The sequence below is a fragment of the Aristolochia californica genome, unplaced genomic scaffold (genome assembly GCF_029961685.1).
Source record: "Aristolochia californica isolate CCGP_79_NKW_82.1479 unplaced genomic scaffold, dmAriCali1.0.hap1 SCAF_3, whole genome shotgun sequence".
NCBI classification, from domain to species: Eukaryota; Viridiplantae; Streptophyta; class Magnoliopsida; order Piperales; family Aristolochiaceae; genus Aristolochia; species Aristolochia californica.
The window spans coordinates 45,205,600-45,346,734 of NW_027181992.1; the positions used below are offsets into that span (position 1 = coordinate 45,205,600).

Consider the following 141,135-nt stretch of genomic DNA (forward strand, 5'->3'; position numbering starts at 1 on the left):
CTCCATCCATTTGTGCGATGCCTCACAAGAAAACTGCTAGCCTCCATTTGAAACGATGCAAACTGTGGAGCCAGTACAAGCTCTTCCTGAAGTTTACAGAATACATAAGGTGTGAGAACAGTAGCTACATGTGATTCAATTGGAGACCCAGTTTTTAGACAGACTTTATGAAGATTTTGCTGCATCTTTTGCTTTGCACCTGTTTGATCTCGGAAATCAACAATAACAGCCACCTGCATAGAGAAATAGGAACATGAGTAAGGTCATGATTTACAAAAAGTAAGGCTGTAGAAATATTTCACAACTTTTTCTTTTCCGGATGAAGTATTCATTTCTCGTTAGTAGAGATATATCCTTGGTAGCAACAAACACAAATCCAGTGCTTCTTCTTGCTTAGGGTTCTTTAGGCCCATCAGCAGAAGAAATAAATAGAGCTATGATAATCGTATCTCAGAACAATCCTCCAAACTTGGACAGTCTGAGGTGGAGGGTTGCCAGAATAGTTCCACCTCCCACTGTATAAGTCTTAAGGTACAGTTTCAATGTGCAGAAATCATTATTCAAATAATTAGCAGGAGATTCCCTCTTACGTAAATCAGAATGAAAATAGGGACATTGATATCTCCATAGTGTGTGTGTGTGTGTGTGTGTGTGTGAGAGAGAGAGAGAGAGAGAGAGAGAGAAAGAGAGAGAGAGAGAGAGAGAGAGAATTTCTGAAGAAGCTTCTAACACTAAGCCAGCTTCTTCAGAAATTCTCTCCATGAGAGAAAAATTACATCCGAGATACAAGTCTTGCATGCAGCAATCTTTCAAAAGCTTACAATAAATTCATTCACAAAAAAATTCCTTCTGTAATCCTTCTGCAACTAATGATTTAAGATTTTTAAGCTACTCAGTTTAGAAACTGTTTTATGATAACAAAGATGAAATAGATTGTTAAGACCAATCTTTCTTTTACTAAATCTCAGAAATGTAGTTTTATAAATGCAAAAAATTTAATACTAATGCGTAAATTTATAATCCATTTTTATTTTTATTTACATGATTTCTAACATTACCTAACATTGAGCTCAAGCCAGGGAGAGTGAGTCTTTTCATGAGGCAAAAAGAACCCCAATCAGATGGAAGATGTAGCATTGGTGGCTAACACTTATATGACCTCCTTCCATCCCCACCCCATTATTACGGAAGGTGATAGAAAAAACACCATCACAATCCATATGGCTTGGACAAGGATTAGAATGGCACAGCAGATTGACAGCATCTGTTTAGAAATTACCAACCAAGTTTGTCAAATTGCTTTTCAGCACCTAAAAGTCCAACACAAACTGAAAGACAAAATATGAAGACCGCCAGTTCAAATTTGCCACATAGACATATGTAAGAAAGCATGAAAATAACCAGAAATAAGAATATTTTTCAATTTTTTTATCAAAATGAGGAAAACTGGAACACTACATTGTTATATTTGCATAAAAAAATTCTTTATTTTTCAAGTTTGTTCATTTGTAATAGTAAAGGATGTTTAAAACAGTATGCAGATTCAGATCATGCTGCAGTTAGGATCTCCCACATACATTTTTTTTTACAATTTTCCTTTTTTTTTCTAAAAAGTGTTTAAAATTTTATTGAGGGAAAAAGGAGGTACAAGGCCTTACAACAATAAAGAAAAATCATTCAAATCTAATAATCAAATCACGGTTGGATGCTCCGTCCCTAACTAGCTTATCAGCAGCCTCATTGTTTTGCAAATTCAACTAATATCATCTTGATTCCTATTGTATTAATCACATAGTTGAAATAGAATAATGATTTTCTTTCTATTATAAATCTGAAATTTAAGCATCTCGATAAGGCTAAATGAAGAAACACTTCCTAATATGGATCATCAGAGATGTTTTTATTAACAAGCTTATTGTGAAAACTCACTTCAAACTTCTTGTCAGCTCACATAGAAGTAATTTTACCATGATGCCCTAACTAAACTTACTCTGAGTTTAGGCTAATCATTCAAAATGAAAGAAGCATCAGAACTGAAGCAACAAAGAAAATCGCTCTTTACAAAGCTTAACCAGCCCAAACAGTACAATTGATTAGTAAACCACCCAATTTCTCCAGTATGCCAGTACAAGTGAGTGGTTCAACCACACTGCTGCATGGGGAGGCCATCCAATAAGTCTTGCCTAAACCCGATACATATAACAAATCAGCAAACCCTGTTATTGATGTATTACCCAAACTCTTCTCATTATTGTAAAAAAACAAAAAATGTGTGCACACACCAAGTCAACAGGAAAATTGCAAATAAGGGAGTAACCAGATCCTTTTTTTTTTTTTTTTTGCAGTTTATACAGTATTTTGTAAATCAACATTTTCTCCAGTAGTTGATTCCTTTAATCTTATTTTAAACCCCTTTATTAATATAATCTCTTAATAGCTTCAAGAAAAGAAAACAATATTGCTTTTTCCTATTTTAGTGTTTTTAATTGTTTACTCTTTTCTCATTTAGATATATCCATCCAAACCATGTGTAGACGGCAAGTATATTCCTGGAAACACATTTTTTTCATGTCGTAGATAGATGTAGCATAAAATAATCCGTCTATTCTCTAATAAACACAGATATACTCATGTAGGCAAGTAGAAGTCCCTTCGTGGCAACATGGTGATTATCTTTATTTAATGATAATGATATCTTTGTTAAAATGGCACAAACAAGAGGGGAACAAACAAGCGGAGGAAAACAGATAAAAACAGAAAAAAGAAGGTAACATCAAATGCCTTATAAAAAAATGCCAGCAACAACATGTTAATAGGTGATGCAAAAAACTACCTATCTGCAGAACATAGCTATCAAATAGGTAAAAAATTTATTTAAGTATCTCCAAATTTAATGAATTTTAAATTTAGAGTAAATGACAACAAAATCATGTTCTATAGCTATGATGGCATATTATAAACTAAAACCCACTGAAGCATGCCAAATTGCTCAACACTACTGTATGGCCTCTACTGCCCCTCCCCTTTTCATTATTTTGTCACAGCCTCCATGCAGTATGCTAGTGAGGAACAAATCCATTCTCAGGATCGGATAGAATGTTATACGAATAAGCAACCTCTTTAAAATGTTCTAAAGCTTCAGAAGTACCTATATTTTTTGTCGGGATGATACCTGTTAAATATTGTGGAATAAAATTAAAACCAAAAGCCAGTTGAGAGCTTAACAATCACTGTGAAACTGTTTTAATCTTTATTTAGAGGTTTTTTATATAAAGAAACCTAAAAACAAAATATGAAGCTGGCTTATAGTCGTAAAGGTATAACCAGTAATCCAAAAGTTTATCTAATGAGATCTACCATGTACTAGATGATTACATAAACTAATCTTTCTGAAAATTCATGTTTTAGATAGAGATATAAATAAAAATTGAGCTAAAATTTCACAGGTTGTTTTAAACTGATAGACTTCGTTTCATAAAAAAAAACTGATATACTTGACATAGTACAGGGAGGACTGGTGAATCCATTTTAAGTATTTGAACAGAAACTCTCAAATTTCCAGGTGAGTACACAAAATTCCTTCTTTCTCAAGCAAATGGCAGAAAAAATATCACAGACAAATTTTGTTGGCAAACAAATTTTAGTATGTGCACAATAGAAACAAAACAAACAGGTATGTCAAGCTGGAACTAGAAAAACCATTATCCTTCGTACCCATAACTGGGATGACTAATAAAGGCAATAAAATTTATAATTAAGATACTGAGTGAGACTATTTTTTTTTTTAATATCTACTGAGTTATACTATTGTTATTGTGAAACTAATTCTTTATACAGCAGAAATTAAAATATTTTTAATGTAATACCAACTACATGAGAATAATTATTTAAGCTAAATCAATAACCAGATAAAATGCTGGGATCCAACATGCTGACATTTTTTTTTTTCATTATTATGCTTCACAGATTCTAAGCCATGAATTAAACACTTCAAACAATGGTGTTTCAACCATAGACAACTAGTGACAGTTTCCCTTGATTTATCCTTCATCCGTCTGTTTAGGATCATCACATTCTACCTTTTTTTGGATGACACAGTATTCCCTGCTGCATTCTAAAAAATTCAGTAACTTCTCCCACGAGTATGAAGTTAGGAACGACTAGTGTAAATTTAAATAGAATTTTCTTACATATAAAATTCTTAAGCTTCCATTGTTTAAATTTCGTAGTATATAATTTAAAATTTAAGAAAAAGTATTACATTTATTGCTCAAACCATTAGACGTCCTTGTATACACCACGGAACTGGTATATACGTGTATCTTTCAAGTTATGCGAACCGCCGAAACTTTTCACAGGCTTCATATGAAAATAATTAGCTGAGCCATGACACTATCCTTTCAACGTAAAATTTACAACTGTCATGGACGTTAGGTGCAAGAGCTTCAGCAGAAATAACCCCATAAAAAATAAAATGCAGAGTAGCAGATATGTTTGGGTTAGAGAGACTTAAGCAACTTACTTGAGGGCTAATTTCCTGAAAGCCGTCTTGATCTCGAAGCCAAAAGAAACCCTAGAAACGCCCAATACCTCATACGGATCTCTGAGAGACGCAGGCCGGGACGGATTCTCCATCTGCTACGTCGCGTCCTTCGGTCGAACCATCGACCCTGTTCAGATTCCGTCAGTCGTCGACGTCCCAGGAATACTAGACACCGATTTGAAACAGAAAAAAAATCTCAGACTATGTAATCGATCAAGGTTCAATAGAGATGCACAAAATCTGAAAAAAGCAGAGTGAACCTCAATTCAGATGAGCCAATTTCAAATACGTTTGATCGGGAGAACGACATGTGTTCAAACAATGCAGTTTATACGCACGACTCTGTAGGATACCTTAGAGAGACAACATAGCGCGAAAACTATGAATCAAACGAACTCGAAGGGGAGGAGAACCATTAATCGAATCAGCGGAGCTAACGTGCGCAGCCAGGACGTACAGGGTTAACGAGTGCGACAGGTGAAGAGAACTCCGGATCGAACGGGCTCCCTTCGGTTGCGCTCCCGCCACTTTCGTTGATTGCGCCAACTGAGACGAGAGTCTAGGGGCAAGTGCTGGACTGCGCTGCCGGTGCGCACGATAATGAGGGTAGGTTTAATTGCACGAAGGCGCAGGTTAGATGAATCCAAATGTTAGGAAATTAGGAAAGGGCTTTCCGGCGTTAATTGGAAGGGACTCGTACAAGGAAAGCGCTACCGTGCGCCAGGGACGAGGCCGAGTAACGGAAGGTGAATCATCTTGCTGGCAAGCATTCGACAATTTCGTAGGATCAAGTCATTCATATGTATATATGGTCTTGTTCATAACTTGATACTTTAGTTCAAGTCATTCATATGTATATATGGTCTTGGACTATAACTACCACAAGTTATGAACAAGAGCTAACAATCATAAGGGAAGGGGTATAAGCAATACAGAGTAAGGTGCAAATGAGAATGTGGGCTAAGAACCAATGAAAGGTACCCCCACATGTTTTTAACAACAGGGAAGGTGTATAAGGAATTATATAGATTAAGGTGATCACTATTATGAGCAGAGATTATTGCTCCAATTGAGATTGCGTCATCACTGAAAAATCTCTAATTGAGGGAGAATTTTTTCCCCAAATCTTAGCAAGGAGCAGGCTGGAGCCTTTCACTCTCTCTTCCATTGACAAAAGGGCCCCCGCCTTTTCTTCCACCACGCGCAAGTTTTGCACAATCAAAAGGAAGAGTGGGGGCTCTTTTCCATCAATGGAAAAGATGGTGCTACAAGAGGACTCCGTCCCCTCTCCGCTATATTATAGAATCATAGGGGAAGGCAGCGCAAAAGCCCTGCCATCCTACTTGAAATTGAAACATTAACCCTGTGCACTTAGATAAGCTACAGGCTACTACTCAATTGGGATCACATTTGGGACAACTCAATGCAAACACCAATTCACAGTTCAGTTTTCACCCTGCTTCGGACGTGCACTAGATAACCAGAAATTCAAAGAAATTCATAGACTCAGTGATCGTTACCTTTTTTTAACTATCAAATCGTCAGCAGTGACAGATTATATAAATAAAACTTCTAGCACCGATTCAGAGTTTAGTTTGATTTGAAATCGTTCCGTCTGATATTTTTTGAGTTAAATCAGATTCACCTGACCTGACGCTTTGTATAATGTGCGAACATGATTAGTGAGCTTGAAACATCATCAATGGCAAATCTGAAAAGAAAAGAGAAGCCAATTGGTTCACCAGACAAACGAGACCTTGTCTCTAACTTTGGAGAGTCGCTGTTACTGCTTTACGTTTTCCTTCACCCTCACTCTCCCTCTTTTCTGCAGCGAAGTCATCAATTCTCAAAAATTCTCACACAGTGCTTGCAGCACGCAGATAGTTCTCCTTCAGTGGCATTTCGGACTCCGATTCTGATCCCAAAGCTCAGCAACAGCGATCCATTCTGCCGCAGTGGTTACAACTTCAGAGTACGGCTAAAAACGGATCCATACAATCTGGATCCGATTCGAATTCGAATTGGAAATAGAAATTACTTGAGGATCCAAGTTCCGAGAGCAGAGGATTTCGCCTTCTTTCTTGCTCATAATCTGGCTCCATCCACCAAAGCAAAGGTTGATACAAGCATGGAAAGTGGAAAAATGGGAAAGGCGAAAAGCGGAGATGGCTAAGGCAAAAAAAAATCCCTTTCTTTATCTGGCAATGACTTCCACAGTCTTATACTCTATAATAAGACGCCACGTGTCTGACGCTACTCGGTTCATTCGGCTGACAAAACAAGACAAGTCCCACTTGGCACCTTACGTGGCGACAAATTGTTTACTTTATCTGCAGACCTTTTTGACAAATTTTTCCCGTCAGATGCTAAAGTTAACTTCTGCCACGTGGGTCACTGACAGCCGGATATCTACCTTCGTCTCTACCAATGGATCCTCTTCCTGTCAAGGCAGTGGGGCCTCTTCGTACACGCAATGCGATCCACGATGATCATGAGGTCCAATCAAATCGAAAGGAGAAAAGGAAGGGGAAACACTGGGCCTCGGCAATGGAACGAAAGACAATGACACGAAGTCCGTCCCTTACCAGGGTTCGTAGATTTGTAAATCATCAACCCACTAACGACCCCTTTGTGCATGTCTGCATCTCGCCCTGCTTTATTATCTTTGATCATAACACTTGGGAATTAACATCTTCCCATGATTCTAAACAACTCCCCATGCTCCACCTTCCATCCTTATCCCTACAGGATTGAAAATCCTGATTGAAATGGGTGGTGGTTTGTTTTTTTATGTTAAAACATTTTTTATCGGTAGTGAAAAGGAAGATTATGAAATCCACGCATGTGGGACAGAAGATCGGGGTTATTGCTACTTTATGTAGTGTAATCATCAACTTCACATTGGCATTACATAGATCATACAATATACTAATGGAGAAGGAAATGACCAGAATCTATCATGGGTGTGTTAAAGAATAATTCCACATGGATTAATGAGTATAAATATCTTGAATTTATTAGTTGAGAAAGAGAATTTTTAAGTTGGCTAATCATTTTGGGATGGACTTTGGATCCAACTTCACATGGTATTAGAGTAGCATTTGTGAGTTGACTCAATCAGGTTATAAAAATAATGTGATCCTTTTTTAATCTATCATTTCTAGTAGTTTAGGTTCCTATTTAACTTTCTTTTTTCTTTTCAATTCAATACCCGTTGTTTTCTTGGCATTCTCACCTCCATATGGATCTTTTCATATATATTTTTTCAAAAATATAATCGAGTTTAATTTCCAACACAAAATGAATTTGGCAATCAGAGGTTTTTACAAAAAAAAAAAAAAATCAATATTTGAAGCAACAAAGGTCAGAAAAAAGAGAAATTCGAGTAGCAACAATAAACTTCTACTTTCGAGCCATCTTATGCCATAAAAAACGAGACTTTATAGGGAGAATTATATATCCAAAGAAATATCTGTAAGTCTATTTTCTTATCTATTCAGCCAATTGTCAATCCGAGTTTTCTATAGGGATATATAAATCTTGGAAGAGTCAATGGTCATGTTGGCCATAGAAGAAATAATACTCAGTTCGGCCAAATTATAAAATTTCCAAATATATCAGCTTATTTATCTAAAAATAAATATATTTTATGTTGTAAAGTTATACTTAGATAAAATATATTGAAGTCTGGTTTTAGAAGGAGAGCATTTCATGTCAATTTGATTTATATTTAAGGAAATATTTACATTGCAATCGTCAAGGGTTAAATATAAAATGAAGAGAATAAAGAGGTCATAAAAGATTCAAGAATGAATATTTTTATGTCAATTTAGATATAAAATTAAATATATTTGAGTCTAATTTATTGATCAACAAGCTATTTGTAATTCTGAACTATATTTTTCAAATATTGATATTAGAAGTATCAAAGGTCAGTTCTATCGAAAATCTCTCATTTTTTTCCTATTTTTTGTTATTTGGTTGTATATCATCCGCATAGTTAACTACAAAAAATTACTTTTACCCCGAAAAAAATTATACTTACGTTTATTAAGTTTACCCTTATAATCTTCTCATTTACGAATTGCCTCTCTAAATTAAATGTGACGACAGCGGAGCAAGGCGGAGGAAGATGAGTTCTCACCTCACGTTTGTTTCTGCAACAAAAGTCGAAAACAGTATGATTGAGGGAGTTGAAGGGGAGAGGGGGCTGGGTTCCTTTCCTTTTGAACGTTGATGTTAGCCCCTACCAGAAACAAGAGGCTTTGTACAATTTGTAGTTTTCCGGTAGGTCACCTTGAATGGTTGCGTACGCCTGCCACCAGAGGGCCCTGCAGATGCCTGTGTACATCCTAAGTACAGGCGATCCATTTCAATGGCAACTCGGCACATGTTTTGTCATATTACAGCAAGGAAACGCCCCCCCCCTGCTCGTCTTGCTTCCACGAAAAAAGTTAATCTTATTGGTCTCCATGAAAGAAAGAAACCGAGCATAACTGGGCCATCCGATGTCCAAAGTGCAGTGACCTGTAAAAGAAAAGGCACCCGGTAGTGACGACCACTGTAAACTCCCACCTGAGTGCAGTCAGTTCCAAAAGCCCTTCCTACTGATCGTAATCCTCCCAATTGCTCCACAACCACCCAAATTCTACTTCACCTAGCTTGAGATATGTCACCGCAGAGATTCCAAATTTCCAATCACCACATTTCTGGGACCCTCGAATCGCATACACGTCGGACAAGGTTAATCGACGTGACAAACCATTACCGAGAGTGGTGGGGTAAAAGCGAGGGAGTTCAGAATCCTTAAAAGCGCATGTGAAGCTTTGGAGGGGAGAAAGGTTACCAGGGAACACGGTGATAAGCAGGTCCGCGCGCTTTTTCCTAGCCGAGATGTTCTCCAATGGTTTCTCCTTCAAGTCCGGCGGCAGTGATAGGGAGAAGACGTCAATCACGGACGCATCGTGGGCGACACGGTCATCATCCAAAGGGGAAGAGTGGTGAGAAACCGACGATGGATTTGTTATGGACTTGGTGGCCGACCGTTGGCCAGCCGCGAGATCATCGCACTTGTCTTTATGATCCCTTTCGCAAACGAGTGCTGGTTCTTCAGAATTTACCATCCCAGAACAGGAAAGAATTTCTGTAACAGGGAGGAGTAGGTTCTGGCAAAGAGCAAGCTCCATTTGGCCAATCCGCAAGCTTCCTTTCTAAAAGCTCATCCTGTTCGTGAATCCCTTTAGATACGGATTTTGGTTTGGCATGATGGCATGTCTGCCCAACCCACTCTTGTTACTAAAGATGATACAATCCATGGGTCAATTAGCCCCATCAATAATTGTTGATCGACCTAATTCCAAACTTGGGGCTCGAGCCAACCTCGAATCTTCGTAATAATTGTTGATCGACCTAATTCCAAACTTGGGGCCGAGCCAACCTCGAATCTTCGTTCTAGCTTGGTTTAATCTGAATACTTTGAATTCGAGCACGAATTTAACCTCAAATCTAAAATTGGAATCAAGGTCAAGGGATTGACCCTTTTTGAACAATTAGAGTAAAATGTCTTTTCGTAAAAAAAATTATGCTAACAAGTAGGTTCAGGGTTAGGAAATCGGTTCACGAGCTTAAAAAATCTTAAATTTGGTTTATTATACTAAACGAGTTTTATTTTAAACTCGGAGGGTGAACCGGTTTGGGTCAATGCAACCCCTATTCGAGACTGTCTACCGCCCTCTTTTAAGGACACGTCTCAGTCGCGTAGCTTACATCCGACAAAGGAGCATTTCAGATGTCCGCTTCGAACCTTGACGAGATCGTGAAAGGATAACCCTGCAATTCGCACGTGAGGGGTCCTAGTTCCTCCGCGTCATCTGCTCTTTAAACCGAGGGCGTTCTGGGGAATTAAAATGTCTTTGGGGGGTTTTTCCTATAAATTGAAGGCGCATGGAATGTCGAGTGGCTTAATGCCCCGAAGAGAACAACATCGGCATGTTTTCCTAAATTCTGCCCGTCGCTCGCTCCGGAATGGCCGCCGCAGAATCGTCTAAATCGTCGGAAGACAACGCGTGCTCGGAAGACAGCCGTGAGAGGAGACCCGCCACCGTGGTGAAGCTGTTTGGTATTTCGGTCACTGGAGCCGCTGACGACGGTTACGACGCCTCATCGCCGACAGAGATCGGCCGGAAGTTCGAGTGTCAGTACTGCCGACGGGAATTCGCCAACTCGCAGGCGCTAGGGGGGCATCAGAACGCTCACAAGAAAGAACGCCAGAGAGCGAAACGTGCGCAGTTCAACACGGTGCGGCGGTTCGCTTCTTCCGGAGTGGCGCCGTTTCTGAGCCCGCACGCCGGTCGGCCGGTGCAGTTTTGCTACCCCTGCGGACCAGGTGTTGCCGCCGCACGGTTTGGGCCCCCCCCGCAGTTTTACTCGCATCAGCAAGCTCCGTTTACGCCGTGGTTTCACGTCCCCAGACCGGGTCCGACAGTTCTACCGTTCGGAGTGCCGCTTGTGAGTGTTCCTGTATCAGACTTCCAGGGAAGAGCTCCCGAGGTGGAGGTTGGAGTTGATCTTCATTTGAGCCTTGCGCCTTCTTCTAGTCGGTAAGCTTCCGCGAAGATACAGACCAAGTCGCTTCTGGTTTGAAGTTTGACCTAGACCCGAGTAGCGAAAACAACTGGCGTTTTCTAATCAGTAGAGAAATTCCCAGATATTTTTTCGGATAAAGAAACTTTCCTGTCAGCTCTTTCTCCTTCGTCATCTTCTTCTGCTTCTTCTCCGCTATCATTACATATTCTGTAAATTTAATCAGTCATTTTCATCGATTTTTTCCCGTTTATACTGGTTAGCTCTTTTTGATTAATTTACTTCTGCCTGAACATCCAGACTTGGATCGATAGAAATACTCGTAACTGTGATGATCATGAGATACAACTACTGGTAATTTTGATGAAAGAAATCGCGAATGAGTATATATTCTCAGGATTTTCGGGCGAATCCTCTTTAGAAAGCCTAGTACGAATCAAACTGTCGCACTTATTTCTATCAGTAAATGAAATCATCTTTTCCATATACCATTTATTCATTTTATTATGGAAAGGCAGAACAGATATAATAACAAAAATAATTTAAAATTATATAAAGTCATAAAATATATAAAATCATATTATTATATACAAATCCTTAGAATATTACATTAATTAAATCATATTTTAGCTCAATCATATACTTTCTCAAATAAAAAATTTCTGAATTAATCTTACATATAAGTAGGTAATCAATTAATTGATTACATAATGAATAACTAATCAATTACATATAAGTTGGTATTCATATTTTATTTGAAAGTTATATGCTTAGAACTATAACTAATTGGACACTCACAAGTTGGTTCGCGAAGTTCCGCCCACTTTATCTGGATGATTCGCAATATACTTCGAATTCTCGAAATCAAATCGTTGAGATAATTTTTGGGTTCATTTGATTTATCAACATAAATCAGGTGTAGGTGTTCTACTAACGATGTTAGAAGATGACTGAATAATAAGTTCACCCATTTGGCGTGGAATTGAGGGAAAACGGCCGGGGACAATGAGGTAGGAAAAACGAGGCTATGTTGCGAATCGCCCCTCTCCGGTCCCGACCCGCCCGAACTATAACTAATTGGACACTCATAAGTTGATTCGTGACGTTTCACCCACTTTATCTGGATGATTCGCAATATACTTCGAATTCTCAAAATAAAATCGTTGAGATGATTTTCGGATTCATCTGATTTATCGACATGAATCAGGCACGGGTGTTCCACTGACCATGTTAGAAGATTGAGGGAAAATGGTCGGGGACAATGAGGCAGGAAAAACGAGGCTACGTTGCGACTCGCCCCTCTCCGGTCCCAACCCGCCCGATTCTCGTAATTCTTTTTATCTGATCCGGAACATCTCGTCTTTGTTGTTGCCCGGCGCTTTTCCATGAGAGAATCCGTTGCCTGGTTGCCTTTCCGGTGTCAAATATATTAAGTTATCGATTCTTCATTGGAGAAGAGAGTGATCTAGTCAACGGAAATTACCATAACTTTCCAAAAGCCATGCCCTTCAGGATTCTCAACTAGAGATGCTCAAACGACACGACTCCGACGACTTCTAGACGGTGGTTGCTCCGATCGTTGTTGGTTCTCCGGCAGCAGCAGCAGCAGCAGCAGCAGCAATTCTTGGACCGGTGTTTTCCGGAACTTCTTCCTCCGATAACTGACTTGTTTTAGGTGAACGCGTGCCGGAAATCCAGGGCCGTTTTTTCTTCCGCCAGACTCAGTTTGACGCAGGCTTCCATCACATCGCTCCTCCCTCAAATCCGGACCCGTCTTTCCAGTTACTAAAATGTCACTCTGGACCACCGCATGTCCGCCGTTCTGGACCCCTCACCTCCTCCATCAATTTGCTACGGCTCAGTAACCAAACGTGGTTTCTGGTGGCTTCTTCGTAATTTCCAGAATTTCGCCACCGTGAAGACGGAAGAGGAGAAAATCGAGGCGGTCCACACCTTTTTCTCTCTCCGAGAGCGAGAGAAAGAGAGAGGAGATCACAAACTGGAAAGCGCCTTCCATCCATTCAAAAACAGCGCTAACTCCCTCACTCCGCCGTTCTTTCTCACTGTCTCTTCCCTCTAAAATTGAAAAGGAAAAAAAAAAAACAACCAAAACCTCCCTCTGCCCCTCTTCGGTTCTCCTTTGCCCGTCTCGTTCCCTCATGGCCGATGTCCGTCGGTCGGCCTTCGGGGCCCAGACCGCGGATCGGAAGTTTGAGATCGCCTCCGGAAAGACCTTCTCAACCAATCAGATAGTCACCGGCAAGAACTTCGCCTCCAACCAGGCGTACGTCTCCTCCTCCACGCGTTCGTCGGACACCGCGTCTCACCGTGTTAAACTTAAGACGTCCTCCAAAGGTTGGAGCTTCAACGATCCGGAGATGAAGAGAAGGAAGCGAGTCGCGGCATATAAAGTTTACTCCATGGAAGGAAAGATGAAGGCCTCGTTTCGCAAAGGGATTCGTTGGATCAAAGTTAAGTGCTCTGATCTTGTTCATGGATGGTGAGAGAGGGTTCCGAGGTGTATTTATGTATCTTGTTGTCATTTCCTTCCCCTCTCTCTTTTAAGGGTTTTTCTTTTCTGTTGTTGTTCGTTCTCGATGGCCTGAAAAAGCAGATTTAAGATGAGGAAAGAGAGAAGTATATGGTCATTCTGAATATCTTCTTCTTCCACAAGGACATAGAGGCTGTTGGAATTGTCTGATCCATTTCAGACTTGAATGATTGAGCTTCATTTTTCCTCTGATTCGCAAGTGCTTTCCAACTTTATTACTATTAAATGTACTTTGCTTTAATCATTCAGAAAACTTCTGATCATCAGCATGCAGGTTCTGTATTCCATTTTCATTGTGATTTTCCTCCGAAACTCATAATTCGTTCATTTCTCCATCTTCAGAGATGAAGGAAGCCCATTTCTTTCTTTCCCGATGTCTCCTGTCTTTTGTTTTTCAAGAAAAACATTAAATCCGCTTGGTCCTCAAACTCAAATAAACTGCACTTCAGGAATTCTTTCTGAAAAATTAACTGTTTAAACTTTCCGAGATTCAAAAAATGGAAACACTCTTGATCGATAGATTATCGCTTCCGCGCACTTTTGCCTGGTACTATTTTTGAAAGAACTACCAACCATGTCCGTCCTGTAAACATTTACCAGCTAGAGAACTCGATGAATGTCCATGGCTGTCTGCAATCCAATCAGCTTTTTTGCTTGCCTACAAAGGGAAAAGCGATGAAAGTCTCTCCTCTCTAAAACTTGTATGAAGACAGGATCAATTATTTAAAAAGCCAAATCCTGGACAGCGGTTGGCAGGTCACCATTGTTGACATATATGATAAGCGTGTATGAGTTTTATAATGATAATGAAGTAATAGAGGAATCACAGTTGCAGAGGGACGTTTTCTATGCTGTAAAAAATCGTTTTGGGGAGAAGAAAGAGGGAATGATAAAAAAATTCGAGGAGAGGGAAGGTGCTTCCAAAATCAAAATTTTCAACCTCTGGTAGTCCGTTGATGTCTCATGTTATCTAAATTGTCGGTTTATGTTATGTGGATCGGATCCTAAATAAAGCCAAGGAATTTCTGTTGAAGTAGATCCAATGAATACCTAAATTTCTTGTCTATTCAAAATTTCGTCGATGAAGAAGTCACAGACTACCTCTGCTAAATTATATTTAATATTTCATAAACCTTTTTTTTTTATCAAAAGAGGGAGTGGTTACAATTGCCCATTATGCCTACATTTAAGGGAATAATGGGTCAAACTAAAATTAGCGAACAGCTAACACCTAGACCTTGAAAACCCAATGTGCCTCACATTACGAATTTTTTGATATCGCCATTCAAGTACCCAGTCCAGTTCTTGGCAAGATACAAGAAAATACAAGAATAAACCCGCAAAAGAAAAAAATTACATCTCTTTATACCCAATTAGTGGGATAATTGAACACAATAGATTTTACCTTGCAGTCATTCGTTTGTTTAGTAGAATCAAGTAGACGATACTTCTTAATTGAATTCCTACATGAACATGGACGTTCCTTTGATGTTTCTTTCTACAATGATGGGAAGAAAGGAGGAATACATACAACTTTAAACATGAATTTAATTAATAATGGATGACGTGGTAGATGATGTAGCGGGTGACATGTCGTTAGACTCTTCAGATGTTGATGTGGTATGATGATGTGGCGCTATGTAAGCGGTTAAAGTTTATGTGTCACCTTTGACAGCACACATATACAATTGACTGATCAAAGTTGGGTATTTGTGATATTAAGTTGAAAAATTGTTTATTTGTGTTATTATTTTAAAAAAAAAAATGGGTAGTACGGTAAAATTCTATTTTTTCTATGTTATAACGTTTGCTTAGTCAAGTCGAGTGGCTTACCACTACACGGAGGAGATAGTTATGCTTTGTCCGGTCAAGTAGCTTACCACTACACAGAGGAAATAGGTCTCATTCATCCTTTCCACTCGATCGAAATAGAACTATCTTGCTACTTGCTCCATTGCGATAGCCTCGACTCTACCAAAAGAGCCTCAAATTGCTACTTGTAATAGTTTGTACCTTTAAAAAACACACTCCGTTTCAAAATTGGATTAACTACGAATAAATTTTGTTTGGAACATCTAACGGAAAGCTGATCCTACTCCGATTCAAGTCAGGGAAGATTTGCTAATACATATATTATTAGCATTGGACTAGTCTCTTCCAATCACATAAAGAAGATCAAATTAAACTATTTATATAAAAATATTAATCTCATTTATCTCTTTGCTAGATTAGAAGAAGCTTAAGAAGTTTGTTGCTAATACATGTATAAACAGATTAAGCTACAAGAAGAACAAAAATGTTAAAATCCCATCTTTTCGTTTCTAAGCTGATTATAATACAGCAATCCTAAAAATAAACTGAGGAAAGAATTGATGTCCAAGGGAAGATAGAGTGCAGACAAAGCAATGCAGAAACGCCCATGGAGGAGGCCATTGAAAAACACATAAGCTCTTCTTGAATATATCTCCCACTTACATCCTCTCAAGTATTCGAAAGCCAACACCTAACAAAAAGCTGCCAAATTATTACCAGTACAGATTAGAAATAGATATAAATATTTTTTTCTGGAATTTTCATATCGAACCAATTAATTACTTCTCTCCTGTAGCTTCTCTCTATCAATAATGGCCGCCATTAAAGCTAATACCATTTATTTGTCTCCAGGTAGTCGATCAAATGGGAAAACGAAGAAGAAGAAGTAGAAGGGAGAATTGAAGAGAATCGTAGAGAAGTGCAAATTAATCCATAATTCCACGGACACGGATGCTGCCGATGCGTCGTTAAAAAACAGCTTTAATTAACTTGCAGTCGTCGCACTGATCTCCTCGTTCTTCGATTCGTCGAATCGGTTGTTTACCGATTCCAACCTCTGGAGCCTGATTTGCTCGTAGAAATTGGCGATGAACTTCTCGGCGAGGATGTCTATGGCTTCGTCTCCATCGCCATGAACGTCCTCTTCATCCTCGCTGTCGTCAAGCTGCTTGAGATCCTGGGCAGAGGCGTAACGGCTCATGGCATCCACCGAGGAGGAAGAAGAGGAGCATCTGGGATGCAATGGGGATTCAAGTGAAAGCGGAGCCTGCAGGTCGTTGGGGGCCTCGATCTGTAGGGGAACGGGGCTCTCGCCTGCGGTCAACAGTTGCCGGGGACGGTCTTCAAGGTCCATGGGACGAACCGCGGCCATTAAGTTCTTCCAGAACCCCTTCCGACTGGTGACTTGGATGGGTAATCCTCCTGCTTTCCGATTAGACCTTCGCCGGAGCATGTAAAGCGCCACTCGCAGTAAGTTCATGGCACCGCGTTTCTTGGCAGAGCTTTTGCTGGCTTTCTTGTCCTTACCATCGGCGGCGGCTATCTCCACCACCGGTAGATTCTCCATTTGAGGCGGAAAAGAGGGTAAAGGTCTGGTACTTCAGAAGAAGCGAAAGAATGATCACAGAAACACCAATGGCTTCTCTGCGTGGATTTTTGCGGCCCCAAACACCCTGCGTTAACGCAGGGCGTGAGGTCTGAGAGACCGTCTTCACGAGCTGGGTGAATAAATAGCAGAGAACGTGCATGACGTAACTGCCATCCCCAGCTCGGAATATTCCTGGGGTGGTTAATGACTAACGTACCCATGCCAAATGCGGTTAATTAGTAGGTAAATATTCGTCTCTAGATAGTCATAGGATTATCATTTGAGGACAAAATAGTCATTACATGCTTTTGAAAAGAAGAAGGGCGAAGGTGAGGAAAAGATGTCCACAAATAGGAATGGAAACGTGTGGTTCGGGTTGGCTGCGGAGCTTCAGGTGGACCAAACCGTTTACTCCGCGGAATTCGGGGACTCTGGTCTGTGCCGAGGAACCGCTCGTTTTTGTCGGGTATCTAGATCTGGTGGGCCGGCCCAAAACATGCACTCAGTAAAAGGCTTATTCGGATATGGCATCCGCCTCAATTTTGGATCCGGTAAGTTTTTAAATATTTTTTATATGAAATAAAAATATATATATATGCTAATATTATATTATTTAAGAATATCTACAAAGACGAGTCTTTAATGTCTTATTTTATACTTTTTTTTATTACTTTTGTTTAATGTAATCGGATTCAGAAAGTGCCGATAGGAATCAGATGAAAGTATTATTCGGATGCTATGTTGAATTTTTGGATTTTTGGTACTTATAATCGGATCGAATCCTGATCCGTCTATGCATGGGTGAGGCGTCCTAGTGAAAATATAGAATTTAATTTGTTCTCCTACTTGTGAACTTGGGGTTTTGAGATGCATTTCGGCATGAGATAATAAGTAAAAATTAGAACCTACATAAAAAATGGATAAAAAAGAAAAGAAAAATAAAAAAATTAAAAGAAAGAGAGAAGAAAATAATAAAAAGAATTTTTTCCCTCTTATCTGGGTGTCTATGAAAAATAAGAGAGAAAATAGGAGAGAAAATAGAAGAGAAATATGGTTTCCCTTATTTGGATGCACACAAAAAATGAAAAAGAAAATAAAAACTAGTAATATTTAAAAAATTATAATGATTAAAATCATAAGCAAGCTTAAGAACTAAAATACCTACAAGGATGAAAATATTATCAATAGATTTTTATTTTCCAGTTAAAATCAATATTATCGATCTAATTTTATTATAAATAAATTGGCCATGTTCTTAATATTTTTTATGAAATTGATTTTTTTTAAATGCTAATTTTGTCTTTTTATAGTGTAAAAATCTTGAAACTTTAAAAAATAATAATAGTAGTAGTTAGTGTTATTATTTTAAAAAAATATATTTCTAAATAATTTTTAGAGGCTCAAATGAGAAAAATACCTCAATCTAACCTAAAAAAAAGTAACTAGTGAACATATGTGTATAAATAATATCTTGCTCATTAAGATAATATAAATAATATCTTGTCATAGCAAATACAATTGTGTAGAAAGTACACATAGTACCAATCTTTTTTTGTTTGCGAGAATATCCATAACTACCCAAATGGTACAAATTAATAATGAAAACAAAAACGCAAACACAAATTAACTTTCATGTTTGAATCACAAAAATACAGTTTTTATCGACACCAAAACACAACTTATATCAACACATGCATGTATTTATTCAACTTCTACGTCTTAACCACAAACATTCATGTCCTAATCACAAACAAATCCATGTCCACAATCACAAACACACATTCATCAACAATCAGCCGCTCTTCTACTATCATCTGAACAAACTTATTCTTCTTATCGACAATGTCCTACCACTGAGGAGCATGATATTTCAATTCTTTTGGCAGGTCAGAGATATCTAGAAGAGCTTTGTACCATGAAAGTTTTGCACTTTCATTTTTAGGTGACTTCCTCTCTCTCTCTGCTAATGGCGAGTAAAAAACCAGGCTTACGGGCCGAAGATCTTGATATGGAAAGAAACTTTTGAATTTACCTTGTAATTTTGATGCATGATTTGCCTTTTTTTTCAATCTTTCGAACCACTGATCAAATCTTGGGTAGCGTTACACGATGCTTCCGACACAAGATTCATGTAATGCGCCGCAAGAAAGAGTGCAGGAGCTTTCCCTTGCAACAACTTTTACAGCTTGATATCGTTAAGAGTCTCTGTCCTCTTATGTTACTTGAATTAGAATTTCTCCTTCTGGAACGATGGATCGATAACGTGAGAGCAATGGGTCTGGAAGAAAATGAGTTTCAGCTTGCTTGCAAATATGGGAACAATGGCAAACCGTGGGAAAAAAGGGAAAACGGCTTCCACATTCAACTACCAGAGAAAAAAGAAGCAATGCAAGCGTGAATAGTAGAATCGGAAAATTCGGCCTTTTTCAGCTCTGAAGTTTCATCTCCCTCTCTCTTCTTTCTCTTTAGATTACGCAATAGACTGAAATACTCTCTGCAAGTCATCGAATCTTCGGACAGCCCGCAGCTTCTCCGCGTCTGCACTTTCCAATAACAATCAGAACATGAAAGACGTGGGTTGCGACACCCTCATTTTTAGTTTTTTTTATATAAGAAAACGGTCTCTCCAGTTGTCACTCTCCAGAATTTGTGTTCATACTTTGAGCTGTTTTTATTTTCAATTTCCAATCATGGAGCCTCTGTACTGGTTTGAATGGATCCCATCTTACGTGGAGACGAGACCCATCTTCATATTTGATCATCTTCATAAACTACGCCATTAACAAGCTAAACAACAAGATTTCTTTGGAAAAAACGGGAAGGACGAACACGGTTTGAGGTCTCAGAAGCAAGGGCTTGTTTCGCGCCAACTTCACTGAATCCGAGCTTTTCACTCTTAGCTCTGATGGTTGTTTTTTAATGGATAAAAGCCAAGAAAACCTTCCTTCTTCTTTGAATATACAGAAAGTGCTGAACAGAACATCCAACAAACATCTTAACTGAGCAAATCAGAAGACCGTTTATTTGACTTTAAATTCTGGTCCGCTGAACGCTTTTGTTAACCGTAAATAGAGGAGAAAATGATTGTCCGCGTACGAGTCCGCGCCGCTACGAGTCGCTTTTATTTTTGGCCTTTCTCTCGCTTACCTGTCAATTTCTCTCTCCCTGGTAGAGACCGCGTGGGAAGGCGTATATAAAGGCCCTCAGCGACGATCATCGACGTCAGAGCATTCTTGTCTACTATATTACAAAGCTGGCACCGCAGCTCGATCCAATCCAAAACTGTTTGTAGAAGAAAAGTGTAGAACAAGTATCAAAATGGGGAAGAGGAAATCGGCATTGGCTGGTCGAGCGTGGAATTTGATCCGTCTGACCTTGTTCTGGGCTCGCAAAGGAGGTATCTTCAAGCGCAACTTCATGATGGATCTCATCCGAAACTATGTCAATAGCCTCCGCGCAGCTACCCATGATTCTATTCGATATCAGGAGCGCCAGTTCTCCTTCGATGAAACACCCTTCTTCCACTTCAAATTGCACAAGCCTGGTCCAATGAGATGCAAGTATCTCCCTAGCATTCCCTGCATAAACCCGCCTGTGGACTTCGAAGAAGATGACGATTTTTACGATGGGAGAGTCAGCTTCACGAGGAGTCAAGAGGAAGGAAGTTATCGTGAGGACGCTGATGGGGAGGAGATAAACAGAGAGGTTGCCGGCGGAGACGAAGAGATTGACAATAAAGCGGAGGAATTCATTGCGAAGTTCTACGAGCAGATGAAGCTGCAACGGCAGGTTTCTTACTTGCAGTACCATGAGATGCTTTCAAGAGGAGCCTGCTGAAGAACAGTTTCAAGAATTTGTTGCTATATTTATTGATTTCTTTATACGTGTATCTAGGGAATCCTGTTAAAACTAAAAACTTTCTTGAAGAAGTTTTTGATGGAGTGTTACAATATTTACACATTCGTTTTTGCATTTCAGACAAACATAATCACTTCAATTATAAATGAATGGTTCAGTTCAATATCTAACAAGGTATCAGAACAGATCGATCTGTTCAGTTCAATATCTAACAAGGTATCAGATCGATCTGGTCAGTTCAATATCTAACAAAGTATCAGAACAGATCGATCTTTTGCATCTACCATCCTCCGAACTTTTTTTTCTACAACCTCAACTTGCTAGCTGTCGTTTGATAGGCAATCATGGTTCATCAATTTTTGCGTATTTGTATCATCATTTGATGTCCAAAAGCCTTGATAAAAAAACCATTTCTTACAAGGAAGCAAACCCTTTTTAACTTAAGAAAGGGGGTTACACAGCATTTCGAAAGTTGTGTTTGACAACAGGCATTGAGACTAGGGTTATTATAATTCTTGTTACCTTTGACATAAATGAATTAATAAATGCCCTCTTCTAGAAGAAGAAAAAAAAGTCATTTTGGCAAACCTCTATTTGTTACAATTCTGGCGGGGCATTGCAACTGAAGATATCATGTCATGTTGAAGATGTGCGCTCAACAGTTCTTTCACTGAAATGTGCCTGCAACTGCCTTGTTGCAGCCAATATGAGCCCTAAAATTGCAGAGGAAAAACATGTTTGGGTTAAATTTATAAATAAGAGTCGTTCATAACCAGAACGAATCTCACTGGTTGATCAATTATACCTAAAAATGGAGCAGACGGCTTCCCCGGTCGGGATTTGAACTCGGGATGAAACTGCACTCCCACATAGTATGGATGACTTGGTAACTCTAGAATCTGCTTATGAATCAAATAACAATCATTAAAAGTTTTATACTGCATAGAAGTACAAATTTGAAATATGCAATGCGGCCACTAGTGATTACCTCCATCCTGTTTCCAGTCTCATCCCTTCCCACGAACTTTAGACCAGCCTCTTCGAATTTTTCTATCATTTCCGGATTCACCTGCAGCATAAACTTATTAGCTTTCCGTTATATCCACAGATAAAAATAATAAAGAACCAGTTTTGACAACATAAACACAATTGGGGACTAACCTCATATCTATGACGATGCCGTTCATCGACATAGACTGGCTTTTGGTATCTGAAAGGTGTTGAAACTCATCAGCATGCAAAGTAGATCAAGAAGATAAAGCTAACTTGTCTCAGGATAATGAAGATTCTCTACAGTATCTCATCAATGGTATGACTTTTCAAATGGTGGGTTCAAGGGTTATAGAAACAGCCCATCTGGCAAAGTAGGATATTGAGAGAATAATCTCAAATTAGATTAAAGAACACTGATTGGACCACTAGTTGAAACAGAGAACATGAGTAGCATTAGTTACTTCGATAACAGTAAATACCAGGCTGTTACTTATCCCCAGTACTCCAACAACATGCTAATAGTTATCCAAAATATGGATGCTTATTTGATTAAAAGAAACGGCTGTTTATCCAGACACTAAACTGAAAAGTAAACAAGTAAAAGGAAGTAATTACAGTTTTGATGTAATGCACTCAGGAGTTTGAAAAAATGTTCTTCGAGATCCAAGTCTCATGTTACCTCCCTTGTGTGTTTTAGAACCCTGCATGAGTCAATTAGCTGTGAAGGCTTAGGATAGACTAACAGCATGCTTGATTTTGTGCAACTGTTAACATTAAAATCACTACCTCAGGCATGAAGATCACAACAGGATCAGGTGTTTCCTTGTCAAACTCTTCGCTGTTTGCTTTCTCCAAACCCAAGACCTAGCATATAAACAAAATAAATAATGCAGATCTTCGTTTTCAAATAAAAAATAATAATGCACACCTTGAAGTTTTTATTTCAAATATTACCTTAAAAGATAATATTCACAATAATAATCAAATCAATAAAAATAATAATCATTCAAAAATATCCGTAACAGATAATAAAAATAAAAGAGAAGCTTCAGAGGGAAAAATGAGAAAGAGTAACATACAGATCTAGCAAACTCGACCACTGAGATCTGCATTCCCAGGCAAATGCCAAGATATGGAACATGATTCTCCCGAGCATACGTTGCAGTCAATATCATTCCTTTCACTCCTCGATCACCGAAACCACCAGGAACTAAAATGCATGCAGCACTCTGGAAATGCAGATCATGTCAATAATAGTTTCCCAAAAAGTCAGGATCAAGTGCAACAACCTAGATAAAATCTTATCAAGCCTCTTTAAGTGACTCAATCAAGTCTTGAGTCGAGAAAGCGGAATGCAGTCAGTTATCAAATTACTAGGCCATGTCCTGTCAATTTTTTTAGATACTACTCAAGTCAAACTGGTTTCGGAACCAAGTCTGTGACAGATTCAGAAGAATAATTCTTTTTCTAAACGAAATAATATGAGCACAACCAGCTCACTGAACAACTAGCTTAAGATTTATGGAAAAATTTATCAAATATGACCAAAAGATAAAGAATTAAAAGTAACAAAATGAAGACAACTAATTTGTTCTTCTGGTGTTATGAGCATACATCACCAAGATACAGAAAAGAAATAAAAAATAATACTCTTAATCATATAACAATTGGAATGAGGAGCATTTCTCTAATAAAGCCATCAGAAGTTTTTTACCTGTAGATTCTCCCATGCAGCTGCATGTGCCTCTGGTGTCTGGACAACAGATATCAAAAAATGGAATAAGACAAGCAGTAACAAAGTCTTTGCAGTAAACAATACTGCAGTGAATAACAACTGATTAAGTACCAGTTTTGCACTTTCATCCTCAAGGTCTGACGCAGCAATCCATTGTACCGATGGCTTAAAAGAGCATGCAATACAAGCATGCAAAAGGGCCTAAAATGGACCACAGTCAAATCAATTGTTCAACAAGAAATTGAGTTGCAAGATTAAGCAATATTGTAAGACAATATTCGGGGTAAACATTGTGAGGTTGCACCTTCACTACTGACAAATAAGAATCGGTCAGGCCAACATATTTTCCAACCATAGCGATTTTCACCTACAACACAGATATACTTAAAAAATCTTAGACAAGGAACTAAAACTTTTGAAGAGGGAGAACTATGGGTTTTAACATACAGAGTTGGTGAGATTATCAAAAGTCTGAGCTCGCTTTGTCCACTCAAGTAGATCTGGGGTTGCAGCTATGCTGAAACAGATCTTTGATGATTACTATGATGACTTTGAAGTAACTTTTTTCTCAGAATAAAGAACAAAGCACAATAATTTATTTCAGATCACATATATCTTACTCGTGGCAGTTAAGTTGGTTCAAGATTGCAACATGAGCATTTTGGTTCTGAAAGAAGATAATCAATCAAGCCTTAAGGAAAAATTACGGCAAACTAACATAGAAACTCAGATTTCTACAACATATACTGGGGCCTGCAAGGCCCAGAACTCACCCGAAGCAAGAGGGGAATGTGCCAAATGTTTGGTACATCATGGATATTTAGAATATTCCCAAGCTATCAAATGAGAATACCAAGGTGTGAAAACTGAATCAAATTAGTAGAAATGAAAAGTACGAAGTGAAAAAATATGAATCAAACATCAGCATGAGTCACTGACAGGGACATGACAAAACTGGGAAAGTTTCTCCTTCGTGCTTTCCAGTAAAGGCTGAAATTAACCAAAAAAAAGTAGAGATAAGTTTATAGAAACCAATGAAAATGTAAAATCAAGCATTGAATAGAATTAGCAACTTGAATACGACAACAAAAACTAATGCAAAACCAAGTTAATAACAACTGTTGGGACTTAATAGCAAGAGTTTAACAAAATAAAATGCTTATAATAAAATGGTAATATCAATATAACATTTAAAATACCAGTTAAATTAAATTAATGGCTAATGGAGAAGAATGATACAGACAATGACAGGACTTTAGAGGTTGTAGATGGATATCTTCACTAAAAGGAATGAAATAATGAGAAAAAAAGGAAATTTTTATTTAAAATTTAAAATTTAAAATTTAAAATTAATTAAATTGATATTAAAAGAGTTTTTAAAAAAGGAGTTTCAGTGTCCTAAACTTGTAACTGCCAAGACATAAACTAAAAATACTTGACACGGCACAAATATATTTAGCATAACAGAACCAATTGGCCGCAAATAACTATCATCTGGAAGCACCTTATAGATTGTACATTCAGGTCTGTTTGATATCAATACCATTGTATTCATTCTTATGAATGGAAATGAGAAACAAGAGATACAATGCCATGTAATATGAATGAATAAGAGTTTGACCTCAAAAGAGGCTTTCAAAAAGCTCCAATAATGTTACTCATTTATCTACTCCTTTCTTACAATCAAGGGAGCAGGATAGTTGTTCAACAGCAGAATCAAAACAGAATTGCTTCACCCCTTTCTACCTCTTATTAGGGTTGTCTATTTTAAAACAGATAAAAGAACGAAGTCAAGACCGTCTCCATATTACAAAAGGGAAAAAAAAATTCTCCTCTTAAGACATTTTTTGGCCTTCACCCTGAAGCCTTTCACTATTAAAAGATTATCTGAGAAATACACAACAGGGAGAAATAAAAACCTGAGCAGAGCGGCAAGCTAAGAGATGAGGTGTCAAGCCTAATGCCCTCAATTCCCGCACACTATGTTGAGTTGGCTTCGTTTTCTACAGAAAAGAGAACAAAAGAACTCCATTATTTTCCATTAAAAAATTGAGTCAAGAACACATGGAACGAAAATTTTCAATCTTACGTCCAGAGTACTTAAAATTAGAAACTTAAAAAAGTAAAGACAGAGCCAAAGAAAGATTACTTGCTCACCCACTACCCCCAGCACTGGTATGAGGCTGACGTGTATGAGGCAGAAATTATCTTGTCCTAGGAAAACCAAAAGCAGAGAAAAGGAGAATAGTGACCAATAAAATAAAAAAACACATGGAAAACTATGAGTTACCTTTTGTAGATAGCCTTACCAACAGAAAATGACAATTGACGCAAAGCCTCTATAAAAGGCATGGATTCAATATCACCTGACAAAGAAAGACAAGAACAACAAGAAGAAGAGAACCATAAACAAGGGCCTAAAAGGGAACAGAGAACATGTAATCTACATTCATGGCATATCTTTGGCTTTTGGGATTCAGGCATTACAAATAGAAAAAGATTAGCAAAATATATACACAAAACATATTCAGGTTTCAGTTATATACTTTTTGTCAAAATTTTGTTACCTAAGGCCAAAAAGTTTTTATCAATCTGAAATAAGATTCCTAAGATGACACTCTGTAACCCGTTTGTTGTGTAAAGATTGTAACAGGTTACCTACAGTCCCGCCCAGTTCAATCACACATACATCAGCAGGCCCATCTTTTCCATCAACAGGTATATTGGATACCGATTCAATCCAATTCTTAATCGCATCAGTGATATGTGGAACAACCTGCATGAGACCTAAATGTGACTATTACAAGGTTATTCTTAAAAATAACCAAACAGAAGAAAGAACAGTCCATCAGCTCTGATTAGGGTGCATAATTATCATCACCTGAACAGTTTTGCCCAGATAGTCGCCTTTCCTTTCCCTCTCAAGGACATACTGGAGCAGACAAAACCGAATATATTATGACAAGCTGAGTAACCATTATAAAAACATTAAGGTCTACCTGGTAGTAATGATCTCAATAGTCCATTAAATAATTGAAACATGAGACCCAAAAAAAGGGTTCAGATTAGGCTTTGAGGATGATGATGACAATCGTCCAATTTGTAGCCATTAAGTGCACATGTTTAGACCATTTATTTTGCATGGGACAGATGTCATGTGAAAAATCACTTATTTAGAAGAATGCATGTGAAATTGTTGGACAATTGACAATCATTGTTCCAGATCACCAGGTATGCCGCAGCAGCTGTCACCATTTGGACAAAAAGAGTTTCACCCACCTGATAGATCTTTCCCGTAGTAATGTTGTTGTCTCTGGTGAGGGTCACGTCCAAGAAACGCTCATAATTTCCAAGATCCAAATCAACCTTTTTGAAAGTAAAAACAACAAGATAAGACTTGACAGAGACATGTTTAAACATATAAGTGTGAAAAGAGAGCAAACCTCGCCACCATCATCGAGGACAAAAACCTCCCCATGCTCAAAGGGGGACATAGTACCAGCATCAGTATTCAAGTATGGGTCTGCACGAGTACGAAAGCTTGGATAAGTTTTGTACAAAAAACAAGCAAGTGGAATTTTTGGATAAGTGAAATGAAAATAAGAAAATAAGAAATCTGATTTGATCTTCAATCAAGAAAATTTGAACTTACACTAATTAAAGATGAAAGGACAGAAAGAGGAGTTAAAAAATAGGTCGATGAGGGAAAAAAAACCAAGCAAAAAAGCAGAAATAATGAACAAAAGAACCAGCATCTAGGTATCACAGATCATACAGAATAGATATCCATTCAAACCAAATAGAAGGACATGTAACAAAACTAGTGAAAGTAAAACTACTAACTGGAAGGAAAATTAGAAAGCCAAAAGTGCAGAGAATGACAAGAAAATAAATTAGCAATCTTCCGTTAGAACAAAATAATGCTTTGAACAGACCAAACAAAATATATACATTATATCGCAAGTGGAGAAACTGCCAGAGAAGAAAATAACAAATAGGACCCCGTAGAAGTCAAAAGCATACAACCTGTAAAACATGAGAGCATGATCGGAGAGACAAAATAGAAGTGATATCACGACACAAACTAAACCGAAACACAGATGAACCAGGTGCGCAAACACATTCTAAGAGTATTCAGAAGACCTCGTAAAAGCGAAAGCAGACAAAGGCAAAATACATTCAAGCATACACAAGAACAGCGCATGAAATCAAGGAAATAACCACCGAATACATCTAAAGCAAAAAAATCAACAAAGTACATTATTAGAAGTAAAAGTATCACAAACGCAGCATTACCACCTTGCATAAGATACTACCAGTACCAAAGGTAGAAGAAATCGATCGGTACAAGATACTCTCCGTAACATAAGTACACAACAGAAGGACGCTTGAACATAAGCAACATAAAATCCACCAGTAATATCGCATAGGAACAGCAATACAGGAACAGCCATTGGAAACAGATAATAAGAAAGAACCGAACGCAGCACACAGAAATAGAAGCAAGGAAGAGAGAACAGAACCGATTTTGATAGAGGTAACTCGCAGGCCGCAAGCTTCGAGTACGACCCCGATGCTACTCGCCGTCACGCCTTTGCCTAGCCCGCTCACAACTCCTCCGGTCACCAAAACATACTTCATCTCTCACGCAGAGCCTTCCAAGTGTTTGCGGAAATGTCTAACGAGGAAGTCGATAGGACAACGAGACTGCGATTAGACTGAAGGTAGACAAAGTTTCTGATAATCGGTCGCTCATCATTTTCAAGCATGCGGCTAGACAGCAGAAACTGGATAGGAGGGGAGGGGGACAGCTCAGAAAAGTCCGTGGGCCCGACGAAATGAAACATTTGGTCCCGGCCCAGTTATACCTGTACAGATGGAAAATCCAGTTACATGTCACAGGTAAAAAGTTAACCTGTGACGTGTAGGCTATCGTGGCATACTTAGTAAGCAGTGTTTTGTTTTTTTTCTTCCCGGAGAGGAGACAAGAGGAAAGGGAAAAAGAAAAAAAGTTAGCTCTAGGATGCCACATCACATGTAAAACTGGGTAGAGGCCAGATGTCCTTTGGACGCGGAACCACCATTTAATGTGTCGTCTATCTGGGGACCGGTTCAGTGGTCCTTGCCGTGCTCACGTGCAAAACCACATCGCTCGCCGCCTTCTGCCAAACTGAGACTTTCGAATTTCAAACACCTGGGAATTGCCGTTGGCATCGACCGGAGAGATGGCTTTGAGCAGGCTTCCCTCTGGGTTTTCATGGGCTGTCGAAGTTGAGGAAGAAAGGAAGCTTGAAAAGGAGAAGCAAAAATTAAGTGTTGGAATTTGCGTTTGTATCGACCGGGCCAGTCCTTGTATAAGATCCGTGGGGTTGCTTTCCTAACAGGTTCGAGCCTTTTAGTGCACTGGTTTCAACATGGTATCAGAGCAGGTTGGTCCCGAGTTCGAGTCCCGCTCCCACCGAATTTTGTCCTGGGTTTTTCCAGGAGTTTGTCCCGGGTTTTTCCGGTGAATTTGTCCACGGGTTTTCCCGTGCGGGGGAGTGTTGGAATTTGTGTTTGTATCGACCGGGCCAGTCCTTGTATAAGATCCGTGGGTTGCTTTCCTAACAGGTTCGAGCCTTTTAGTGCACTGGTTTCAACATTAAGCAAAAGACAGAACCCGTTCGGATTCGTAAGGCCAAGAGGAAAGGTTGTGGAAGAAAAAGGAATTGAATGGCGAAGACTCGACGAACAACTAAACTACTCTTCCAGGTACGATCGTCTCTCTTGCAATATAAAAAAATCAGATTATGTTTCTGTTGGCCATTCGCAGGCTTCTTTGTCTTCGCTTCCAATTGTCAAAGCTCCTATTAGGTTTCCGAATTAATCAGGAACTGATTTTATCGTCTTAAGCTGAGTAAACAGATTAAAGACATAATTTTTTTGGGTCATCGTTGTTGATTAATTTTCGGTCAATTTTAGTTTGGTTTAAGCTGTCTTGGAATTATTTATATTGACTGCGGAGCTATAATCGATACCTTTGAATGAAAAGAGTTCTGGTGGGTTACAGAGCTCATGCAAAGACAAAAGATTGATCTTTCTTGCTTGCAATGGATGTCCCTGATCAGCAATAAGGGTTCTTTTACATTTATAATGGAAAGTCGCCATAGCACCTCCTAGGCGTCATTGGTGAGTCAGGGTTCTCCAGATTTTCCTGTTGAAACGTACTCATGACAGAATGAAGGATTAACAACTTCCTTTGTTTTACATATTTCTCTATGTTTTGATCTTCTTCGTTTGCCGTATCTCCTTTGTTTTGATCCCCGTTGTTAGTAGCAAATATTGTAATGTGTAATTCTTTGTTAATGTCAAAGCCTCCTTGATGTTCTGGATTTTCCAGCTAAAGAATTTTACAGTTCTTTGGTCAGGAGGGAGAAGAAAATGAAAGAAAACATCCCTGCAATGACTGTCCTTGCAGAAAGAAAAGAGAATGCACCGCCTAAATTTAGGTGTCCAAGACAGATCCCCCCACGAACAAAGAACGGGAGAAATGTGCCTGAACATCCCGTGCAAACTTCGGTTTCTTGCAGATCGAAAGATCAAGATCTCAGCGCGCTTGTGCCGCCATTGATGTACCCACCAAGAAACATCATGGCTTTGATGGTAGAGATGCAGAATCCTCATGAGCCAAATTGTTATCGATCCAGGAGGCAACTTAATGAGCATCACATGGAGCTAGACAGGGTGAAGGGGAATTTCGCCGATAGTAATTCGAGGATAGCAGCTGGTCTCAAGTCAAGCATTGAAAACACGAACAGACCTTATCTAGACAACATGAAAGCCATGAGAATGACACCTCAATGGAGAAGATCGCTAGCAGATAATGAATTTCAACGTAGAAGGTCCTCAAACAAAGTTGAAATGAACAGAGAGGTAGAGAGGAGTTATAGGAAGAGAGGTGTGAACAATCGGAGGCTGGGAGGACCGGGACCTGAAAGAAATTTCCCAGTGGAGTTTCAGGGGAAGGATTACACGAAGAGGAGGGGTTTCAACACCTGAAGCCTGTAATTATAATCGTCAAAGAAGGTAAACTAAACCAAGCATGGCATCAAGATATTTTCCTTATCAAAATTTGCCTTCCTATTTTCTCTCTAGTTTATTTGAACCTCTGTTGTGATCCTTATTTTCTCTGTAATTCTTATTACATGATAGAGAAAAATACCAGTTCAAGAACTGATCTATCAAAACCTGGTGTTGCAGATATCGAAGGATGAGAAGTATTCTTCATCTGCTCTAACTCCGACTGACAAATGAAAGAAAAAAAAGATAAACATGGTCTTGTTAGAAAATTATAATCTTTAAATCATAATTGAAAATTTTCATCACGCTAGAATATTAGGATTCGTAATACATATCTGGATCCATTCCAAAATTTCGTCTTTTTATGCGGAATTAATGTAACGAACAGATAATGGTTTTATGATTTTCCTCAACTAAATCACCTTTATTCCACTATGGGACCGTTATGACTCTCCTGAATGGGGAGAAGAGAAACCGTATTGGATTTAGTAGATTGGGACCACAACCCTGATGTTTTATTTATATTATTTAATTAGGGTTACCATAATCTCCTACTTAAAACAATATGGGTATCTAATCAATTGCCCCATATTCTTTCTTTAACAGTCTATAGGTTTACAAAAATTAGATCACTAAATTTTAGCCCATATTAAATATAATTGAATAAAATATATTACCCAATTTAGGAAACGTGAGTTTCCTAACAGGTCTCTTATATTTGGATGCATGAGGAAAATAAGAAGAAAATTTTAATTATTTTAAAATTTAATAATTATAATTATTATATAATGCCTATGAACTAAAAAATCTATAAGAATTAGAATATTATCGATCGACTTCTATTTATCAGTATAAATCAATATTATCAATTATTTTATCTATGAATTTACTATAAAAAACATATTACAATTTAATATTTATCAGAATTTGAATTTAAATATATTTATATTATGATAAAAATTTCCTATCTTACTTATCTTTATTTATTTTTCTCTTCAAATTCTATATTTTTTAAGAAAATGAATTTCTCTTTTTTTTTAAAAAAAAATGTGATTTTCAATAACTCTTCAAAACGTGGGTTAATCTGGATCTCACCAATAGGATTTAGCCAATAATGATTGAGTCATATTTGTATTATTTTTAGTTTTATTATTACGATGTTTGTGTAGTACAATGTTTGTATAATTATTTTATATTTAGATACTACAAAATTAAAAATTCAATAATATAAAAGTAAGCATTTTATTTAATTATTATATTTATTTATATTTATTTATTAATTAATATTAATTTCATTTTCTGAAAGTTAAATACATCAAAATATTTTATTTAATAAATAATTTATTTGCACTTTACACTACCCTTTCCATTGTGCACACTAATATAAACAAATAATTTATAGTGTATTTTATATTGTACACATTAACACAAACAAGTACTTTACATTACACTTTCTATCGCACACACTAACACAAACAAGTACTTTACTTTCCCTCCCACTTTCCCTCTAAACTTACATTGTGCACTACCCCCCTAGAGTAATTAGAGTAGGTGGAATTCACATCCAAGAGTCACCTGTGCGCATTATGCCTTCACATGCTCGTGGTCCCTTCCCTTCGTCGAGTCTAGGCGTGGGTCGATTCCTCATAACTTCTCACTCGTCTCTTTGATGACTGGTCTAGATCTACTTGCTTAAGTGGGGACCACTTCTCATATGCTTCTCACAGGAAGCTATTGCAAACTTGGAGAGCATCAGGGGCGTATGTATACGCGTAATTGGAAAAGAGATACTAACGAGCAATACGCTCCTTCCTTGGGAGTTTTGACTTCGGGCTTCGTATATGGAAATTTGAAATTGCTCCCTCTCCTAGACTCAGAGAGACGTTAAACTTATCTTTTTCCCCAATTTTGTATCGTTTTCTATCATTATTTTAATCGCTTTGAAATTTTAATGGCGAGAACTGTCTCTCTTCCTGTCTTCATTTATTGCTCACCTGCTGCTCTTCAGCTTTCAAGCACGCAAAACCCCTTTATCGCTCTCTGGAATTTCTCCTGAAACCTCTCTTTTCCCCTTCCGTAGACCTAAACTTTGCGTTGAAACATGGATGGTCAGGTGAGGGATCGAGGTAAGGGTTAGTGCTTGAGATCTTGGTTCTGTGTCATTTCATTGGTTGGAAATTGGTTGGTCTGATGGGTGATTTGGGGAACTTTCTTTCTGCTGTTGTATGTTTCTATGAATTTTGTGCTGTTTTAGTTTATTTGAACGTTTTACTTTTGAAACTAGGGCTCTTCCGAGTTTAGATGTTGTCTGAATTCCTGATTGAGTTGACTTTAGGTCTTTTCAACGAATCCGGTGGTGATTTTGGTGGCGGTTTAAGTAGATACAAGCTGCATTGAAGTCATTGACTTCGGGAGTTGGAGATTGGGCATTTTCTGTGCCGTTTGACCTATCTACTCTTCTTAGAAATAGTAATCTTTTAGGTTTCCATGCAGATGGGATTACTTCTCCGTGTAGTTTCAATGGTGTTGATTGTTTTCCTTTTGTGTTTCTCAGCAACTTTCGTCTGAGTGTAGCTGTTCTATTCCTTCATAAGTTGAAACTTTCCTCTTAATCTAAGCAATGTCTTTAGTAAGCACCATTCTTGTTGATGAATGAAAATTTCTTCTGGTTGTCAGAATGCGGGCTGAAATTTTGGATGAGCCAGTGGAGTTGACATATGTATGTGGTACTGCTTTTATCATTCATATCAACATGGTCTTGATTTGGCTCTGAACAAATGGGGGTAGAAAAGCAAGGTTCGAAGGGTGTTGGAGGTTTCTTTCAACTCTTTGATTGGAACGGAAAGTCAAGGAAGAAGCTGTTTGCCAATAAGTCAGATTTACCAGGTGCTTTTTCATTGTATCATCTCCAGTTATTTATTTGGGTTTCTTGTTTAGCTTTTGTCATGTTACTATGCTCTGTTTTTCACTAGCCTCCTCTAAGTCTTGGAGATAGGTCATTTTTGGATTTACTCACTTCTGTCATTTCATGCAGATCGGTTGAAGCAGGGAAAGGAACACGATGAAAATTTACCCGCAACACGGTTTCGTCTGGTGACTACTTGTGTGCTTCTTGTTTTGCATTTCTTAAAAATAAAATTAGTAACCATTTTTCTACTTAATACTTTCGTATTGCATTGTTTGATTTGGTTCTCTTTTTCGTTTCAGTCTGAGGATGATGAAAATGGAGGGGTATCATCTTGCAAGGGTGGCAGTGATTACAGTTGTGCTTCTTCTGTTACCGATGATGAAGTGAGCGGAGTTAGAGCTCCTAGTGTAGTTGCTAGGCTCATGGGTTTGGATTCATTGCCTACATCAACTGTCAGTGAACCCCACTCAGACCTCCTCTATGAATCCCGAGCTCTTCGTGATTCCCAGTACCAGAGAAAAACTCACGAGTTTCTCAATGACTATCGAACGACAATTTCTACTCATCAGTCCTATAACAGCGAAGGCTTTTCTCGGGAAATTGTGGAGCCGAAGCCACAGAAGATTCAGAGTAGGCTGATTGAGAGGTTCCAATCGGAACCATTACCTCCAAAATCTGCTAAATCTGTGCCAATTACCCATCACAAGCTTTTGTCTCCAATTAAGACCCCGGGGTTCATTTCACCCAAGAGTGCTGCTCATATAATGGAAGCTGCTGCAAAGATTTTAGAACGAGGACTTCAAGCAGGGCCCAAAGGAAAACTACCTGTACTTGGGTCCTCTTCAGGTCCTATCACAGTTAGAGATTTGAAGGAGAGTACTTCTACATCCCGGCGGCCACTGAGACTTCCAGAAGTATCTAAAAGAATTGATGAATCAAATGCTGTTAAAATGCTCAAAGGTCAGTCTTTAAACAAGAGTTGGAATGGGTCAGAGGAAACCCCGATTCTTAGGGCTTCAGACATGGAAGATACCCATTCTGTTGGTTCCAAGAGTAAGGGAAAATCTGTTTCTCTCGCTGTTCAGGCTAAAGTTAATGTGCAGAGAAGGGAAGGCTTGAGCTCAGGTACAAAAGGATCATCATCTAGGAAGGAAGAGGATGACTTCAGGTCAAAACAACCTGCCAAGAACATACAAAGTACTCTGGAGAATAAGCAGAATAAGTCTTCTGGTTCCGTTGTGCATAGGCAGAATAACTTAAAACAGAATTGTGGGACAAATAGAGAGAAGGTGCCCTTTAAACCATCAGTTTCTAACCAGCACGGAAGGAAGGTTCTTTCTGGGGACTCTTCTTCTGCTGGAAGAAGCAAAACCTTACTTAAGGTTCCTGTGAATTCCAGAGGTGGTGGATACAGGAAGGAAGGCTCAAAGATTCCCGAGTCCGAAAGGGAACTTACATCATCCAGAACAAAGAATCTCCCTCGAAAGAAACGGGCTGTAGAGGTGGATATCCATGGCGAAAAAAGTGGATTTATTGGCACTAATCTGGTGAATAGAGATCAGAAGACTGGCCAGTCCCGTGTGACTATAAACGAACACACAAGTTGTGCTGAAGATTCTGGGAGAAGTGGCATGGATGTTGTCTCTTTCACATTCACATCTCCTATGGTGAAACCCCTGTCTGGATCTCAGTCTTCTGGTCAAATGGTTGAGAAAAGAGAAAATTTATGTTATGTGGGTTCTCAAGGAGACAAGAGTGGAAGTAATGCAAGAAACAAGAAACCATCATCTTTGAGTTTGAATGTCATAGGTGGAGATGCTTTGAGTGTTCTTTTGGAGCAAAAGCTGAGGGAACTAACATCTGGATTGGAGGCTTCCTGCAATGACACCATGAAAACTGGGAATGCCACAACATCTGCTTCAATATTGCAGGATCTTATATCTGCTCTTAATACCAGGACTGGTATACCGGGGCACTCTGAAAAGAAGACTTTACTACCTCAGAATGATCAGTTAACTAGGGTTTCCAACTCTAGTTGTTTTTCCACTAATAGTCAAGCGACCATGCCACACCTTAAGTTGCAGGTTTGTGGGATTTATCTTTACTGTCATCTCAAGTGCGGTTTATTTATCTATGAAATGCTTTATGTTACTGCTGTTAACTGTTGATGTGATCTTTATTTTTGAGAATTTAACTTGCTAAACATTGCTTCGTTGTTGTTTAGTATAGCAAAAGCATTAAAATTGGTAATTACATTCTTCCACCTGAAATGATCAACTAGAGATATAATGAATGGTATCATTCAACCTTCGAGTGAATCACTTTGAAATTTGGCAGGTGCCATCTGTTGAATATGGTTGGTGTTTTACTGCTTTACTTAGGGGCTCCTGTGGACTGGACTAGTTGACAAGTACTAACAAGATGACAGGGGGTGATACTGTTAAATTTGCATGCAGTTCCCTTGAGTTCTTTTGAGAGAGGAGACTTTTAAGTTCTAGGCCACTGAACTTCTTGTTGACCTTGCTTTTAGTTTTCTGGCAGAAATATTGTTTAAGTTATACCAATAATATTAACTACAGCAAATGTTTGTTTGAAATGCATCAATGTATTCTCAATAAATTCTCAATGTATCCAAAGAAACAACTTTTGATCACACTTGTTGCCTTGGTGAAAGAAAATAAGAAAAAAATCAATTGGTTTTGGTTTCTTTTTCAGGGTGTTGGAGAGAGGACGGATTGTAGCAGCAGCAGTGACATCCATAAGGAGTTTGACTATCAACATCCAAGTCCAGTTTCAATTCTTGAAGCCTCGTTCTCGAGTGAAAGTTGCAATTCCACAGAAAGTTCCGAGAGCATCATTGGTAAAATATAGATATCTCAACAAAGAACCTTTTATTTTCAGTGTTTCCACTTGCATTGATGCTAAGGTCTCTTCCTTTAGTTCCAGGTTACAAGCAGGATTCATCTACGCTAGCCCAACGTAATAGTAATTTTCATTACCCAGAGAAAATTGCAGTAATGGAAGCTGAGGCAGAGTTATCTGATTCGGCTTCTTCTGCACATAGTGAGGGCACTGACAGAGAACTAGGCCACATTGCGACAGAGAATCAGGAAATGGAGTATGTAAGAGTTATCGTATCTCATGCTGAGATAATGCTCAAGAATCCAAGTTTGAGCCATACTCGTGAGATCGTAGATTCCCCTCTATTTGAAAAATTAGAAAATGAGAAATTTGGGTCGAGAAGCCATGCCGAGGAGGACAAGGAGGCGCAGCTTAGAAGAAAATCCTTGTTTGATTGTGTAAGAGAATGTCTGAATATGAAGTATAATCAGTACATGAAAGGTGGCTACAGAGAATGGGCACAGGGGATGGTAATGCTAAGAAGTAAAAAATTGGCAGAAGAGGCTTACAAAGAGGTTTTGGGTTGGAGAAGTATGGGAGATTGGATGGTGGATGAGCTTGTTGACTGGGATATGAGCACTGGTTTGGGGAGATGGACACATTATGAAGCTGAAGGTTTAGAAATTGGGTTAGACATTGAAAATCAGATTTTGTGTTCGTTGATCGATGAAGTGGTTGCTAGTTTGCGGTCGTAGAAGTTTTTTTGGGATCCTTTGGTCTTAATTATCCTTCCAATGTAAGCTATTTCTTCTTGGCTTTTGCAGCTGGACTTGTGTAATTGATCTCCCTGATTTTTCCGTTCAGTTTGAAGCCCTTCTAACGTTCGGTCGCATCCCCGGACGCTTGGAATCCGGTAACAGAGTGGCCAAGCCTGCAAATCGATTACGTTAATTCCAGAGTTACAGTCAACTCTCAGGAATGAATTAAAAGAGGGCTAATTGAATTTTCTCTCGATGATGACAGCTTTGTCTAAACAATTTGGCGTGGATCAAGCACCCCTCATTCTCTTATCTTCGGGGGGAAGAGAATTCTCTTCCGATCTATCAATTCTCCTCCGCCATTTAAAGGGTCGAAGAAGAGACGTCCAGAAAAAATGAGAGGTCCCATCAAATGATTACAGCGTTACAGTGTTCCTGTCCGGTTAGATGCCTTTCTGGCTCTTTTACTTTGGTTCTCATCTGAAGGTATTGGAGATGGACAGAAAAGCGTGCGACTTCGATGACTGATGACACAAATCTATGCTTCTTCTTCTGATAAAACTGAGATGAAGAGACAAGTAAATGACAATTCATCATCAAGGAGTTGCCGGAAATCTAATACCGACTGGAATCGATCAATCGAATCGAATCGAATCGGTCGGAGGACCAGTCCGGCACGGTCTCGTTGCGGTTTTTACGAACAGAGCGACAAAAGCAGACTGGAAGTGACAGCGGAAGCCGCGGGATACTTCATTGAGTAGTCCTCGTTGCTTTATTGATCCGGCTATTATTAGCTTCGCTGCGAAGAGAAGGAGCAACGTGTAGGGTCCAGATGACAGGCAGGTGAACTACTCTAATCCGTACGCAGATGTGGGCCAGTGGAGGTTATTTAGGGCCAAGAGGCTAGTAATAATAAAATAAAGTAAGAGAGAGTAAGCATCGGGAAAGGAGCATAAAAGTCAGCATCAGATGCAGTCATGGGAAGACGAACCCTCGGCACGTGCCAGCACGTCCTCTGACATCTCTACCACCGACCTTCCCATTCTCATCTCTGCCCTCGGCGTTTCATCTTTTCTTCCGTTTTTGTCCCCGTTCTTTTCTTCTCGACTCTGGGTTACTTTAGACATTCTAAGGTCCGTTTTTCCTCTACCGCAGTAATTTGACTTCAGGGTTTCGCTATCGGTTCGACTGAAGTTACTGAATTGCCCCGAAGTGGATGTGATTGCTTTTTGAGAAGAACATAGGGTCATTTCCGTACTTTTAACGTTCTGTCTTGAAGACAACGACAATGGCGTTTCCGCTATTTTAGTTCAACAGCGGGACCCTTTTAGTTAACGGTATCCCTCTATGTTTTTTCTCTACTCCTCTCTGCCTGTCGCCTCTTCCATTATTGCGAGTTGTCTGTCCAATGGAGGTCGAAAACCTTAACAATGGCGGAGTCTCGAGAGTCCAGATATCGAAACCAGACCAGCGAGGTGCCGGCAATGGGAGTTCTTCTTTGTTTCCTCGTTTCGTCGATGAAATCGACAGTTCTTGCTCGACTCCGTACGTCAGCGCACCGTCCAGCCCTGGACGAGGCCCTGCTACGGGCTTCTTTTTCAGCGCTCCGGCAAGTCCCATGCACTATGTTCTCTCATCTGCTGCCGCTTCGTCTGAGTTCATATCGTCGTCATCGGATATCTCCGTTGACTTCGAATTCTCTGCTCGCTTCAACCATAACTCATCGTCTGTGGTCGGATCAATGATCTCGGCGGACGAGCTATTTTTGAATGGTCAGATCCGTCCTATGAAGTTATCCTCCCATTTACAACGGCCACAAAACCTCGCGCCGTTGCTTGATCTTCAAGTTGAAGACGAAGACGACGAAGAAACCTTTGAGGCTTGCCAAAAACAGGAAAAGATGGAGGAAGCTTTTGTTAGAGGAAGAGATCTGAGGTTGCGTAACAGATCTCTACATCGTCGGACGAGATCTATGTCGCCTTTGCGGAACAGGCGAGACGAGGAAGGAGAGCATGAAACGAACGCTATTTCGCTCGACTTCGAAGACTCTGGTCCGAAGGAAATCGAGCCTCCATCTGATTCCACCACTCCATCAGTCTCCGCTTCGTCCTCTAGGTCCTCTTCGACTTCTAGCCGAAGTTCTAAGCGTTGGATCTTCCTGATGGACTTCCTTAACAGAAGCAAAAGCGAGGGCAGGGGCAATAACAAAGAAAAGTTTTGGTCGTCAATATCCTTCTCTCATTCGCAGAAAGAGAAGAAAACAGTGTCTGCCTCCAGATCGTCGTCTCCGTCTCGGAAGCCGAAACAAGCGGCGAATGCTCCGCCTCCTGCTAAAAAACCTGCCGGTTCTGGTGTGAAGCCGGCCAACGCTGTCGGAAAAAGACGAATGCCACCCTCCCCGCATGAGCTACATTATACTGTGAACCGTGCGCAAGCAGAGGAGATGAAGAAGAAGACATTCCTGCCGTACCGTCAAGGTTTGCTAGGGTGTTTAGGATTCAGTTCTAAGAGTTACGGGGCTATGAACGGCTTAGCGAGAACCCTAAACCCAGTTTCTTCTAGGTAGGGATTGAACGCACACTATCATACGATTATTGTTGTATAGATTATGTTTTTTCTTGCTCGGCTATCTTCTTGTATCACAGTATCTGCCATTTTGGGTATATTTTTTATTCCCAACGATTATGATTATGCGTTGTGGCGAAATGCTCGTTTCCTCCATGGGACTAGGTGCGCTGTAACTGGTGATGTGCTCTCTCTCTGTCGTCAGTTGGAATGGTTGATCAATGACAGGCTCACCTGGAAAACGGTAATCAGGTATCAGATCGCATTTTCTTATCCCTTGAAAATTGTTTCTTGGAAGTTGGAACTTAGAGAGGCACCATTGCCATGATCGGCTCCATTTTGGGCAAAATATATTTCGTTTAGTGTCTAGAGAGAAATGTCCTGCAAAACGCCAACCGCAAGGTGGTCTGAAGTGACATGCCTGTAGCTTATTGCCAAGATATATGCGCCCTGGTGATAGTTGTATAATGCTCCTGGATTGTCAAGCATTTCAGTTTCACATCTACCTTTATTGCTAGTGGTTGGGGATGTAAACCAGTGTGGATTCCATTCAAGTTGTCTTTACATTTATTGTCCTTGCATGAATTATGATAGCTGGATGACCTGAAAGATCTTGGCAGCAGTAATTGGAGGTTGAAGAAGAAAACTGCAATCATGGTAGCCCCTTTTCGTTGATTAATCTGATTTCTGCATTTTCATTCAACAAGTCTGATATCTTCCCGGTTGAATTATGAAGCTCAATTACTGCGACGAAAACGAGATTCGCTAAATGCATTTTAGTCTTCTGTGCATTCAAAGACTGACGGATGTGATGTGCGACCTAAACGTCGACATTGATGTCTCTGGATAAGCATCGTTAATGGGATTAATCGCAATAACGACTAGATTTTTTCAGAAACTCGCAGAAACAGTAACTACGTTGAAGATGGCATTAGCGTAGATTTCTACAGGGAAGGCAATCTCTGCTTTCATAGCTCAGAAGGTTAGCAAAGGAGCAGGACGATGTATCGACGGTTTACGCAGATTTTTTATAAGATCACTGATAACAAAAAACACGAAGACCGGCGTCGGCTTTGGATGCGGCGATGCGCCTCACTTTGTTCGTTTGATAAGAACCTCACTGATGGGTCTCACTGGTGACGGTAGGTAATGGAAACCTGGATGGTTACGTCTGGAAGAGGAATCCTCTTTAATGGATGGAAAATTAAATAATAGGATAAAATTAAGACGCCAAAGACAAACTTATGAGCTAGACATTGATTCTTAAACATCAATAAATTATTATTTCAGTGTTTTGACCAATCAAATTCTGCTATCTTTTCTTTAATATTTTTGTTAAAAATTTAAAATATTTCAATTCAAAAGGGGGGGGGGGGGGGCGGGGGGTTGGTTTAGCGAACTAATCGGAAATTTGAAGTTCATCTTTGTCTTATCTACATGATTTTTATCTTCGAAATGGGTGTTAATGTGGATAAGTTCATCTTCGAAATGGGTGTTAGTGTGGATAAGTTATCTTCATCTTCATATTTGAAATTTAAAATTATTGATTTTATTAGTTATAAAAATAAGTTAATTAAACCAAGTGTTCGAGTTAATAATATTTTAATTACCACTATTAAATCACTGATACAATAGAGTAAATAAAAAATAAATATGATTAATGAATAAACAAATATTATATTAATAACATAAGATAAAAAATTTACATGGTATTAATTAATAATATATTTTTACAAAATTAAAAGTAATTAATTAATCAAATATATACTTTAATTATATTTTATTTACCAGAGACTTAAATATGAAGTTTAATATAGTAATAAAATTGAACAAAAATAATAAATACATACATATACAACTTTATTAATAACCTAAAAAAATGATTATTCAAATAACAAGTTCATGCCTTTAATATAAAATCATCAAGGTACAAGTTTAGTACATATGAACAACACATGTTCAAAAGTAATAAGATACAACCATCATTTATCATTCCACATGGAAGTCGATATGGCATTTCGAAATTGTGCGCCTCTTATGGATTGTAATGCACTCTGCTTCCGAAAGCTTGTTATTTGGTTACCTTTATCCTCAAGACCATCGCAATCGTCGCTGTTTGTATCATCCATTGCACCTAATTGGACCGCATCACCTCCTCTACCGAGCTCGCCACACGAATCATTATCTTCAAATATATCATCATAATCCTCTCCACATATATAATTGTGCAATATGCAACAAACACGTAGAAAAAATAATTAAATGTTTGATTTTATCTTTAGTTAATCTCTTGAACCGTTTTAAGTATGCCCTAAAATAATCCCTAACCCGAATAAAGAATTTAGACCCTAAACCGTAACCTATATCCCACAATTATGCACAAATAACCCCAATTAGGCACTGAAAATACAATTAAATCAAATAAAACACTAATTTAATGAAAAAAATTAGTGTTTAGTCATACCTTTTGAAATTTTTGGAAAACCGAAGCCAAAGGGTGAAATTGATGTCGAATGGGGAAATCGATGCCCAAATGTCAAAATCGAAGAAAATCAAAATCGAAATAGGAAAATCGAACGAAATCAGAAGGTATTTTAGGGGAAAGGAGAATAGCGAGAAAGAAAAAGGAGTGGGAGGTTGAAAGGTAGAAGAGAGGGAGAAGAGAGAGAAGAAAGGGAAGTCGAGATTAGGGGTGGCTTCGAACCGAGCCGGCTCGCGAGCGGCTTGAGTTCGGCTCGGTATTGGCTCGGTTTGATTTGTTATCTATCGAGCTCGAGCTGAGCTCAAGCACAGAATTCGGCTCGTTTACCTTAACAAGTCGAGTTCGACCGAAGCTAGGTTTGGTTCGTTGGCTCGCGAGCCGGCTTGAGGTGAGTCAGATCAGTATCGGGATCGGGAGCGGGATCAAGAGTGAGGGGGGGGGGGAGGAAATTTTTTCCTCCCCTTGTCACCGCTAAGCCCTTCCCGTCGGCTGTTGTCACCGCAGAGCCCCTCCCATCGGTTGTTGTCGTCGCTACTACCGCCGTCGTAGCTGTTCGTCGCCTGTCTCTACCGCCGTCCCAGTTGCTTGCCAGCCTCCTCTGTGGCCGTCCGTTCGATTTCTTCCTCTCCTCGTCGTCGCCTTTGTTTCCGTCGTTGCCGCCACCTCCGTTGCAGCCGTCATCCCCGACGACAGGTCCTCCCCGGCACCATAACTCCCTTCCCTCCGCGTCGTCCTGACGGAAACCCATAACCTAAGTTCAGGGGAGAAATAATCTCCCCCCTCCCCCGCGTGAAGATTCGCACGTGCGAGATCATAAAGTAAAAAAAAAAAAATTCCACTCGAAAAAATTATAAATTTTTTTTATAGAAATAAGTTTCTATAAACTATTAGTGTCTCATGTTTTTTTAAACATTTTTCTATTTTAAATTTTTTATTAAAAATCATATTATTTTCTAAGTAAGATTTTCGTACCAAGATAGGGTAGAAAACTGTATAAAATTTTTTTGAATAAGTATTTAACAATTGATGCTATAATACTTTTAGAATGAAGAGATTTTCATTGCAATTTTGTGTTTGATATTTTATTTAATTAAAAATTTATCGATAAGTATAATAATATATTAAATTGTTATTAATTTTTATTTATTTCCCTAGAAGAGGCAATAAAAGGTCCATTTAACTTTTCTAAGAAAATTTTAAAATATTTCTTGTAATTTTCTAATAAGTCACTAATAGTAATAAAATTTTATTTAAAGGTTTTTTTGGGAATATGTATCATAGGAAAAATATTTTTAGTTTTTTCTAGAATATAAATTTTCATCTAGGGGCACTAAGGAGGCCATAAGAAATTATGGCCAGATTCAAAATTTACAAAACAAGCTAGACAACAATTGGAGTAAAAAAGATTAATATTGGTGTATTTTAATCCATTATTGAAATTCAATCCTGAACCTCCCCTATCATTATATTTTTTTAAAATGTATGTATAATTTTATATATAATTTATTCAAAACCACCCCTATGTGCGAGATTATAAACAAGGAAAAAAAAAACTCTTTGTCCCTTCCTCATGGTTCTTAAAGAAATTGAAAATATATTTTAGTAGAAATACGTTTCTAGAGACCATTAGTGGTTTTTTCAATAAATGTTGAAAAAACATTTTTAGTAGAAATATAGGGACCATTAGTGCCTCTTGTTTTTTCAAAATATTTTTCTAATTATAAATTATTTTTAAAAAATCATATAATTTTCTAAGTAAGGTTTTCTTGCCAAGATGGGTTAGAAAACCATATAGAAAAATTTTGAATAAGTATTTGAGAGTTGATGATATAATACTTTGAGAATGAGACAATTTTCATAGCAATTTTGTGTTTGACATTTTATGTGATTAAAAATTTATCGATAAGTATAATAATATATTAGATTAATTATTAATTTTTATTTATTTCCTTAGAAAAGGCAATAAGAGGTCCATTTAACTTTCCTAAGAAAAATTTAAAATATTTCTTGTAATTTTCTAGTAAGTCTCAAATAGTAATAGGATTTTATTTAAAGGATTTATAGTTTTTATTTGGGTGATTGTAAATTGATAGTGATATTTCATTTAATTTTGTTGTGTTTGATTATTGTATGGAGTTTATTTATAATGTTATGCAGTGTATGGAGTGTTTAGACTATTATATGGAGTATATAAACAATTTCATGGAGTGTTTATGGAATGTATAGACAATTTTATGGAGTGTTTATGTAGGTATTATGTATATTGATTATGCCCAATTTTAAGTAGAGGTCATGCCGAATTTTATACAAGTATTATATATATAGATTATACTCAATTTTAAGTAGAAGTTATGCCCAATCTTATACATGTATTATATATATAGATCATGCCCAATTTTAAGTAGAGGTCATGCCCAATTTTATGTAAAATGTATGCATAATTTTATATACATTTTATTTGATATATATTTTTTGAAAAGTTTTAAATATATGTTGAGGCTCGAGCTCGGCTCGAACTTGTTGGGCTCGAGATGAGGCTCGACTCGAAATATTTAAATCAAGATCGGTTCGAACATAAGCAGGTTCAGGTTCGACTCGGTTCGATGTCACCCCTAGTTGAGAGGGATAAGAGAAAGAGAGAAAAGTGAGAGAGAAAAACGGAGAACGAGTATAAGAGAAGAGAGGGAGGCACGAAGACGAGAGAGGGGGTGCGAGAGAAAGGGCGAGTTAGAGAGAAGACCGATAGCCGGAAGCCGGAGATTGGAGACGAGAGGGAGCAGAGACGGAGGCAGGAGAGGAGAGTCTGAGAAAAGAAAGGGAACAGAGACGTCGGGGGGTGCAGGGAGATAAGAGAAGAGGTGCGGGAGAGAGAAAAAACGGAAATGAAGACGCGCGAGAAAGGGGGGTGCGAGGAGAGGGGAAAAAACATCAATCGCGGTGCGAGTCCTTCATATGGAAGAATGAGAAAAATGGTCTTCAATAAGATGAATTTTTTTATGACGTGGAGATAAGGACAACTTCATTTCGAGCATCCAGATGAAATGTAATCTACGCGCCCACTAACGAGTGGCGAGTGAAGTGGATTGAATCGAATATTGGCTTCGACTTTGTCTTCGAAACCGTTGGATGCCACTGGATTGGAGAAATCAAAAGAATGCACCGGCGGTGTTGGGCTCCATCCCTCCCACGAATGCGAGCATCACATGCACCAGATTCCATGTCGGTAGGTTTCTACTGTCTACATTCTACTTTCTACTTTCTACTCTACTTTCTATCTCTCTCGACCAATTCCCGTTTCAATTTCTGTAATTCTCTGTGCTTTCTGCGCTTTTCGGCTCGCAAGTGTCAAGTGCAACGGAAAAAATTTCAGGGGTTTCTTTCTTGGGTTCTCTGATACCGAACTGCAAAGAAGTTTTCTTCTTTTGTCTGGTGTGTTTCGCGATAAAAGAAATGGCTCCGGAGTTGAGCTCCTCCCCGCCGGGAAAGCGAAGTAGAGATCCAGAAGATGAAGTTTATCTTGATAATTTGCACTCACATAAACGGTATCTAAGTGAGGTTGGGATTTTTTATTTATTCATTTATTCGTCATTCTTTGGAAAGAAAACCAAGAATATACATCTTTATTTCCTAGTACCCCCTCTTGACAAGATGTTATGATTCGAGTGCATTTGCACTGTGAATGATGAGGTATTGTCGCATTTGTGTTTCTCCTGAAAGTGAGGGCTTTTCTGTATGTTCTTTTGTTAGTCATTTACGCTTGAGAGAGAATTATATGTTTCAATTCTCTAACATTTGCGTTTTACGCTTTTGGCGATTCCAATTTTTGAGTGGTTGTGCTGCTCATGATTTTCATTTGGATATTTTGAGACATTTTAGGAGACAAAGAGTGATTTTGCAGCACTACTTTTCATTTGTTTTGCAGATAATGGCATCTAGTTTAAATGGTTTAACAGTTGGGGACACTATCTCTGATAATCTAATGGAATCCCCGGCAAGATCGGAAGGCATGTGTTACACCAGGTTATAAATTTATTTAAATTTCGGTTTGGTTATCTGGATGGAAGCTTGTCACTGCTATTCCACCTTCTGTTATCCCATAAAAATTCCCATTGTTATGTTGCTGTTTACTTTGAAACTTGCAGTGTAGAGTTGTGGTCACTGGAGACTGGGTGTATTCTCAGGGCATTTCTTGATATTGCTACTCCTTTTTAGTCTTTTGAATTCTTTTCTGCCATGAGCTGGTGCAGTGCATACCATGAGATGGATAATATGGGTTTGCAATACTTGTTGTTGCCTTGAGATAAACTTTGTGGTAGTTTTAATTGTTGAATAAGAGAATGATTTCATCCTTGAGCCACCCAATGTTAATAGGCACATTTCACTGAAAAATTGTTCTGTGAAGGAGATACTTTAGAGAATGAATAGTTTAGAAGAGATAAAAACGTTGGTGAGAAAAGAAACAAAGGCAATTTCACTCATCAAGTTACTATTTGAGTAACATGCTATTTACTTAAAGGTTGCAATTATACCTAAACTGCTGCTGGAGCTTTGCTTCAGGCCTTCTGGATTTTTTCCTTGTTTTCACGAATATGTCTTTTTTGACATGCACAAGGAGGAAGTAGCAGTATCATATTCCCAATGTTGGATTTTGATACCCTATCCCCTTGTGGTACAAGCCTCACAAAATTTAAAACTTTTCTAGTTAGTTTTTTCATGTACTGATAAAGTAGAATGGAGGATAAGTGTAGCCTATCCTAACATAGTCTGGACTACACTTTGATGATGATGTTGATAATGAAGATGACAGTTTTGTAATTAACAACTTCTGAAAGTGTAATGTAGGAGGAAAAAAATGAAAACAAAAGAACTTTATCTTTTTTCTCTAATCTCCCAACATTAGATGTCTAAGCTCCTTTTTTGCGCAAGTTTTATAAAATGAAATTAAAGGAAGAATCAACTAATGATCATGTGAGAAGTGAAGAGATATCACTGTCTCATTTCTTGCTCCATAAGCCTCAGAAATCCTGGATTGTCTTTGTTAAGCCTTTGGTCAAGGTAACTCTTGGCAAATGATTTCTTGACATTTGGTCCAAGTTCTGTAAAATGTTTCCAGATGCAAACCTATCAACTGTTAACTAGGAAACTGGGATGACCCTTAAACTTTAACCTACATTACAACCGTGTATTATGATATTGATCGTATTGATAAATGGTGGGTGATTAGATTTGATCCAGTATCATCGAATGGCAAATGATATGGAATACTCTGGTTCCCCTGCACAATTTCACATAGTGTAATTTGTCAAGTTTTGCAACTTGACTATTATTATTATTATAATTATATGAACCATGTATTTAGTACTGAAATTTGTGTTAGACTTTAGATAGAGATTTTCATATAACGAATCGATGAGGGTAACTACAGTTATCTTTGTCTTATTTATGCTAGTGAATGCAGGAAGCAGATAAGAGCACAAGCTTTGGTATCTGCACAGGGAACCTCTTCCAGATATTTTAGGGTTTAGAGGACAGAAATTGATTGATATGATTAATTTGGGAAAAAATGATTTTTCAATATCTTAAATATGGCCCCTGTTTAGGACAGGGAATTGATTATTACAAAAAAAATTGACATGTCAATATCTTTAAAAGGGTCACTGTTTAGAACGGGAAATTGAAAGTCACAAATGGTAGCTAAAATTTTTGTTAAGGATTCGTAGCTACCCGGTGATAAATATTTTTGCTCATCTTAATCTTATCTCAGAGTATTTTTAAAAGACAAAACTTAAAGAACTTCTGTAACTGAGAAGCAAGTATGCATTTAAGGTTTAAATCAGTTTACATTGTATTTACTTGTATGCATGCTAATGTTTCGGTGCTTTTAACCATCCAATTGACAAGCATTTAGGCTACTTGCGTTCTACATTATGTACTCAGGTGTTTTTTTACATGGTGTTTGAAATCAACTTGATTAGTACCATGTGGCATGTATTCAGATTTTGGTCTTTTGTAAGTAATCAGGATTTATACACCTATTGGTCTTTGACTTCATTTAATCTTCTTCTCCATGCTCTCCGACAGGGATGAAGTTTCATTTCTATATTCACCAATGTCAGAAGACACAGATGATTCTCGATACAGTGATAACCCTGTGAACACTTGCTCCGTTCAAACTGAAAACTCTGGTAGCCATACAAGTTCAGTTTCTCCTCATAGACATCAAAGGTCCATCATGGGGTTCTATTCTACAGGAGCTACTGCATCTTGTACTCTGCCAGGATGCTCTCTCAGTGCAATTACTTGCTCCCACTCTCGCCAGCGTGGGTCTGACTCAGAGGGACGCTTTCCGTCATCGCCAAGTGATATATGTCACTCTGCAGACCTTAGACGGGCTACCCTTTTGCGGTCGGTGCAGATGAGAAGCCATCCACACAGTCCACCAACTTTTGAGTTGCCGTTCTGTAGCGGGCAAGAGCAAGAAGCCATGCACAATACTGACGAGGCTGTAGGCGAGAAAAGTATAGTGGATCAGAGAGAATATCCTTTGGACTTGAGAAGGGATGAGAACCAGGAAGAATTTTTGGGTGGGAGTGGATTGGGAAGGGCAAGTTTATTTTCAGGGGCAAGATCTTTGTTGGGTGGGAATGATTCAAACGATTGAAAACTTTCTGACCGGTAAATGGGGTTTCCCACTTCTTGCTATTTTTCAAATCACTCTCTTGCAGCACACCATAAGAAGTATTCTTTTAATTTTCTCACCCTGCAGTTCGTGGTAAAATACACCAGCTAAGGACTGCGGGGAACTAGTAACAGCTGCTGTCTGTGATTGTACCAGATTTCCTGCTTCTATTCTTACAGTTTTCAAACGTAAACCCTGTCTGTTCTAATACTATAGACGGCCTTTTATTTCGAGAATGAGGGAGTGGAACCAGTAACTTGTACCACCTGTGATTGTTACGGATTGCTGCTTCAATTCACACAGTTTTCGAAATCCAAGTACTGTAGAATCTCTCAAGTCTACCGTCTTTTTAAATGTTATAACTAGATCATAAAATTATAACTTAAATTTGGTTTAAAAATTTTTGTTTCATTTTAGATTGAAGTAAATGAAATCCACTTCTTGGAGAAAGGAGGAACCTTCGCTTATATTATTCTTCTGCAGTAGAGATTGGTAGCTTCGTTCCACTGCCGGCTCAGATATATGGCCAATTTGATTCAGATTCCGAAACAATTCTGGAGCCCTGAGCCATTGTCCAGCATGACATACTCAGGGTCGTTTTAAAGCAATGGCACGGACAGCTCTGACCCTCAATGAACCTGAATAGCAGTGAAATCTTTTTGGACAAATAGTAACAGCACTAAGAAAAATGAGAGGTGGCACTGCAGAGAGATGAAACCTTGCTCAGTTAATTTAACATCCTTATAAACTTTTGAAGTCGTACGACGTCGAGCATGGGCATGCTTCCTGTCCAGATAACTCTACCAACTTCGTCCTAGGAATCATAGTCAAAGATAGGTTAAAGCTCTACTAGCCGCTAGAAACAGCAAAAACCATTGACGACGAGCTCAAAACTTTCACCCTACAGGCTCTAGGACCATTAAGCTGACTCAGTGAATGTTGACAGAATATTCTTCTTGATAATGAACTCATCTGCTTTCGATGGGCTGATAGACTGTAAAAAGCATACACTACCGCATTAGTTCCATATGGAAGAGAGGATCTTGCTTGTACTGCCTTGGAAGACTATAAATGACAAACTGACCTTGTCTAAAATGCGTTCAAGACGCTCAATTTCCTTTTTAGCATATTCAGATCCTTCGTTTATGCATTTCTTAGCAACTCTCAGATAGATCTTGCCAGACCTGAAAGCAAAGGCATTTTTCAGCAAAAGAAAGAATGATTACGACATTCTTCCATCTAGAGCTCAATAGCCAAAGAAACAACAGTAAGCTTAGCTTTTCGAGAAAATATTACTTCACTGCAGCACCCTCGAGTTTCTCAACCGCTTCTTCCAGCTTGGACACAATAGCCTTCTTGTCATCATTGCTAACACTTACAAATTCCTTCACCAAAACATCTAAATCGTCCACGATTCCAGCCTGTGAAGAAATGGGCAATTTTAAGAAAATTTAATAGAAATAATAAAAAGTACAAGTAGTTGAAAAGATGTCTGCAACAAACTTTGGAAGTAAGTTGTCCCTTCGCATCACGGTTAACTCCACTCTGTTCGTTGATGAAATTGACAAAGTCCTCCAAGTCACGTCCACCATCATAGTCTTCACCAGCCTTATTAACCTTTGAGAAGAATTTAATTGTGGGATAACCACTAACACCGTACCTGCACGAACAATATATAGATTCTGGCGCTTAAAATACATTTGCTTAATTCATCAAATTAGCCATGGGAGATTTTCACAAGCAACAAAAGTTATGACATAACAAATAACTTACAATAAAACAAATATTCTCATTCAGAAGTATCACTAATATGCCATAAAATCATGATAATCAGCATCTATTAAAAATAAGGTTAAGGTAGGGTCAAGAGCGATTCTTAAATTTTGAAATATATGTTAATTCCATACTGGAACCACTTTCTGATTGCCTAGCTCCTTTTTTCACAGTATCATCATATAAATTATTCTGGTTCTTTCTTTCTTGAACATCAGTTAACTGTTTACTTGATAGTTTTTCTAACTTCCACAGTTCAACAAGAAAGCAAATAGAAGGACCAAGACTCAGGTTTGAAGACATCCTCCAGTCATAGTGAGTTTCAAAATCAAACAGCAGCCAAACCAGGCATTAAAGAATACCAACCTTAGCAGGTGTTAGTGTGTTTGGAATTGTAAAACTGGAACTTTTTTTCTGGAATTCTGTTGTTTAATATATAAGATTATAGAGTGAACATATCTCGAATATAAAATTCTTGAGTAATTGAAATTGTTGAAATTTTTATTTACATTTATAAACTATATAAATCTGATGTTAGTGTAATTAACTGGACAAATTAAAAAATTTGCATGGACATTAGTTAATAAGAATAAGTAATAAGTATTAAATCTTTGTCATATAAATGATTCCTTACTCTTTTGCAGTAATAATATTCAATTTTATTAAAAAGTTATTACTATTCAAATAATTTCAAAACCAACATCATATAATAATTTAACTAAGTCCTTGAAAAAAAAAATATTAAATTAATTGAAATCATAATTATTAACTTATATTAACCTAACTGACTATGTTAATTTAAGTAAAAAGTATATATTTCAATAATTTAAAAATATACTATTATTTTAAAATAAAACAGGGTGGAGGATTTCACTCCCTCCCTTTATCTTTAACCTTCCCCATTTTCCTTTGTTAGAGAACATCCTTAGGGTATTTCAGTTATTTTTATGATTTTGTGGGGGTAGTTGAAGAAGGTTAATACCATCCTCCTCCATCATGAATTGACATCTATTTTCAAATATGGACATTCTAGAAAGTAATTCTAATACTTATTGAAGTACATCAGATTTACTGTTTATCTGGAAATGAATTTCAATTTCAAAGAAAATACAGACGCACAACGCCAATAATATGGTTTGTACGCTATCTTAACATGAAGGCTGATTACACTGTTTTCACTTAAATTAGCATAAAAAGTGGGTCAAATCTTTAAAAAGAGAAGAAAGTCAATCTCCAAAAATTTTCTATTGTGATATGCATAGTTCACCATGAAGTATAAAAACAATGTTTGTCAAAATCCATGTAAGAAACTTCAACAAGAGTATATTACATGCCTAAGAAGTCAAATAGAAATCTTTTTCAAAAAATAAATAGAAAAACAAATCCAGAAGAGATTTTTCGCATTTTATCTAAAGTATCTTGTCTTTCATAACCAGTAAAAGTGTTGCAGAGGGAGACCAATCAATGGTTAGTGGTTTATAACAATTAAAAAAAAAGCCAAATAAAACTGCCTACTAATCTTTTTTAGCAAATTTTCTCCAGTCTGTGAAGTCAACAAACAGCTGCCTCCATCCACCACAAAGCAGATAAGTACCTAAAACTGGTCACTCTATCTAACATAAACACAGAAAAATTTCCAAAAACTAATTGAGAAGTGATAAACATCATAAATCAAATATGTTAACGACAGATGTATCGGCAAACAAATTACATTCAAGTAATTTAGATTTTTTCTGATGCAATAAGAAATTGAGAAATTTATGGACTTACTTTTCTGCAAAGTCCTTGTATTTGTCCGCATCAAGGTTCGCAATCACAACATCTTCGTCATTTTTGAACACAGATGCAACTTTTTCATAGATCTACAAAGCAACCATTATAAATCAACTCACTTGAGCAAATGAAAAGAATCATTCTCTGAAAAGTCATCTATTTGCTAAGAGAAAGGTCATGGCATCCTTACAGGAGCAAGGTTCTTGCAGTGACCGCACCTACAGTAGGGAAAAAACACAAGGTTAAGCAATTACCAATGATAACCAAGTTAAACATTCTACTACTGCTGATAATATTAATAAAACTAAAAACATATTAAAACTAGTAATGGGATCTTATTAACGCAAAGATATTTCAAAATATGCTCTCACCATGGTGCATAAAATTCAACCAGCACATCTTTGGATTCATCCAGGACAACCTCATCAAAATTCTCAGCTGTCAGCACAACAACACTGGAAGGGACAGTCGCCAGCTTTACATTGGTACCTGTAACCACATACGTACACTGAATGTTGGAAAAGGCATAACTCAAAAATACCTAATGACAAGCTCAAGTAAAGATCCTGAATTGGAAATTTTAACCTCATCAAACAAAGTTTTGCCTATGATGTTAAAGTAAAAACACTGATATTTACAAAAAAATGCATCACAGTGCATATGTCCATGTGCATAGATAAAACAAATATTAGAAAGACAGTTTGACAAGAATAGGCAACAACAATCCTCTCAGGTGTACATGCACCACAATTTACAACCACCAATAGGAGAGATGTAATCCAATTAGTAACATACAGAACAAGGCTTTCATCGTTATACCCTTAGTGCTTGTATAAGTGATTGAATTGGAGCAATTTGGTACTTTTTTGTTTATTGACATGATTCAATATTTTTGAAAAAACACAAAATCAACAACCAAATGGAATTGATGGCAAATTTTGAGAAAGCTAATTTATCAGCAGACAGAGAACATGGACCCTGTCAACATAGATGTTCCCTCAGTACAAATAACTTTGGCTAAGGTAATTTGAATTTCAAGCAGTTAAAGATAAAATATGATAACCATTTGCAAAGAGACATTCGGATTATAAAAAAATTAGCTCTCGCAGAGGAAGTTAGACTAAGTTAACTCCTATTTAAAGGGAGTTAAAATAAAAGGACCATTTCAAGATTGTTAAAGTACTACCAGAGAAAATATATATAGAATTTGGTGCACTGACATTCTTTATGTTTTTTATGCATTGATACTCATAAACAGAATACATGGTGTTGCAAGTCACAAACTAAAATAATGGGCAAGCAATTTTAACAGGTCAAAGCATAAGGCAAGAATATTTTCCAACTCCCATGTTTAGTGCATGCACAGGTTAACCATAACATGGAAGATAAAACCTTGTAAAAAATGGTAGGATTGTTTCCTAGAGTCATGCATCTCATGAAAAAGCTCGCGTCTTTATACTGAATATAGTTCAACCTTGTAACAGCATATAATGGGAAACCTAGAAATCTCTAAGAGCAACAAACTAGAAAATAAACTCACAGGCAAGAACTAAACTATAGGGTCCTAACAAGTACCTCCTTCAGTATTTACAAAGTCAACAAGGGCTTCTGCAGTCCGTGCACCTTCATACCTAAAACAATAACAACAACAACAAGAGCCGATGGGCTGAGAAAGCATGCTAAAGAAAACCTATAATCCAGCCTCAAATTGAACAGCATATAGAGCACCAAGAAAAGCAAAAAAATACTCACTTCTTTGGTTCCAAGGACTTTGAGGGAAACCACTTGATTGTAGGGTACCCGCTAACCCCGTTCTTGCTACAGAGATTCTTCTGATCATCACAATCCACCTACACCAGAAAATTGTAAGCTAATAACTTTAAGATCACTTAGCAATCTGCAGAGAAAAAAATGACTCCCCACTACTAGAACAGAATCATTAGAAGATATAATGAATGCACTGTATAATGCAAGGTATACATATGCTCCTCTGTGTTAAGAACACACGATAAGAACAATTGAAATGGTAGAGTTTTTAACATAAACAGCCACTGACCTTTCCAATCAGGACAGATTTGGACTTCTTAAAGCTTGTAGCAACTTTCTCATACTCAGGAACAAGCTTTTTACAATGGCCACACCTAAAAAAAATGGAATTAAAGATCTTGGAGTCAAATCAGAAATAAAATCAAAAGAAAATCAACAATGAGCTACCGTCGAATTGGAGGCTGAAGAACACATGCTTATTACAAGGTGAGTATACAGCCGAGGAAATCATATCTCATACACTAAACTTTTCTGCATTTAGGGGCAGGGAAATCGCGCAGTAATCAACTCGAAGCCTTATGAGTTACCATTAAACCATATTCTCCTAATGAAGACATGGAATGTTATCTCTCTTTTTCTTTTTAATTGAGAACGGTATAATAGTCCAAACTCCAAGGTCAACGCCGATTGGAAGCTAGAGTATTCAAATGAGAAAAATAGAGATACCAAATAAAAGGTAGGTCTTCCTAGGAAATAGTATACCACAGTCGCTAAACCATCTGAGATCATCAGCCAGTAGGCGTAAATCACTAAAAAACAGCTAAAAGAATCGACCAACCAAATCTTATGATCATAGTCCAAAGTAAAAGATCCCGGCAGACAACATCAAAATCCAAAAACGACGACAGGATCATAAAGTAACATACCAATAGCACAAAATTACAAAAAAAAAAAAAAGTAAACAAATTGGTGAACGAGGATTACCAGGGTGCGTAAAACTCAACGAGAGCTCCTCGATCTTGACCGACCTCCTTCTCGAAATTCTCTTCAGTCAGAACTACAGTTTCGTCAGCAACGGCTGAGAGGAAGAGGAGAGCCAGGGTCCCGAGAGCGAACCAGATCTGAGATTTCGCCATCTTTCGTTCTGCTTTTCGTTCCCACGGCCGATCGTTGCCGAACAAAGCGAGTAAGTAAATGCGGAGCGATGAGAGTCTTATTGTAATGCACATAATCCTACATTATCGAGCTCTCAGATTTTCTTGTTAGAAGGGGGCATTTCGGTCATTAAAGAATTTTAGAAGCGCCTGCATCTGGTTATTTGGTGCGGGGGACTCAGGGAGCGAGTGACGTGTTTGGGTAGCAGAGATCATGACACGTGGCCTTTCTCAGCTTGCCTGTTGCGGAATGTGGATTATTAAGAGTAGCGGCACACTCCTTCCAAGACGAAAGAGAGAAAAAACATTATAATAAATAAAAATTAAAAATAATTTAGAAACTCTTTATTAAAAGTTCAAGCGGGAAACTTTGATTTATTTTAAATAAAATTGATTTAAAATTAAATTAATTAAATATACAGCTAAAAAAATTAACTTAATAAAAAAAGTAAAATTGATTAAAAAATTATTATAAAAATACAGTTGATCATTATTTAGTATTAATTCACTAAGTAATAAAAATTATGCAATAAATTAGTTAGTTATTAAATAACTGCAATTTGAGTAAGTGGTTAACTAATATAATTAATTAGCCAATTGACCCATTTAATTAAAGTGACTAATTAAATAATTGAGTAATCGATTTATAACCAAGTAACCAATATTATTTAATAAAGACTAGCTAAGTTGAGTAAGAAATATTTAGTTGTTTAATGTAATTTGATTTAAATATTAATTTATTATTTAATTAATTATTTTGTAATAAATTAGTTACGTATTACATAACTGCTAGTTGACTCACTATTTACTGCATCAATTATTTAATTAGTTGCTTAATTGAAATATTATTTACTCAAATTAGTTAGTGACTTAGTGATTGATTACATAATTGGTAAATTAAATTATTATTTAGTTATTATTATATCATAAATTATTAATTAATTAGTCCAATAGTTACCAAATTAATTTAAAACATTAATCACTTATAATTACATACTTAGTTACACTATAATTGTTAATCGTTACATAATTAATTAGTTGCTCAATGTGTCGATTAATTAAAACATTAATCACTTAATTTATGAATTACTTAGTTAATCTAATATTTTTATTAAAATAGTTAATCTTAATTTGTCACTTCATTTAAAAACAATTTAATTTTAGGTCACTTAATAAATACATATTAAACTTTATATACATAAATTTTATTTTACTTAAATTATTCGTGTAATAAATTAAGTAATTGGCTAATGAATTTAAGTAATTTGACTAATTGAAAATGCGATTGAGTCGATTAAGTAATTTAATGGGTAAGATATAGTAGTGTTAATTAAATTAACATTTTGGAATAATAGCCAAACACTTGAGAGTAAAAAAGTTGAACCCATTAACTCAAATATTTTAAACAAAAAAAAACTTGATTAAGTACTTAATTACCAACAAGTTAACTGCGTAATTAACTATTAGTGAATTAAAATTATTATTAAATTAGTATATTATTACTTTAATTAATTAAGTTATCAATAGTTAGCTATAAAAATATTTTCTATAACATTATGATAAGAATAAATCATGTATAAAAAAATAGTCTAATTATGTTATAGATTATACTTAATAATTGGCATTAATTAAAATTACATTTCGTGGTGATTTTAAATTCCACTAAAAGTGGTTCTTGACATTAAGCGGGAGTATATTTTGTTGGTGAAATTTAAAATTTGATGAGAAAAGTATACCTAAGCGTATAGTTTTTTGTAGACAAAATTAAATATAGCGAGAAAAGTTAGATATCTGATTGATTAGTTATTACTTAACCATTTTTTATGAAATATTAATATACAGAACATGTGATAATGATCTTTCAATTGGGACCTCCTCTAAAGAATTGCAAGAGACATGTTTTTTCAAAGAATATTTATTATTTAAAATTTAAATTATTTGGATTATTAATATATTAATTTTCATAGTAATACAAAATGTGTAAGACCATCTCCCCCCTCCCCCCTCCCCTTGGACCCGTGGAAGAGGTCCTCTGCAGTCACCCTTCCTACTATCTATCTGTGTAGATAAAGAGGTTGAGTCAAAAATAAGATTTCAATTTTCATTATATTGCTTTTCACATCGTCCGACTTAAATAGTTGTTTTATAGATTGTAATAATCAACATATGGACAGTTTGAGAGAGATTACATGAATTACATGATTATAGATTTTTAAGAAGAAACAAAAATATCTATTTTGTATAAGGGAAGAAATCTCAACACTCCCCATTCAAGTTGATGCATAGATATCACTCATGCCCAACTTGTTGAGACAATTGTTAAAAGCTCAGTAAGACACTACCTTGGTCAGCACATCAGCAAACTGATCTTGAAACCGAACATGAATGACTTCAATGATTCTTGCTTCTAGTTTTCCTTGATAAAATGCCTATCAATGTCAACGTGTTTAATCTTATCATGTTGGACTAGGTTGTGGCCAATATTACACGCTGCATTACTATCACAATATAATTTCATACGATTTGTCTACTCAATTTGTAATTCTTGTATCAGATTATTGATCCATAATAATTCACATATTGCCTTGACCCATTCCCTTGTATTCGGATTCAGCTAACGATCTAGCCACCACCTCTCGTTTCTTACCTCTCCAAGTAACTAAATTTCCACCTACAAATGTGTTGAGTATTTGACTCATACTTAGGTCTTGGAAAGTATTTATGTACAAGGGTATTTGTGTATTTTATACACATATATGTATAGGGTTTTAGTATAAATATTTATGATGTAACCCTAATTGGAGATTAGTGAATTTTTTCGACCGTCGCTCCGGTGGATGTAGGCACATTGCCAAACCACCATAAAATCTGTCTTCTCCATTTTTCTTTTGTTCTTCCTATAACAAGTGGTATCAGAGCTGTAGGAGAAGGATTTTTGGACAAAGGTTTCTGGTTTTGGAACTCCAAAAACAAAGAGAAAGTTTTCGGCGTTCGGCAATGACGTAGGGTTGGCGACAACCGTCGAGGTCTGCGATTTCTGAGAAATCGCAGACATTGGAAACCTGAGAAAAAAAAATCAAGACAAAGGAAACCCGGATTTCTGAGTTCGATGACGATAAACCTCCGCCGCCGCTGCTAGGGACGACGACAGGAGGCGACGAAAATCGTGGGGCAGCTGTGAGTTTTCATCCGAAGCATCGTGTCTGATTTTTTTCTGCTGGCGCTCCCTAGAAGGCTGCAGGTACACGTTGTGCACATCCGATGAGCTTTTTTTTGCGCAAAGTCGAGGATTTTCACGTCATACTCGAAATCCGAATTTTTTGCACGAAAACCAAGCTAGGATATGATGACTGGGGTTTCTTTTGCAAAATTTGACATGACAAAGTTCGACAAAACTGGGAATTTTGGATTATGGCAGAGGAAGGTGAAAGACCTGTTACTACAATAGGGCATATTGAAAGTATTGTACGAAAAACAACCGACATGAATGGATGACATGGATTGGAAAGAAATGGAAGCGAAGGCTATGGCGACTATTAGGCTTTGTCAGGTTGATGACATGATGTATCACGTCATGGATGAGGAATTACCGGAAAAAGTTTGGTTGAAACTGGAAAGTCGGTATATATCCAAGTCGTTAACGAACAAGCTCTATCTTAAGCAGAAACTATATGGTCTTAAGATGTTAGAGGGCTTGGATCTGAGTCAACGTATCAACGTTTTCAATCAGGTCATTAGTATTTGAGGCGGGTTGATGTGAGTTTGAAGAGAAGGTGTTAATGTTGTTGAATTCCCTATCGAATTCTCCTACGTACGAAAATTTGGTTACGACTTTGATGTGGGGAAAAGAAACTCTCGAATTGGAGGAAATCACAAGTGCTCTATTAGGCTTCCATTAGAGATAGAAAGCCAGTGATGAGACTTCACAAGGTGAAGGACTTGTGGTGAAGGGTAACCAGGAACATGGAAGAAACAAGTCTCAGAGTGGATCGAGTAACAAAAAATCTCGGTATAAATCCAGGAAGAAGAAGGACATCACGTGTTTTAAGTGCGAAAAAAGGGGCACATAAAATGGGATTGTCTAGAGAAAAGGAAAGGGAATGTAGATAACAGGGAGGGTCCATCAAAATTTGTGAATGTAATAGAAGAAGAAGACTCATAGAGTGGTGACGGGGATATGCTTTTTGTTTCATCCAGTTTAGATCATCTCAGAGATTTTTGGATTTTGGATTCGGCATGCTCTTATCACATGACGCCAAATAAAGATTGGTTTCACACCTACAGTTTAGTAAACTCTGGTTCTGTTCTGCTGGGTAATAATGCTTCATGCAAAGTTGTTAGAATAGGGAGTATACAAATTAAAATGTTTGACGGTGTGGTTAGAACGTACATACCTGATTTAAGAAAGAATCTGATTTCATTGGGCACTTTAGATTGTAATGGATATAGTTACAAGTCTGCAAGCAGAATAATAAAAGTTAGTAAAGGTGTCTTAATAGTGATGAAGGGGCAGAAAATATCTGGCAATATCTATACCCTGCAAGGTACCACAATTGTAGGTGGAGTTGCAGCTGTAGAGTCTGAGTCAAACTATACAGTCTTGTGGCATATGCAGTTAGGTCATATGGGAGTATGTGGGATGATGGAGCTTCATAAGAGAAATATATTGAAGGGTCTCAAAACATGCAAACTTTATTTCTACAAGTTTTGTGTTCTTGGAAAACAGAATAAGGTGCAGTTCAAGTCAGCTACACACAAGACGGAGGGAATTTTTGACTACGTTCACTTAGATGTTTGGGGGCCAGTAAGAGTAGTATCCTGAGGAGGACACATGTATTTCGTGACCTTTATTGATGACTACTCACAAAAAGTTTGGGTGTACTTCATGCAGCACAAGAAAGAAACGTTTGCCAAGTTTAAGTTGTGGAAAACTGAAGTAGAAAACAAGACAGGGAGAAAGATTAAATGCCTCCGGTCAGACAATGGTACTGAAGACACAGACTCAAAGTTCAAGGTGTTGTGTGAGCACCATGGAATTAAGAGACACTTCACAATACGCAAGACACCACAACAGAATGGTGTGGCGAAAAGGATGAACAAAACTATAGCTGAAAAAACTCAATGTCTCAGGTTTAATGTAGGGTTTGCAAAGAACTTCAAGGCATAAGCAGTGAATATGACATGTTTCTTAATTAACAAATCACCTAGAGCAACACTAGATGGGAAAGTATCAGAGGAGGTGTGGACAGGCAGTGAGGTAGACTACTCTGTCTTGAGAGTGTTTGGTTGTCCAGCCTATGTACATGTTTCTAGTTAGGAGAGGTCGAAACTTGATGCAAAGTCTAGACAATGTATCTTTCTGGGATATCAGAAAGGGGTGAAAGGCTTAAAGCTCTGGGATCCAAAGGCAAACAAGACAGTGATGAGTAGAGATGTGGTTTTTGAAGAAAAAATCATGTTGTAGCGTACTTAGGAAGAAGAGAAACAGATGCCAGAAAATTACAACACCAATGAGCATGTGGTGTAGGTGGAGCTAGAGAACCCTGGTAGAGAAAATGATGTTCAACATGCAGAAAGTTCTAGCTCATGTGCTTATTAGCATCACCGTATAGCCATAAACACACCCAAATGCACTATCAAGCCACCTATCAGGTATGGTTTTGAAGATTTAGTTTCTTATGCGCTTATTACTGGTAGTGGGGATCCTACTACTTTTCACGAGGCAATACAAAACCAAGAGAAAAGTAGATGGATGGGTGGATGGGTGCTATGAGTCTCTGCATAAAAACTAGACATGGGAGTTGGTGGAGCTTCCTAAGGTGAAGAGAGCGATAGGTTGCAAGTGGGTGTATAAAAAGAAATACGCAGTATAAAAAAAAAGGGGGAAAGATTCAAGGCTCGTCTAGTAGCTTAGGGTTACTCACAGAGGAAAGGGGTTGACTATGATGAGGTCTTCTCCCTTGTGGTCAGACACACCTCCATCAGGGCAGTGTTGGCGTTAGTAGCACATTCGGACATGCAGTAAGAGCAGATGGATGTAAGGACAACTTTCCTTCATGGTGGCTTGGAGGAACAAATTTACATGGTACAACCAGAAGGTTTTAACCACCCTGGACATGAACATTTGGTCTGTAATTTGAAGAATGTTGTGTTTATGTGAAAAGCCTTGATGATGATTCTTTTATTTTTCTGCTACTTTATGTGGATGATATGTTGATTGCTGCAAAGTGTGAGTGAGGTCAACAAGTTGAAGACTTTGTTGAACAGAGAATTTGACATGAAGGATTTGGGTGCAGCTAAGAAGATCCTTAGGATGGAGATTCGCAGGGACAAATCTTCCAGGAGATTATGGTTATCTCAGCATAACTATGTTGAGAAGGTGTTGGACAAGTTCAACATGGGTAATGCAAAACCAGTAAGTGCACCTTTGGCGAATAATTTTTTATTGTCTATTGCTCAGTGTCCAAAGACATATCAAAGGTCCCATATGCTAGTGCAGTGGGGTGTTTGATGTATGTTATGGTTTGTACGGGACCAGATTTGGCACAAGTTGTCAACGTGGTTAGCAAGTTTCTTTAAAATCCGGGTCGACAACATTGGGATGCAATCAAGTGGATTTTCAGATACTTGAGGGGTACTATAGACTATGGCGTCATGTTCAGCAGACAACAAAGTGTTCCTTCGATTGTGGGATATGTGTATGTAGACTATGCAGAGGACTTGGATGACAGGAGGTCTACCATAGGTTATGTATTTACTCTTGTGGGATGACCTATTTGTTAGAAGTCCATGGTACAGTTTATAGTTGCACTATCTACTACTGAATCAGAGTATATGGCAGTAGCTGAGGTTGCCAAGGAGGCTTTGTGGCTTATAGGGTTGGTCAAGGAGTTGGGTGTCCAGCAAGGTGGAGTTCAGTTGCATTATAACAGTCAAGAGTGTCATTTATTTGGCAAAGAAACGGGTGTGTCATGCGAGGACCAAACACATAGATGTGAGGTTTCACAGGATCAGGGAATTGCTTTCATCAGGTGAACTATTGCTTGAAAAAGTTCACACTTATGAGAATGGAGCAGACATGTTAACAAAGCCTGTTACTACAAATAAGTTCAAGCATTGCTTGGACTTGATAAATGTCTCCAATTGCAAGATGAGTGACGGCCCCAACCTATTGTTCCAAGTGGAATCCTAAGTTATGCTTTCTTTTCTTAAGGGTTGAATATTCGCTAAGGTGGAGATTGTTGAGTATATGACTCATACTTAGGTTTTGGGTGGTATTTATGTATAAGGATATTTATGTATTTTATACGAAAATACATATAGGGTTTTAGTATAAATATTTATGATGTAACCCTAATTGGAGATTAGTGAATTTTTCTGGCCTTTGCTCCGGTGGATGTAGGCACACTGTCGAACCATCGTTAAATCTTTATCTTCTCCGTTTTTCTTTCGTTCTTCCTATAATAAAATGTAAAGTATCCAGATGTAGATTGTCGATCCTCTATTGACCCAACACAATCGGCATCGGTATAACCTTCAATTTTCATGTTGCTTCCCTTTTTAAATAAAATTCGTTTCCCATGATTTCAAGTAGTACAAGATACGGTTGTCAACATTCATATGTTTTTCACTTGGAGAGTGTATAAATTGACTAACCACACTTAGTACATAAGCTAAATCTGGTCAAGTATTTGCAAGTTACATTAACCTCCTGACTAGTCTCTGATAACGTTCCTTGTTAGCTGGGACTTGATTTGAATGTGTTCCTAGTTTTAGACTTTTTTCCATGGGAGTACTAACTGGACCACATGTTGTCATACCAGTTTCCTTCAACAAGTTCAAAACATATTTTCATTGAGATAGAAAAATTATTTCCTTTGATTTTGACACTTCAATACCAATAAAATATTTTAAGTAACCAAGATTTTTCATTTCAAACTCTCTAACAAGATGACTTTGCAATGCTTTCTTTTCTTCTGGATCATTCCCAGTTACTATCATATCATCAACATACACAATAAGAGTTGTGATTGTTTTTTTGTTAGATTTCAGGAAGAGTATGATCTGAGTTGCTTTGCTTATATTCGATAGACTTTTTAAAACTGGTGAACCTTCCAAACTATGCCCTGTGGGACTGCTTCAAACCATATCAGGACTTCCTCAGTTTACATACTTATTTGCATAATTTAATTTGCATAATTTAGTTTGCATTATACATCCAGAGATAGTAGAATTTTTAACATCAAACTGATGTAAGGGTTAGTCAAGATTCACAGCCAGAGATAGTAGAATTCGAACAATATTAATTTTTGCCACTGTTATAATGCTCTTCACATCATCCGGCTTAAATAGCCATTTTACATATTGTAATAATCAACATATGGACAGTTTGTGAAAGATTACAGGAATTACATGATTACAGTGATTATAAGATTTTTAAATAGTGTAAAGAATATTTATTCCGTACAAGGGAAGAAATCTCAACAGGTTGATGGGTTATGGAGTTTCGCTTTTATCATACCCGAGTAGAGACTGGGTTATTATCCGTATTAGCCGTCCGCGTTCGATAACTTTGGTCCTTGGTTTAAATTATAAATTTTGCAGGTTGCATTGCGACAGATACCCAGTCAAAAATGTCGGTCGCCAAACATACTTTTATAGTTTTTGGGTAAAGAGTTGTCGAACGCCTCTTTTCCTGAACCACCGCCTCAACTTCCATGAACGAAGTTTAGAATCTCCCATAAAACTAGTCATCGAACCTTGAATATGTCCTCTTAATTCTACCTTTTCTTGATCGGCGACTCTGCTACTGTTTTAGTTTTCCTAGTTTCTCTAAACAACTCTATTTTTCAGACCTCACCAAATACAGGTTTCAGGAGCGACTTCTGTGCCTGTCTACTTCTACCAAAATCACCAACTCAGTAGACTATTCCATTGAAGATCTAATGCGTTCGGGAATTTCTTTTCCCTTAGGTTCCTTCTGCGTGTGGCTTTTATCTTCACTTCTCAATATACATCATTACAACACTCAAATACTCAGAGAGAGAGTGGGTAGCTGCAACCTCCAACTTCCTTTCGTCTCTCCCGAAGCTTTCAAATCTCCATGTTGGCCATTGCTTAATTCCTTGTGTTTCAGTCGATGCGTCAATGGCGAACTTCCTGGAACGATCACGCCTGGACGATGATTCAACCGTTCTGTACTCCAGCACAGCCTCCCCACACGAATCCACGACCTCCTCCTCTTCATCCTACCACTCTCCATCTCCACCACGCCACTGCACGACGCCATACAGACTTGCAGTGAGAAACCTCTCCCACTCGATTCAACCCAAGAGGAAGCTGTCAAACTTATTCCGTCGTCCTTCTCATCAGCAGAAGCCCACCAACATTCTCGAATCCGTGTCTTTCGTCGCTAAGAGCTCTGAGATCCTTGGCGTTGTAGGCCCCAGTGGAGCGGGGAAGTCTACCCTCCTCCGAATCATCTCTGGCCGGATAAGTAATTCTGAGTTTGATCCGAAATGTATCTCTCTTAACGACCACCCTATTTCCACTCCTGCCCAATTGAGAAGAATTTGCGGATTCGTAACGCAAGAGGATAATCTACTGCCACTCCTCACTGTGAAGGAAACCTTGATGTTCAGCGCTAGGTTTCGACTTCGAGAGATGACTGCGAAAGAGAAGGAAGAGAGAGTCTCCCTGCTACTGGAGGAGTTAGGTCTGTCTCACGTTGCAGACAGTTACATCGGAGATGAAGAAACCAGAGGAATCTCCGGAGGAGAAAGGAAACGGGTTTCGATAGGCGTCGATGTGATTCATGACCCCAAGATTCTACTCCTCGATGAGCCCACTTCCGGCCTGGATAGCACTTCAGCCTTGCAGGTGATAGAGCTGCTTGCTTCCATGGCCAAGGCGAGGCAGAGAACCATAATTCTGACTATCCACCAGCCCAGTTACAGGATCCTTGAATATATATCCAGCTTCTTGCTCCTCTCCAGGGGTCTGGTTGCTCATAGTGGCAGTCTCAGTTCTATGGAGGAAACCATTTCCCACAAGGGATTCAAGATCCCAGACCAAATCAATGCTCTAGAATTCGCCATGGAGATTGTCAGAGTGCTTGAAGATTCAAACAACGCCAAAAGTTTAAGCTCTTGTGAAGACCCAGAAGCACCTGCATACTCCAGATGGCTCGAGTACGAAGAAGCAAATGAAGCGGGACAAGAAATGAAAAATGGGGCAGATGATAGGAGTATGGGTTGCTGTTATTATTGGAGATTGAGTGAGATAATCTATCTTTCGTGGAGATTTTGGAAGACAATTTACCGGACCAAACAGCTTCTGCTAGCAAGAACCATGCAAGCCATTGTAGGTGGGCTAGGCCTTGGTAGCGTCTTTCTGAATGTGAAGAAAGACGAGAACGGAGTCGCAGAGAGACTGGGATTCTTCGCGTTCAGCCTCAGCTTCCTCCTTTCCTCTACTGTCGAAGCTCTTCCGATCTTCCTCCAAGAGCGACGAGTTTTAATGAGGGAAGCTTCACGAGGGGCGTACAAGGTTTCCTCCTACATAATCGCAAACACCTTGGTATTCATCCCCTTCTTGCTCGTAGTAGCTCTGCTTTTCGCCTTCCCAGTATATTGGCTCGTAGGCCTGAATCCCTCCATCGCTGCCTTCACCTTCTTCGTCATAATAGTGTGGCTTATCGTACTAATGGCCAGCTCCTTGGTCCTCTTCCTCAGCGCCGTTTCTCCCGACTTCATATCAGGAAACTCGCTTATCTGTATGGTTCTGGGAGCTTTCTTCCTCTTCTCCGGCTACTTCATCCCCAAAGAGAACATTCCCAGGTACTGGATTTTCATGTATTACGTCTCTCTGTACAAATACCCTTTAGATTGCCTACTCATAAACGAGTATTGGAGCTCGAGAAGGCAATGCTTTTCAAGAAACCAGGGACCTGATTCGGAGTGTCTGCTAACAGGAAGAGACGTGCTTCGAAGCAGAGGACTGGAGGAGGAGGGTAGGTGGACGAATGTTGGGATCATGCTAGGTTTCTTCTTGTTTTATCGTGTACTCTGTTGGATTATACTAGCTAGAAAGGCTTCTAGAACGATGCTTTGAAAGAGATAAAAGAAACAGAGATCTGAACTGAGGACTCGAGTTGGGGAATGGAAGGTTACCGGAAGTTCAAGATCATTTTCATAAATGTAGCTAGAGTGACGATTTACTTGTTTTTATGATCGAATAAAAGTGATATTAACGATTTGAGAGTTTAAAATTTGTCCTCAATCACCGGGAGTTTAACAAATTAAATTCCATGAAGATCGGATCGGATATGATTAGAAGGTAAGTGCACCGGAAAACAGATTCCAGTGTTAGTGCCCCCAAATGAAAACTATGATATTAAAAAGAGAATGAGTAACATTTTATAATATACTTAAATAGAACATATACCTAAATAGATAATTAACCAAAATAAATATGGTTACTATACTTATATGTGATTTAACGTGTAGTATTAAAATATGTTAATGTCCTAATTAACGAAAAACTATATTATATTACTTAATGATTATAGATTATTATAAATTAATACAATAATTACGTGTGATTATAATAAATTATTAAAAATTAATAAAAAAGAAAAAATAACAAAAAAGCATATAATAAATAAATAAATAATTTTGTAATAACGTAAGAAATATTTTAACATTAAAACAAACTAATTTAATATAATAATTAAAAATAAATATAATAAATAAATAAATATATTTATCAATAACATAATATATATTTTTGTGTATTAATAATTCATAATATATTGTCACAAAATTTAAAACCATTGGTTTAATTAATTATAGCAATGGGATAATTAAACCAAAAATTTTTATCAAATATTTATTTTAAAAATATTTTAATTATGACTATTAATTCACTAATTTAATATAGTAATTATAAAATAAATATATCAAAAAAATAAAAATAATTATTTTATAAATAAAAAATATAAATTATTATTCTTATTACGATGGTTTAATTTTTCCTAACTTATGAAAAATTAAACCATCGTCTTCCTCACGGCGAGCGTCGTCTTCCTCAACGACGAGCCAGCGAGCAATGGCGGTACGTAGAGAGTGAGAAGAGAGGAGAGGAAGGCCGAGGCGGGGGGGAGGGAAAGAGAGGGAAGTTGAGAGAGAAGGGCTCGACCTCTCGTACTTTGCGACGGAGGACGAGAAGGAGGAAGGCCGACAGGAGGAAGGGAGGATCACAGTGGGGAGGAAGAAGCAACACGCGTCGCATGAGAAAAGTGGTTGATTCGCAAAATAGCTGTGAATCAGCATTCCCCGATTTTTGCCTGAGCGAATGACATAGTGTAATCTCACTTCAATGTAATTCTTTTTACACTACGTCATTATTTGATGAACTAGGTAATGCGGGGGGAATTCATTCCACTTCATTATGGAGTAACCCCCCCTTAATGTATTTCTTGTGAACTGATAAGAAACGCCGCATGAGTTATGAGTATAAATATAAAAAGGGAATTTGACTAAATTACCCATTTAAAAATAAATATTAGAAAAAATAACCGACTTTCAAACTTAAAAAAATACCCAATTTTAACCATTCAACTACACATGTGCATAGTCCAAGATGACACATCAACTTTGACCACTTATGTGGTGCCACATCATCATGCTACATCAACACCCAAAGGAATTAACACTATATCATCTAACACATCATCACATCGCCACATCATAAGATAGAGTACAACATGTCATTATGCCACGTCAACATACCCTTTTCTCACATTTTCCTTTCATCATTTATTTAAGTTCTTTTGTAATTTAAAAACATTAATTTATGGTCTTTAAAATCTTACACATTTCATTACCTTCGATTTAAAATAATAAAAATATAATTTTTGTTTATTAATTATTTAATTTTTAATGTAATTAATACCTAACATTATTGATTTAAGATATTATTTAATATAATACAATATTATGTAATTTTTTAAAGTTTTTAAAAATATTATTTGTTGGTACATATTTATTTCCTTCTTTTTTATAAAAAAATAAATATGCATATTAATTTATTAAATAATTATATTCTAATCTATTTAACACATTTCATTACAGATTTAGGATATTTTAAAAAAATTTAAATGTTTGAAATTTTTTTTTTTTAAAATCTTATTTGTTGGTAGTGTTTTATTACCTTCTATTTATAAAACTAAATTTGTATATTAATTAATTAAAAAATCATATTCTTATTTATTTAACACCTTTCATTATCGATTAAGACATTTTCAAAATTTGAAAAAATAAAAAAAAATCGTTTTCAAAAAATCTTATTTGTCGGTACTAGTTTTATTACCTTCTATATAGAATAATAAAATATAAAAATAGAATATTAATTAATTAAAAATCTTAATTTTATATTTTGTTATTTCAAATAAAAGGTAATAAAATGTATACTGATAATTAAGATTTTTGAAAACTAAAATATTTTTTTATAATATAATTTTAAATTAAAAATATCTTAAATCGATGATGAAGGGTATTAATTTATTAGAAATTTTAAAATAATTAATATAATTTTTTATTTTTATTACAATAAATAGAAGGTAATGAAACTCGTACAATAAAGAACATTTTTAAAAACTATAAGAGTTTTTTCTAATTACTTTTTAAATTTAAAAGTATCTTAAATCGATAATGAAAGGTTTTAATTACATTAGAAAAATATTTTTAAATAATTAATGTAATTTAAAAAAAATCCAAATGAGTACCAATAAATTATATCTTTGAAAACTAAAATAGTTTTAAAAAAATTTTAAATTAAAAAAATTCTAAAATCGATAACGAAAGGTGTTAAATAGGTAATATAATAATTTTTAGTTAATTAATATACAAATTTTATTTTTTATTATAAAAAAGAAGGTTAAAAATATTATTTTTGATTAAATAACATCTCAAATCAATAATGTAAGGTTTTAATTACAATAGAAAAATATTTTAAAATAATTAATAAACAATTTATATATTTTTATATGAAGTTTGAAAATTGGATATTTTTTCTATTATTTATTTATTTTAAAATGGGTAATTTAGTAAAATACCCATATAAAAGTTTGTGAAAGAGTCTAAGTTACGGATAGGGGAGTTGAACCGACGAGTATACTCGCACTCGTCCCGAACCCTCGGGCCTCCAAGTTTGAAGTTGAGGCTCACACATGACATCTTATATGCCTTGGACCTGGATCCATTTGGTCTTAGCTGATACAGCCCAAAATAGCTATTTAGTCCATTATGCAGAGTCCAATACAACTTTGTGGACTTCACGGTGACTCTCTGCGCAGTTTGTTCTGGTTCGGACAAGTTATAGCAGTTTGTTCAATGGGCTAACCTGAGTCTGCTCAAATTATTGAGCAGGTTAAAAATGCAGACCTGAACTTACATCCTTCGTGTTTAGATAAGCCCGCTTGATAATATAAAAAACAAAACAATAATACATAATATATATATATATATATATATATATATTACGGTTGATCCAATACAAAAAATCATTTGGTGCGAAACATAAGAAATGACTATTTCATCCATTGATCGAACAACGGAAAAAGTATTTCGCATGTTTCGCACCAAATGACTATTTTTATATATATATATATATATATATATATATATTACGGTTGATCCAATACAAAAAATCATTTGGTGCGAAACATAAGAAATGACTATTTCATCCATTGATCGAACAACGGAAAAAGTATTTCGCATGTTTCGCACCAAATGACTTTTCGTATTGGATCAACCCTTTATATATATATATATATAATGATGTCAATATATAGGATTTAAAATTTTTTATTAACACTTACGTTTTAAATAGTAAAAAATATAAAAACTGGTAGCCTGATCTAGTTAAAATATATTGAGATTGACTAGTCCAATCAAGTAATGACTTATTTTTTTGCAATTAAATTGTGAGTGATTGATAATAGTGTCAAACTCGGATCGACTCAATTATTATTCGGTTTAACAAAACAATTTGAGTCCAAATTGTGTGTGACTTAGTTTGAATTTTGATCAAATAAATCGGTTATCTTCAGGTAGTTTTGTTACAATTTCGGGCTAAATTTTGCCACATCTAGGGCCATGTTATGTCGTAAGTTTTGAAGAAATCTTTAAATTTAAATTTTATTTGTGACTTACTAGGAAATTTCCTGAAATTTTACTAAATTTTTTCACAATATTCACTGGTATAATAATTTCCAAGGAAATGATAGACAAATAATGTTGTGTATTATTGAGTTTATTGTAGTATGGACTTGGGGGAGTATGAATTGTGGGACAAACTTGTTTAGTCCTTGTATTGTACAAAGACTTAGCTTGAATTAGTCTCACTTTAGATGATATTGAGCACCCCCAATTGGCTCAATCAGACACAATGTGTTGGTTTAAGTCAAGAAATATGCTCTCCATGAGCCATGTTGATCAAGTTGATTTGGATTTTGACAGTCTCAATATGAAACACAAGCCTCATTAAAAATAACATTACAAGAAAGTTATGGTCTTATAGGCCCAACTTGTTATAGGATAAGTTTAATAACCCAAATTTCCACATTTTATCATCTTTGGAGTTTTCCATTGTCCATGACAAATACTTATTAAGATATAATTTTTACACATAAATAATATTATTATAAACTATAGAATATTTTAAAATTGTAAAAACATAAATAACATACACTATAAAGAATATAAATGTTTATTACCTAATTCACACCTTTGATTATTGATGTAAAATATTTTTAATTGAAGATGTTACTTTAAAAAAATATTTTAGTGTTTAAATTTTTTTTATTGGTAGATGTTTTATTACATTATATTTTCAATAATAAAATATAAAATGAGTATATTAATTAGTTTAAAAAATCTTCTTCTAATCTTTTTAACACATTTCATTATCAATTTAATATTTTTATAATTTAATAATAATAAGTAATTTTTTTTAATTTTCAAAAATCTTATTTAACGAATTATCGGAACACGTTTCATAATAAATCAATTTATTGAAAAAATTATTAATTTTTTATATTAATTATTAAGAGAAACATCTTAAAATCTGATTAACACCTATGATGATCGATTTAAGATATTTTTTAAACAATAAAATATTTAAAAAAAGTTTTTAAGTTTTAAAAAATCTTATTTGTTAGTACGTGTTTTATTACCTTCTATTTACCGTAATAAAATAAAAAAATTATATATTAACTAATAAAAAATCATATTTTAATCTATTTAACATATTTTAATATTCATTTAACATATTTTCAAATTTAAAAATAATGGAAAAATATTTAAGTTTTTAAATATCTTATTTGTTGGTACATGTTTTATTACCATATATTTATTCTAATAAAATATAAAAAAAATATTTAATAATCATAAATTATTTTCTTATCTATTTAACACATTTCAATATCGATTTTAGATATGTTTAAAATTTTTAAATATTTTAAAAAAATATTTTCGTTTTTAAAATCTTTTTTCTCGACACACATTTTATTACCTTCTATTTATTTTAATTAAATATAAAAATTATATATTAATTAGTAAAAATTGAAATTTTATTAGATTAACACCTTTCATTATCGATTGGAGATATTTTATAATTTAAAAAATAATTTGGATTTTTAAGTTTTTAAAATCTTATTTATTAGCACCTGTTTCATTATCTTCTTTTTATCAATTTTATTTTATATTTTAATTATTTAAAAAAATTCTTTTAATTTTGTTAATACCTATCATTATCGATAGAACATATTTTCTAATAAAAATTATTTTCAAAAATTATTTTAGTGTTATTTTTTTAAACAAGTTTCTTTTCATTTAATTCATTGTAATAAGATATCAAAATTTTATATTAACACTTAAGAATGTTTTTCTAATGTAATTAACACATTTCATTATCTATTTAGGAATTTTCCAATTGAATTTTTTTATAAAATATTATTTATTTTTAATTTTTTGTACCTTTTATTTGTAAATATAAAAATAAAAATAATATATTAATTAATTAAATATTATGGCTGGCTTGATCCAACAATATTTCTTGCCTCGTATCATCTGTATAATATTTAGCAAGACGTATCTACTAGAGAATCATTTCATCTTGGAAAATTGCCTTCGTTTCATTTCGTTTCATCTTGGAGATATCTAACAAGATAGATTCATTTAGTTGACTACTGAGTGCCAATCAAAAAGTATTTTGAGTAGAAGATTTTTTGTGCTTGGACATCTCCAGCTGTTTTTCTACAGTTGGTGGCTTACTATTTGGCAAACTTCGATCATGGTTTACCATCCAAAGCTTGAAATTAGCTCGAAAAGATTGCTCTACCGTGAATAAACACTTCGCACTCTACCGAGAATAACTACATATCAGGCAACTTGGAATAGTGAACCACAAGTTAACTACATATCTTCTATTAGCTTGCTCAGGTTAATTCGAACCGAGTCTACTCAGACTCATGAGTCAGTCTAACTCAGCCATCTCAATCTGGTCTCTTGACTTTAGTCACTTAGTTGTTGACTCAGCTATTAACTTGGACAGGGTTAACTCGGACTCATGGGCCCAATATTCTGAGTTTGAACCCATTATTATGAGTCTCAATTTCTGGTAGAGCCAAATTGGTCCCTTGACTCGGTCCCTTGACTTCAGCTCGGATACCTTGGATTATCATGAGTTTATTATTTGGTGCACAACTCCTTTATTCAGGAACGGACTCGCTATAGATTATTTCATATGTCCTTATTACTCTTAAGAACTTATTATTTATCGATTATCTTATTACTATAAGGACTTTCATTATTTACCGGTTATCTGCTACTATATAACTGTATATTTGGTACATATTATTTGGGCATTGGCTTATTACCACAACTGCTATTGTGTCTCTTTGATTGAGACATTATTATTGAAGAAAAACTCTTTGTTGCTTTCCTTGGGTTCATTATTTGCTGACTGTTGTCAGTATTGGTTCATATTTATAAAGAATTTGAATTACTTAGAAAAATAAAGTGCATGACGACCCCGACTTCTTCACCTTATCTTCTTTTCATTACCCATTACCCTTTTATTATTTGGCAACTTTTCTCCTATCATCCTTTATTTGACTAGCACTTACCCCTTTGGATAACCCTTTTGGAGCATTGCTTTGGTTGATCATTTTTATATATAGGTGTTTTTAAGTCCATTGAGACTTTTTATTGGTACTATTAGGTTTTTATCGTCGTCTTGTGAATGACAAACATTACCTACTTTAGTAATTATTATAACTATATTTGTTCATAATCATTTGAGGTTGGTTTCAACTTATATCTTATAACCCATTTCTACCCTTTGAGAGTTTGTGCCCAGTGTCATACTTATCCTTGGGACACCGTGATGGAGAAGATTATTACTACTATATTATTTATTTCAAGCTGGTATCACTACCATTACCTCCTAGCTTGAGGGGGAGTGTTGGAAGATATGAATATATTGGAGGCTCATTGATGTAACTAATTTATGTGTTATTTCTTTTTCACTCTTATTAGGGTGAAAGGTACAATTGTAATATTTTATTTTATTTTATTATTTAAAAAAAGAGCTTAAGGGGGAGGGTTTGGACTAAGTCCATAACCCCATTCTTCCTCCTCTTTTCTCCCCAACGTGTGTTATGCTCTTTACCCGAGATGTAATTTATGGAGTGTTGAAAATCAACATAATAGAAACCCTAAAAATTACCTTGTTCAATAGGCTTCTGAAATTCAGGTTTGGAGGGTGAGAGGAGTTCAATACGTGGCTTCGGTTTTGTGAGAGGAGGTGGTGAGAGGATTAAATGATAGGGTTGAAAGAGAGGGGGCGCAAAGTGGATGAAATGATAAGCTTTAGTTTTGAGAGGGGGGGTGGCGAGAGGATGAACAAAGGGGAACATATAAGAAGGGTGAGAGACATGGCCAAGACAAAGACTGGGTTGAGAGAAAGAGAGCACAACTGAGAGGGGGGCGCAGAGGGCAAGACCTAGCGAGAGGGAAGCAGGCACGATGAGAGGGCGAGAGGAAGGTGTCGAAGCTTTGAAGTGTTGAGAGGGAAGCATGCGTCGTTGAGAGGAGCGTCGAGAGGGTACCACAGAGGAGCGTCAATAGAGAGTGGAGCGGTTGTTGAGAGAGAAACACAGAGGAGCGTCGAGAGAGAGTGAGGTCATACGTTGCATTATGATGACATGGGACCCTACATAGATGATGACATGGCAATTCAATGATGTGTTAGATGGCATGGCATTAAACCCTTTGGATGCTGATGTCGCATGAGATATGACACCACACAAGCCGTCAAAGTTGATGTGCCACCTTGGACGGTGCACATGTGCAGTTGATTAGTCAAATTTGGGTATTTTTTATACTAAGTTTGGAAGTTTGTTATTTGTGTTAATATTTGTGAAAAATTGGATAATGTAGTAAAATTTCCTTTCTGTTATCGTTGCCTGCTGGCCTAAGTTATGGTCGGCAGTTTTTGCAACAATTACCACTAATGCAAACACGACTTTATTTGTGCCAATGAGTCTCGTGAAGAGTTGGGCCTAATTTTATGTATGGTGTACATATGTTTGAGAACTGATCTGAAGATTGTGAGTGATTTTCTTTGAACGATGGCTGGAAGTTAGTTCATGGTGAGGGGAAGTAACTTGAATTTATGAGCACTAATGGCTCACTTGTATTTGCTCATAAAAGCAACATTAGAAAGAAGGTTTTGGCATGTCAGAATGAGAAGAAAACAGATGTCACATGATGTGAATCAAATAGGGGAGTTCTGTCGACTCTTTAGGCAACAACGTCTAACTCTTCGATTAGATGTATCGAATTGTTCCAAGTGATGCAAATGAGTAGCTATGGGAAAGATGGTTTCTTATCGCTGCTTTACTGACTTTGATTGTGATGGAAATCACACTTCAGAAAAGGATCAAATGATGTTAGGGTTGTTGCAATTACTGATGGAGGAGTTTTTCTTGGAACCAGTTCAAACTTTGATTGGCTTCACTTTTGGTATAGTTCCTATATTCCTAAAGCTATTGTTTTCGTAATCAATCTTTCTCTCTTCTTCGCTTTTTGCAACCATTTTGCTTTGCAGATTCGTCGTAACCGGACACTATGGCCCTCTCTTCACCTGGCTTCCGCATCTATATCTTTTCTAGCGTTGTTGAAATAAGAAAAACACTCTCTTAAACAGATCCAAATATTATTATCTGGGGAATATTGTTAAAGTTTCCTTTACAAGTATGGTTTTTCATCTCGTGGGACAGGGACGATCCATGCGTGACTGAAAAAGGATTTACTGGGTTCATTCCAGTGCTACTGAGGGCATGAGAAAGTTTCTAAAGCAGTGGGCAGTGTCCCCTAAAGGGCCGGAAGCACAGATAAGACGGGAAGGAGAGCGGCCTAACGCCAAAAAAAACCAGATTCCTCAGACTTTACTTGTCCACGTATGGGATGGGGGCTTGGTTGGTAGCAAAAGCATGCACGCAGAGCAATGCAACTTTACGAATTGAAAATTATCTCGTCGCAGTGAGTAAAACCCAGAAAAAGAATAAAAAACTAAACAAATGTCTCCCATGCACGACGATTGCATCACGACGAGCCTCTGCGGCCACAACTAACTGCAATGAGTAGTTAAAAACTTTGCAGAAACTTTGCAGTCTTGTAATTGACATATCCATTACTGCAAGTACATTGAATTTCAATGGCAGGGATGGGAGCTATCGTCATCTCTGGCTCGTTTTCGTTGGAGCTGGGTTGTTTACTTCTTTTGATCCAATCATAAACAGAAAGCATCACCCGCACCAACTCAGTGAGAGAAAGGAAGTTTCCTGGAACTTCTGTCTGCTACTGCTGCTGCTACTTTCTTCGTACCAACAGCCGGTGCGCAGTCCCCTCGTGAATCGGAGCGGTGCTCGCTTGATTTCCTAATCACCTCGAGGGAATATTGTGTCGTCCCAAAGTTCATCATTACGATGTTAGGACGATTTAAAATGTCGGGAGCTTGACTTTAAGATCGTTCGAGTATCCATCGGCTAGTTTGCTGCTCATTGCTAAATTATTGAACTCGGCTTTCACTGCCCCTGGCCTGGAGGAACAGTGCTGCGATAGGCGCCACCCTGGGTGTTTTTCCCAACTTAACTCGGCCTTGTCGGCGCATTAAAGTAGCTAAAAGAAGGCTGCATCTCCAGCTTATCATGCAGAACCTTCCATTGGCATGCATCGCCACTGTGTTACGATACCCAATTTATTGCGACGCCTCCTCTGGATTGTGAACCATTTTGGTTTTGCTTCGTCTCCAATCTCATTTATTATTGTTTTGTTTGTCGCGTCGGGTGATGCTTACTGCTGTCTCCCTGTTTCGACATTTAATACAAAAGATTGCAGGCAGAGACTGGTTGGCGTTCTCATCTAATGCAATTCTGTACGATGGAGAAACAGCAAATTCTGGGCAGCCACAAGAACTGTCAGTCGGCCGAAATTTTTACGTTCACTTTTCTCATCGGATTCCCTTCTCCTCGAGCCTCACCAAAGCCTCGACAAAAAAATATAGCCGTAGTTAAAAGATTTGCTTTTCACTCCTTTATCAGGGATGATTTTGTATCGTGCAGCATAGTTTAAATATTCTCATTTCTCCCACGTTCTCGGATTCTACCGTAACTTCATCGTCTTTTCGGTGAATAATTCTCCCGTCACTTCCATCCATCGATTCGCGCTCACGTTAATTCTCAAGATTTGACGAATATTCTAACAATTTTTAAGGATTTAAGCGCGGCTTGTTGATAAAAAGGACTCGAACAGGAGCTATCCTAAAAGTGTTTGTCTGAAATTCTGAGAATTATGATGGATCCGCTTGTGTTAGGCAAATCAAATTGTTCATGGAGGTCTATCGAGACTTTTACTATCATTCGAGCCATTTCTTTTCATTTTTAGGACTTCTCCCGCCATGAGGATCCCTGACGACGACGATGGACGTGTCTCCTCCCTCTCCGTTCCCTGTACGCGGCCACTAAAATATAAATGCAAAAGCTAGCATTACTGCATATAATAAGAGGGTGAAATTCTAGAAGGAAATCATGGGTTTGTTCTCTTGAGGACGAGAGAGAGAGAGAGAGAGAGAGAGAGAGAGAGAGGATTTCTAGAAGCATACAGACACGTCTTACCGATACGTCTTATCTGCTTCTCACGAAGCCCTAAGAGTATATATGTCTACATCAATTGGATTTGCCAGTATTAGGTGGGAGTTGTGGTTTTGTGAGAAGGGAGCTTCATCTTTTTGCTAGTCTCGACCACTCTTACCATGCTCCACACCTTGATATTATTTTGATATCAATATAGCTTTCAATTTAGAAGAACACTGTGGTCCAGTGTAGTATCATTGGAAAATATGGTCGGCCAGGTTTTTGAAATGTTATTGAGTGCTTTTGTCCGAATATAATCTAAATGATGGAATTATAATTCCCAAAAATATTTGTAGTCCAAGCTACAATTTAGGTTTTTAAGTTAACTAAACTATATTGTATATATCATAAAACTATTTACACACACACACATCTATACATATATATGTGTGTATAGACAGACAAATAGATTGATAGATAGATCGATAGATAGAGAGAGAGAGAGAGATTTAGTATTGTCATTGCTTTAAATCAAATTAGATTTTGAGTAATTTTGTGAAGGTCAAGTAAACTTTGAGAAATTTCTCAAATTTTCAAATATAAGAAGATAATTTGAAATTTTTCATTGGATTATATAGATATTGTTATGATCTTGTTCACATAAAAATAAGTTTGAATAATTTGCCTCTTAAGTTATTTGGAGAGACCAAATTATGATTATTTTTTTTGAAATATTGTATTCTAATTTGGTCATGTTCAAATTTTATTATTGAATCAAATTTGTCGAGACAACTTTAATCTAGTTCAACTGTCTAATTCGGATGACTTTTTTTAGGGTGGAAAATGGACAAGCCGACTTGAATAGTGGTACGTACTTGTCAATAGTGGACGATAAAAACAAGAACCACACACCATCATGATTAAATGTTCAAGGATGGGGGCGCCGAATATAAGACCACTAATTCATTTCAATCGACATCAAATGTTGATTCAATGTAGTCCACATAAAAAATGTAGATAAATCAGTCTCATTTGTCTATAAGATATTGGTCAGTGATCCTCTCTCTCTATTCTTTCAATCAAAATTAGCTCTTATTTTTTATATTATACTATACATTTGTATGCATCTTTGTTTACGAAATGACATGATAGAGAAGTTTCTAAAACCTTTGTTAATACAAAGCTTGGCCTAAATCTTAGTGGTAGGATACGTAGCAACTTGTCGATCAATATATATTAAAATTTTAAGTTACCTACCAAATGGAAGATGATAATTTAAAAAGGAATGACTCTCCAATACGGAAGGTTTATGAGATAGAGAAAATAAATAACCTTGATAAGTATAGTAGAAATAGAATTCCACAATGACCGACTTTGAACAAGGGACTAAATGTATTTATGTTTGTGCTAGTCATGTAAACAAGGCATAAGCTATGGATTTCTTGATGAAGAAGTCAATTCTATTGCCTCTTTCTTCCTTGAAGAGAGAAGCGGAGTTGTCGACAAACATCATCTTATACTCTACCCTCATGACGACTTTTTTTTGTTTATACTCATTGTATAAAATGACTAATGACAAATGACAAGGCCTAATTAAGCATTCTAAATTGTCTATTATGTGATTTTTATACATATCAGGATATGGACTGAGATTAGAAAAAAAGAGTTTAATCAATATGGAGAGTTCCTAGGGTTACGTAGCCAGTTAGCCTGTCCTTACTTGACATATAGTAATGAGCTTCACAACAACCTTCTAGATAATAATTTGCACTTCTCCATGGGGCACTCCCAGGCAAAAGTCCTGAACCCTCAGTTGCTTGGCTACAGTTCTCCTCTTTGTCAGCCCTTCTCCTTTATTGTCATGACTTAATCTTAATAAGAAGGAAGGAAGAAAGATAGATTGAAGGACAGTAAGGTTTTGTATCAGAAGAATCTATCAACGATGAGTATTATTATCAGATAGTCGTCATAGATAGCTATTGACAACAGATAAATGCAGTAGGTTTCATTTACATGCTCTTTCATCCACAAATAATGCAGAATAAGGATTAGAACGAGGGTGAGAGAGAGAGAGAGAGCAGGAAAACTAGATGGATAACTAGATAACTTCAGGACTTCAGTCGGTTCATGTTTCCTCCGTATGTTAGCAATCTCAATAGCTGATAGCTTGATACTTCTCGAATACCCTCGGTGTAGGTACATTGAAAGAGTTCAACGAGGCAACTGGACTGTAAAAACATAAAGTTAAATGCTTTAGGACCGTGTTTTTGCTGCTCTTTTAATCGAAAAGGCACTTAATCTGCTCTTTTAATGCAAGCAGGATACAGAGAACAGTGACATCCGATTTAATCATCTCAGAGATTTCTTTCTTTCAAAAGATAACCATTAACCATGACTGTCCTTAAAAAGATAGCTACTTCCTGCTTTTTCCCACTCTTAAAAATGAACTAATGTAAATCTTGGATGTCCCATCAGTTCTCAGGAGTTCTAGATTTGTCTCAGCTTCGTATCCTCTGGACCCATATTGTGAGCAACCAGTACTGCCAACTGCCAAGCATAAGGGTAATAAAGCATAACTTTGGGCATTCCCTACCCTAAGAACCTCCAAGTGTGCACCAGAAACATTTATATCTGCATAACTTCATAAATACTTGGTTATATAGTACATTCAATGTGGAGGAGATTAAGATTTGTTGCCTGGTTCTTCAGATGAATTTATTATTTTATTCATACTCAAAATAAACAAGTTCTGTTCCATGGAATCTGCTGAAGCCTCTCACTCCTATCAATGCTCTTCAGAATTACCTATTCAGCTTACCATCCCGAGTTTAATAAGATGCAGCTGGTGCTAATATTTATGAAGAAAGCACAGACACTAATGCATTCAATGTAAGAATGTGCAAATGGTGTTGATGATCTGTTTGAAGAAGTGAAGACCGGATTTCCCATTTGTTTCGAGTAAGAATATGCGGCCAGAATTAATTGTTTGGAAGAAGAGATTTTGTGTTTAATTCTAGAATGTACTGGAAGTGTTAATTCCCTACAGAATTTGAGAACAGATTGAAGAATGAATGACTCAAGGAATTAATATGGGAAAACAATGAACGAGCAAAACAGTTCATGAGTGATAGATTGAGAAAGGCTGCGCCATTGTGCTTGGAGTAATATTACATGATAATACAACTTCTGGAAATGCAGAAAAGAGATATGCTTGATTTGTTCATCTTCTCCAAGCAAAATTCCGATCTTACCAAAAATCAGCTTGATCAGTCTGCAAGAGGTTACGTGAATATTTCGGCCATTGAAGACATGAAATCTAAGTATGTATCAGATAAATAGTGGAAATTAGTGAGGTTCAGCCCTAACGTGCACAAAACAATCTAAAAGTATCATGAGGATGATGTCGTCTTCTTTTGACAAATTTTCCCTGTAATCACACACAGGAAGAGGTTAAGTCTAGAAGGCATGAAATGAGCACAACAAAACACTTTTATTGGATAAATCCGTGGAGATTGACTCAAATCTACAACAAAAGGCACTTTGTCTAGCATGTTTGTGATTGTTCTTTGACATTTTTTCTCAGAGGTTAACATTTGTTTCAGCAGAAAAGAGCCAGGCAGCGTACGACTTGTTTAGTTCATCATCAAACTCTAACCCTCCTTCGCCATTGTCATTCCCCAGGATCCATGGCCATATTTCTCCTCCTTCCATCTCTCTGAACTTCTCTTCCAAGCCTTCCCAGCTCCAGTCCAAGCCGCCCGCCATCGACGCAGAGGAGCTCCACTCGTCATTTCTCTTATCACCTGGATTCTTCGACTGACTGATCATGATCTCTTTCCCTTGGTTTGGATTCGTGAAACTACTCCTATTTTCGACGTCCTCACAGGGTTCTTGCTCATTTTCAGGAGGCATCATCCCGCTTTCCATCACGTCACTTGGATTCAAGAATCCAGACTCGAAACCCATGGTAGGATTACTCTCTATGCCTTCATTCGAACTCCAAAAAACACTGTCAGCGACTTCATTAAAACGAAAGAACTCGTTCTCCAACAGATGGTCCCTTAAAGAGGGTATCTCATTTTCTCTGGCTTCCCCCAGAATCGCATCGCCGCTCTGCGGGGACGTAATGAAGCGGCTTCCATTTTCGTCATCTGAACCCCAGAGGCTACTCTCGTTCAGTTGGTTAGGGAACAAGAGCTCGTTCAAGTTGGCGTAACTGAAACCCAACATTTCAGTTTCTTTCTCTCCCGGAACCATGTCATTAGCTTGACAGAACGTGAAAATGTCAGCTTCTATCTCTTTATTAGAAGAACTCCAAAATCTACAGTCAGACACCTCATTAGCACTGAAGATGCCATTGTCAAAGACATCGGAGCTTACATCTGATGCACCGGCTTCTCTCTCTTCAGGCTGGACTAGGTTCAGGTTATTACCTTGAGACGAAGACAAATTGTGATTCTCTGTCGGTTCATTTGAACTCCAAAATTCACTAGCATCCATCACATCAGAACATAGAATCTCGTTATCTAAGTCATCGTGGCTTAAATCTGACAGACCACTATCTTTCTCTTCACCCAGAACTATGACATTGTTATCCTGATTAGGGCCTACACCACTTTTCTGCCTCTCCTGATCTAGGTTCAGCTTGGTACTCGCAGCTTCTTGAATTTTTTCTCTCCGCACATCCACGTTGTTGATGCTTCTCTTCAAGACCGACCTTCTCGTTCTTCCACCTCTTCGCTTTGGCCCGCCGACGAACTTTCCGATGTCCAAAACCACGGGCACGCCGTCTTGATTGAGCCTTCTGAGGGTGTGAATTCTTCTACTCAAATGCGAGTTCCAATAGTTCTTTATTTCATTGTCAGTTCTTCCTGGCAGATGCCCGGCTATCAAGGACCACCTATAAAATGCAAAAGACACCCATGAGAACATTAACTCTTTTGTGTATCATCTTTCCAAAACAAAACAAGGGTTACAGGATACTGACTAGCTAGCAGAAACGCCTAAACAGAAAGAGGAAATAGCATTGATTGCAAGAAGATGTCTTCTCCATTTTTTTTACTGTCGTTTAAGATAAGGAAGGAGTTGTACTAAAGCTATCACCATGAGACAATGAAGCTGCCCTAATTACTCGATTATAACCATGAAAGGAAAGAAAAAAGCTGCTGGATAGTGAACCCAAGAGTGATGAATTAAAAAGTAATTAAGATGAATTTGTTTTGGCAACCCAGACACACCTATTCCCATACGAGCTGTGCATCTTTATGATGACTTCCTCTTCCTCAGGAGTAATGTTTCCTCGCCTTAGATCACCTCTAAGGTAGTTAATCCACCTCAGTCTGCAACTCTTGCCGCACCTTAGCAGTCCTTGAAAACCAGAAGAAAACAAAGTTCAGGCAAGTGAAGCGAATACAATATGGTCTAAAGCCTTTTTTGTTTTCGAGTGCATGGCTATGAAAGACAAAAACGAACCCCTCTCTCCCTCTACCTGCTTTCATGGGTAACGACCTCCACGACCCTTCTCCATTCTTTTGAATATACTTGGTCAGAATCTCGTCTTCTTCTGCGGTCCATCGTCCTTTCTTAAGCCCGATTTTATCGCAACAGGGCGCCCTCCCCATCTTCTTCCGTGCGTCTGAATGAATAAGACTAGTAAATCGAGACCTAGATCTCGTGGTGGTGGGGGGGAGAACGGAGGAGGTGAGAGGGGTTCTGTTATTTCATGAGAGAGGAGAAGGGATATATAACAGCGAAGAGAGTAGGCGCATGGGTGGTTGCAGGTTTCAAGAAGTTTATGTAATGTTCTACACCGTGGCACTACACATCTGTACAACGTGGGTTTGCTGTGTGAGGTGGGAACCTAGCCTAGTAGTATCCATAAATCGAACAAGTTACATTATCATCAATTAAGCTCAGAAAAATATAAGAAAGAGAAAAAGCGAGGAGAAAGAGAGACGAAAGAGAGTGCAGCAGCCATTGTTTTGTCTATCTTTTTGCTTATCTTTAGAGGTAACTGGGCCTGACTGTGGGGAAAAAGTCCTCTCCTTTACCAAATTGTTTTAATAAGTCTATTACAGGAATCTTCGCCGCTCCTCTTTAAATTTTTAATTCCCTAATATCTGTTATGCTAAAGCGATTCATCCCATTAATTCTTACCCCCATTTTATATTTGACTGATTTTGCATGAGCTCATGAAGTGGAAATCTGGAGCTGCATATTATATTTTATTCGTTTTGTATGAATCAAGCTGAAGCTTTAGCTGCATCTTGTATTTTATTAATTCTGTATGAAATCAAGCGGAGAGCTTTAGCTGGATCATCGTGATAAGTGTTGAACTCGAAATGCAAAATGGGATCTACTCCACGAAATGTGGATTTGACGTATTTTACCAGGTCACTCATATTTTTTTTTCTTGCATATTAACCAGGTTCGACAGAGATCTCCATGATTCCGACCGCGTTAACAAGGTCTTATTTCAATAATGTTGTTTTCATCTAAGATGAAGATGAACCCACCCCACCTCCACCCAGGGGGTCTGTGGAGGAAAAAGGAGGTGATTAGAAGGACAAAAGTGGCGTTCACTTTCACTGTAATTGCTAATAATTGACGACGAGAGGCCGGTGTATAAATCTGGCTTCTTCCTGGCAACTTTCAGTGTCAGAGAGGGAGAGAAGGAAGTCGATCAGCGGAAATGGCATTCTAGAATTCTTGTCCTTCTAGAAGGCTGCCACTTGCCGCAGTTCTCTTTACATGGGTCCCTTGGATTTATGACAGAGCCCTGCACGGACAGAGAGTGAGAGAGAGAGAGAGAGAGAGAGAGAGAGAGAGAGAGAGAGAGAGAGAGAGAGAGAGATGTATGTGATAATGATGATAAATCTGTTTCTAGAAGGGGGGCAGGCTCGAGGGAAAGAGAACAAAGGAAAAGGGTAATTCAGTGCAAGAGGTGCAGAATAAGATGTAGCTAATAGATCTAGGTAACGTGATTGAAGGAGTGGTTGTGCGTGCAAATTGGTTAGGGCAACGGTACTACTGCGATCGACTACCAGAACACTGACATGGTTGCTCATCGAAAGCTTTCTGGTGGCAAAACTCCCGAGGTGAAAATACAAATCAACATAAGGCCGCAGAGATGACTGCTTGGGCATGTTACACGAAAATCCATTGTAGATCATCTACTCTCCAGCAATTGATGATTGTCCTGTCTCCAGGGAGTAGAATGCCCGAGTAAAGATTGGCCACAGAATCTCCAAAAGCCGATATTTTTATCATTTGATAAGGGGAGCATCTCGATCTTTACAATGATAATCTTTCCGGTAGAGAAAGGATGTCGAAGCCTGAAAAAGGGGCTCAAAAGCTCTCAGAGGGTTTACCTACAACTCTCTTTATACGAGAAGAAAGCAAACAAGGCGCTAAAAAACACTGGAACAAAAAGAAAGAAACGTTTCGACACTCTCCTTGTCCATCACCGACGATAACTGGCCTGCAATCTGCTATGCTATCCCCACTGGTTCATGGATTACCCCACAAACGTAAGCATCAAAGACTTAGTGCGCTAAAGTGAGCTTGAAATGCGCAGGTGGGGAAAGAAGAAAAAGGTAAGAACTTGCGTTAAAGTGCGGTGCCGCGTGCGTCTCCCAATTCCAGGAAAATAGTTGTGTCCAAAGCTAGTAGAGAAATGCTAAATGACAAAATCTGATGCAGGAGTGGCTTATATGTGTTGGCGTGAGCTGTCAATTCTCAATTTAAAGGTGTTTTAGTTATATTAATTTTTTATTTATGTTGAGTTATTTAATTAAGTTATGACTCATATTTAAGTGTTAGAGTTTGGGTGTAATTGGGACAAGGGTAGTTTAATTGTAATTAAACTCTACCATTTTCCTCGATTATAAATAGAAGTTCATGTACTTAGATTAAAATTAAGTCAATGAAGGTTTTCTCCATTTCATAAATTTAACATGGTATCAGAGCAGGTTATGTGAGTTGACTTGGTTAACCCATAAAGATAATGTGATCATTTTCTGATCTATTGTCTTTAGCAGTTGTTCATATCTATATTTTTTTTCTTTTCAGTTCCTATACCGGGAATACTCCTGCATTCAATGATGACTGCAAGAGAAAAATTCCATGCATTTGACGATGACACAGGGAGAAAATTCCCATTTTTTCTCCCTACATCATGCTTCCTGTTGGGGATGGGATTTGTAGTGGTAAGTTTCAAAGTCGAGGTTATCGAGGGAACAGAGATTGGTGGGGACCTTGGAATACCTACGAAGCTTGACGAGGGCGAGAACATTGAAGGTGAGGTAGACGAGGTGCTTGTGGGACTTGGAGAGGACGTTAAGGTAGTAGTTGAGAGAGATCTTGTTGACGAGCGCTAGCCAGGAGCTGCGTGTGGCAAGGTCCAGGAGGGTTTGGATCTCATGAGGCTGCGAAAGGTCAGAGGAAAGAGGATGGGTTCGGAGAAGCTTTCAGTTAGAGATCCATGGCCGAGGCTGTGCATATCTCGGCATGTCAGACATAGAGGCGATTGTTGGAGATCCAATTTTGGAAGCTCCCGCCTTTTAGTCAATCCCCCCACAACAACTCCTTTTGTCAACTACTTCTCCAACCTCCTACAGAAGCCTTGCAAGACCAGGAAGAGGAGTAGAGGGGGCACTTCTTTCTCTGAGCAAAAGAGGGCCATGTGTACCCACATTGGCGACCTTGCTTATGTTGCTAATACCCAACTAGGTCTCTCCCTGCCAGATTTTCACCTTGATGGCTTTTGTCCAGAGAAGCCAACTTCAAGTTGCAGCAAGTTGGTCACCATTCCTCTTCTTCCATGTAGCAATGAATCAGAGACGTTGAACAAATCTCTCGTCCCACCCGACTTAGAGGTAGTGTCGAGGGGACGACGAGGGTTCGAAATTAAACCCCCCAAAGTTAGGGAGCGGAATTTAATTTCAACGACCAGCGACTCAGACTGGCATGGAACAAACTAGACCAGACCAGACCAAACTCAACTTGGACTAGATTCAAACTAGACACGACCTGGACCAAATTCGGACCAGACTCAACCTGGACCAGATTCGGACTGGACTCGACTCAGACCAGACTCAAATTAAGACTCAACCCGAACCAGATTCGGACCGGATTTGAGTCAGATCAGACTCAGGCCTATCTCAGGTTGTCGAGATGTATATCTCTGGCAAAGACAAGCTGGGGTAGTTGAAAGGTGATCTCCTTTGATCTCCTTTAGTCGAGTTGACCATGAGAATGACTAAAGCTTTGAGCAAAGCTTCAATCGCGACCCAGACCAACGACATTATTACTACATATGTTGATGGCATTGACACCTCCCAAATCTATGATCTCCGGTGACTTGCGAAACCAGTGACTATCTTGAAATATTCTAGAGGGCCTTTGGCATGAAATAGATTTTCGCTGACCGCACCCAATGGAGCACTCAAGAAAAGCGGATATATGGTCTAGGCCATATTCAACCATGGAGAAAACCCTTTGAAGCCAAAATAATTTGATTCCCGACCGATTGTTAAATCTAAAGACCAGTTGGCAGACATACTTTCATGAGCTGTATGTGGCAAAAATTTCTACAACTCACTTGGCAAGTTGGGCATCAGAGGTCTATACGCACCAACTTGAGAGGGACAGTTGGCATGAACTGTCTTCGAGAGGAAGAATTTACAGAAGTCTCAGTTTACAAGCGTTTTAGTTATATTACTCTTCTATTTATGTTGAATTATTTAAGCTAGGACTCATTTTTAAGTGTTAGAATTTGGGTATAATTGGGACAAGGGTAATTTAATTGTAATTAAACTCTACTACTTTCCTCTATTATAAATAAGGGTTTATGTACTCAACTAAAATTAAGTTAATAAAGGTTTTCTCTTTTTCATAAATTCAACAACATGAACTCATGCACAGATAAACAACTTAACAGGCGCAGTGAGTGCAAAGAAAACCAAGCTCCACCTTCTACACTCGAGCCTTAGTTCATTCACATCGGACATCCGACATCCGACCAAGTGACGGGTTAGGTTTAGGGATTTCTTTAACCAAACAGTACTCAGTGAGGTCGAGCGTCCGCATAAATTAAGGCGATGTGCTTTTGTTTGCACCTCACGAAGTCTAACTCAGTTAGTGCTCTTTGGCGGAAATTCTAGAAACACAATTTCATGTATAAATAAAATTTCAGGGAACATTAGCGCCTCCCAATTCCTGAAAAGACATATTCGTCGCTGACGAAGGCTTGTCTGCCTTTTCTGGAGCAAAAATAGGGAGAGGAGGGGGCCTCCTCTCTATCTTTTGTTGAAACATGAAGGGAAGAGGGGCCAGAGTGCCATACTCCCACCTTTTTATCTCCGACGATGGATGAGCCTCCGTCCTCTTGCAACTCGTACGATTTCCACTCGGTAACAGTGGGTGCGATAAAGTCTTTACAACTCAAAACCAAGTATCAACTTGGGTCCCTCCAATTTGGGTTGGATGAGAACTCTAGCAATACTCAAGGCAAGTCGGGGGACTAGCTCAGTAAAGAAGAGTGAGTCTGACACCTGATAGGACATCCCCATCACAAAATCGAGTCAATTAGGCCAAGTCACAGTTTAACTTTTAAGGCCACAACACCATCATTGAAACATTTGGACTCAATCAAGACAAATAGTCATTTTTGTAACTCTAAGCAAGAGATGGTCCAAACCATTTAAGCCAAGTTTTTGACCAAAAGAGGGTTTAATTGAGTCAATCCAATAATCTATGTGCAACTCTTCTTATTAAATTCAGCCTAAAGGCATGATTGTAATTATGATATATTTTAATATAAATAGAAGTTAAAGGAGGAACTCCAGCTACGCCCTAAGGGGGAGCTTCTGCACATTCAAGTTCTCTCTCCAACATCCCTCACTCAACTCACCTTTCCTTCTTCTCTTCTCCTCACCATACCAAAGCTCAAATATGGAAAAAGCTCTAGAATTTAACATGGTATTAAAGCAAGGGTTTTAGGACTTTATTTTACTGCTCAAATTTTCAAATCGGTGGCTTGAGAAGTCATGATATAGTTGCTGAAATAAAGAAGATTTAGAATTTGAAGGGTTGTTACTTCGACCATCTAAAGCTGACATATTTTCTTTTTAAGATAAGTTTTTCTATTTTTGCAATTGGGAAACAAGTCAAGCTGTTCTTTTTCCTCATCCTCCCATGTCTAAGTTGTATCCCTCATACATGTTGAAACCCACAAATTCAGCCATGTTAGACATAACTTTTTCATGTACTAAAAAATGTCTAAAATGGTTAAGAAACAAGTTTTGTAATTCTAATAGGAAACTATAGAAAAATAAACTAAAAACCAATAAATTATTACCTTTTATCTCTACATTGTGTTTTGTTCAATACCATTTTTCATGTCCTACTAAATTTTTTTAAATTGGTTAATGAATTTTTTTATATATTTAATAAGAAACAATAGAAAAAGAAACTACCTGGCAATAAATTGATTGTTACCACTACTTATATTTTGTTAGACACAAACGATACAATTAATATATTTTTTTTTATTACAACACAAACAAGAGAATTTTTTAGTAAAAATATTTCAATTTTTTTATCATTTTATTTTTGTATAATAACACAAATAATACTTAAGCTGGAGAGGTGTTTGGAGAATCTTATTCTACACCAATCAACTACTTTTTAGTTGGCCCAATGCCACTATGGCTGGAGAGGCTCTTTGCCATGTGGTTGGATTTAAAACTACAAGAGACGAGTGGCAAAAATGTGAGATCATCTTTGTAAATCAATCAAAGGTCTGTAAAATGCATCTCCACCAAACCTTGCCAACCATGAAGAAAACTAGTGAAAAAACATTAAATGATTATGTCACAAAATTCAAAAGGAGTTTGTGATATATTAGTAGCCATACAGAGTCTCATTTCAAAAGAAGACAAATCAATTTTGCTTCTCCATGGCCAAAATCCACCACAAAAATCCTCAGTCACAACACTACTGGCTCGAGCTTTGCTTCCAACATATTAAGAATGTTGAATTTAGGATCCAATGATTGAAATCTCAAGCAAGGTGAGAGAGGGAGGAAAAGAGAAGGAGAGAGAGAGCTCTCGGGTAGAGAGGAGAGAAGAGAAAAAAGGGAAAAAAAGGGTTTAGGCTAGAGAGAGATACTTAACGAGTTGAGAAGTGGAAAACTACTTGACTTTATTATAATTTGAGTACATGAACCTCTTTTTATAGTAGAGGAAAGTGGTAAAGTTTAAATACAATTAAACTAACCTTATCCCAATTACACCCACACTCTAACACTTAAAGATAAATTTTAGCATAATTAAATAACTCAACATAACTAGACCTGAAACTTTTCTATGAAGCACGTGGTCATGTATTAAGGATGCCAGCTCGTGGTTATCATGGTGGGTCCCACTTGATTTTCAAATCTTCTAACTCATGCTAGCTGGTGTGATGACCCATCATGCCATCTCACATTATCATGGTGGGTCCCACCAGATCGTGTAACCATGGTGGGTCCAACTTTGTAACAAAGAAATTTTACTAGTACTGCAAAGTCATGACCTTCGAATCAGCCGGACACTTGGTCATCCCTTCTCAGCAATGGTGGCAAAGAAAACTTCATTCATCAAGTCACTGAGTAAGGGCAAAGACCAATTGTTCCATAAAAAATCAGGTAAGGCATCTAAACACATAAACTTCAGCCAACCCAGTAACAACACTACCACTTTTACAACAAAAAGCAACAATCATCCGCCCTCCATCCAATGGTGCATGCTATCAAATTTGTCAATAACCAAGTCACACTATTGAAATGTGTTTGCACTAGTTCAACCAAAATTATCAATTTGAAACCATTCTTAATGGTCTAGTATCTCTCTCCATCTTTGAGTCAAAAGAGGATTCCGTATGGTCTCCTAACACTGGTGCTACCGCATACACGACAAGAATGTAGGTATGTTCTCTAAATTATATCCTTATGTTGGTCCAAAAAAAGTATGAACAGAAGATGTAATATTCTTCCGATTCAAAGCAAAGGTCAGATACAATTATCATCTTCTGTTGGTTCAATTTATCTCAATAATGCCCTTCTAGTGCTTCAAATGAAAAACTCTTATTTCTATATTAAGATTAACTACAAATAATAATTTTTATTTGGATTGTCACTCAAACTATTTTCATGTGAAGGACACTCTGAACGGAGTAACCCAGGCTAGTATGACTATGTTTAAAGGTCTCTACCTTTTTCCTTGAGAAGAAAAAGCCCTAGAAGTCACAAAAGAATCCTTATCTATGTAGTGGTAGTGTAAGCTTAGGCATCCATCACCCTCTTTAGCAACATCTTTAGTTAGATAGATATTTCTTCCTCATTTGATTTCATCATTAGAAACTATGTTATATGAAAGCAATGATCCTACTAGTTTTTGGGTTGAAGCTTTTCAAACTATTTTTTTTTATTAATCGACTTCCGACTACTCCTCGACAAAGTAAAAGACCTTACTCTTTAATGTTTACCACCTCTCTCATATACTCTCATATTAGTACTTTTAAATGTTTATGTTTTCCTTGCTTTCGCCCTTATAATAAAATAAGTTTCAGCCATGCTCTCTACCTTGTGTATTTCGTGGATTTTCATGATTCTGATAAAGGTTACCAATGATGTCCATACCTCAAAATATTTTTTATCACTTGCCATGTTGTTTTTTAAGACTCATGTTTTCCTTATACCTCATCAAATAAATTAAAAACTATCAACCCTTTAACTCTTAGTAAGTGATTTTATCAAATCATTAGACAACTCACCACCGACTTCAATTACTTCTTGCTCCTTGAATTCTCAAGACATCTATGTTCCCAACCCCTTAGTCTTATCACAAAACACTATTTTATCAAATAAAAGATTTCTATCTAGTCCAACGTCCTTGTCCAAACCTCACCACCTTCCAGTCGTATTGAAATTGTTCTTCCTATTTTCTCACCTTCTTCATCTCAATAGAATCTTCATCCTATGATGACTTAAGCAGAGAGCAAGACAACTACTTCTCTTCAAGCTCCTATAGTTGTATATTCATCTGAGCCTACATCTTACAAACTTGCTCTTATACTTTTTTAATGGAACAATGCAATGAAAGAAGAATACAATGCTCTTCAACAAAATAACATTGGGGAACTCATTCCTAAAGAACCTAATATGCATATTGCCGGATCGTTGTGGATTTTTTGAACCAAATATAACATAGATGGTATTGTTCATAATTAAAAAGTGTGTTTTGTAACTCAAGAACATCATCAACTTCCAAGAATCGACTATGATCAAACCTTTAGTCCTGTAGTGTGTTCTTACACAATTTGAGTGGTACTTACCATAGCCCTATACTATAATTGGTCATTATTTCAATTTGATGTTAACAATGTCTTTCTTCATAGATCTCTTCAAAGAGAAAGTATATGTTAGCCCAAGCGGTTTTGAAAGGGGAGGGGGTGTAAATTGAGATTTTCAAATTCAAGACTTAAGGTGTGTAAGAATTAAAGGAAATAAAGATGTAAATAAATAGAAAAAATTCACACACCATAATTGAATATTAATTTTTTTATCAATGTTCCACTATTACACCCAAGAACCATTGAATAAAATTTTTCACTAATAATTTCTCTAATAGCTTGGAATTACAAGAAAGAAATTTTGACTCTCCTTCAAGACATGTATACTCAAATACATGATTACCACTTAATCTCCCAAGAGATAAGCTAGATTCTAGCTCTAATACGCCTTTCTATCTAGATGTATCAAAGTTCTAGATGAACCTATAAAAAATGAAAAATTACAAAGAAAGGAAAAAATTACACCCTTGAATCATGGAGAGATAACCTTCTCCTTGAAAGTTCCAAGCTTCCAGCCTTTGACGTACACTGAAGAAGATAGGAACTTGACTAATTATAAATGCCAAGAGTTGGAATGGGAAAGGAATGACAAAATTTTGCAAAAAATGGCTCTCACTTTATCAAAATAGAACTTAGGAAGGAATTTTAAGTGATTGAGTAGGTATGCAAATAAAATCTCATTAACTTCTCAATGGGAGGTTTGGTGGGATATTTATAAGTTCGCCAAGCCAAACTAGCTATTTTTTGCTCATTTTTTTAAAAAATGATTTTATATTGATCGATCAATCATGTCTAACGACTATATTTATGTCAGAATTGATCGATGGTATGGTCGATCAATATCTTACCATTGGATCTAATATTTTATTTTGATTGATAAATGTACATGGTATGATCCATCAATCAAAATTCCTACTTGCAGTGCATAACAAGTATATTCGATCAATGGTTTGGCTATGATTGATCATGCTTTACGTCCCTCGTGGACAAAGTTTTGTATGATCGATCAATCAAAATGATTTTGCTTTGCCTGGATACTATTTATCAATCAGTCCACTTCGATTGATCAATCATGCTTTCCAGAACAGTTTGGGCATGTTCTAGATGATCAATCAATCAACCTTGGTTGATCAATCATACTTTATATTTTTGGCCTATGCACTTTTGGTTGATCTATCATTGACAAATGCAAACTGATAATTTCGGTTCCAGTTCATTATATGAATTTTTAAAGCATGAAAATTTGTGGTCTTAAGTGATTCTAACATATGTGAAATGTTTATATGCTTTGGTAAGAACACGTTTGAATTAAAATATGTCCTAAAGCTCCAAAATTTACATTGTACCTCAAGTTTTAGAAGAATTGAGCCGCTCTCTTATATAGACAGTGTTTTGATATTTATCAATACTTTCTGAACTCTAGTCTTCAATTTTTCTTCTTTCCAAGGGTGTTTTTTCAAGAATATTTTGAAATTTCATGAAGCTCAAAGTTTTTGATAAGCTTGTGTCGATTCATTACTTATGTTAAGGAATAGTCCCACATGGATTAGTGAGAACAAATATGTTAAGTTTATTAGTTTGGAAAAAGCTTTCCTAGGATGGCTAGTCATTTTGGGATAAGCCTTGGACCCAACTTCACTTGGTATCAGAGTAGGTACTCGTATGTGGGTCTCCACCCAAATTATCCACATGTAAGAGTCCAGAAAGTTTATATGTGAGGGGGAGTGTTGAAGAATAGTCCCACATGGATTAGTGAGAACAAATATGTTGAGTTTATTAGTTGGGAAAAAGGTTTCTTAAGATGGCTAGTCATTTTGGGATAGGTCTTGGACCCAACTTCACAACTTAGACCTTTGATTTTTGTGTCTCTTAAGGAAATGCATCTGAAATGCTAGAATTGCAATTGTTAGTTCAATTAAGTTTTGTTATCATCAAAATAAAAAAAGGGATTCAACTCTCGATCAACAGTGTATATGCGTCAAACCCTTGATTTTGAAATTCAAAACTTTCCAAACTATGTTTGTAGGCTCAAAAAAGTAATTTACGTTAAAAAAAAGCACCTCAAGCGTAGTATGCTTGATTTAGAGATTTTTTACTTGACTTTAATTTCCAAACAAGTAAAGTAGATCTCTCTTTGTTTTGTTATCACTCTTATTCAAACCACTTATACCTCCTTCATATGTTGATGATATTATCCTTACAGAAAATAAGTCATCACTCATTAACACTTTTAACACAACCTTACATGATACCTTTTTAGTTAATAGTCTAGGATCTCTAAATGTTTCTTAGGCATTTAAGTTCATCCCACTTCAAAATGCCTATTTCTCAATCAAACCCAATATCTGAAAGATATCTTAGATAAATCATGTATGGAATCATGTACAACTATTTCAACCCTTTTGAAACTAACACAAAAATCTATTTCCAAAGTCCACCTTATTCAAACCATACACACTATCAAAGTCTTATAGGCACACTATAATATTTAACTCTTCCCAGACCAGATATATCCTACTCAGTAAGTCTTATAGCTCAATATATGCACTCTCCAACTAATTTTCACTTCACCTTAGTCAAATTGATTCTTAGATATCTTAGAGGAACCATTGGCTATGGTATAGTCTTTTCCATCTCTTCATCTTTAGATATCTTTGCCTTTTCTGATGCAGATCATGGTAGTTTCCCACTTAGAAGGAGATCTACCAATGGCTATGTTGTTTTCTTAGAAAATAACTTGATTTCTTGATCAGTAAAAAAAAAAAAAAACAGCTATGGTTTCTTGATCAACTTCAAAGGTCGAATATAGGGTCATAACTACTACTTGTGCAGAAACCACTTGGCTTCAATTTATTTTCAAAAGATTTACATATATATTCAACAAGATCTCCTACTTTTTTATGTGATAATTTAATTGCTACCTATTTATCTCACAACCCTATTTCCCACTCTCATAGTAAACACATAGGAATCGACTTCCATTTAGTTTAAGAAAAGGTGACCGAGGGATGTCTCCGCACATCCACCACATTTCCTCTATTAACTAGCTTGTAGACATTTTTCCTAAGCCTCTATGTACAAATCGGCTTCATCTAATAACCACCATCTAAATGTTCATTTTGTCTCCCAGCTTGAGGGGGGATGTTAAACAAGAGAAAACGTCCACCTACAAGCAAGCCATGCAAAGGGGGACATCCTCATGCATGGCTCAATATCAGCCACCTCAAGAGTCATCTAGAAAACCTCCTACAATCACTCACGCAAAAAATACACTACAAAGATCCTCGGTTATTTAAGATCTCCTACTAAATTTACTCCTCAATCAGTCCAAATCAATCAAAGAAATTATCCTCACATATCACTCAATCAAACGTAGAAAATCAAGCTCAAATCCATCACTCAATATAAGAAGATCAAGATCCAAAATCATGGAATAAGAGTGGAAGGAAAATCCCATAAGTTGTACAATTAATGGAAAGACACCTAGATGACACCAAGAGCCACCAACTTGTGGAAATCAAGCATCCTTTGTTACCTTTTTTTATTGTTTTGAAAAAGGATTTAAACCCCAAAAGTTCTTCTCCTCTTCAATGAATTCATTGAAGGAGTTTCTCATTCTTCTCTTGGAGTTTTGAAGGCTTGTCTCATTGTGCTTTGAAGGTCTCTTTCTACCCTTGGTGGTTTAAAATTTTCAATACCAACACGTTCAATAGTAAAAATAGGATTTATTGATTTTTTTCATAATTATTGGACCTAGTCTTCACCTTCTTTTGCTAAATACAAAAGATAATTTATCCTCTCATAATAAAAAATATTTTGAATGTTGGGAATTATGTTACTCAATGCAAACTGGCCTCCAATGAAATATCTCTCTCTCCCTATAATGAAAACTAAGCCTCCTAAGTCCTCACATACGGTTTAAAAATCTAAAGCTTGGAAGGAAACCGAATTTGACAATTTTGCTCATTTTTTTGTGTTTGTTCATTTAAATCTTTATTGAATACATAGGTCTGGGTTTGTTGAAGGTGTACCAAGTAATAAATCATTCTTTTATTTGGCCATGAGATTGTGAGTAGTTACATGATTAAGAACTACGTGAGTAGTTATTTTTTCAAATCATATCAATACATGCTTGTATGTTGTTTTATTGGGGCATTGAAAGAGCTTTTACTAAGTATTGAAATTTGGAAACAAGATTTCGAATCCAAGTATTTATTTGTATATACCTTGAGATATATCAATGATACTTGGTCGAGTATAGTGAGCTAATGCAAAGTCCGCTTTGAAATTATTACATTGAGTTGTGTGGTGTGGATTCCCCAACTTGAACAATCATTCCCAGATTTACATTGAATCTATACTTTTAAAACAAGACATCATGTGCAACCTATATTTTTAAATCAAGACATTAAAGACTATTATGAGTTGCCTTCATTTTAAATCAAGTCATAAGGACTATTTTAAGTTGTTGATTACATAAGGTAGGTACTTAGTATTATTCTACCTATTGTTTTGTGCTTAGATTATTAAAATTTGTCCATTGAGAGGCAATTTATATTGGACTATATTGTAAGCAATTAATTTTTGCAATTGGGATAGGTAAGACCATTTTCACTCCATAATTGTTTGAGAAAAGATGTTGTGCTAAGAAGTAGAAGTTGGGACATTGTATTTGTTGTTGCATGAGCCATAAGACCTTGTATAGGTAGGCGGTAGTGAAAATCCCTCTGTGGGTCAAAGTTAGTTTGCCTAGTGAGTTGTTAAAAATCCATGTGTGGGTCTAGGCTTACATAACCTAGTGAACCGCTAGAAAATCCCTTTGTGGGCTTAGATTAATTAATATGCCTAGTTAGTTATTGTAAATCTTAAGTGAGGCAATACTATTGTAAATTAGTTGTTGGGGTCAATTGAGTGGCGTAAGCCCTTGTGTGGATAACATTATAATTGGCCTTAGAGACAATCATTTGTATATGTCAGTAGGGGTGGCATCGAATCGAGCCGAGCTCGAACCTACATCTGTTCAAACTAGGCTTGATTTAAATACTTCGAATTCGAGCCTAGTCTCGAACCTAAAATTGGAGTTGAGCTCAAGCCCAATCATTTTAACCAAGTTTGAGATCGTGCTCCATTCGGGTTTGAGCTCAAACCTACATTTAAGATGTTACATAAAATACAAATCAAATAAACTAAACATAAAATTATGTATAAATTTTACTTAAAATTGGGCATGGCCTCTACATAATATTGTTGTCTATACACTCTGCATAAAAATTTTCATAAACTTTATTCAATAATCAAACACAAAATTTTAAATGAAATATCAATATCAAATTTACAGTCACCCAAACAAAATAGTATACTTTGTTTTTTACAAAGGGGGAGGGAAGGTTCTTGGTAATCGGAGAAATAAGAACAAAAAAAATTCTTTTAGCTCTGAATCTTTGCAGTAGGATTCTTCAATCAGAGACAATGTTTAATCAATTGTTCTTGATGTGATATAACTAAGAAAAAATATCAAAAGACCCACTTCGATTGAAATTATAATTATGCGTATATTTTCCTTCTTCTTTTTCATCTCCTTCAAAAAAAGAACACTTCTCCATTGGTAGCAGTTGACGATTCTTTCCAAGTAAAAAAATCTCAGAATTCATGAATTTTCAACCAAAAAAATATTTTAATCCAACTTTTCTTATTACAATTAGACTACCGATTTTGAAGAGTAAAAAAATTTAAAGAACTGTTTTAAAGCTCACAAAACCCAACTAACCAAGCCATCTTCTTCTCTGCTCTAGGTTACAGAGACGATGCTTTCCAGGTAAAAAAAAAAAAACTTTGAACTCATGAATTTTCGACCGAAAAAACATTTTAATCCAGCTTATCTTGCTATGATTAGACTACCAATTTTGAAGAGTCGAAAATTTAAAGAACTATTTCAAAGATCACAAAACCCCACTAACCAAATCCTCTTCTTCTCTGCCCCAGGTTACAGAAGACGATGTCTTTCCCAGTGGAACAGTTTAGAAGAAAGGAACCAAGATCATCTACTGCATTTACACAATGCGGAGAATAGAGAGCATATGTGGTAAAGACTACCACGAGTTCAAACTAGAGAGGTGGCTACGAGAGTTTCCTAAGAGAGTTTTTGTAACGAAGCTCCCCTCCCATCAATGCTGAATGGAGAGAATATGGGAAAAGACTACCACCGCAAGTTCAAACCAGAGAAGTGGCTATGAGAGTTTTTGAAGCAAAGCTCCCTCCCATCGTTGCGGTTCCAAAAGGTGAAAAGAGGGGTTTTATTTAGTAACCGAGCTGGCTCATGAGCTCACTCGAGTTCAGCTCGGTTAGTTAAACGAGCATGAACCGCTGCTCGAACTCGATTCGAAATACTTTTGAATCTAGCCAGACCGAGCAGAACTTGAGGTATTCGTGAACCGGATCGGTTCGATGCCACCCCTATATGTCACATGGCAACCCAAGTATAATGAATTATCAAGGTGCTAAAACATCTTGGGGGTGGACCAACAATCTATAGAATGATTGTGAATCACCTAAATCATTGTGCATGAATGAAATTTAATAAAATTGACCTTATACTTTGAATTAATTGAAAATAGGAACTAAGCAAAAGGAGTTAAAATTAAGAATAAAGGTAAATAGATTCATTCATCCAACCCATAGCTTTGCTCGTCACTGGACCTAACCCTCTTATATAACTAACATTCCACATAACTATGTTACTCTCAAACATTACAACAAACTTGAAGTAGTTCTTCACATAGATATCCTATCTTCAAATATCCATCCAATGGTCACGAGGGCAAAGAGTAAACACTAGACACTTGCATTGCATGCTTTTCCTCTTCAGGAACCTTGCAATTATAAAGAAACCCTACGTCCCTCATTGGAAACAAGCTATGTTAAACAAATACAATGTCTCTTCTTGAATGAAACATGAGAACTTGCTCCCCAAACCCCTTCCATGAATGCAGTATGTTTTAAATGGGAATTTTGAACCAGATGGAACCCTTGATGAGTTTAAAGCTAGACTAGTCGCTTAAGTCATAGCCAACTTGAAGGTTTAGACTATGAGGAAAGGTTAAGTCCTCTAGTTCGTCCATGCACTATTTGGGTGGTTCTCGCCTTGGCAGCAACTAAGGATTGTCCTCTACCTCAGTTTGATGAAAATAATGTTTTCCTAAATGTCTCTCCTTACGTACTGTTCATATACAACCACCATTAGATTTTGAAAATTCATCTTTTCCCACCCTTTCTATCGCTTAAAAAGGCTTTCTATGGTCTTAAGCAAACTCTAAGAGCTTGGTTTGAACAACCATGATCTTTTCTTTTCACTTTTTGTTTTCAAGCTAACTTGGTAGATCCATCTTTATTTACTTACTACTCCTCTTCATAATAGCTTTTCTTACTTGTTTTTTTATGGACGATATCATCTTTGGTAATTTCTCCCTTATTTCTTTGTTTAAGGCATCTCTTTCTATTGAGTTTTCTATTAATGAGCAATGTCCATTAAGTTTTTCCCTTAGAGTGCAAATGGTTTATGGAAAAAAGGGTTTCTTTCTCTCTCAATGTAAGCATCAATTTGTTGTTCTTAACCTTGCAGATAAGAATATTTGCTCTCTTGTCTCCACACCCCTGATGCCATATTTTGAAACTACTCAAACCAACCCTATATCACAGCCTCATAGGTGCATTACAATATCAAACACACATTGCCAGGTATGTCATATGTCATTAAACTTGTGGCTCAATTCATACATTCACTAATATTTCATTTATGCCTTATCAAAAGAATTCTTCGGTATTTGAAAGGCTCTCAACACTAAGATTAATAATTAACAAAGTCTACTCGCTTAATCTCGTTGGTTTTTTTAAGCAAATTGGGCAGGGTATTGTACTACTCACGCCACTCCACTACCGGCTATGTGATTTTCCTACGACCATTATGGTCTCGTGGTCTATAAAAAACATAGGCTATGGTATCTCGCTCAAGCTCTAAAGCTGAGGATCAAGTAATGCCCACAACATACACTGAACTCACATATCTTTGAGCACTATTAAAAGCACTTCACATTTTCTCTAACTCTCCTCCTTTGCTTCTTTTTTACAACCTTTGTGCAACTTATGTCATAGCTATATAATCATGTGCTTCATTCTCATAGTATACATATCAACATTGTCTATAACTTATTGTTGAAAAGGTTCCTACTCATGATTTGGCTGTTTGTCATCTACCATCTCCTCAACAACTTGCCAATATGTTACTAAACATCTCCCGCCATTTTTCAGATTTACTATTCAATCTTGGACTTCGATCTCTATCTCAATTAAGCTTGCAAGGGCATGTTAAGTTAACCATGTATTCATCCAAGAATCAAGGGTGTTCAACATCTATTTTGCCACAACAACAGTCTCTCATAAAGAATCAAGGAGACAACCTATCCTTGCCAATGTCTGAGTTTTAATATACTTTTAAAAACATGTCTCTTTGTAATTATTGATTTTTCAGGACTCCATGGATTTAGCTCGTGGAGAAAAAGGGAGAACGACCCATTGGGAGAAAACCAGAGGAAGAAGAGTGTTGAATTTATGGAAATGAGAAACACTTCATTGACTTCATTAACTTATTATAATCAGAGTACATGAACCTCTATTTATAATAGAGGAAGGTAGTAGAGTCCAATTACAATAAAACTACCTTTGTCCCAATTACACCCAAACTCTAACACTTAAGGATAAACCTTAGCATAATTAAATAACTCAATATAAATAGAAGACAAACATAACTCAAACTAGAATTCTTCTATGATGTGACCATAAGATAAAGATGTCAGCTCGTGGTTATCTTTGTGAGTCCTTTTTGATCTTCCAACTAGCTTGTGGTTATCTTTGTGAGCCTTCTTGATCTTCCGACTTATGTCATAAGGATGTCAGCTCGTGGTAATCATGGCTGATCCTACTTCTTATGTGCTTGGACCCATCTTGTAGGCCTTCCTTGGTCGTGTGGCCCATCTTATAATACTCTTAGATATGTGGGCCTTCCTTGGTCGTGTGGGCTGCGGGCCCATCTTCTAATACTCCCCCTCAAGCTGGGGGGTGAGAGAACATCATAAATTCCCAACTTGCTGCAAATGATGTATATAATCTTTTTTGTATAAAATGGCAGTCATCCCATCTTCCAACACTCTCCCTCACACTGATGCTCTCTTCCATGAGGCCCAGCTGGCCAATTCAGGGGGGTATAACATAGATGTAATAGTAAGTTTCTCCGTCGTGGTTTCCCAATTGTGATATTTTTTGATAGGGTATCTTCCGTCATGGTTTCCCAACCGTGATATTTTTTGACAGGGTATTAAATTCCTCTATCATGGTTTCCCAATTGTGATTTTTTTGACAAGGGATCCTCCATCAAGGTATCCCAATCGTGATATTTTTTTATTTTTTTTACAAGGCCCATCATGGTTTCCCAACTGTGATATTTTTTTACTGGGTCAAATAAATGATGATATGAGAAAGGATACCGAGGCCAACCTCTTCTTCAATAATAATGTCCCCAAAGAGATATAATAGTTACAACTGAATATAACACGACCATCTTTCAACACATATAACATGAACCAAATAATAAACCTTGTAGGCCCATGAAATAATCATAATCTGATATAAATATTTTTTTCTTAGATGCGCAAGCTTCATTTGTGCTCCCCCTGTCTTGAATATTTTGGTCACATGAAACTTATCCACAACATATGGAATAAAATACCTCTTTCTTCTACTTCTTCTACTTCTCCCCCTCAAGCTGGGAGGTAATGGCAATGATCCCAGCTTGAACCAAATATCATAGATGTAGCAATAAGCTCAGATAATAGAGATGTATAAATAAACTCTAAAACCAGGGAGAACTGAGATATTTTCCAGATATAACAACTCAAAAAGTGACACAAAACAATGGGCTTAAATTCGAATTTTCTAATGCAACAGAATACCGACATGACCTTTGATTCTTCCAATGCAAATATGTATTAAAATATAGATCAAAATGACATAAAATTTTATCCCTCTGAAACTAGACTTAAATAGCTTTTATTCAAGTATAACTTCTCTTCATAAAATATAATTATCAGAAGATAAATAATCTGATAGATTTTGGTCTCTGCCGTCTGACCGAACTAAGTATTGTTTCTCCTTTTGCCAGCATGATCATTGACTCTTCCAAGATCAATATCTCCTTATAAAAAATTCAGATCGAGAATTGGTTGAATAGGTAAGAAAATAGACTTATAGATATTTCTTTTGATATATAGTTTTTCATATAAAGTTGTTGAATTTATGGAAAAGTGATAAGGATGCCAGCTCATGGTAATCATTGTGGGTCCTACTTCTTATGGGTTTGGGACCATCTTGTAGGCCTTCTTTGGTCTTGTGGCCCATCTTATAATAATCTTATATATGTGGGTCTTCCTTGGTCGTGTGGGCTTGAACTTATCTTCCAACACTCCCCCTCAAGCTGGGGGTGAGAGAACAACATGAACTCCCAGCTTGCTGCAAATGATGTATAGAATATTTTTATATAAAATGACACATCTTCCAATATTCTCCCTCATGGTATTGCGTCCTTCCATGAGGCCCTGCTGGCATAATATTAGTGAGGGTAAAAATCACTCCTAGCCGATAAGCCATTGCTTCATACTCCTGTCCTAGTACTGGATGTAGGACACACTCCGTCTTCTATCGGTAGTGTGTCTATCGGCATTGCTCTGAAGTGTCCACCACTGTGTCCCTTCACAACGACTCTCAAATGGTAGGAGTCATAAAAGCCATTACAAGGGAGGGGGGGGGGGGGGGGGGGGGGGGGGGGGGGGGGGGGGGGGGGGGGGGTGAATGTAGATGTAATAATAAGTAATAAGTTCCTCCGTCATGGTTTCCCAACCATGATATTTTTTGACAGGGTATCCTCCGTCATGGTTTCCCAACTGTGATTTATTTATTTTTGACAGGGCCCTTCATTGTTTCCCAACCGTGATATTTTTTTATAGGGTATCCTCCGTCATGGGAAACCTCCATCATGGTTTCCCAACCGTGAAATTTTTTTATAGGGTATCCTCCGTCATGGTTTCCCAACCGTGATATTTTTTGACAGGGTAAAATAAATGATGATATGAGGCCACCTCTTCTTCAATAATAATGTCCCCAAAGAGACATAATAGCAGCAGTTGTATATAACATGACCATCTTCCAACACATATAACACGAACCAAATAATAAAGTTTGTAAAAGAACCCATGAAATAATCCGATATAAAAATTTCTTCTTAGATGCACAAGCTTCATCTTTTGTGCTCCCCCTTTCTTGAATATTTTAGTCACACAAACTTATTGACAACATATGAAATAAAATACATCTTTCTTGTACTTCTTCTACTTCTCCCCCTCAAGCTGGGTGGTAATGGTAGTGATCCCAGCTTGAACCAAAGATCATAGATGTAGCAATAGGCCCAAATAAAAGAGATGTATAAATAAGCCCTTAAACCAAGGAGAAGTGAGATATTTTCCTGATATATCAACTCAAAAAGTGACACAAAACAATCAGCTTAAATTCGGATTTTCAATGTAACAGAATACCAGCATGACCTTTGATTCTTCCAATGCGAATATTTATTTAAATATAGATAAGATTAATATGAAATTTTCTCATTATGAAAGTAAACTTAAATATCTTTCATACAAGTATAACTTTTCTTCATAAAATATAATTATCAGAAGATAAATAATCTGATAGATTTCGGTCTCTGTCATCTGGCCGAACTAAGTACTGTTTCTTTTTTTTTTTTCCAGAATGACCATTGACTCTTCCAAGAACAATATCTCCTTATAAAAAAATCATATCGAGAATCGGTTCAATAGGTAAGAAAATAGACTTATGTATATTTATTTTGATATATAATTATCCATATAAATTCTCTTTCTTGATAGCATCAAATACCTCTGAAGTTGAGGCTTTCTGTTCCCGCTCGAACCTCTTTTTCAATCTGACCTTAGTTGATTCAAATATCGATTTCTCTTTGTAGATAACTCAGATTGTAAAAAATTGGTTGAATAGGTAAAAGAATAAACTTACAGATCTTTCTTTTGATATATATTTTTCCTTATAAAGTCTATTTCTTGATAGGAAAAAATACCTCGGAATCTGATGATTGTTGTTGCTACTTGAACCTTTTTGCAATTTGACCTTCGCTCATTCAAATATCGACATCTCTCTGTAGATAACTCCGATTGGAACAAATAATTTTTTTTTGGAACATAGACTCAAATTTATTTCCATCAATATAAAATTTGAAATATGAAAAACTCCGTATAGATGTAAAAAACGCAAAGAAATATATGGGTATAGGGACTGAAAAAATAACTACGAACCTAGATTTAGGGTTTAGGGTTTAGAGAAAAGGATCACATTACCTCTGTGAGTTGACCAAGTCAACTCACAAAACCTGCTCTGATACCATGTTGAATTTATGGAAAAGTGAAATACTTCATAGACATCTATAACTTATTGTAATTAGAGTACATGAACCTCTATTTATAATAGACGAAGGTAGTAGAGTCCAATTACAATAAAACTACCATTGTCCCAATTACACCCAAACTCTAGCATTTAAAGATAAGTTCTAACATAATTAAATAACTCAACATAGATAAAAGACAAACATAACTAAAACTAAAACTCTTCTTTGATGTGACCATAAGATAAGATACTTTTGTGAGTCCTTTTTGATCTTCCAACTGATGTGATAAGGATGCCAGCTCATGGCAATCATTGTGGGTCCTACTTCTTATGTGTTTGGGCCATCTTGTGGGCCTTCCTTGGTCGTGTGGCCCATCTTATAATAATATTAGATATATGGGCCTTCCTTGGTCGTGTGGGTTTGAGCTTATCTTCAAACAAAAGTCTTGTTCTTGATAGCATAAAATACCTCAGAAGTTGATGTTTTCTGCTGCTGCTGCTCGAACCTTTTTTGCAATCTGACCTTTGTTGCTTCAAATATAGATTTTCTTTTGTAGATAACTCTGATTGGAAATATATCCATTTTTATTGTAAATTATACTTGAATATCTTTTTGTAAATTTTCAATATGAATAGCTAGGTGAAAACACAAAGAAAACTAACAGGTGTAGGGATCGAAAAGAAAAGAAAAAAAAATACGAACGTAGACTTACAGTTTAGGGTTTACAGAAAAGGATCTCATTATCTCTATGGGTTGACTAAATCAACTCACAGAACCTGCTCTGATACCTTGTTGAATTTATGGAAAAGAGAAACACTTCATTAACTTATTATAATCAGAGTACATGAACCTCTATTTATAATTGAGGAAGGTAGTAGATTCCAATTACAATAAAATTACATTTGTCCCAATTACACCCAAGCTCTAACACTTAAGGATAAACCTTAGCATAATTAAATAACTCAATATAAATAGAAGATAAACATAACTCAAACTAGAACACTTCTATGACGTGACCATAAGATAAAGATGCCAACTCATGGTTATCTTTGTGAGTCCTTCTTGATCTTGCATGTTATGTAATAAGGATGCCAGCTCGTGGTAATCATGGTGGGTCTTACTTCTTATATGTTTGGGCCTATATTGTGGGCCTTCCTTGGTCGTGTAGGTTGGAGCCCATCTTCCAACAAAGAGGTTATGGACTTGATGTCTTAACCCTCCCCTTGAAGCTCTATTTATAGATTAATGAAACTACCGTACTACAATAATACCCCCGAACTTAGGGTTTAGGGTTTTAACCCTGGAACTTAATTTAATTACATCAATTCTATCTCTATGAGATGACCCTTTATTTACCATCCTGCCATCATTATATGTGGGCCTATGGGCCTTCTTGATCTGTGGGCCTTGAGCCCGTTTTCTACATCTCTTGGATGTATGAGTCTTGCTTGATCTTATGGGCTTGGACCCATCTTCTAACATACTTGGATATTTGGGCCTTCCTCGGTTGTGTGGGCTTGAGCTCTATTTTAAAACACTCCCCCTCAAGTTGGGGGTGAGAGAACAGCATGAACTCCTAACTTGCTGCAAATGATGTATAAAATGGCACATCTTCCAATATGCCTTTATCTTCCAACACTCCCCCTCACGCTAGTACTCTCGTTCATGAGGCCCAAGTGGCATAATATAAGTGATGTAAATCACTCCTGGCCTCTAAGACATTGCTCCATACTCCAGTCTTAACTCATGCTGGATGTAGGGCACACTCCATCTTCTATAGGTAGTGTGTCTATCAGCATTGCTCTGAAGTGTCCACCTGCACCACTGTGTCCCTCCATAGGACAACGACTCTCAAGTGGTAGAGTATAAAATGACATTAATGGGGGGGGGAGTGGGCTTATTTATCATGGTGTCCCAACCGTGATATTTTTTAGTGTTAAATAAATGATGGTGTCCCAATCCGGGCACCAACTCTCATGGTGTCCCAACCGTGATATTTTTGAGAGTAAATAAATTATGGTATGAGAAATGGTAATGAGGTTACCTCTTCTTTAATAATAATATTTCATCCAAAGAGACACAATAGCAACAACTGAAATGAGTTTGGGCCCATATAACACAAACCAAAATAATCCTTGTAAAATTGACCCATGAAAAAATCTAATGCACATATCTATACCAAATAATATACCGACCAAGGAATAATTTATCAATTCTTCAAAATAATAATCTAGCCAGAGAAAAATATATTAAATTGTGCTGAGTCAAATAGTAGACCAATATATCCGAGTCAATATAGAAATATGTATAAGCATTGGTCCGGACATGTATATTGAGGCAAAAAATAAGTGGCCCGAGTCAGGTTGACCAAATCGAGTTGACTAAGTCTAAGTTGGTCTGGGTTGACTCGATAGACTGGTGCTGCTCAACGGTAGCTAGAAGGGCAACCTCGGGTTGCTGGGATGTTGGGTTGACCCAGACCGGTCCGGGTTGGGCTGGACCAGGTGTTGAACCGGCGCAATGAAATTTTCCTAACTTAGGAAATCTACAAAAAAACAACAATACCTTTTTCTTCCTCTCCGCGCCAAACAGAGCGGAAAACTTGAGCTCTTCGGGAGGAAACTTTCCGTTAGTAGCAGAATATATCTCTCGAAGAATCAGTAGAGGAACATTTCAAATAAAAACCTATCCAGTAGGGGAGATAACTTCCAGAAATAATTTTCAACTACTGTATCTTGTTGTCCAAACTTGGTGAACTAAATCCAGAAACATCATCGTCGTCTTCCCCGCTTCTAAACAGAGCAAAAAACCAAAAATGGCAACTAAGCTAGAGATGAACTAGGAAGATCACGGAGAAGCAGCTCTGAGAAGAATCAGAAGTTTCATAAAAATAGTAGTAAGATCTTCTGATGAAGCAGCAACGATGAACACGGAAGAAGCAACAAGTATAATCAACAACTTGGTAAAAATCTTGGTATATGCAGTAACGAAGTTTTGAAAGAGGCAGCACCTGATAACAACAACAGAGATAATGGTTTATATGCAGTAACTCGGAATAATGACAGCATGTCAGATCATAATCTGTATCTTGGTATGGAAAGGCAGGGTTGACCTCTGATGATTGGCCATATCGACTGTAATGAAACGGTAGCAACAAATTTTTTGGAGTGCGTCAGACCAATTTGATCCAACAAAAAATTTCGTCCAGAGATAAATCACAGGCAGAGACAATTTCAGAGAGATAGAAGATAACTCGGATAGATTATCAACTCACATATGGTAATAACGCCACCTCCCAATGAGCAGTAACAAAAACTGGAAACAGAACTCGATAAAGTTTTCGTGTTGTCGTCGTCTTCTCCGGCAACAACAACGTGATTCAGAATGGACCTTGTTATCCGGTCAGAGCCTCAAAATAAAATAAACCGACAAAAGATGGTTTTCGGAAACTAATATCACGAGCAACTATGGGAAAAATGAACAACAAGATGACAAAAAAAAAAAATCTAATCCTAAACGGAGGAGAATAAAACTTGAAAAACCATAGTCCGAATGTTAAAAATCAAAGCTCTGATACCATGTTGATTTTCAAGACACCATGGATTTAGGTCATGGAGAAATAGGGAGAGAGACCCATTGGGAGAAAACTAGAGGAAGAAGAGGTTATGGAATTGATGTCCTAACCCTCCCCTTGAAACTCTATTTATAGATTAATGAAACTATTGTATTACAATAATATCCCTGAACTTAGGGTTTAGGGTTTTAACCTTGGAACTTTGACTTAATTATATCAATGCCATCTCTATGAAATGACCCTTTATTTACCATCCTGCCATCATTGTATGTGGGGCCTATGGGCCTTCTCCTTGATTTGTGGGCCTTGAGCCCGTCTTGTACATCTCTTGAATGTATGGGTCTTCCTTGGTCATATGGGCTTGGGCCCATCGTCTAACACACTTGGATATGTGGGCCTTCTTTGGTCGTATGGGATTGGGCCCTATCTTCCAACAGTAATCTGATTATATTTGCTACTTAAGACTTAGTTACCTAGATTTAGGAGATATTCATTATCTTTTTTATCTTTGTAAAGTCAACATTCTTCAACGTCTCTCTTTTGCAAAAAGAGGTTGGCAATAACTGAATATACATTGTAACATGTCCATGATTTAAATCAGAATGTTATGAAAACAGGCCTTTATGTGTCATTAGAAGTGTTTAGAAGCATTGTTATGAATGATACAAGAAGAAACTAACAAACCATGTTTTGCCAACTACTAAAGAGACTACACTTATTATTACACAAACCCAATGATTTGATTCAATTTAAACATGAAAATCATCACAAATAGGCCTCGCCATTTGCATGAATTTTAGTGTCACTACTCAAATGCTGCAAATAATGAGAAAAACTAGTATTATCAGTTATCTTCTAAAGTATACTAACAACATGTTAGTGACAACTCAATTATATACCTTCTCTCCTACAGACCTCTCACAAGTGTAAAGGGTAGCACCCTTCTAGTTATACCCACTTTTTGTCTACTAAAGCAGTTTTAGGCATGCATATCCCTTATATACAATACAATGTACACCAAAGTGTATTCTACTTTATAGATATTTTTTAACTTAAAACGAATCAATACAATGTAATATGCTAGATGTAAGATACAAATTTCTATATCATTATGAAATTCATAAATGGAATGCAAACAGAAGTGACGGATGAAGGACGCTTACCTCTAACGATCAAATTCCTAAAAAGAGAGTGTCTCGTCTATTCAGAAGCTCCTCGATGGAGAAGTCATAGACTGTTTTGCTAGACTAGATCCAAATTTCTTAAATCCATATTTTCTCATAAAAAAAAGAGTGAGGTTATAACTGCCCATCTTATCTACATATAAGAGATAATGGCCATCCCTGAAAAGCAAGAACTGGTAACTCTTAAAGGGATAATGGGTTATCCCTGAAAAGAAGGAATTGCTAACACTAGATTTATAAAATTTGTAGCGTCTCTCGCATTTTATTTTTTAATGAAACAGGTCGATAGTCTGATACATAAGGGTTCTAATATAATACCCATTACAAAGATGCCCATTCCTGGCTAAAAGCTCTAACCATTAAAATTTTAAAATCTTCTTTTTACAAGTCTAGCTGCGTCAGAGAAGCATTGCTTCAATAGCCTAAAAGTCTAATTAAATCTAATAAAGATAGCAAAAAAATCAAGACGATTATGACATTGAAGCCTTTTGACGATTATTATTGCAGAAAGAAGTCGATTGATTCTTCTAGAGGCCTGAGTGCGAGCCTGCATAATTGGTAAACGAATTCAATGTAAGTCAACATAACAATATAACATTCTTCATGATTTTAGATAGCACGTGAACTGTGTCCAACCAAAAGATAAATGGCTTGGATTCTCATTGCTTTCTTCTTTTCTGGCAAGGCTAGAATCTGCTTCTTTAACTTTTCCTAAATTCAAATTGGTTGCTCTAGTTTGTCTATATGTCTGTCTCCTTTCGATAAAGGGATTTATAGGGAGAATTGTGTATCCAATGAAAGATATATAAGTCTATTTTCATATCTATTCAACCAATTACCAATCTGAGTTTTCTAGAGGGAAATATCAATCTTGGAAGAGTCAATGGTTATGCTGACCAAAGAAGGAGGTAATTTGTTGTGCTTTTCATTGATGAGGAAGAAAATATTTATAGACAACATAAGGGATCTTTACAACAGAGACCGTAACGATTAAAAATATTAAACCTCTTCAGATATGTGCTATAGCTGGATACAAGATTTACAATTTGAGTTGGAGTCTGTCTCGAACTCGACCATTCAGTATCCTTACCTCTATCATATCTATCTGATTAGCACCAGAAATACATGCATATTCCCCAAACACTTTGCATTCGCATGCATCTACTTCTAATAAAATAGATATTTTCTTTATAATGTGTAAAACTAGTACATTTAATAACCAAATAGAACTGTAACAGATCCTGTCTTCCCTCACTTTCCATATATCTCATTAATTAGAGTTTAAGATTCATTTCCAAGTGTTTGTAGATAGAGCACTTGTGATGTTTTGTCAAAGTGATGGAGTCCTAAGGTAAGCCAAATTAGGTGAAGAAAAGGAGACTTGCTTGAGGTTACATTAGATTACTTAGGATATCTATTTTTAAACTATTTCAATCATTGTTTCCTTATAATTAGGAGACTATTACCATATTTTGGAATTTATATTAATGTTATTTGTTAGATATTTACATGTATATAGGTTAATAAGTTATATGAGTTAGATTGTAATTAAGCCATTGGGCTGTCTTGTTTAACCTAAACCTAATCCAATATTTAAATCGAGAAGAGAAAGAAAAGGAAAGGAACCTCTCCCATTTTTCAAGCTCTCTCTCATTCTTGGTTGTTCCGTCAGCCTTCGTTGGTGGTCGTTGTTGCTCTCTCTAACAACTTATTTGACATGGTATCTTCTACAAACGCCGCACAATGCCTCTAAATTGTTGTATGGGGTTTTAGTTTTGAATAACAGAGAAAGCACAAAGAACAAAGTTGTTTATTACAAAATCTCTTTCCTTTTCTTCTTCTTTCTACCATGCTTTTTCCTTCACTAAAATATGGTATTAAGCTATATGATCTAGGCTTTGAAAAACTAGCACAAAAAGAGGTTGAAGGAAGGTTCTTTTTTCATGAAAACTCTAATTTTTAACAGATTTGTGTGATGTACAAGATGATCTCAAGGTCAGGTACCAGAAGGTCAAGTGAACTCTAGCTAACCAAAAGTGGAGAAAAGGGTTGAGGACTACATTTAGTCGATGAAATGGTTCATCTATTTGATCGGATAACAACAACAACAAAAAGGGTTTCAATGAGGTGTTTATTGCAACTGCAGACTCGCCAGATTTGCAGCATCGACTAGATCATTGAGATAACTCTACAAGTTCATGAGCAAAGAGTCTTGGAGATGACGAAAAAAAAAAAATCTAGGACTTAAGAATAAGGGTAGACGATCTCATGGCGAAGCCAGATGACGGAAGGTCAAGTCCCACATTTAGTACTTCAAGTGCAAGCAATATGGCTACTAGAAGTCTCATTGTAATCAGAATGCGAAATTTGCAAGATCAAGACAAAGAAGATGATTGTGTATATATAGAGAGCAAAGTTGTGCATTGCATAAATCTCTCCCCTTTCTTCTTCTTACTCCCACACCCTCATATATTTTTCTAGGATAAAGATATCTTATGGGGGGTTAGTGCCCCAAAGTGGATTCTTGAAGATCAAGTCATGTCCAACATGAAGATCATGTCATGTCATGTACATGAAGATCAGGTAAGAATTTGTGTTAGTGTTGAAGACTTCATGTGCACTGGAAAACAGTTTCCAGTGTTAGTGCCCCAACATGAGAAAAACATAAAAAACAAGAGAATTTTTAAACCTTTACAGTGCACTTAATTACAACATAATCCTTAAACCCCAAATTAGGTAAAACAACCATTATTACTACACGAATAAGTTATTTAATGTATAATTAAATATACTAATATATTTATTAATTGAATTAGATATTTTATTGTACATTAATATGGTAATTACATGAGCCAATGAAATACCTACATGATTAATTAAAAATAATAAATAAATAACATTATAAATAACAAAAACGAAAGTAATACGTTGAGTTATTAATTTATTAATAACATATGATATACTTTAACCTAAAAATGAATAATTTAAGAGAAAAAATTGATCTAATCATAACTTTAACACACTATATATTTGTACATAATATATTTTATGTATTATTAATTATTAATATATTATCACAAAATTTAAAACTATTGGTTTAATTAACTATAACAATCGGATAATTATACCAAAAATAATTTATCAAATATTTATTTTAACAATATTTTAATTATGAGTATTAAATCACTATTTTAATATAGTAACTGTAAAATAAATATATTAAATAAATAAAAATAATTATTTTATAAATAAAAATTATAAATTAATAATTTTTATGAAGATAGTTTAATTTTTCCTAACTTAGGAAAAATTAAACCATCGTCGTCTTCCTCAGCTGTGAGCCAAAAGGCAATGACGATGGCGACGGGGACAGGCTAGTAGGCGACGGCGACGGCGGGCAACGACGATGGCGACGGGGACGGGCTAGTAGGCAACGGCGACGGAACGAGAGAGGGTTGCGGCAACACCGAGAGAGGGTTGCGGGAACGAGAGACGGTTGCGGAACGAGAGAGGGCTCCAGCAACATCGAGAGAGGGTTGTGGAAATGAAATGGCAAAGAGGGTGTGCGGCAGAGAGCCCCCCGAGAGACAGCCCCGCTCGATGAGAGAGAGCCCGCGCGAGAGTCATGTAGATGATTCTCAAAATCGGGCAGAAAGCAATTTCCGCCCGTTACTCTTGAGACATGAACTCTTGAGTCATGTATCTTCATGTACATGACATGAATTTTGGCTCTCCCTAACGACATCAGGACATGAACTGCGTAATGCGCATGAAGATCATGTCCTGAGTCATGTGCACTAACCCCCTATATGAATCAACTAAGGATTGTGATAACACAATTGATATAAGAATATAAAAGTTGCCTAATTAATGGAGGTTAACTATAAATTGTATAAGCAACATAAACAAAGAGATAAACATTATATATAAATAAGAAAAGATAAACATAATTGCACAATTACAATCAATTCAAATCATTCCCACGACAATATTGTTCAATCTTCTTCAATCCCCACTTAGCTTTTGTCAACATGGTATCCGAGTAGTAAGATTTAATGCCATTCTTGTCTAGATCCTTGTTCCTTCTACATAGGCTACCTAGGATCGAGTTGGTCCATATAGACTAGAAGAACATAAGAGTGAGCAGGGGTTGGGTTTGTGTTGTGTTTTTGAAAACCCATCCTCACCTATTAAACTTGGAGTAATGATAAATAATAAATTATGAAATTGCATAAAACATGTAATGTTAATGAGTAGTAACAATCCATGTATGTCAATTATATTAATATTCAACGACAAAAACTATATTTTTTTCCTTTTGCCTTATTAATTTTATATGTGATTTTAAAATACAATTGACCACATAGGTAGCCCTTGTGGGTCAATTCGGGACAGGGATGGGTACGCCCATCCTTGCCCCATATCAACACCAAGGTTTTTAGCTTGCCCCATCCCAACTCTATAGGTTGAGGGGAAACCCCATCCCTTAAAAATCAGTTTGGGATGGACTGGATTCTGAATTTAAGCCACCCCTGGTAGAATATAGGTCTCTACAAGAAAGAAGTTCATTTGCAACAATTAAAGTTGTTACCAAATATTAAAAAAGCCTCTTGTAAAACTATTTAAAGTTGTTACCAAAAATGTTGCATAATGACTTTCAAGCCATAGCAAAATGATTTATTTTTTTACGATAGGAAAACGTGTTACACGAAATGCTTATTTGCAACAATTTGATGTTGTTGCAATAAATTGTCTTTTGTAACTATATTTTGTTGTTACAAACATTATGATTTTTTAACAAAAAATATCATTTCAAAAAACTTTATTTTGTAACAATATGGATGATCAATGCAAAAGCACATTATTCGTGACACTTTGACATTAAATGAATCCAATGTTCTTTAGACATGTTTTTCATAAAAAAAAATATTCCTTTCTCGTAACAAAAAGAATCATAAAAAAATTATGAATAAGTATTAAACCTAAATAAAAAATAAAAAAATAAACTTAACAAACCAATATAAAAATGAATAAAATTAACCTTGGTTTTATAATATCAGAAGAAAAGAATTTAAAAAATAAATTATAAGTATAGGAAATAAAAAAATTGTTGTTAGTAGAAAATAGAAATAAAAATTTAATTGAACATGAAGTAAATAATCCATAATATTTTTTTTTTTTGACAAGGTAGCTCTTCACAAATTTTACACAAAAGGTACTTGGGGTCCAAATATGAAATGAGGGGCCATGATTTTTTCAAGAGGAGCCTTGAATTCAAGATTCTCAATTGAATCTTTTTTTTTTTATCCCTTTAGGTATCTAGGTCGGCTGAGGGAGGTTATGGTGCGGCACTAGCGAGGGAGTTGCTCGTAGAGCGGACGACGGAGACAACGGGGGGACGACGATGAGGATGTCGGGCGAAGCAGCAACGGTGGCGACAATTTTTTTTCAAAAATACATCTGGCGAGATTGCACGGAGAAGGGGAAGTGAAAGTACTAGGTATGGGCGGCGGCAGTGGGCTGCAGCTACAGAGGTTGTTTCCGATAACTAGTTTTGATTAATCGATCGAAAACTCTGATACCATGAAGAATAATATTTCTTATACCATGAAGAATATAAGAATGAATAATAATACTACCGTGATTATTATTGATTAGGTATAAATTATTTATAGAATTACACAGAGACAGTAGGTGATTAGGACTTTACAATTTGAATCTATTTCTAATTCAATCACTAGTTATCTTTATATCTATCATTATCTTTATATATATATCACTATGTTTATATTTATTTCTATCATTTTATATATTTATTTCTTTCTTTCTTTTGTAAATACATATTTTATTGTTATTATATATTAAGAAAAACACTACATTATAATTATATGAAAAAGGAGCATGACCTAACTCCAAATAAGCTTAATTACATGCACACAAATTTTAATTTAATTAACATTAAATTTGAATAAATGACTTGAATTTTTTTATTTGTATTATTAATTCATAGATTCATGTTATGTTCATTTGATATTTTTCTTATTTTAATCATATTTTAATGATAAAATGGAGATATAATATTATTAAAAATAAATAATAAATAATAAATTTTATAAAAGAGAAAAATTTGGGTTTACACAAAGTTGATTGAATCTAAGTCCAGCCTCCTTTTCCTCGATTCATAATTATATTACTTAGATAGCATTAATAATGCATCAAATAATTATCTTAATCATTTTAATAAATTAGTTACTTTAAGTAAATAACATAAACATGAATTTAATTTAACTTTTCTAAATATTAATATTAATTATTTAATAAATTAAAATTTTATATTTAAAATATCTAAATATTTAAATTTAATATATTTATTTAATAGTGTTATATATATATATATATATATGCATGATTGTATTACTTGGAGTAGTCAACATTTCTAAATTTTTGTAGCCATTTTACATTCTTTTATGAAACTAAATTTGATGAGGAGAATGCATAGATTAGGAATCCAAGAGCAGTGAGTCTTGTCTTTGTATCAATCACACCAAGGAAATGAATTTGAGTCTACGACCCTTCACGACAGATCTGAACTCTCTTATACATCAGCTTTGGTCCTCCAATGGCGGTCTTGTGTAACGCTTTCCCAACTCGCTCTCTAGTTGCACCTCTGCAACTCTTCCTTCATCCACCCAGACGGCCGCCCATTGCTGGCCAACTTCGTCCCCTTCCAATTTGCCGGCCAAACCACTCCAGTTCCAGTCCATCAGTTCCGCTTTCTCTAAAGAAGAGGACCAGTCACTTGTTTTCTCTTCGTTGCTCTCCACTAGCTCCCTCTCCGTTATTTGGGTTTCCCAAGGATTCCCTCCTGGTAAATTCTGGCATCGCGGCAAGATGTCTGTTCCGGGCTCTTCTGTCGAAGCGAAGAAGATACTCTCCGCCCCTTCCTCTTCGGAGATGAAGAGCTCATTGACTAAAGCCTCATAGATCCTTCTCCGTTAGCCTCAATGTACTTGGTCAAAATTACGTCTTCCTCAGTCGTCCATCTCCCTTTCTTCAGACCCACTTTCTCACAACAAGGTGCTCTTCCCATCTCAACGCAGAGGAATTCTGCTGCTCCAAAGAGAGAGAAAAGGTTGAGTTGGAGTCAGTGTCACGTGAAGCTCAGCTGCAATTAAGGAGAAACGTGGGAGAGGAGCAATGTCCGGAGAGAATTGATCTAGGGTCACATGTTCCGAAAAGGACACTGGTGTCGTGGCCTGTCGATCGTCAAGCAGTTTTCAGTTTTCACCCACGCCTTGGCCTCGGATCTCGTACAGGCTCTTCGTATAGGCTCAAATAAAACAAGTACCTACAATCGCCAAAAACCCAAATACATTTGAGAAGATTGAGAAATCGAGATGATTGAATCAAGAAAGATCGAGAAATCGAAGAGATATATACTACTGTAATTAGATTAATTAAAATCGCGAGATTCGCGTGATTATAGAATCGTTGTAAATCATTGTATAAGATCTGATATCCATTCAATAGAAATCAGTTTGGAAAAAACAAAATTCCTTGTTTTAGATGGTATCAGAGCAGGCCCTCTGCCTTGTCTATGTCGATAGCTTCTCTCTCTTGGAAATTTTGTGAGTTGTTCACCCTTCCTCGCGATTGTTCCCCATTGTTCATCGAGTCCTTCACCATTGCTTGCCAATTTTTGCCACCGTTTGCCGAGCCCTTCCTCACCGTCCATCAAGCCCCTATTTTTCCTGCTGGTTTTTTTTTCCTCTCTTTGCTCGGAAGCAAGAGGCAAAAGGGAATCCGCACCAGCAAAAGGAAATCAACATTTAAATGTTCTGACAGACATAGTCAAGCCGATCCGATCCGAGCCGAGATTGGACCAGACTAGCCAAGCGCACCAGTTTTTTTCTGCCAAGTCAACTCAGACCCTAGTTTTCTGCTATCCCAGGCCGTTTCGAAGCCAAAGCCGATTGGGGTAAATTATTCATTGCCCTCCTTTTATCACCATTTCCCATCGTCATGGTGAACAATCAACCTTCGAACGGAGACAAGCTTGATGGTGTCAATCCATATTTTATTCACCATTCCAATCATACAAGAATGGTGCTTGTTTCCAAGCCTTTCAATAGGGATAATTATTCGACATGGTGTAGAGCCATAATGATTTCTTTGAATGTAAAATCCAAGTTAGGGTTCATAAACGGGATCCCCATAATGTCGTCTGCCAAGATCAGATTATTGTTGCGGCTTATTACACAAATCTTAAAAGATTATGGGATGAACTAGGATCCTATAAGGACATTGTTTGCTCTTGTGGGACATATCGTTATTCGACATGGACAAGGTTCTTCTTCTCACACTCCTAATTGAAAACCTTTGCACTGCTCTTATTATGACTGTGACCATAAAGTCCGAGAAACATATTGGAAGTTGAATGGGTACTCATCAGTGACAAATGACCTCTCTGATTTGCAAATCCAATGAATCTTATTTGTCATATAAGGAAAAGGGACAACACAATCCGTCAATCCTAAAACTAATGTTGTTGTTTCCTCAAGTTAGTTACAAACATTGTTGCGACTCCATCAACAGTGGTGTAATTGACCATATTTCTTCATCTCCAACTTTGCTTGTCAACAACAGCGATAACACCCTTTTGCCACCAATTGTTATGCCAAGTGAAGAACAAACTCCGATTACTTTCATTGGGAATTTACCTTTGACTTCCGTTGTTACTTTAAAAAATGTGCTTGGTGTGCCATCTTTTAAGGTGGATTTAATGTCAGTGAATCGAGTTACTAGAGTCATTGGTGTATTTTACAAGATTTGATGATGAGGACGACGATTAGTTTGGGTGAACAACGAGACGAACTTTAACACTTGGTTGCGTTAGCATTGGAGAAGCCAAAACCTCTAACTCCATCTATAGCAACCACTTCCTGCCGTTCACAGTCATCTCCTCCACCGCCTTGTGACATCGCCGATTGGGGTATTTATCTTCCTTTAGATTAGATTTTATGGCAAGACATTTGTTAAATTTACCTTTCCAGTGTAATAATGTCTGTGATATATATGCATTTGCAAAATAAAGTCTTTTGTTAGTTTAGTTTCGTCAGTTAAATCTTTTGAATTAATTTATTGTGACATTTGGGGCCTCTATAAATTGCCTTTCTTTCTGGTGCAAAATATTTTTTTACTATTATAGATGATTATTCTAGATTTACATGGGTATTTTTTATGCATCACAAAAGTGAAATACTTGTCAATTTTTTATGCGAAATACTTTCAATTTTTTCTTATTTGTCCAAACCCAATTCTATGTTTTTATAGCCAACATTCGGGTTGATAATGGTGGAGAATTTTTGTCTATGGGAGATTTTTTTAAATAAAAAATGGACCACTTATTAGCATTCTTGTGTCTATACTCCCCAACAAAATGGGGTTGTAGAATTCAAGCACCGCCATATACTTGAGTTAGTTCGAGCTTTTCATTTTCAAGTTCATCTTCATTTATATTTTTGGGCAGAATGTGTTTCTACTGCTATTCACATAATTAATCATTTGCTCACACCACTCCTTTTGAATGACTCTACGGCAAGCTTCTTTCTTATTCTCATCTTCAAATTATTTGGTCACTTGCATATGCTACTGATGTGCATGTCCCCATAAATTCGCTCCTCGAGCCCCACATTGTGTTTTTCTTGGCTATCTCGTTGGTCATAAAACTTACAAACTATATTATCTTACATCTCATCAAATGTTCACTAGCTGCGATGTTGTTTTTCATGAAACTATCTTTCCTTGTGAGTCTATTTCATCCACTTCTCAACCCGGGTGATTCCTCTTTTTGTACCCAATCCTTCTCCAGTCCAACGACCCTCCCAACAGAAACCAATTTCTCCCGTCCAACAACCCTTACCACCGACTCTAGTCTCTCTTCAACCATCATTTGTTAGTCCTCCTCCCGAACCATCTTTACGTTGTTCTCAACGCCACGTAACCCTCCCACGGCTTTACATGACTATGTCTGTAGCCAAGTGATGTCTCCCAACTATTTGCCGCAAAAAGGTACGCGTTATCCCCTTAGCAATTTTGTCTCTTATCATTGTTACTCGCCACAATATTACTCTTTTACTACTAATGGCAGTCAATATATTGAACCTTCATCTTACACCGAAGCAACTTCTCATTCCCATTGGCAAGCAACAATGCAATCTGAATTGGCCGCTTTAGAAGCTAACCACACTTGGTCCCTTACTCTTCCTCCTAGTAAGAAGCCTATTGGTTGTCGTTGGGTTTATAAAATCAAATGATACTCGGATGGTATTATTGAGCGTTTCAAAACTCGTTTGGTTGTGAAAGGTATAAATTATCACATTTTCTCCCAATGTTAAAATGATTATTGTTCGTTGTTTATTGGCTTTAGCAAGTGCCCAGAATGGGTCTCTTCGCCAACTTGATATAAATAATCATTTATATATCTCCACCTCTTGGTCTTTAGCGATAGGGGGAGAATCTCGTGTGTCACATTCACAAGTCGTTATATGGCTTAAAAGTAAGCTTTCCGACAATGGTTTGCCAAGTTCTCTACAATTATCTGAGCTGCTAGATTTGTTCAATCCAAAGTAGATTACTCCTTATTTACATATCGAAAAGATAAATCTTTTACAGATCTATTGATATATGTTGATGACATTCTTATTATGGGTAATGATGTTTATGCCATATTTGCTCTCAAGAAATTTATGTACAATCATTTGTGGATTAAAGATTTGGGTGATATGAAGTATTTTCTGGGCATCAAAGTTTCTCCATCAAAGAAGGTATTTCCATCTAGCAAAACATGTGAACTTTCCCATTGAGCAAAACATGAAGCTTTCAGATTCAGGTGAATGCTTAAAGATCCATCTTAGTATGTGTGACTTATTGGACACCTAATTTATTTGATTATTACTTAACCAAATATCACATATTCGATCCATGTGTTAAGCATATTCATGCATGCACCATGCAAACCACACATGGAAAACGTCTTGCGTGTATTGCATTATTTGAAAAGCAGTCCAGGACAAGGTTTATTTTTTCCTTCTCAGAAAAATTTATCCTTGCGAGCTTTTTCTGATTCGAATTGGGCTGGTTATCCAATATCTCGTAGATCTAATACAAGTTATTTTGTTTTTTTAAATTTTCTCTTATTTTCTGGTAGACAAAAAGGCAAAAAACCCTCTCCCTCCTCAGCTGAAACCGAATATAGAGCCATAACATGTATATATTGTGAATTATCCTGGATACGCTCGTTATTGACATTACATCTGAAATCAGCACTATTATATTAAAAAGTGATAACACTGCCTTACATACAACCACCACTCCTTTTTTTTTCATAAAAGAACCAAACATATAGAGATGGATTGTTATTTTATTCGTCTAATTGCCCGTTAAATTTGATGGCAACTCCTTCCTCTTCCCTCATAGTATTCGTGTTAGTTTTAGGATCCAACTCGTATCATCCCAAGCAAATTGAGAGATCCGCCGTGAGAAGCTGAGAGCAGTAAATCGCCGGTCGACTTTAAAAAACAACGACCGCCATGACTGCACTTGTTAGAACTTTTGACGTTTTGGTTGAATGATCTGGGTGTCTTTTCCGCTATTCTTATTTTGGTAATCTGGTTAAATGCTGAATGGAAACTTCGTACACAAAATTCTTCAGCTCGCACTCTCAACGTCAGGCAGCAGAGCAGTATCCCCCCATTGATGCAAAGATTAATGATGAAACATCCGAAAGATTATCCCCTTGATTTGATTAAAGATTAATGAAGTAGTTTTGAATTAAACATGGTTGAACCACCCAAGTAATACTAATAAAATATACAGAAAAGATCAGATCGAATCTGGGTAGAACCCCTTTATACCTAGATTTGGTTGGGTTTGTTAGATCTTCCCCAAAGATTGAGCCAAAAGGTTTAAGTAAGTTGGACATCCTCCTGACATAGGTGAGTTGGAGCAGCCAATAAAATACTGAAATGGTGAAGTTGAGCGGAACCGCCATTGTCGTTTCGTCTTCTTCCTTCCGTGCGGAAGAGGAGGAAGAGACCAGAGTTCCGTGTCGAAAGGTGAAGCCATCGGATCACCCAATTTTCTATGCTTGAAATTAGAACGAAGGAGGATGAAAATTAAAGAATCGCGAGTCCAAATCAATTCGTTGAAGTGAAGTGAAACGTCAAAGGCCAAAACTATTTGCTTAACAAAATAAAAAAGAATCGTATTGAAGAGACTGTCAGAGAATCAAAACCAGAACGAAAGAATATTCTACGCCCTTTTCAAAATCAAACTGCGGAATCTTACAAAATCTGGAGAAAACTAAACTAAAGTTTTACAATCTCCGTTTTATTGTGCTTTTTTCTTTCATGTTTTACTCCTCTTTTACAAATCACAGTACAGATCCGTGTCACTGCATAATAGTCCGGCTGCGTAAGAGTTCACTGCCTCGTTTTTCAGCTGCAGCTCTGCCTCTCCTCCGTCGCCCTCCCAAAGCCAGGCCCATTGCTCGCCTCCTTCTTCCTCTTTCAATTTGTCGGCAAGATCACTCCACTCCCAGTCCATGAGCTCCTCTGTAATCTCTAAAAAAGATGACTTCTCTTTGTTTTCTACAGGTGTCCTAATTGCTCTTTCTCCGCTTTCCGTTACTTGGGTGGCGCAAGGATTTTCACATGGTAGTTCCAAGCATGGCGGTAAAATGTTATCGGTTCCAGGCTCCTCTGTCGAAGCGAAGAAGACACTCTCCGCCCCTTCGTCACTGGAGGTGAAGAGCTCGTCTTCTAAACCCTCGTAGCTGAGGCCAGACACAGCAGACACACCACTTTCTCCCTCTTCTCCCCGAAACAAGTCGCTTTCTTGCATTACAGGGGCCGCTGTACTCTTATTGTCCTTCTGGCTAAGTGAGGGAAGCGGAGCGTCTTCTTCGACAGGGCACACGGCGAGAAAATTACTACCACCAACTTGGTTTTGCTGTTTATCTCTCCTTACCTCCAAGTTGCCGCTACCAGGTAATTTTTTTAGCCGTTTTTGATCGCCAGTGGAGCTTTTCTTTGGGGCTGGCTTGCTTGTTCTTCCACCTCTTCTTTTCCACCCAGCCGTTAATGGGGCAATATCCATTACCACAGGGGCGTGGTCATCTTCAAGCTTCCTGAAACTATGAATTCTCCGACTCAGATGCGAATTCCAGTAGTTCTTTATCTCATTGTCCGTTCTCCCTGGCAGATGTCCTGCTATCATAGACCACCTGCAGTAGAAAACAAATTCAGAAAAGAAAAAACATGGTTTACTACTCTCTGGATAGAACTAAACAGACTGAAACTGATCCAGTAAAAGGCAATGAGAAGTATTACGGACTAACCTGTTTCCTAAAGATTTATGCAGCTTGACGATGATGTCCTCCTCTTCAGCTGAAATATTTCCTCTCTTCAGGTCAGCTTTCAGGTAATTAATCCACCTCAGTCTGCAACTCTTGCCGCATCGTAACAACCCTTCACGAACGAACAGAAGTAAGGATCTCTCATTACTGTAACTAGTGATGAATTTGAAAGGGAGAGAAGAAAGACAACAAAACATAAAAACTCGATTAGTACCTGCATTCTTGGGCAGAGACCTCCATGACCCTTCTCCATTGGCTTCAATGTATTTGATCAAAATCTCGTCCTCCTCAGCCGTCCATCTACCTTTCTTCAAACCCACTTTTTCACAACAGGGTGCTCTTCCCATCTGAACCCAGAAAGAGAGAGAGAGAGAGAGAGAGAGAGAGAGAGAGAGAGAGAAGGTTGAACTGGTCTCGGTGGTGTGTCGACGTTCGACTGATCAAGGAAAAAGCGAAACGGATGGAAATATAAAGAGCAGAGGTGGGCGCGGAGAGAGAGAGAGATGCGGTTTCTAGATGGGCCACGTGTACGAAAGAGGACACAGTTGTCGTGGCTCGTCTACCGTCGAGCAAGCGCATCACGGCCTCCGGAGCTTCCTGCTGCCACGGTGACGGTGCGGCCATTTTTTCTCTTTCGTCTTTGTCTTCCCCACTCGCATTGAATGCGGTTAGTGTATATTTATCAAGTTCTGTTTATAGTCTCATCAAATTCGACCCATCTCACGCTGGTTGGCATCAATTAATTGATTAGAAGAAGAATTATATTCTTCGCTTGTTTCAATCTCCACAGAAACGCTTGTTCGCCTCCAGCCGCCATGTCGCAGGATATATATTTTACAGCAGCCACTACTGTTGCAAATCAAAGACCCATGTCCTCGATGGACTGTAACCCGGTGGTTATGGTTCATTTCTCCCTCGTTCCGATCCGGTTGAGTGCCAGAAAACAGCGAGCTTTCGTGTTAATTTTCTAACTGCACTCAACGCAAAAGTTCAGGAAACAAGTCCCAGATCTGATGTGAGAACAGTAACCGCCGGTAGCTAAGAAAAAAACGACCGACGGCATGACTACTCATCGGAGAACTTTTCGCTGGTGCCCTTTTCGCTCTCGGATCATTTCGATGATCTGTTTTTAATTTATTCATTGTAATTAAACTTCAAAATGGTGATTTCTTCAGCAATCTGAAAGTCCAAGCTGTAGAACCACCACTGTTATAACAAGAATTGATTTTATTTTCTGCTTTTCGTCCTCGCCATGGCGCAAGACAAGTACAAAAGTGAATGAAAAAACATCTCGTTAAATAGTTTGGTTGGGATTCGTTGTCAAAGGGCTTGGGTTGTCATCTTTTTAATACGATTGCAACATAAATATACAAACGAGAATGAACGAATCATTTTGTTGAGAATGGCGTAGAATGCCCAAATGACGTTTCTACCTTCAACGGGGACTGGAGGTTGGTACACGATACACCCACCCCAGGAAACACATAATCATCGATAAGTCTTGTCGGAACAGATATTATGAAGCAGACGACAAAACAGCTTGCTCTTCCTTTCTTCCGACGGACTGGTGAGTGGTGATTATCAAGTGATCTCCGGGAACTCTGAACAAACACATTGGATCAGACGAAATAAAACGTAATTACAGTGGATTTCCATCTTACCACTGTTCGCTTGAAAATTACAGCACCAGAAACTGAAACAGGAAGTTGGGTTCGAGAAATTAACCCAGTCTGGAAGAAGACGTACGATCCTCTACGGCACTGCAATTGAGTATGATAATATTTCAATTGATGAGGTGGGTACCCAGCATTCATGGATGGGAACCCAACAAGTGACGGAGAAGACGACATTTAATAGCTACCTGTAAACCTGAAAATTAAACATCTTGAACGCTGAGACGGGGGAGAAACATTTCATTGACAACGTAGACAAGTTTGGAGCCACATAGGAATTTGGAGTCCGAGGGCTTCCCACGTTCACCTGCATCTTTCTTCCTCGGCGTTCCAAAGCAGCAACACGTCGATTCTGAATTAATGCGACTAATTTCTTTATTGTAAAACTCGTAACACTTGTCTGAGTTGTCATATTCTTCTGTTTTTTGTTACTTCCAGGAAGATTTTTGTCACCGGAAACCTCATTCGTATGTAACCATCTTCGGACGATTTTTCACTGATTGTAGTCACCGGTTACGACCTTTTGGTTTCCCATCATTTGGTGGTCTCCTTTGATGAAAAGGAGCCTATTAAATGGGGTCTGGTCTAACAGAGGCATGCTTGACTGTTGCCATCAACGAGTCTCTATGATAGACGAAACGTTCTGTTCGCCGGAGACAATAGCCGATTTTGGTTTAATAAATTTCATATATGTTTCCAAAATTCTATTAAAGAACCCGGAATTCCTGCAAACCAACTGAAGCAAATTTAGCAAAGAAACTGTGAAGCATCAGAATTCAGAACTCTTAAGAATTTATAGCATCTTATAGGTTTCCTTGCACCATATTCTACAGACAAGTCTGCTGCAAGTCCTTATTTCCTCCTGGAAAGAACCCGGATTTGCTGTAATTTTGTTTGCAGCAAATCAGGTGAAGAAGTAACAGAGGTCTTATTTATTTACTTTGGTTCGATTATTTAAACATATTCTATTACCTAATTTAAACATAGGGATAAAGAGTGTTTTATTATTCATTTATTTGTCCATTTAGCTAAATAAATAGGTAAATAGAATTTCTATTATTAATACTCAAGAACTTAATACATTTACTCAAATTGATTTCAGGAATTTTTCGCAATGTATATGCATTTGGAAGTAGAATTGTGAAAGGGTAAGATTTGAGACATGTAACTGTGATTAATTTACCTGTTTTGAAAGATTTATATGCAAGCAATAACATGGCTAAAAAACGTTCAACCATAGTGGCCCCTCTCTGACCATTCTGCCTCATTATGCTTCTACCATTCAAATAGAACATCTAGTCTTCCCTCTTGTCTTGTCTTGTCTTCTTCGAGAGGACTGACAGCAACCCAAAATGTTTAGTTGACGGCAAGATTTTACTTTTAACGAGTATTTTAAATCACACCCAGTGACCCATGGTAGACCATTTCTCTTTCGAGTATGGGCAAAAGCAAGCAGAATGAGGACTCAACCTGACAAGGCTCACCCAACCGACAGCTGAATTCCTCGTGGGTGAACCAGTAAGTAGAACAACCACGCAGCGATTCGCGAGAGGAACCAGTAAGTTGGCAACGTGATTTAGACAGGCTAAAAACATTTAACGCACTTAGTTGTCTATCTATTCTTGTTCTCAGCTCCACCTACAGTTCTTGAGTGCACAGTGCAGAAATTGAATGTTCCATTTATGGACAGGGAATATGCAAGCTACGGAAGGAATTTTTCATGATGAATACCTCTCTTACCTTGACTACTCTTTCCAACTGGCTCCTCTTGGCTCTTCTAATTCAGGCTTTTGCTCGATTCTCTGTCGCATTCCCACAAAAAGATCCATCCGCATTTCAATTGGAGAGGTGCATTTAGAAGCTCTGCTGGCGGCAACATGGCCATTGTAAAAGAGAGAAATCCAATTGAAACAGATAATGTGACGCTGTTCAACAGAAGAAAAGAAAGAATAAAGAACCCACGGACGACTTACCACAATGTCACCTTCCCACTGCCAATGCACTGCAAGGTAAAGAAACTGGCGAGTTCGTTTTGTCAGAATTCAGAGTAGTATATTAAGTTAATAAGAATTTACAGAAAAATTCTCTCAGATAAACCACTTTAAAATTTCAATTTACATAATTATAATAAGAAGAGTGCAATTCTATCGAAGGTCCACAACATCGAATTTTAATTTGGGATTCATGTACACGTGAGAGCAGTGTTCATAAATTGGACTACCATCAAGAGGTTCCTCGTGGGGATGGAAGCCACGCTGTTGACAGTTGCGTATTAGAGAAACTCCCGCAGGATCAGACAGGTGGAATATGCCATGGGTTCTACACAGAATTAATAAGAAAGTATTAGTGAATGAAAGAAAACGGCTGGCTACCTAACCGAAGAAAATTGCTAGATTGACCAGTGTATGGGCCTATTTGATAGTTGGTTCTTAAGAATCAAAATATGCTCATTCTAGCAACTATCATTATCATCGATCATCACAAAGTTCGCCCTAATGTTGGAGTTCATGCAAAAACAAAAAAAAAAAAAAAAAAGTAATATACAGAAATTAGTCTTTGTAATGCTTCAGGTTAGACGTACCTGGATGTATCAGTTGGAGCCATAACAATGGCAATTGCTTCAGGCAACATAACCTGAACACAAGCCGTCAATTACATAGGAGCCATGTACAAGACAGAATCTATTTTAATTAAGTGCTGCCGCAAAACGTCATATTCGCTATCATTTAAGCAGTTGACGCTTTACTAAAAAACTGTAAACTAAATAAATAGGTGTTGGTTTGAGTCCAGTTCCATCCCAAAACGACAAGTCATTTAAGTAGTCTATTGTTCAATCTTATAACCTAATTATTTTTCTTAATACTTCTCAATATGGGTTTTTTTCTACTCAGTACTCAATATCTCTCTCATATCCAATCTTACACATAACAAGCATGCAACGTGTCAATAACACAAAAACAACCTAGTTTTCACATCGTGGAGTCATATAACACAATTAACCAGGAGAGCACACACTAGGCCTTAGTCTACACACACAACCCTATTCTCATATCACTGTTGAGTTGAGCCTGAATTCATCCCAAAATGATTAGTCTTTTAGGAAACTTATTATTCAACCTCATAACCCAATTATTTTTCTTAACACTTCTCAATATGGGATTTTTTCCTACTCAACAATTGGTAAATAATTAAAAAATAAAATAAAAATGAGATAATACCATAAGGATGATACACAAACAGAGAATAGAACAGTACCCTGCATCAAAGTCAGACTTTCCTTTCCTTTCTGGCCATAAGATTTATTCTCAAGAAATCCTAGGTCCATGGGCATAAGTTTCATTTGAGGTGTTCTATAGCTAGTGGCTCTTTACCATCAGTCAGAATTTACTAGTTCAAAAGTGCCTCACTTTTAGCAAGAAATAGAAAACCTAAGCAACTCTTTCAGGTAATATATTGGCCCTATCAGACAACAGAAGACCCATTACTGATGTAATAATGGATAGAACAGTTTTATCACAACCAGCCTGGAACCTGGTTAATCAGGTTCAGCTGGAACCACTCTTCTGTGATGGAAAATGAACATGCGCGAGGTTAAAAACCATTGAACTTGATTAGCTAACCCCTCAGCTTCAGTGCCTCAAAGAGAGTGTGTTATGGTCTTGGGTTAAGTATCTATGTCTTTTGCTCCTAACAGGCCGGTCTTTTTAGGTCAGTCTTTTGGGTAGTATTGACTAGGTGTTTAACATTTGGTATCAGAACGGGCTCCCACGTTGTGCGTTCGAATCCCGGAGGGGGCGACCTAGAGGCCAAATTAAAATACTGGTAGGCCATAGGTACTAAACCCAGGTCCGGCCAGTGTCGCTAGAGTAGGCTGTCGCTAGAGTGGGTCACCGTGGACGTCGGCTCGTGAAGGTGGGTGTGTTGTTATGGTCCTGGGTTAAGTACCTATGCCTTCCGCTTCTAACAGGCCAGTCTTTTGGATAGTATTGGTTAGGTACTTAACAGAGTGGAGAAGGCCCTCCCGCACCAGTGCAGAAGAGGGGTGAGTGGGAAAGGACTGCCTCCTCCCCACCAATGTGTACTTTCTTTGGGTGGTGGTGCAGGAGGGAGGGCTATGTCATTCTGCTTACCTAGAGAAATGACTGCCACTGTGTACATGCCTTGTCTTTTAAGTTTGTTGGATCTTAGTTTCACTGAGATTTTATTTTTATGCATGACATCATAAAACTATATCAGTGCTGATGACCAGTTGATTTTGACGACATTGGGCAGAAGCAATTTCTCCTAAGATGAAGAGCATAAGATTGCTGTCTTGCTTTTCTGCTGTTATAGGAATTCCCTAGTTCCCAAAATAGCAAACTTTAACTGGATTATATTTTGTTTTTTTTTTTAACTTTAACTAGCGGATTAACTGGTTCATACTTTTTTTAGCATATTACAGGTTCATATTATAACAGGTACATTCATTTAATTTACTAATTTTGACATCAGCAATTTCTTAAAAAAATGTGTTAACAGCTGAAATATACAAGAAAGATAAAGTAATAGGCAGTGTGGAGAGAGAATTCTAGAATACATGTAAGCTTTGAGCTGCTAGAATATTGACTGCAAAAATGACCAGAAAATCGCCACTGATGACAACAGAGTCATCCATCCTAGTGGAGTAAATAATAGCACTAAAATTTTGATTATCAGGAGAATCCGAAACAATTAATTGATCCTTACTATTTCTTAGCAAACTTCTCTGCAAGATTGGCCTTAACAATGATATTTAATGGCTCACAACATCTATACAGTCAAGGTCATGCTGCAGAATGCACTAACGCTTAGGCCTCGTTTGTTCAAACATCGAGCAGCAGCTAGAAATTACGAGTCACCAAGTCATAAATGAAAGGGCATAATTTCCAACAAACTGAAAGCCAATATTGAGAACTGAAACTGGAAGAGCATTGCCTTGATCAAAGTAAAGCATTGGAAACTATATCTCACCTGATATGAGTAATGAGTGTGAAGGTCAATTGAAGACATGAAGCAAGTCTGTGTTGGGTGTGTCTGTCAAGACAAAATGTGTAAAATAACTAAAAAGAGAACCTGAAATAAGGTAGGTATTGAACAAGTATACTCTTATGAAGCAGCTCAAACAGCTTAAATCAGATAAAGTTCATTGATTATGGGGTCTTGCTTTTGAAATGCATCTTCTTGCCAAAACCTCAAGAGTTCTTTGCTGAATTTTCAACCATAAGAACTGTATTTGATGATGTAAAGATTCCAATAAATAAATCCCAAGGAATGGGACAGATCTGTTTTGGTAGTTACAGTAATACAATTTATTAGTAACATGGTTCTTATGTATGTAGCAATCAAAAGCTGTTATACTATAAATAAGAGAAGAGCAGTGGTCCCTTAAATATAATATGTTAAATCACGGACAAGATGATTCTGAAAGGTAAATAGATTCACTAGCTTCAGAATAGAGCAAAAAAAAAAAAAAAAAACACTTACATGTATCCAGCCAAGAGGGAAAAGCGAGAGCTTATCTTGCACATCAAATATTTCTTCTTCATTTGTTGTCTGACACTGCACAAACAACATTTTTCACAAATTGAAAACGTTTAACTTATACTCAAGAAAAACCTTAACTCTGAAACTGAAGTAAATCCTGAATTCTGTGAAGTTTGAAGTAGTTAACATATGCTCACAAAGGTAACGTAATGAAATAAAAAAGATTAATTTTACTAGTCAGGGCAGATGATTCTGCCAGTCCAAATTCTCTCATATTCAATTCAGGAAACAATTACAGATGAACCGCATCCATCAATCCTAAATCACCCAAATACACAATAAATGCATCTCAGTTTCTCCAATCAATAGTTGAATTGTTTTTCATTTTCTTAGAAAATATTATAGTGGCCTTAACAGTATTATATGTGTTAAAATTGGGTTCAAATTCATCCCAAAATGACTAGCTAGAGCTAAGAAGCCTATTCCCAAGTAATAAACACAAGATCTTTCCAGTACTGAATTTATGTGGAACTATTCTTAATACACCTCTCCCGTGTGGGCTCTCTTTATGACTTCTATGCATGGTCAATTTTGTATGGAGGCCTACATATAGGTACCTGAAGTACTAGTTCCAGTACCATGCTAAAGTTGCATTCACGTTTATCCCAAATCACTTGCCAAAATGCCTGAAATCCTAGACAACTCATCCGAAACATCATAAAAATGTCAAGAAAACTTTCAAACAGTAATAGTAGAAGTAATAACGATAAAAATAATAATAATAATATAATAATAATAGTAATAATGCACAAATGAGCTTAACCATCGTGTAATTGCACTATACTTATCAGATATAATGTAAATATTACCAAGTATGCATATACTATGACTTGAGAAGCATGTTATCCTTTGATCCAACCAATTTATTTCGTCAAACCAAATTGTAAAAAAGGTATAAATAAGAGAAGAAAGGAGAGAGAAAGAGAAAAGAGAGAGAAGAATAGAAGAGAAGAGTGCGTCTGAATGGCACTCAATAAGGTTGAGGTCGATCCCTTCTACCCTTTTATCTCACTTAAAGTTAATTGATTTCTAATCACATAAATACCCCTTGAGACTTAAACCTTTATAACTTACTAATTACACATCTAAAGAACATGAAATCTGGAGTATAGTCTTCTCACACCTAACTAAACTTGCTGACACCATTACAGAGTTATACAGAGAATATAAAAATGACCAAAATACCCTAACTTATGTTTAACACTCCAAAATACATATAACTCCAGATTCTCTTTTCATAACAAAAAGTGAGTGATCACAATGACTACAAGAAAAACCAAAGGACTGTACTACCTGGTTGAACTTCTCAAACCATGCCCTAGGACTCTACTTGAGTCCATAGATTGTAGATGACGCAAGCACCAGGCACAGGGTTAGAACCTTATACACACTTCAATTGGGTAAACACACAACACAACCCTCTTGAGGCACTAGTTAATCATAAGACTGCTCAATTGACCGTACAAGCCATCAACCCTAGGGTTATGAGACATAAATATAAGTGAAAAAATCAAACCTTGACTTCAGATCAGTAGTAAATTCTAAAATCCCTTTTCCTAAAGAGTAAGACTATCAGAAAGAAGAGGATAGGCTCTAATGGCACTCGATAGGGTTGAGGTCAGCCTCTCCCCAATTATCTCACTCAATAGGGTTGAGGTCACCCTCTTCCCTTGAGACATATTCCTCTATAACTCACTAACCACACATCCAAATAACATGAAATTTGGACTATAGTCTTCTCACAACTAAGTACACTTGCTGACACCGTTACAGATTTATCCAGAGAATGTAAAATGATCAAAATACAAATACTTGATATTTAACATATATACTTACTAACTGAAGTTCTAACTAAATGATCAACCAGCTTTGATCACTTTAAAGACTACTTTTGTTGATCAATTCGGAATATATGGTTTTAGTAGTTATGGCAGCTTATATTAAAAAAATTAATTTTTTTAAATTTTTAGTATTTAGGCATGACAAGTTATGATAGCATCATACACCTTTCACTAAGTTAATAAAAAAACTAAAATGCATAAAAATCCAAATTTTAAAGCGTTTAGTTTGAATCTCGCGGCTCTACAGTTTTTAGATGAAGTAGTCTTAGATTAGAGTTTTTTTTTTTTTCGAAGAGATCTTAGATTAGAGTTAGACCCCCTTCCTTGTCAAGAAACTGGTTAAATAGGAGTCAACTTGGCTGAGACATGAGGTTGTCTCACCAAGTCCAACAAACCATCTTGTGGTCTATGAAATAAATGTGACCCATGCAATTTTTATTTTTATTTTTAAATCTGACTTCCAAAACATGAACCAGGGAAGAAACGTAAAGCAAGGATGCAGATAATATAAAACAGCTAAAGATTAGTTATTTACCGAATCAGAAGTAGATTCTTGCTTTGGAATTATTAATGTAGTTACATAAAAAGTCCTGTTTTTCTGCAACAGAAACAGGCAAGATGATAAGTGCACAAACTGCAAGCTGCTTGTATCTATAACATCAAAAGGTGAGGCACTGACAAGTGAACCAGCAAGAAATCCACAAGTTTCTAGGTTTTTGGCTGTGTTTGCCTGTGCCAACCTCAAGAAATCCTCCATCAGATTTGGTGTCTGAAAGCAAAACAATCATATGATAGTTCAGATAACAACAACAACTCTGGCATAAAAACTTCCTAGGCTACTGCTACAAGAAATCCTTATGCTTAATCTGGTGAACCTAGAGTGACTTACAATGTGTAGATGCTGATATGTTTTAGAGTCAACCCCATTCTCTGAGAGAGCAGGTCCAGGTCTGGGATCAGCAACTCTTGATGGTGGTATTTGGCAAACATCTGGCTGTACATGAGCAAGAACAGGAGGAGGAGAAGGCTGTCTTACAATGTTAAACTGCGCATTATTTTGAGTGGCATCCAGAGAGAAAGAGTCGGAATCTTTTGCTGGACTTAACCATCTGCCATCATCTAGAGAAAGAACTGTCTCCATGCTAGAGCTGCCTGAATCACAATTTATTGCAGCCAAACGGCCATAATGCTCTCCCTGATTCTGGCTATTTACCAGCAGAAGAGATACCATTTAATACATTGAAAAACACTTTAAATGAATGAAACTGCAATATTAATAGCATGAATAACAAAAACAATCACAACAACACTAATGGAAGAACAAGAAGAATGATAGGCAACTTTCCATGCATTTAGCTATCAAGCAAGGTACTCAAGTTAAGTTGTATACACTCCAGGCCACTAATTGCTAAATGTGTCAGTGCTGCTGAGTCAAAGTCAAACTTTATTACCCATTCATTTAATGAATCTATTGAAGGGTTATTATCTGCTATTATTTTTTGGGAAAAGTTATTAGCATTGTTATTGTGTTGTTTTCTGTTTTACAATTATAGTCCTCAACATCATTATTACTCAAACGTCCACATCAAGAAAATAGAATTTGGACCAACCATGGTTAGAAATGGTGCAAAAGAATGAACTTCAGTGAAATACAAGCTTTATCATCTGACACTAAAAGGGTTATAATACATTTTCATGGATGAGTTAGACTCAATTCATGAAGGAAGCTTTTTTTACATCTCCATTAACCAAATTATTCTGAGGCCCTTTTTTCCAAGCATTTCAACAAAAGTTAAATCTAGGAGACTTATTTGAAACTATTTTTTAACTTTACCATCATGGTCGTAAATATAATTGTTGTTATTACTATTTATGACTATCATGAACAATAATAACATGTAGCAAGTTATGTCCAAGCTTCTAACCTCGTAGTGACAGTTGGAGACAGGTCAACATTACTTGGGTAGTTTACCTGCATTACATGTTAGAAGTTAGAATGCACTTCAGGCTAGTGGTCTGCATAAAAATGTCAAGAATATTCAGGCCATACCCTTGTGCCAGTAATGGGTCCTAGCCACTGACCCCTGAGCCCATTTGGACCCAAAATTGAGTGCCTTGATAATGTCTCATCCTTAGGAGGAGGAAGACCAAGTGATCTGCATATGTTTTACCAGGGATAAAGATTAGAGTCCTTCAACAAAAGCATGGATATTTCCTGTCGAAGAAATCCACAAAACTGCTAACTATATAATTTCACATCTTGTGTATCAACTTAAAAAGACTCTCATTTTTGTGGTTTTTCCAATAATGGCTTCTAGTTTCTATGAATTCCAAAAGAGCACAAAGCAAGACCTACTCTCAGAAGAGAACAAACTCTAACCATATACTATCCTGCTAAAGCTAAGAACAAGGCAAAGGGAAAATCTGTCAAACTAAGCAAAATAGATTTTTGAAAAATTAAAACATAACTGCAGTTAAAATGGAAGTTTAAAAATAAAACATAACTGCACATATAGTGGAAGTTCTCATTATATATGGCCAAAGACTTAAAACTTACAAATAATCCAGGTCCCTAGATCAGCCAACTCTGTCTCAGATAGCCTTGCTAAAGCAGGAGTTTCTGAGGAGAGTCTAGCCTTGCCCCCCCCCCCCCCCTCTACCTTTTTAGCTCATTGTGAGCAAATTTGTATTCTATGTTGTACTTTACTAATGTAGCCTAGTAAGTTCTCAGTTAAATGAATAAAAATACATTGCCATCTTCAATATATATACACTCACGTATACATACATACATACATATAATATAACTAATGATGTTTTTTGTTATATTGATACTAACTCCTAAAATAAGGGTAATGAATTTTTTAAAATTAAAAAAGGCCACTTAAATCCTAGTTCGAAATCTGTTTCTCTTGGCAAGGAATCCTGATGTGATGGTCTCTGATGCTATAATCTTTGATGGTGGCAAGCTTTCTGGGTGGAACTTCAACTTTCCACTGTAATCTCAATGATATTAAAGCAGAAATAGTTGGTGAATTACTAGAAATGCCTGGTTCTATCCACCACAGAGAGGATGACTAGACTGATTCATCTAGAAATGTTCCTGGGCAGGAGATTTCACTGTGGCCTCCTGCTATGAACTGCTTAATAGCATAGAGACTACCAATCAACATCATGCCTCAACTGCTTGGTTTCTCTCTGGACCCCCGAAGCCAACATTTTTCGTTTCAAGTGCCTTATATGGTAGGATCCTCACATTAAATCACTTAAGAAGGAGAGGAACAACCATTACTTGTCGCATCTGTACTCTCTGTGGTAGAGAGGAGTCAATCAATCACATCCTTGTCCTCTGCACTCTTTGTGGCAGAGAGGTGCCAATCAATCACATCCTTGTCCAGTGTCTGTTTGCTTGGAGCATCTGGTTTTTCTTTTGGCGCAAGTTCGGAATCTCTGTGCCCCAGATTCTTTCAGCAACTTAGCAGGGTCTAGGTCTTCCTATTCCTATACTAAGTAAATGCTGCTCGAAGCTTGGTTTGTTTATATTCCTTGGAAAATTCTGGCTGGAGAGGAACCAACACCATTTCAATGGCAAGTTTGGGCACCCTGAGGATGTTGCGAACCTTATTCTAAGTGAGATTGCTTCAAGGTCAGCACTTTGAAAGATTTTCAAGATATGAGGGGTGAGGCCATCAGAGACTGCTGGAAGTTGGAGGCCAGTCTCTCGCAACCTAAGCAGCTTAGAGTCCAAGAATGGGAGCCTCCCAATGTCAGTAGAGTCAAGCTCAATAGACAAGTGCTTGTTGGGCAACCCGCGCATGCTGGTTTTGAAGGAACGCTCTGAAACAGCAAATGGGAGACTCTACATTCTTTTGTTGGTCCTTTTAGAGGCATCACTGACTCTATCACTGTTGAATTACGAGCTCTCGAGCTGGCCTTCTCACTTACAAAAACAGATTTCAGGAGCCTCTTGCAGTTGAAAGTGACTTCAAGGTCATCATTGGTTGGTGCTAGGAGCAGAAAGATCCCCCAAGGAAGCTTTGTCCTACTTTCTTCTAGATTATTGATCTAGCTTCCGAGTTTGTTTGTCGTTGCAATCATGTTTTGATATCAGGCAATTTTCTAGCCAATTCCCTCACTAAAAAGGGGCTCAGCCACCAATCTCTCATTGTAAGGCCCCCCTCCCTAGTTTTGTTTGTTGCTATTTGACCTTGACCTAATAAAAGTGCCCTTTCTAAAAAAAATTAAAATAAGGGTAGTGAAATTTTGCCACTTTCAAAAAAAAAAAAAAACAAATAAAGTGAATACTGTCATGATTTCATGGTCAATATAACATTCTCTTTTTCTTCAAGAATTTCATCAAGGCAGCTTTGAGGGATACCATTACTCAGTGAACTTGAAAATGTTAGAATATGTCCTCTTCTGGATTGTATAGAAACTTGAAGCTCCATCTGGGGAAAAATCCGTTTATGGTACAGTTTTCCTTTTTATGTTACCCCTTTATTTTTTAAGATTTTATCCTACTCTTAGTGAACAATAAAACCAGTCAGACAATTTTCTCAAGCAATCTTAAGGCCAATTTATTTAGCAATTACCCCAGATCTGTAGCATTGCTCATCAGTTTAGGGTTTCACAGAGTCTATATGGAAACCAAAAAAAAAAAGAAGCACACTTACAGCTTCTGGAACTGCTGCTCAACTTGTAGAGACCTTGAATGCGAAGCTGTAGCACCTTGAGGCCCACTTACCCAAGTAGGCAATAACTAAGAGGGGAAGACCAGATAAAACAATGAATCGATGAGTTGGAAGAGAAATAAATAAAATAGCCAAAAAAAAAGAAAACTTAAATTAAAGTATCAAAGAAGATTATGCACAGATTAAAAAGTAATAAACAATAAAACATAAAGACAGAAATATCATAAGTCACAATGTAAGTTATTAATAAAAACGTGAGAATTCAAGTAGTTGTCTAGCCAGACCCTAGCTGTAGAAGTCAAAAAAACTTAAAAAAATGTTTGTGTGTCTTTGTGTACTGTAACTCCAGAGTTATGTTCCAGACAATAATGTAGCACCTGTTTCATATTAGGTTCTGAGAGGCTTTGTTCCTGAACCGGTGGCCACTCAAAAGAATTGATAGAGTTGCTTGAAATTCCTTCCCAGCTTTCCAATTCAACCATGTGTCTGTTGTTCAGATCATTTACTTGCCTTTGGACATCAGGTTTCAAATGTTCCAACTCATTTACTGCATCCAAGAGTTTCTACAATAAGACACAGAATGTCAACATAATGCTCCCTAAAAGGATATTACAAGTAGAAATACTAAATTTAATTGAAGTTCTAAAAAAAACCTCTACTCCATACTTACTTTCTTGAAAGAGATTCTTTGTTTTGGAAGCAAAACCTGATAATCATGATGGAATGGTATGGTCTCGGACACCAAACTATGAGAATGTTGAAAAATAAGAAATTACTCAAAAATATTAATTTCATCACGAAAATTTTCAACTATCTGATTGTAAAACAATGTAAGAAAGAATAAATTGGCCAGTAGAGTGGCATTCTGGCATTACCCTCACCTTGAAAACCTTAGAAGTATTATATACAAGTCTATGAGATTCTTCTCCTCTCTGTAAATGTTGGCCTGACAATAGCAAATGAGCAATACCGCTTAGACAATGTTAATCCAGGAAACAGAACCATAAAGTATGTTTGCCAAATGGCATTATCAAGTAGAATAAAGAGTTAAAATCCAAGATTAGTTGTTAAAAATGGCTTCACTAGTTACCAAGGATTACCACAACTCAATTGGCAAATGTTCAAGACCCACACTTTTTTTTTTTTTTTTTAAATTGCATAGACCCAGGGAGTTTTACACAAAGAAATATTCACAACTGGGGGTGGACACAGGCATGTATGTTATGCTTCATGTTAAATTTCTAAATTGCATGTATGCTATGCTTCATGTTAAATTTCTAAATTAGAAAGAGAGCATTGACCAGCAAATTGCTCCACTGGTCAATGCATTGCAGTGATCAGGCAGTAGAATAACGTAACAACTTTGTATGTCTAGTGCAGTACTCCAATACTAGTTCCTAAGTTAAAGTAGATCAATCACAAAGAAGCACATTAGCTGCACACTATCATTTTTTTGTGAAAGAATTCAATAACAGAATTAGTTCACTTTGCTTCAAGCAAATTCATAAGGTGTCAAGCTTTCCAACAGAACAGAGAAAGTATCTGTCGCGGACTTAGCCAGATTGCAGGGAAGCAAAGATTTGAGTCAGGGGAGTTTATTCTCCCACAGACTGATATTTCAGGCGTAATATGACAAACCATCAAGCTCAGTAGAAACCAGTTTAGAATGTGAATCAGAGGCCTTCCATAACTTGCTTTCAAGGCCGAAATAAATGATAGTAGGATGTGTATGGACACTGTTATAACAACTTGATATATCTTCCCAGGCAGAAATCATCACTCTGCCGTCAGTATGATAGAATGTCGTAATGTCGTAATGCCAAGAAAATAAGGCAGCACGGTGTTAGCGTTAATGTAATTTTCCTCACACTAGCCCCTTCGTACTAATCAAAACAAGTTTATTTAACAACATAAGTATTCAATCTGAAAATACCAGAGATTTCTATTCTAAAATTTAAAAAAAAAAAAAATCTCGTATTCGATGAGAGAGAAGTTTACCGCAGAACTAGTTATCCATTTGAAAAAGAGAGCATGAAACATTTCTTTGGAATTTTAACTTAGAAATTCAGATAACTACAAAAAGCATAACATTGAGCTTGTGATTGAAACTTCAGTTAACAACCTTTCTCGGGAGTTGTTACATCTGGTCTCTCTCACTATAAATAACGAATGAGTAACAAGAAAAATGCAAAAGAAGAGGAAAAAAAAAAAAAAAGTAATCGATGCTAAAGAGACTGCACCTGTTTAAGAAGATTCGCCGCAATTCTGTAATAGAAATAAAGAGGAATTCGATTATCAACCTCGATCTTCTGAGAACAGGCGTTGATATCGATCACCCGGCCGTTCGGCCCCGTCATCTCCATCTGTTCAACCTTGTATCCCTCTACAGAGGACTAATTGATCTCGCAAATCAAAAATTATATGCTCGTAACCGGCAGATTGAGAACCTTCAGTATCTATAAACAGCGGAAGAAACAAGGGAAAATCGTTTTGGAAAGTTCCTCGTTTCGTTGTAAGAGAATTGTTTGGTAATCGGGGACGGTTGCAGGGGAATCTAAGGACGTACCCAACGCAGAGCAGAGCTGCTCGTCAAACGAAGCAAGGTTACTCGTACTGGCATACGATACCGGCGTTACCGTATCGAGCTCGACTTCCAAATACGTTCATCTTCGACGGTTTGGTAAGACGTACCGTATAGCTAATTAAAAATGAGGGAGAAAACGGAAGAGAAATATAGTAATATTTTTAATTTTAATGATTAAAATTTTCTCTCAAGCATCTACTTTTTTTTCTCTCCCGAAATCTCATCATTTGTCTCTTATTTTATTTTCTCTCAATGATTTTCTGCTGCCAAATAACAAAAAATAATTTTTTTTACTTTGTTTTTAGGTTCCAAACAGACCCTATAGTGGTTAACAACTCAACACTATTTCGGATTGCTAATCCACACTCAAGGTATTTGCACCTTGGAGATAATCCACTATTTTTGGGGCGTCTAATGGTCCTTATAATAAATTGTCTCTAAGATCAATTACGATGTTGCCTACACAAAAGACTTATGCTACTCAAATGACCATAATGATCGATTTACAATACACCCTTATATAGGAATACCGCACAATAAACTAGGTTAGCTAACCTAGACCCACAAAGCGTTTTTCAAATGCTAACTAGGCTACATAAGTCTACAACTGTATAAGAATTTGAAGCAACAACTTATTAGGCACATCAAGCATAGACCCGTTAAAGGATTTTCAACACCACCTACTTTCACAATGGCTTATAGTTCACATTAGTAGCTTTCTTGTTTGGCTACACAAGCCCCTCACAAAAAAATTGAGGTGAGGGATAGTCTTACCTTGCCAAGGCTTGACCTAATAATGCAAGCATACTTGTTTTCGATTCAGCCTAATATACAAAAGGCTCCCAATAAGGTAGATATTACAATAAAAAATATAATACAGAGAGCTACACCAATCCTAGATGGTTATTCTATGTAACAATAGATCAATTAGATCCTTAAATGATTAGATTTTAATATTTAAAAGCTCAAGAGTCAGAGTAAAGTTGGATTGATTTTGAAATATAGCTTTCTCAAATGATGTTATCATAATCTAGGCCGACAAGTAATGTTATGAACAAATTTCCAAATATGAGATCTTTTAGTTCAAGCTTATTTGACCAAGTGTATTCTATTGAATTTAAAATAAAAAGTATCTAAACTTTTGGATTTTGGAAGAAAAAAAAAACCAACAAGTAGTGATCAAAACAAAACTATTAGTCTCAAAGTAAGAACACTTTATTTAAGATTTGCTTCACCAAGTAATTGAATACTCAACATTAAAAAAATAGAGTTATTGGGCTAAAAAGGGACACTTTATCCTTTTAAAATCTTGATAAATCTCAATTACGAAACTAAAAAAAATACTTAGAACTTTGTTTATGAGTTATTAATCACATAGACAAGTCACTTACAAATTCCACTGAGTTATCTTGCCTAAATTGAAGCCTTCATTTGGAATAGGGAGTTCAGATGACTTTTGGATGTTTTTTTGGGTTGAGCCTTTGGATGGTCTGCCAAACAGATGTTTCTAGTGATTTTTCTCTCTCCGTTCGAGCAGTCTCTATCTAATTAGTCGACCTTCATACATTTCTCCTTTTTTCTTCAATGTGGTCAATCAGGTGACAAAATGGGTATTTCAATACCTCTATCTCTCATGTTCAATCAGACAAGAATGTCCAGTTAGACGATCTTCTTGTCTTGGCCTTGTTTTCCTCATTTTCTCTTTTTTGGCTACATCTAGCTTGTTGTTCGGACATTTGGGTGAAGTGTCATCAATTGAGCTTTTCCTCTATCCCGTTCGGTTAAACGAAGACAATTTAATCAGATAACTTTGTTTTTTTGCATTGCTTGTGATGCTAAACTATTTTGTTCTATCAAGTGATGTATTTTCTAGCATAAGTTATGTGCTTCAAATTCTTGTACAATCCATTCAGATAGATCATGGCATGTCAAATGGATATGTTACAACAAAAAAAAAATCTTTGAGGCCTTTTGTGCACAAGACATATTTAATGCATCTCATTAATAATTTGTATTTTTTTATCATCAAAATTATCTCAATGCGAATCTTGAGACTAATGGGGATTTTGATACTAA

General features: G+C 37.0%; 12 protein-coding genes and 1 long non-coding RNA gene across 17 annotated transcripts; 8 read left to right on the forward strand and 5 right to left on the reverse strand.

Moving 5' to 3' along the window:
* The first annotated feature begins 10,567 nt into the window (after window positions 1–10,567).
* On the forward strand, window positions 10,568–11,146 carry LOC137959615 (zinc finger protein GIS3-like). The gene has a single exon (XM_068806971.1). The coding sequence runs from the start codon at window positions 10,568–10,570 to the stop codon at window positions 11,144–11,146; it is 579 nt and encodes a 192-aa protein (XP_068663072.1).
* A 2,138-nt stretch (window positions 11,147–13,284) lies between these two features.
* LOC137959616 (uncharacterized) lies at window positions 13,285–13,629 on the forward strand. The gene has a single exon (XM_068806972.1). The coding sequence runs from the start codon at window positions 13,285–13,287 to the stop codon at window positions 13,627–13,629; it is 345 nt and encodes a 114-aa protein (XP_068663073.1).
* Window positions 13,630–16,115: 2,486 nt separating this feature from the next.
* LOC137960582 (uncharacterized) lies at window positions 16,116–17,154 on the reverse strand. The gene has a single exon (XM_068808236.1). It carries the CDS (start codon window positions 17,053–17,055, stop codon window positions 16,474–16,476), a length of 582 nt encoding a protein of 193 aa, XP_068664337.1. The 5' UTR covers window positions 17,056–17,154; the 3' UTR covers window positions 16,116–16,473.
* A 3,192-nt stretch (window positions 17,155–20,346) lies between these two features.
* Window positions 20,347–20,994, forward strand: LOC137958454 (uncharacterized). Its single transcript, XM_068805487.1, has one exon. It carries the CDS (start codon window positions 20,395–20,397, stop codon window positions 20,911–20,913), a length of 519 nt encoding a protein of 172 aa, XP_068661588.1. The 5' UTR covers window positions 20,347–20,394; the 3' UTR covers window positions 20,914–20,994.
* Window positions 20,995–21,355: 361 nt separating this feature from the next.
* LOC137958453 (uncharacterized) lies at window positions 21,356–28,386 on the reverse strand. Of its 2 annotated transcripts, XM_068805485.1 has the most exons (22): window positions 28,186–28,386; window positions 27,106–27,185; window positions 26,942–27,028; window positions 26,544–26,594; window positions 26,321–26,438; window positions 25,972–26,028; window positions 25,812–25,876; window positions 25,582–25,665; window positions 24,602–24,652; window positions 24,436–24,498; window positions 24,283–24,329; window positions 24,110–24,179; window positions 23,967–24,029; window positions 23,774–23,863; window positions 23,642–23,680; window positions 23,007–23,156; window positions 22,714–22,791; window positions 22,543–22,628; window positions 22,096–22,144; window positions 21,923–22,003; window positions 21,740–21,833; window positions 21,356–21,647 (listed from the first exon to the last, which is right to left on the reverse strand). In XM_068805485.1, the coding sequence occupies exons 1-22, from the start codon at window positions 28,301–28,303 to the stop codon at window positions 21,571–21,573; spliced, it is 1,698 nt and encodes a 565-aa protein (XP_068661586.1). In that variant the 5' UTR covers window positions 28,304–28,386; the 3' UTR covers window positions 21,356–21,570. The 2 variants fall into 2 exon arrangements, with proteins under 2 accessions (XP_068661586.1, XP_068661587.1); XM_068805486.1 differs by lacking the exons at window positions 27,106–27,185; window positions 28,186–28,386 and having other exon boundaries at window positions 26,321–26,449; window positions 26,942–26,961.
* A 4,305-nt stretch (window positions 28,387–32,691) lies between these two features.
* LOC137958731 (uncharacterized) lies at window positions 32,692–37,387 on the forward strand. 3 transcript variants are annotated; one of them, XM_068805827.1, is made up of 6 exons: window positions 32,692–32,853; window positions 33,398–33,607; window positions 33,756–33,814; window positions 33,929–35,713; window positions 36,345–36,489; window positions 36,570–37,387. In XM_068805827.1, exons 2-6 carry the CDS (start codon window positions 33,499–33,501, stop codon window positions 37,223–37,225), a joined length of 2,754 nt encoding a protein of 917 aa, XP_068661928.1. In that variant the 5' UTR covers window positions 32,692–32,853; window positions 33,398–33,498; the 3' UTR covers window positions 37,226–37,387. The 3 variants fall into 3 exon arrangements, with proteins under 3 accessions (XP_068661928.1, XP_068661927.1, XP_068661929.1); XM_068805826.1 differs by having other exon boundaries at window positions 32,692–32,847; XM_068805828.1 differs by having other exon boundaries at window positions 32,692–32,847; window positions 36,576–37,387.
* A 77-nt stretch (window positions 37,388–37,464) lies between these two features.
* LOC137958732 (uncharacterized) lies at window positions 37,465–40,368 on the forward strand. Its single transcript, XM_068805829.1, has one exon. The coding sequence runs from the start codon at window positions 38,637–38,639 to the stop codon at window positions 39,792–39,794; it is 1,158 nt and encodes a 385-aa protein (XP_068661930.1). The 5' UTR covers window positions 37,465–38,636; the 3' UTR covers window positions 39,795–40,368.
* A 4,986-nt stretch (window positions 40,369–45,354) lies between these two features.
* Window positions 45,355–49,113, forward strand: LOC137959054 (uncharacterized). 2 transcript variants are annotated; one of them, XM_068806331.1, is made up of 3 exons: window positions 45,355–45,830; window positions 46,198–46,295; window positions 48,357–49,113. In XM_068806331.1, the coding sequence occupies exons 1-3, from the start codon at window positions 45,726–45,728 to the stop codon at window positions 48,934–48,936; spliced, it is 783 nt and encodes a 260-aa protein (XP_068662432.1). In that variant the 5' UTR covers window positions 45,355–45,725; the 3' UTR covers window positions 48,937–49,113. The 2 variants fall into 2 exon arrangements, with proteins under 2 accessions (XP_068662432.1, XP_068662431.1); XM_068806330.1 differs by lacking the exon at window positions 45,355–45,830 and having other exon boundaries at window positions 45,904–46,295.
* A 551-nt stretch (window positions 49,114–49,664) lies between these two features.
* LOC137959053 (probable protein disulfide-isomerase A6) lies at window positions 49,665–55,486 on the reverse strand. Its single transcript, XM_068806329.1, has 11 exons — window positions 55,252–55,486; window positions 54,557–54,641; window positions 54,253–54,350; window positions 54,076–54,131; window positions 52,872–52,989; window positions 52,691–52,718; window positions 52,498–52,589; window positions 50,458–50,614; window positions 50,251–50,375; window positions 50,039–50,138; window positions 49,665–49,948 (listed from the first exon to the last, which is right to left on the reverse strand). Exons 1-11 carry the CDS (start codon window positions 55,401–55,403, stop codon window positions 49,874–49,876), a joined length of 1,086 nt encoding a protein of 361 aa, XP_068662430.1. The 5' UTR covers window positions 55,404–55,486; the 3' UTR covers window positions 49,665–49,873.
* Window positions 55,487–64,568: 9,082 nt separating this feature from the next.
* Window positions 64,569–66,533, forward strand: LOC137958356 (ABC transporter G family member 23). The gene has a single exon (XM_068805325.1). The coding sequence runs from the start codon at window positions 64,569–64,571 to the stop codon at window positions 66,531–66,533; it is 1,965 nt and encodes a 654-aa protein (XP_068661426.1).
* Window positions 66,534–121,588: 55,055 nt separating this feature from the next.
* On the reverse strand, window positions 121,589–123,133 carry LOC137960433 (myb-related protein P-like). Its single transcript, XM_068808064.1, has 3 exons — window positions 122,923–123,133; window positions 122,691–122,820; window positions 121,589–122,576 (listed from the first exon to the last, which is right to left on the reverse strand). The coding sequence occupies exons 1-3, from the start codon at window positions 123,053–123,055 to the stop codon at window positions 121,718–121,720; spliced, it is 1,122 nt and encodes a 373-aa protein (XP_068664165.1). The 5' UTR covers window positions 123,056–123,133; the 3' UTR covers window positions 121,589–121,717.
* Window positions 123,134–123,287: 154 nt separating this feature from the next.
* LOC137960435 (uncharacterized) lies at window positions 123,288–123,943 on the forward strand. The gene is made up of 2 exons (XR_011114161.1): window positions 123,288–123,375; window positions 123,499–123,943. It is a non-coding gene; the product is annotated as an uncharacterized lncRNA (long non-coding RNA).
* A 2,493-nt stretch (window positions 123,944–126,436) lies between these two features.
* On the reverse strand, window positions 126,437–139,032 carry LOC137959159 (AMSH-like ubiquitin thioesterase 3). The gene is made up of 14 exons (XM_068806488.1): window positions 138,716–139,032; window positions 137,357–137,421; window positions 137,146–137,221; window positions 136,853–137,038; window positions 136,458–136,543; window positions 133,835–133,940; window positions 133,710–133,756; window positions 132,674–132,989; window positions 132,464–132,553; window positions 132,320–132,382; window positions 129,884–129,958; window positions 129,371–129,433; window positions 126,963–127,015; window positions 126,437–126,700 (listed from the first exon to the last, which is right to left on the reverse strand). The coding sequence occupies exons 1-14, from the start codon at window positions 138,836–138,838 to the stop codon at window positions 126,526–126,528; spliced, it is 1,524 nt and encodes a 507-aa protein (XP_068662589.1). The 5' UTR covers window positions 138,839–139,032; the 3' UTR covers window positions 126,437–126,525.
* Window positions 139,033–141,135: the final 2,103 nt, after the last annotated feature.

Coding starts and splice junctions, on each gene's coding strand:
- LOC137959053 (XM_068806329.1), bottom strand. CDS start 55,403: ATGGCGAAATCTCAGATCTGGTTCGCTCTCGGGACCCTGGCTCTCCTC. Junction 52,719..52,871: donor GTTGAATTTTATGCACCATG/GTGAGAGCATAT, acceptor TCCCTACTGTAG/GTGCGGTCACTGCAAGAACC. Junction 50,615..52,497: donor TACAAGGACTTTGCAGAAAA/GTAAGTCCATAA, acceptor TTGTTCGTGCAG/GTACGGTGTTAGTGGTTATC.
- LOC137959615 (XM_068806971.1), top strand. CDS start 10,568: ATGGCCGCCGCAGAATCGTCTAAATCGTCGGAAGACAACGCGTGCTCG.
- LOC137958356 (XM_068805325.1), top strand. CDS start 64,569: ATGGCGAACTTCCTGGAACGATCACGCCTGGACGATGATTCAACCGTT.
- LOC137960433 (XM_068808064.1), bottom strand. CDS start 123,055: ATGGGAAGAGCACCCTGTTGTGAAAAAGTGGGTTTGAAGAAAGGTAGA. Junction 122,821..122,922: donor GTCTCTGCCCAAGAATGCAG/GTACTAATCGAG, acceptor TCGTTCGTGAAG/GGTTGTTACGATGCGGCAAG. Junction 122,577..122,690: donor CATAAATCTTTAGGAAACAG/GTTAGTCCGTAA, acceptor TTTCTACTGCAG/GTGGTCTATGATAGCAGGAC.
- LOC137958731 (XM_068805827.1), top strand. CDS start 33,499: ATGGGGGTAGAAAAGCAAGGTTCGAAGGGTGTTGGAGGTTTCTTTCAA. Junction 33,608..33,755: donor CAATAAGTCAGATTTACCAG/GTGCTTTTTCAT, acceptor CATTTCATGCAG/ATCGGTTGAAGCAGGGAAAG. Junction 35,714..36,344: donor TGCCACACCTTAAGTTGCAG/GTTTGTGGGATT, acceptor TTTCTTTTTCAG/GGTGTTGGAGAGAGGACGGA.
- LOC137958732 (XM_068805829.1), top strand. CDS start 38,637: ATGGAGGTCGAAAACCTTAACAATGGCGGAGTCTCGAGAGTCCAGATA.
- LOC137958454 (XM_068805487.1), top strand. CDS start 20,395: ATGGGGAAGAGGAAATCGGCATTGGCTGGTCGAGCGTGGAATTTGATC.
- LOC137959159 (XM_068806488.1), bottom strand. CDS start 138,838: ATGGAGATGACGGGGCCGAACGGCCGGGTGATCGATATCAACGCCTGT. Junction 132,554..132,673: donor CATATCAGCATCTACACATT/GTAAGTCACTCT, acceptor TTTTGCTTTCAG/ACACCAAATCTGATGGAGGA. Junction 132,383..132,463: donor GATTTCTTGCTGGTTCACTT/GTCAGTGCCTCA, acceptor TTTCTGTTGCAG/AAAAACAGGACTTTTTATGT.
- LOC137959616 (XM_068806972.1), top strand. CDS start 13,285: ATGGCCGATGTCCGTCGGTCGGCCTTCGGGGCCCAGACCGCGGATCGG.
- LOC137960582 (XM_068808236.1), bottom strand. CDS start 17,055: ATGGAGAATCTACCGGTGGTGGAGATAGCCGCCGCCGATGGTAAGGAC.
- LOC137958453 (XM_068805485.1), bottom strand. CDS start 28,303: ATGAAGTATGTTTTGGTGACCGGAGGAGTTGTGAGCGGGCTAGGCAAA. Junction 24,030..24,109: donor TTGATAATCTCACCAACTCT/GTATGTTAAAAC, acceptor TCTGTGTTGTAG/GTGAAAATCGCTATGGTTGG. Junction 22,629..22,713: donor TTGTGATCTTCATGCCTGAG/GTAGTGATTTTA, acceptor TGACTCATGCAG/GGTTCTAAAACACACAAGGG.
- LOC137959054 (XM_068806330.1), top strand. CDS start 45,955: ATGATGAGGTATTGTCGCATTTGTGTTTCTCCTGAAAGTGAGGGCTTT. Junction 46,296..48,356: donor GAAGGCATGTGTTACACCAG/GTTATAAATTTA, acceptor GCTCTCCGACAG/GGATGAAGTTTCATTTCTAT.